The sequence below is a fragment of the Trichosurus vulpecula genome, chromosome 6, assembly GCF_011100635.1.
Source record: "Trichosurus vulpecula isolate mTriVul1 chromosome 6, mTriVul1.pri, whole genome shotgun sequence".
In the NCBI taxonomy this organism is placed as follows: Eukaryota; Metazoa; Chordata; class Mammalia; order Diprotodontia; family Phalangeridae; genus Trichosurus; species Trichosurus vulpecula.
The window spans coordinates 2,065,652-2,178,993 of record NC_050578.1 but is presented as its reverse complement, the minus strand read 5'-3'; the positions used below and the strand labels follow the sequence as shown (position 1 = coordinate 2,178,993).

The window sequence follows — 113,342 nt, the reverse complement described above, 5'->3', positions numbered from 1 at the left end:
TACCTTCATGCCAGGTACTTCACCTCCCTGACTCCTCCATATCGAGAGAAAAAAAAACAAAAACCACAGCTTTGACACTCACTGATGTTGCTGGACTATGAATTAAGTGTAGTGCACATGACTGGAACTTTAACGAGAGCCTGTTCTTTTGTTCCAAGAATTCTTGGTATAAACAAGCAGGTGGGAAGAAATTTGGGGGCAAGGTAGCCATAAAGTCATGCTGTGGTGGGTCTCAAGACTATTTAGCTAAGCCTGAGTCTTGTAAGGGATGGGATCTGGGCTCTCACTGAGTCTCTGGGTCAGAGAAGGTGCTTACACATAGCAGGGAAGCTTACCTTTGGGAATGGAGGCCAGTGGGGAGAAGGGGAGGGGCCCTTCCCCATTCTGCCTCAGGGTTTCTGGATGCATGCTGTGCAGTTCAGCACATCAGACCCCACTTTAGTTTTGTTTTTTGTGACATCTGGGATGACATTCCCATATTCTTTCTACCTCGTGTAACACAGTTTGGCACTGGAATGCTTTCTTTGGGCTAACAGAGACATTACTGTACTTCATGGCCTAAACCACTCCCTCCTTCAGGCTAAGCAATGCTGATTCCTCCAGCTTTTCCTTACGGAATGTTTTCAGTCTTTTTAGTTGCTCTCTGGTCTGTTTGCACAAAGCTGAAGTGTCACTGATGATGCCCAGGTCTAGCTGGTTACGTGCTCCTCTGTGCTCCATCCCAGAATCAGGTTAGCCTTTCTGAGACTGACTGCCAATTTCAGACACTGGCTTTGGAAGCCTGGATTGACCAACGCCAACCTGACAGTCATACTGAACATAAATGGCCTATTTTTAAGATGTAGTTTTTCCTGTTTTCTTATGTTGTTACCATATTTTATAGATCATTTGAAAGTTGTCTACAGAGAAAAATGTGAATTGTAGACTTTTAAATGACTGGTAGAGTATAAATTGGACAGCTAGTGAGTGACCTACTGTTTGGTTTCATTTGGGTGTACCTGTTTAAAATTGAATCTTAAAAATATATTTCACTATTTCTGACTTCTGTATAAAATGAATCTTCAAAAAGAGAAGTAAACAGACAGTGAGGGCTGCCTTTGTAAAGTCAACACGGAAAGCTGGAGAGGGATAAAGACGATATATAGGGCATTAACAATGCTTGTGCTGAGAGCTGGATCAGGAATCACAAGACTATTTACAGACAGATGTATTCTGTTCACAGTAAGCCACATTAACATAAGCCTCTGAGTGGTTCCCGAAGGTTAAAGTGGATGGAATTCTGGTTAACTTAAATGTTTGTCTTGTCATGTATGTAGTATGTACACTGTGCTGATAAAAAAGGACTCCCTACAATAAATCCTTAAGATCCAAGTTGTCTTTTAAATGGAAGCGTTCAAAGCTTTGGCCAACATAAAGCTTCCTTCTTCACCCCTGGGGGATGCTTTATCATTCTTGGCAGGTCACAGACCACCTTTTCTGAGGGAGGTGGCTGTTCTTCCCACCTCCAGCAGTCTGGATTCTCTCTCATCGTCAGGAATCAGACCAGCCAGGTCCACTCTTAGTGCATTCGCTCTGAACCCGGTAACAGAGATTTCGCTCACTCCCAAAACTGGCTCTTTGAGAGCTTCTCAGCAAGGTTGCACCATCTGCCTCCGTCATAGACTTCAGACTGATTTTCCACGATAAAAGCCAAAAAGCCAGGTAGGGACCAGAAACTGCAGTGTCAACAGCTCAAGGCTCCAGAGAAGCAGCCTCAGTGACGCCAACGATTTTCATGAGGCCCCATAAGGACGGGACTGGTGAGTGCAGCCATTCAGTTGAAGGGACTGAAAAGGTGTCTCGGCCTCACTTTCAGTCAGGAAGCCCGATTCTTCATGCCAGAAAAGCCATGATGAGTCAGTCTTGTGTGACGGAAGGAAGGGGACAAGGAATGGACTGGGGCCTAGAAAAGTATTCCTCAAAAGAGCGTCCTCCTTGAATGTAGAATTTCCCCCTAATTCTCAGAACTTCACTGGTGAGAAGGAAACATGCACAAAGCCCAAGCTGGCCAACGGAGACAGAGACATGATTGCTTGTATTTGGATCGTCTCATTTGACTTTCCAAACAGCCCTGATGGATGGGCAGAAGAGACTGCCATCACAGCCCTCTGCTCCAAGTACATGCCCTAAAGCAGGGCTGGGCATGGGATTCATGTAGGGTGGACACTCAAGGAGTCCCCTTTATGCTTAGGAAATCTTCCTATTCCCCAAACCCTCCTATAGAAGTCATCCTGTTCCCCCTGAGACCCAAGCCTGAAGGAAGCATCCCGGGACTCATTAACCTTGGACCAGCCTGGCACTTCTCCTCTGGAAGACTAAGGGGTCCCCTCTGGAGAGCTCCAAGGGCACCAGACAAAGCAGGATGGCCAGCTTCTCTGGCTCCTTACCCAGAAATGCTTCCCTAACCCTTCTAGTTTTAATCCGAAAAAGGTAACAGAATTGCACACAACGTACTTTTAATCCCAGTACAGATCTGCTCTAGTGGGGTGAGAGGGGTACAGGGACTATTTACTGACATCCCTAACCTGAGCCACCTTGTTCAACCGGTACCTTCCACGATTTATTTATAAGCATGCAGAACAGTGGCCAGAAACCTCTGGCCTACTTCCACCCACAGGATATCAAGAAGTCTAACTTAACATTGAATTTTGGTGGCGAGAACCAAGATACAGAAACTAGGACACTGAATAACAACGCACAGAAAAGGAATTCACCCCTCCCAGGGAAGCTGGGGCAGCTGGAGCATTCAGACTTCATTGGGTGTTTGGTCCCTTCACACGGCCCCTGCTATTGCTAAAGGGTGTACAATTACAAAACCACGGTCAATCAGCACCTCCAGAGGCTTAGGGGAGACCTGCCCACTGTAACCCAACCTCAAAGTCCTGATCCAACACAGCAGGCTCGTTCGTGACCACTGGGGACAATGCCAGTGACCTCCACCCAGGTTTTCTCTGCCTACCTTTGGAAGCTCAGCTAAAGGAGGAATCTCAGAATTGAGACTTCAGAGGCCAAAGGTCCACCCTGCCCCTGTACAGGATTTCCTCTAGCCCATTCCCTTTGGGATGGCATGCCAAGCCTCAACTGGCTTCTTGGCATCGCTCACCACTGGTGCTAGTCCTGCCCTCCGGGGGCAAGCACAAGGATAACCCCTCTTGCTGTCGAGAGCTGACCGCAGGCCTGTGGCCCTGATTCTTGGGGCATGATGCTGAGCTCCTTCGAGGCCTGGATGACAAGGGCTTGGGCCTGACCGTCTCTTTGCCAGCCCTGAGCCTCACTGCACGTCACACTTATGAAGATGCCCGACTTCTACCACAAGAAGGAACAGTTCGGTATGCTAGGGTTTGTAATGACAGAATGTAACAGATGCATTCAGTTCACCTTTACAAGAACAGTGTAATGATTTTTATTTGTTCATGAGATCACAGAGCCTGCCCTCTCATCTTACACACGTCGATAAATCCTCCCAGAGATGTCATGACGCCTCCTTTACAGACCAAGGCCCACAGAGGTTACGGGCCCGACCCAAGGTCACCCAGTGAGGCTGTGGCAGAGCCTAGCTCCTCTGGCTTCAAATCCAGGAGTGTTTCACCACTCCACACTGCTTTCACTTGGTGTCCAATCAGAGGTAAAAATCATCGACAACAGCAGTTAGGGGAAAAAATGGTTGGCCTGTGTCCAGACATCCCCCTGCAGAGCCAGGACACACACCCAGGTTTTCTTCTATTACCTCTCTTGTAACGAGCTGTTTAGAGGATCCATTTCCAAATGACCCAGCCTGGCCAGTCCTACAGGATGGCTCGTGTGTGGGGGCCTTGCCCTTCTGGACATGGCCTTCCTTTAAAACATCAAACCAATACATTTGCAGAGCACATGCTGGCTTCAGAATCATTCATTATATCTTTTGTGATTTCAGGCACAGGTCCCACCTGGCCAGATGCATCTTCCTCTTCAGTGCAGCTGTGGCCAGAAGCACCCAACACAAAGACAAAGGCAGGGCCTGGAGGGCAGCCAGCCTTCTGGGGATGAACCACCTCCTGGAGCTCCATGAGGGTTGGTGCTCCCACCAGGGCCGGGCTGAGAAGGCTCCTGTGGGTGCCACTGGAGTGCAGACCCCAAGTCAATCAGCACCACGCAATGGGCTGCTGACTAAAGCTCCACATATTGGCATAATCACTTAGGAACAAACATTTCCCTGAAAGTAAAGGGAATGTGATATTTTAATGACCACTACCCCAAAATAGTAACTTAAAAAACCCCAAAACAAGACTTTCTTTAAAAATAAACCAGTCCATTTCAGTTAAAGTATGAATTTAAAAGAATATGAATTTATAAAATACTTGAATTTATCCAAAATTACATGCATAGGCATTTAATTTCTAATAATCAGGGAATAGCAGCAGAAACTTAAATATGGTAAAAGACTTTATCAACAATAAATACAAAGGATATTTTTAGTGCAAAGAGTGCAGAAAGATTTCTCAAACATAGATAATAAAAGGCATCCTAATTTGTAGAAAATCAGGCCCAGCTCTACGCAATGGATACAGTTAATCTCTACTACACAATACAACCATTAGGATGAAACGCCTTTTGCAAATCACATCTATTTAAAGTGTGCTTAATTGGGACTGTTCATTCTTCTCTTGGCAGTTCATGTTTCAGGAAAATCTGCAAAGAAAAAAACCCTCAAATTTACTCGAAAGGACACTTCAGACAACGAGACAGATGCATGGCACCTGGCTCGCACCCTTACTGATTGCCCCTCAGCAACATCCTCGGCCCAAGCCCAGACAGTGAATAATAAACATCTGCCCACAGGGAGCCTAAGTCCAGTCGGAGGGGGCAAAGCCCTGCCAGCTTCAGAAAGGGGAAACGAAAGAAGCAACTCAGGACAGGGACAGGGGCGGGGCTGGGGTGCATAGGTATGTGAGTCAAGATGGATCAGATCTCATCAGAAGCAGAACCGCTAAAGTGCCGGAGCCTGGCCAGGGACCTTCATCCAAGTATGAGGAGAAGGAGGGGGCACCTCACAGCAAGAACTAAGCAAAGGAAAAGAGCCCCCAAGGCCAGCTGGGAGGTCGGCCCAAGAGGAAACGCTTACCTAGAGGGGAGCATGGAACTGGGTGTGGGTGGCTATCGCCTGCTGAAGCTTCTCCTCTTTGGCTCTGCGACAATGGCAAATCTAGAGGGGAACAGAGAGAAAGCGGCCATCATCCCCACCATGCCCAAGTCATGATGGCTCAAAGCCCCCTGAGGACACTGGAGAAGCCCTGCCTCCAAGCCCTTTGCCTTCAACTTCCAGAAGAGACAACCCTCCCCGCTCCAAATCTTGTCTGTCTGGTCACAATAACACACAAAACAAACCCTTTGCAGCCAGGAAGGTTAAGGAAAACTCTTATTTTCCTCTGCAGGGTCAATCAAGTGGACAAGTGGAGGGTGGGGGTGCCACATGCACTCAGGAGCATCCTCGAGGACACCCCCAGCCGTCAGGAGGGCCGGTGAGGGTGGATGTGGATGGATGCCACCCACCCCAGCCTCTGCTGACTGGAGACACGCAAGGCAGGGCTCTCCCGAAGAGAGCTCAGAGGCTGCCAGGCTTGCCGAGCACATGCACGTCCTCTAGGTGGCCAGCCAAGTATCTGCCCAGTGACCAGGCTGGGGTGGCACACTAGTACATACGGTTCTCTTTTCCATGAAGCTGCTGAGAAAATCATCTATTTCCATCTTCCCCTCGAGGAAGTCCTCCGCAAGTGTGTCTGACTCCTCCTCGGCCTCGTGGGCTGCCACCTTCAGCCTCGCCTGGAGGGCGCTGGCGCTGCAGCTCTGAAAGAAAGGATGGAATAGGGTCTCAGGCCCACACGGGGACTGCCGAGTAGAAGAGGAGCCCTCTCCCAGCCTCGGCCCGGCTCCCTCTCCAGATTCCCCGTGCAGACGAAAGCTGAGCCCTGGCAGATGGACAACGCATCCAGGGTACCCTTGGAGGCCATGCTGGGGACCCTCCAGACCCCAACCTCCTTTTCTCCTTTCAGGGCTTTCTAAAAGGCAACAGGATGAAAACCACACATCCCACTCTGCACGGTCTGGGTCACTGGGAAGTCTCAAATAACTGGACTGTGGTGGCCGCTACGAGCCCTTCCTTATCCAACAGCCTAGAGGGGCTTGTGCGCTTCCATGTCAGACAGCGGGCCCTCCGGGGAAGCAGCATAGCCTGTCGAGAATGAGTTCCCACAAAGGAAGACAGAAACAGAATCGACTCACTTTGTGGATGCCAAGGATTCAAATAAATAGAAAAAAACCTTAAAAACAGAAAACACCTCCCAAAGTGAGTTGTGTGCACCAAGAAATCCATCCTGGATTTGCCAGCCGCAAAAAGGTCCTGGGATGGTGCTGGCCCTCTCCGCCTAATGGCGTGCTGGGTGCAGCAAGGTGACTCCCCCTTCCCCCCCTTTCTCCACTCCCTTCCCCCCCGCCCCTCTCCACAACAAGCTTTGCCCTTCTTTGTCCGGCCCAATGGCTACGGGTCTCACTCGCTTGGAATGACAGTCATGGTTTCCCAGGTGGGTCCCCTGACTTGGGGGCGTTTTCTTGCTCTCACCCTGCTCACTACCAGAGTAACATCTTCCTAATGGTCTCTGATCAGGTCACTCTTCCCATCCCAGGCCCCCCCAGATTTCTTCCCCTCCACCCCTGCTGCCCCAGCTCCATTCCCAGCAGACCAGACTATGGGGACTCCCCTCCTGCCTCCACGCCTTTGCTGCACTCAGTCTCCCCTCTCTGCTCTGCCTGCCAGATTCCCACCAAGGTTCCTGCCCCAGCTCCCTCATGGTTACTAAGCACTTACTATGCCAGGGTAGTACAATAAGGAGGGCTGGGGAGCGTTCACAGTCAGGACATTAAAAGGACCAAGGAGAAGATGAACAACCCTCTAAACCTGCTCCCACACCTTGGTGCTGTGACCTGGGGTCTGAGGGAAGCCGGGCAGGACCTTGACCCAGGAGCACTGACAACTCGCTCAGACCAGCCATGGCCAGGAGGTGGACAACTGTGAGGCACTGCCCTGCACACTGCCGAGCCCTGGTTTGGGCCCACCACCCAGACAGATGGGAGCAGAGCCTGGCACCTCAGAGGGTGAGACACAAGGCTGATGCCCCTCACCCCAGACACAGCACTGCCACACAAGCCCATCAGCAGCCCTTTGGTTAGGTGGCCACCCCGACAACACGGCTCTGTCTTCTCCTGTGTGGCCGTGAGTCGTTTGTCATGCAGTCTCCTCAACTCTGAGCATCAAAGAGCAATCATAGAGCCCCTGAGGGCTCACCTCTGGACCCAGGCTTATCCTCACTCCCTCCAACATCAGTGGGAACAAAGGACAGCCTGCTGAGGCTGCGAGATCTCGCTGAGCTTTCTGACAGCTGGGGGTATCCAGAAGGGCTTCATGGAGGAGGCAGCCCCTGAGATGGGCTCTGAAGATGGCAGGGAGGATGCAGTCGAGATTTCAGATATGGGTGAGCAAAGGCCCAGAGGCCAGAGATGGCAGGGCCATAGAGGCAAACAGAAAGGAGGCCAGTGAGGATGCGGGAGATGACATGCAGCCAGAGACGTGCTGGGTTGAGCTCAGGCAGACCGGGGGTACACCTGAAAGGGCCAAGTCTGCGGGGAGATGGGATGAGGACTGCCCTGGGCACCTACAGATATCCGGTGGGGGCTATGACCAGAATGTGCACGTGTGCGCTCAGACAGGACACACGTCACAGTGTGCGCACTGTCCTTGGCAGCCCCAGGGGCACCCATCACACCATCAAGGAAGGCAGACGCCAACGCCCAGGACGCAACCTTGGGGGATGCTCCCACGGAGAGGCAGGCCCTGGACAGTGGCTAAGAAGGTGCCACGAGGCAGGCAGGAGGAGAACGAAGAAAGGACAGTGCCCCCAAATCCAAGGAGGGAAAGTGTCCAAGGAGGCTGTCAGTCAGTCAGTAAGGGTCCGACAGGACAGAAAACGCACACGTGTACAGCCAAATCCAAATACCCAATGTGGGCACCAGCTAATGCGGGGGAAAGGCACCAAAGGCTGTGGCTGGGAGATGTGGAACAGGTCGAGGGATCCCTGAGGCCGGTTGGGATGGAACCCCCCGGAGACTAGAACGTGGCTTTATTCACAAGAAGCAGGACGCCTTGGATCTCTCACGTACCTCCTCAATCTAAACCCCACGACCCCAAGGTGGCCTTCTGCCTCCATCCTTCAGGGCCCCCCACTCCAGAGTCTCAATCAGGCATCAGGCCATCCCCCAGCAAGGAGCCTCCTGAGACACAGGGTGGAGCTCTCGTGATGGGAAGGAAGGTGGGAGCCGGACCAGAGGGCCCGAAGCCAGAGAGCAGACGGTCCTACCTCACTGAGCTCGTGCTGCCTCTGCATCTTCTTCTCAAAGCCCGACTTCATCTGGGTGAGCAGCTCGTACTAAGGAAGAGCAGAAAGAGTGTGTTGGCTTTTTCCCGTTCCTGTCCTCCTTTCCTCCTCCATGAGAATCAGCGCACTGACCTTGTCAAGGACCGTCTGCCTTTTGGCTTCCAGGCTGGGCTCTAGAAGGAGGTTCTTCCCTGCAAGAGGAAGGCCACGGTGAAGGCACTAACAGAGGCGCTTCTCAGAAGGCAGGCACAGGAAGGGGTGAGACTTACGGGCAAGCTCCTCGATGCTCTTCACCAGGCCATCCTTGTCTGTGATGACCTGCTGCAGCTGGGGCAGACTTGAGAACTGCTCCAGGAGCGCGTCTTCTTGCTCATTCATCTCTGTTAGCTGCGACAGGCTGGGAGCACACAGGGAAAATGACAGTGGGTGAGCGCCTTGCCCGCCCCAGGCTCCCCACCCCCTCCTCTCTCTGAGGTCCCCCCTCCCCCTGGGCTGTCTCAGGCCCTCTTCTCTCTCTCATGCTCTTTCCTTAGTCCTCCTCTGCCCTGGGTGCCATGGATTCCACCAAGATCTCTGTGGCCCCACATCACCAAATGCCTATTGGAGTCCTACAGCCACCTCAGACTCAACACGCCCCAAACAGACCCCATCGTCCTGTTCTTAGCAGTAACGAGGAGCCCCTGTGACCAACTGTCCCACATCTACTGAGAGCATGGCCTTCCTTCTAGCCAGGCAGGGTCGGGACCTTTGAGTGATTCTTGCCCAGCCTGTAGAACAGCCTTCTGATTGGGCCCCCTTCCTCAAAATTCTCCCCTACGAAGTCATCTTCCTGAAGAACAGGTCTGATGAAGGCATCTCACAGCTCAACAAACCTGTGTGGCTTTCTGTCATGTGGAGGATCATACATAAACCCATTCATTTGGTATTTCAAGCACTTCTCAACCCAGCTTCTCCCCTACATCTCCAGATTTCTTTTTAGACTGTATTCTCCTCCAGGCACCCTTAAGATCTGGTCAAACCGGCCTTCTTGTCCTTCCTAACACTGGCTCTTGGGCTGGTACAGTAGAAGGGTTCGGGAATCAAAGGATTCACCTTCCAAACCTCCCTCTGATGGCCACGGCCGTGTCACCCCCATGTCACCCCAGGAGGACCAGCAGAAGCAGCCCCATCCAGCCCAGCCCTCTACGGAGAAAGACCAAGGGATGAGAGAATCCAAAAAGAAACAAGAATGAGTCATCTTTCTAGCCCGGGTCAGCAGGGGGAAGCAGTCAGGAGGAAATGCCACCATTGGAGTTCAAGAGAAACATGAAAAGGTATTCATTTGAGTACTTGGAAGGGACATCCCTAAGGATTGTGGAAAAAGACCTCTAAGACAGAGGGGCTGGGAGTGGTCTGGTTACATTCTGATGAGCTTAAGAGAAAGAAGGAGGAAAAAACTGACCACCTCATTGTGAAAATGACTGACCCCAAAGCCCTCTCATTCTGCTATGGACAGAAGACAGAGCAAGGTGTGGAAATCCATTCAGCTCAAAATGGAAACATGAAGGAGTGGGGGAGGTGGAGGGATGAGGCCTCAGTCAACCTTGGGCTAGGCCCAGGCGACTGAAGTCTGGACAAGGGGGACAGAGGAGGCCGGAGGAACAGATGCCCACGCCCCAGCCTCTTCTTTTTTAAAAAGGGTGGGAAGTGGAGGGGAAGCCAGGGTAAGAGCACTATGAATGTGGGTGGGACAAAACAAAGAAGCAGGAACAAGCAAGGAAAGGCAAGACTAAAAACAAGCAACCAATCAATGTGCATTAAGCACCTATGCATGCCAGAACTGTGCTGAGCACTAGAGACAGAGAAAGAGGCAAAGGACAGGCCCTGCTTGCAAGGAGCTTACAGGAGGAGACAACATAAAAAACAAGCCCAGACAGGAGAGATGGGAAATACAACTAAGAGGGGTTGGGGAAGGCTTCCTGTAGGAGGGGATTTGGACGAAACTTCCAGAAAACCAGGGAGGTCGGCAGTCAGATCGAAGGAGGGAGAGTGGCCCGGGCTCGGGGACGCCTGGAGCCAGGAGGTGGAGGGTCTGGTGGGAGGCCGGGCACTGGACAGAAGAGGACGTGTTGGGGAGGGGCGAGGTTAGGAAGGGTTTACATGTCAAACAGAGCATTTCGTATTTGTTCCAGGAGTCAATAGGGAGCCACTGGAATTTACTGAGTGGGGGGGGGGGGGTGACATTAGGTCACTTTAGTGGTCGAATGGAGGACGGACTGGGATGGGGAGAAACTCTGCGCTAAGGGCTTCCCATCCTGTAAGACAGGACTGAGGGAAGAGATGGAGACATGAGGCACTTGAGTGATACCAGAGGAGGAAAGGTTCTCAGCTGGGAGGGCAGCCTGGGAGATCTGAGGAGGGGTGCTGCTGTTGTTCACTTGCGTCTGACTCTTCATGACCCCGTCTGGGGCTTTCTTGGTAAAAACACTGGAGGGGTTTGCCATTGCCTTCTCTAGCTCATGTTACAAATGAGGAAACTGAGGCAAACAGGGTCACACAGTTAGTGAGCCTCTGTGGCTGAATCTGAACTCATGAGGAGGCATCTTCCGGATGCCAGGCCCAGCAGTCTATCCACTGTACCACCTTTTCAGACCTGCGGTCTGAAAGAACCAGGATGGAGTGTGAAACAGTGAGTGAGCTGAAAAGGGAGGTGCGCTAAGATTGCTTGGCAGCAGTGAAGGCAGGCGAGGTTGTGTAACATAAATCTCTAGCGGCCCCAATCAGAACAGCCGCATGATTTTCTCCACCTTCATTCAGCTAACACGTGCGTACCACTGAAGGTGTCCAGTGGTAGCAGCGTCTAGCAGCTGAAATTTGGCTGGCTAATAAAGGAGCTGAGGATTCAAGAGAAGACCACTGTGGAGCTGAACTGGTTCATCCCCCTGGTTACCTGCAGGTTCTCCCTCTACCTCCATCACTCAGTAGCCTCTCCTCTTGGAGGCTTACACTGTACATCTCTGTCATGCTATCAATATCGAGGAGTCAATATCAGGAAAAGATGACAAAGATGGCCAGGGTCAAGGGACTGGAAGTCATGTTGTGGATGAAGAGTATGGAGAGGCAGAGGCAAAAAGCCAAGAGTTTATGGTCACACGAGGGGGTTTCAGAATCTTTGAACGTGGATGCGGTGCATTGGTGGGCGACAGCCAGATCAAGAGGATGGCCATCTTTGTGTGCAGCGGATGGAGGTGAGAAGGCCGGAGAGCTCAGTGATCAGGAGGGTCACCACATATGCCAAAGTCCTTCAGGAAGAGGGCCGGAGCTAGGGAGGAGATGAAGACTGTGAGCCACGTACCCGACTCACTGAGGAAGGAAGGGGCTCCTAGGACATCGATAGCATGACAGAGATGTACAGCACAAGCCTCCAAGAGGAGAGGCTCCCGAGTGATGGAGGTAGAGGGAGAACCTGCAGGTAACCAGGGGGAGCAAGGAGCACTTCAGCCCCCACCTCCCCCAATGAGCAGAAGAGAGGGAGTGAAGGTGCGGCCAGTCCTGGGGAGGAGGGGGAAGGGGGGAACGAGCCAGCTTTCAGCAACAGCTGGCAGATGGAAGGAAGGGTAGAGGAAGGTTGAGGTTAAAGGTAAGGTTGTTGCCTACGGAACAAGAACTCCAAAGCGCACAGTAGAAGGGCTAGGCCTTGTCTGGTTGGAACACTGACTGAGGTGGGAGGTTTGAGAGGCATGGGAATAAGGAATCAGGCGGCGGGAGGTGGGCAATGGATGCTGATCTACAGGGGTTCAGAATCACTGGGTAAGACTGGATACGAGAGTATTTATCACTGAGTGGAAGGCACCATACGGATCACAGATCAATATCGATACACGTACTAAATTCATTCAGTGATTAAGGCTTAATGTGAAATGAGTCAGAGAATGGCCTCTTTACCTGATCCGGGAGGGGAAGACCCTCAGGGTTTCTGGCCAAAACAGAAACATTTATTCTGAGCCATTCAGGGCTCAGCAATGACCAAGCAGGGTTTGGCCTGAGACCTGCAGGTTGGAATCATGGGATAGCCAGAATGATTTGGGATTAAAAAAAAGTTTCAGAGATTAAAGGGCGGGGGGGCGGGGGGAGTTTGGGCAGACAATAAGAACAGAAAAGCTACTTATTTCTCACCTGTGCACAGCCCTTTTACAAAAACAGGTCATTTCTTAGGGTATAAGAACCAGAACAGAAAAGCAAAATTAAATGCAGCCTTTACTGACCACAATGCAAGAAAGTGGTTAAAGAAAGAAAAAACAGCCAGAAAACCAAAATAGAAATTCTGAAAATCAAAGACTAGATTAACAAAACTGGACGCTTAAAAAATAGAGGGATAAGCCTGGAAGATTTCTTTGAGGAAAAAAAACAGACAAAAGAAAAACCACTTTCATCAGGAAAACTAAAGCATCAGTATCAAAAGAAGAAATACGCCAAACCACAAGCGAAGAAATGAAAGGAATTATAAACCTGTACGTTTGCTGAATTACACGCATGCCAATAAAACTGGTACCACATTTATACTGTTTACCAAGATCAAAATAGATACATGCCCTAGATATCTTAAGAAAACTGAAAGAACTTGAACACCTTACATATGGATGTCAAATGGATAATTCTGATTGCATTAAATTTAAAATCAATGTAGCCAGGTTCAGAAGGAAAGCAGAAAATTGGGGGAAAAAATTTAGAGACAGTTTCTCAGATAAAGTTCTCATATCTCAAATACATAGAGAACTTTGTCAGATTTGTAAGAATACAGTCATTCCTCAATTGATAAATGGCCAAAGGACATGAACAGGTAGTTTTTCAGCGAAGAAATAAAAAAAAAACATAGATGAAAACATGGTCTAAATCATTATTGATTAGAGAAATGCAAATTAAAACAACTTTGAGATATTTTCACACCTATTAGGTTGGCTAAAATAATAGAGGGGGAAAATGATAAATGTTAGAAGGGATGTCGAAAGATTGGGACATTGGCGGAACTGTGAACTAATCCAACCATTTTGGAGAGCCATCTGGAATTATGCCCAAAGAGTCCTTGCTGTGTTTGTCCTTCATTCTCAAAGAGGACGGTGACATCAGGGAGATGATGGTGTGACTTGCAGTTGACTTTGATTTGAGTGATGGAAGGCTGTGCAAGGTCACCAGCCTCATTTTCTCCATCAGAATGACTAGAGATGGCCCAGGATGCAATGGGAGACCCTGGCCCTTTCAGGCTAAGGCTTGCTCAGGTTCTCACTTTGAACGTACACCCTTTGGCCCAGCAACACCACTATCAGGTCTGCTTCCCAAGGTGATCAGGGAAAAAGACTCACATGTAAAAAAGATTTAATAGCAGCTCCCTTTGTGGTGGCAAAAAACTGGAAAAGGAGGGGGCGCCCATCGATGGCTGAGCAAGCTGCGGTCTACGATCATGACAGGAGACCACTGAGCTGTAAGAAATGACGAACTGGCTGCTTTTAGAAAAACATGGAAAGACTCGCATGACGTGAGGAAAAGTGAAGTGAGCAGAACCAAGGGGATGTCGTATACGGAGACAGCAATACTGCCTGAAGGATAACTGCGAATATCTAAGTTATGCTAAGGCAGGCTGGGTGCTCTAAGTACTCGAATCGACTCCAGAGGACCTGTACAGGAAGATGCCAACCTCCTCCAGAGAAAGAACTGATGAACGGAAGCATGTGTACTGTGGTTTTACATATACTTATAAATCTGCAGCAAATGGTGGCCTTCTCTAGTGTGGGGTGGGGAGGGAGGAAAGGACAGAGGGAAACAGCTCGGAATTTAAAATATAACAAAAAAAATCTGACTTAAAAAACAAAAACAAAATCCAATACCATAAATGAAAAGAATATTTACAAAAGTATAAAACGGCCAAATTAACAGAACAAAAAATAAAACAACATAACCCAATCAGAAGAAAAGAAATTCAAGAAGCCATAAAAGAAGTAGCGAAGAAAATCCCCAGGACCAGACGGGCTTACAGGCAAATTCTAACAAGTGAACAGAGACAAATAATTCTGCTATTACAGAAACTGTCTACAAAATTCAGAAAATAAAACTAATAAATTCCTTTTTGATAAAAAACACGGCCTTGCTTCCTAAATGAGAGAGACCAAAAAAAGAAACTGCCAGGATGGATTTGTACCAGGAATGTGGGGTTGGCTCAATATTAGGAAAATTATAAACAACCAAAAATTTATCAAGATACAGAAAAGTCTTCTGATGAAAGGCCCACCTACTTCTGTAAACACAGACACCCCACTCCCCAACAACAACGTTAAAAGGAGAGCATGAAAGTGACTTCCTTAATATGGTAAACAGTATCTAGCTTTCCAGGAGGATCAGTGACAAAGGAGAAAGCCAGGCTAGAAAGCCCCAAGTTCCAGTCTGGCCTCAGACAACGACTAGCTGTGTGGCCCTGGACTAGTCACACAAGCACCATGTAAAACAAGGATTTACTATACAAGTCCCCTTGTAGGTACTCGTGAGACAAGGGAGACAATCACTGTAAAGTGCTTCCTTTGCTCAGTGCCTGGCACACCGGAAGTGCCACATACATGTTAACTACACAATCATTACTAAGAAAGCCGCACAGAAAAGGAGAACAGTGCTTAGTTTTTTGTTGCAGAACAACTTCTGCAAAGTTGAAGTATATAAAATAAATAAGTTATCACCTTTTTGCACATCACCAACAAAACTAAGCAAAAACAGAAAAGATGTTCTAACAACACGAGACACAAAAGGTGGGAATCTGCCAACACGACAGGAATCCATACAGAAGTACGAGACGGACTTTATGGCAATAAAGACAAATGTAAACAACAAAACGTAAACTGGCCTGACAATGCCAATGCCACATTAACTCCCTGACTCAGCGCCAAGCCGATCAAACTACCAAACGAGTAACTTAAAGAGGAGGGATGACAGTAACAAAATTCAGCTGAAGGAGCCATCAGGGATCTAGAGGTAAATCAGACAAGTGGGAAGGAAGGGGGTAGCAGGGCTCACTCTCAAACCACAGTACGAAGGTGCCAGTCACATCCAGGTCACTCTGTAGAACAGATCAGGTAGAGACCCAGCAGCAAACAAAGGAATGGCACAGTGTTTGAGAAACACCAGGGCAAAACCAGAAAGGCGTGTGCCATGCTTGCTCAGCCCTGGAGGCCATCGGCTTGGCTTCCCTGGCTCAGAATTCACCCCGCTCCAGATGCTGCTTTCCAGCTGCCACGTATCACCCCCGGGAAAAACTCCAGCCACTCTGGTTACCTCTAGGGCCCCTGTTTGGCTTTGAAAGCCCTGCCTTCCCGATTTTCAGCAATCTCCACTAGGACCTGGTGACAATGGATGTGCAGCTCCTCACACGAGAGGATCCATCCCCTGGCTTGGACGGCCCCTCTCCACAAGCCTCATCAGCTTATGCAAGCGCCCTTCTGGGCCCCTTAATGCCAGAGGGCCTTCCCTCCTGGCTAATACCCAGCTTATCTGGCAGAGATCTTCCCCAACACATCAGGAGCTCCTAAAGACAGGGATGAATTCTGCCCTTCTCTGGACCCAGCACAGCAGACTGTTCAGTATGAGCCGGCAGAAATCAGGGACAGACATGCTGTCTTACACCACAGACCATATAAAAGGTCACATCTTAAACAAGTTAGAGGTGCAAGGAGACAAATCCCTTAACCTTCCTGGCCTCAGTTTCTTCATCTGTAGTGTGGGGCTTTTGACTAGATGGCCTCTGAGGTCCCCATCTGCTGCCTCTGAACAGGCTATGTCCCAGGCCAGAATGCCCCCCACCTCTTAGACCTGATCTTCACACCTGACCCACACATCTCCCCCAAATTAAAAGTGACTGTGTGTTCATTTTGTATGTGGTGTCCATGTGGCACCCCCTCCGAGAACAGAGGCCTCTCCTTCCCACACTCTATGGTCCAGCCACACTGGGGGTCTTGCTCTTATCACCCACACAGGCCATGCCACGGCTCATTTCTGTCTTTTGTCCTCCCTGCTCTTTGAAGGCTTTACTTCCTTAGCCATCCCCCACCTGATGTTTCATCAGTTGTTACAGAGTGTGCCTGGCTACTCCCAGATCACCAGCCCCAAATGCTGTCCCAGGTGGGCTCTGGTTCTGCCTGGGCCGCGCCTCACACGGTAAACCTCTCATTCCTATAAAGTCCCCACTCAGCATCCCTCACCACGACACTCTGGGGCAATCACTCCTGTTTCTGTTGACTTCTCCATCAGGACATAAACCGCCCAAGGGCAGGGACTGTTGGGCCTTAACCCCTGCCCCTGGCACCGTGTCTGTCCAACAGCAAGAACTGAATCTGCTCATCATAAACACACCAAAGTTATCACCCGTGACGTGTTTCTTCCAAAGCCAGGTCCTACAGGACACCTTCCTGATTTCCCCAGCAGCTAGAGACCCCCTCTGAACAGCCTATTCTTATTCGGCATAGACTTTGCAGGCAGGGATCTCCCATACCCTAGGTGCTTAACAACTGCACGTTGTAAAGCTGTATACAGAGCAGGCCACAGTCTGCAAGGTACAGTAGTAATGCTGCAGAAAGAATCCCTAGCCGACTCAAGAGAAACACGGATTTTGTGGAAGGACCATCACGTGGGGCTGAGGCTTCTGTCAGATTCAGCTTCAGCAGGAGGCCTCCCATTTCCTGTCTAATCCTGCGTGTACGAGGCTGTTGGCACATCCTCCCTGGCGACCTTGGAACTCCAGGAGAGCAGGTGTCGAAGTTGCTTTTCTCCATAGGCCCAGCCTGGCCCCCAGCAAGCCCTAACAAACACTGCTGACTCCCTGGTTCTCTCAGGGGAGCCACAAGCTAGGCTGAGGACCATTTCCCCTGCCTCACCCAGGACAGACACACACTACAACGACCGACCGAAGAAAGGTCCAGGGCTTACCTGAGCTCTGAGAGTTCTGGAAACGCATCAGGGATATCAGGCATCTTGTAACCACACCCATTTTGGCCTGTCTAAAGAAGGTTATGATGTGGTTAGAAAGGTTGAAGCTCTGTGAATCCTCTCTACCCGCCTGCCATGCGCCCACAGATGGAACACTGCAGGGCCCGTGAGTTCCAAGTCCAGCTGCCAAAGGGCCCGAGCACTCTCCCACACAGGTTTTTGGTGGGCTAGGCGGGCCCTCACCCAGACTCTGAAGCAGCAGAACCCAGAATGTGGCAGCCTCACTCAAAGACAGAGCGCCAGGGCCTAGCATGCAAACCCAACCCTCCTCCTGATGCACTGGGCATGCTGGGAGTGGCTTTTAGTTCCTGTTTTTCTTCAGCCCTATTCTTGGCATTCTGAGTATCCCCAGTGGACAAGTCGGCCCAAGCCACCTACCAGCATCGGAGCATCCGTGGTGGGAACGGGCAAAGGCAGGCTGGAGAGGAAGCCACAGGAGGGAGCAGCAGGTTTGGGTGTGGAGTAACTGGATGCTGGAGACACGGTATCTGCCACGGGGACAGAAGCCATGGGTCTGTTTGCTTCTTGAGGAGGATACGAGGGGAGAAATGGAAAACCCTGAGCAGCATAAGGAGGCATCCCTGCCGGGCCACCGTACAGGCTGAAGGGAAAGCAGGACACAAGAAGATCAGAACCTGGGAGGAAAGCAGCCACATCTCATCGGACAATGCTTTGTTCTGGACTCCTGCAAGACAGAACCAAAGAGCAGGGCAGGTCCTTGCGAGACCTTCTAGGGAAAGTCAACAAAGCGTGTGAGCAGGTGCCTGGAGACTGCAACACACAGCTTTTGTGACAGAAACATGGAAGAGCCAGATCTCCAGACAGCACGATGGCCTGAACACAGCACACTACAAAGTGCTCCTCACACCGTCACCAGAGCCGGGAGCCGCCTCTCACGTTCTGCCTTATTCAGAATAGGATTTACAAATCAGATGACAAGCCCCAGACACATGGACCACCTCCTCCTCATTTTACTCAAAAGTGCCAGAGAAACCTTGGAGAACAAGGAAGCCTGAGAACCAGAGAAGAGTGGAATGAGGCTGAGGATCCTGGTCTTCCATCACTGACATGCAGAAGCTGGCCAGGCGATCCAGTGGCTACAACTGCTGGGCTTGGAGGCAGGGAGACCCGAAAAAAAATGAGTCTCCACCTGTTGTGTAAAGGGTGAGGCTTCCCTAACAGAAGAGAGTTTTTCCCCTCAAATACTTGAGACTTTTAAATTCCCGTACAATAGCTTGCACTTGTAAAGCAATCAAGAACCAATCAAACGCTTTCTTATAACAACCTAGTGCAGGATGAAGCTGGAAAGACAAGCCTGCTGCCTGAGAAAACAGCCTTCTCATGAAACTCAGACGGAAGGTCTCAAGGGAGGACCAAGAAAACCCTGCACCCACCGGCAGCCGGCTTCAGGAGAGATCCGCTTTACTGGACAGACTGGTTAAGGGAGAGCCAAGCTTCTCCTTTCGCAGGAGACTCAGGTCCCAGGAGACTCAGGTCCCAGGAAAATGATCTGGGAGCTGATGAGCCATTAAGATAAGCTGGGATACAGAGGCAAGTCTACCAAACCCCCCAACTTGTGAGAGAGAATAGGCTCTACATATCTATTAAGTTTATATTAAGTACCACCTATACTTACTATGGAAAGGTTGAGCTGGGAGCCAAAACTGGAGGATTCTTCCAAAACTCATCCAGAAGACTTTGAATAATTTTTCCAAGGTCTGAGTGCATGGTAAACTGAAAAATGAATGGAACAGTATTTTAGGATATTTAAGAGATCTCTTGGAAAGACCCTGCAGGGCTGACCGGAGTTCAGCCCTCAGTTAAAAGAGCTCTTGCAGAATCCCTACTTCCTTAGGGTGGGGGCTTCTCCCACAACAAAGGACAAAGTAGCTTCCCAGACTGCACTGGCCCCCGCCCCCACCCCCACCATGCTGCCTACAGTGCCAGCCTTGCCAGGCAGATCCCTGCATGACAGACGTCTACAGCCAGCGTGCTTTCAGGCTGGTAGGCCCTGCTCACTCTTATTCTCTCATGGCCTGGCCTTCAAGAACCCATGGTCACCTCCATGGCCCAATAAGGAACCAACAGGCACACTCCCATTTGTAGTTTGGCCTATGTGGCCAGGCATACAAGATGCAGGGTCCAAAGTGGCCAGTGCTGCTGACCAAGGGCAGGCAGACCACTATTCACAGATTACGTTTTAAAGTGGGTTTCTCAGCCAATTGCTTGGGATTCAGTCATGTTGCCTCAGTAACTGAGTAAGCTGAGTGGGTCCAAGACCATCCCTTAAAAATGAATCACAGAGCTCCAAGAGAACCAGGCAACTCTTTTCAGAGACTCCAGGATTCAGGGGTTAACTTTAAAGGTCAGTGCCCCCAAGGCACAGTTCCTTAGGTTAGCCATGCAGCAAGGGACACTCAAAATTACAATAGGGGACCACCTGATTCCAATCCTTCCAAGAAGCAAAAACCAGGGTCTCTCAGACCTAGAGCTGCAGAGGGGAGAATCACCTGCCACCATGGTACTGGTGAAAGCAAGTGCCTGCAAAGGAAGCCTACATGAACATGTGGCATCGACAGCACGGAGCCTTCCAAAGCCCCAATGTCACAAATGCAGCGTTATTCAGGTCAGTTACTACTGAATGGGGCTTCCCTCTTTACTTGGATCAACCAATACTGTATACCTACATTGTTTACTAATGGACAGGTAACGTACACTCCATGTTTGTCCATTAAATGATGCCGTACTGGAGGGTAAACACTGATCACTGGTTTTTCCTGAGGAAACTGAGGAGGAAGGAAGCTAGGGGGGTGAACAGAAGAAAAAGACACGGTAAGTCCTACATTCAACACACACAGTCCTCCTAGAGCTAGGCAGTGGAAATTCAGAGTCCAGCCTGCCATATGGGGCACCCGAGGGGCCACTTAATGGGGAAACTGAGGCTCCCACAAAGCCAGCGGTTGTGCTGGCTACCACGGAATTTCAGCCAACCTGACCCTGGGGTCAAACCTACTGACTTGGCCTGTGGAAATGAAGGGAAGGGAAAGCCGGACATGGAGGAGAGGGCGGGACATATCTGAGGTCCTTCCCATGGCCGGTTCACTTTTCCCTCGTGAAAAGGCCATGGGTTTGGAATAAGATTCTGCTCCTTGTTTTGTACATCTGTTTATTCGATGGCTATTAAACCTATCACTAAATCACTGAAGTACGTGGTTTTACTGTCTTCCAAGATGTGCCTGACAGTCAACCCCATCTGACTTAGCAGCCAATGTGGACCTGGTCCATCATAGGACAAAGAGCTGGGGGAGGGCCAGAGTCCGGGATTTTTTTTTCCTTTTAATTTTGATATGTGCATTTCCACTTAATTGATGTTTTCTTGGAAATCCTCTGAGTTTCTTGTATGCATTTAGGACCATGATTCTGAGAGGGGGTCCCTGATCTTCCTTGCCAGGCAAAGGCTAAGGGCCCTTGCTTTGAGCTGCCTTCTTCGTGGTCAGCTAGGGCTCGCCTCTTGGGCACACAGAAAATATTGGCGAGGTACAGGCCCAGCCACCTAATACGATCCAGAGGCCCAAATGTGACAGTTCCCAATGGTCTCGGAACTTGTCTGAAGGATTTCCTCCGTCCCACGTGTGTCTCTTAAGAGGACTGGCTCTGAAGGGTACTTGACCCCCACCACCATTCCCACACACCACGGAGTAACTCATCTAATAAATTCCTCCCTTTAGAGGCGAGGGCACAAAAATCAGACAGCTGTGCCAGCTGCTGAATGAGAGGCCGGATCAGCGACCTGTGGCTTTCCCAAGACACACATCCAGACACCCGAGAGATGAGAATCCCACTGACTATGGCCCTCATTTCTACCACACTCCCTGACAAAGCCCAGCCTTTGAACACAACCAGCAGCCAGGATTCCAGAAGTCTGTCTCAGGACAAAAAAGGACGCCCACCTCCTGATGGAGACAGGTCGAGACACATCTTATCTTTGAACATGACCAATGAGGACACCTGTCACATATGTCTGTAACAGCAGTTTTGCTTTTCTTGCTTTCTTGATGTGGGGGTAGGAGGCAAAAAAATTAGATTTTTGTTACTGCAAAAAAAAAAAATTGTTTTTAAAAAAGAAAAAGGCCATCTGCAAGGACTGTCGGCTGCATCTTCTGTCCTTATAGGATCAGATGGACCATTTTACTCATTGGCCATCAGGCCTTTCTCAGGCTACCTTTGGTCAAAAAGTAATTTCAAGGAACTAAAACTGCTGGGTTCCATCCATTGGAGGCCATTGATTCTGGCCATCTATGACAGGCCCAAAACACAGACAGGAAGAGCTGAGCCCCAGGCCTCTCCCTTCCAGTACCTCCAGGTTGTATGGTTAGTGGTCACCGTTCCTGCCTCCTTGTCCCTGCCCCAATTTTGAAGCCGACTACATTCCTGGCTACTCCCCCCCACCCGGCTATTCTCAGGTGCTGCCCCTCTGAGAGGGGCACCTGTCCCTTAACTTCATGACAAGGCCTTCTCATCCCTCTCACCCTGGACCATGCCCTCGCCAGTGTCAAGTTCCCTCCATCCCTTCCCAGCTGGGTTTTGGCCTCTCAGGCCTTTGTACCCATGCACCCCGGCCCCCCATTCAGCTGCCTTGGCAGCATGGCCTTCCCTTATTAGACCATAAGCTCTTTGAGGGCAGGGATTGTCTTTCATTTTCCCCCATGTGCATTTCTAGGCTTAGGGCAGCGCCTGGCACATGAGCACTTAAATGATTGCTGCCTGCTCCTTTTGGCTATCTTGTTTCTCCTTGGCCCTCCTCAGTAAAGCATGGGATTATCCCCCAAGGCTCAGGCCTCTTCTCTCGACTTTGTGACCAACAGTCAACTCCAGTCCTGTGGCCATCCGGAGCCTTTCTGACAGCCATTCCTATCTGGATAACTCAAACTCAGCACATTCAAACCTGACCTTTCCCTCTTCTCCCCCACTAGCCCTACTAATGACATGACCATCCTTACGGTTACTGCGTCTCCACGCTACTCCACCTGACACTGCTGACACACTCTCCTCCAGCCAGATGGCTCCTTCTCAGTCTCTCCCACCGGCTCATCTTCCACATCTACCTTCTCACTGGGGGTTTTCCCTAAGGCTCTATCCAGGCCCTCATCATCAACATGGCTCTAACCATCCCTTCTGCAGACACCTCCCAGATCTACACTCCCACCTGGGCCTCAGTCCGGCATCCCCAACTACTCACTGGACACTCCTTCCCCAACTGCCTCCTCCCCCTTGTCGTTTCTGCTGAGGATACCACCATTCTTCCCATCTCCTAAGTTTCTAACCTTGGCATCATGCTGGACTTCTCCCCATGTTTAATCAGCTATGTCTTGCTGACTCCACCTTTTCAACAGCTCCTACACCTGCCCCTTCTCCCCCCCCCCCCCCACATGCTCGCACCACTGTAGTCGAAGCCCTCAGCAGTTCTTGCCTGAATGGTGGTGACAGCCTCCTCCTTGGCCTCCCTGCCCTCTTCTGTCTTCCATCATGCTTTCCTGAATCCCAGGTCTGACCAGGCAACTCCTCTGTACAACCAAGCTCCTGCTTGGTGTGTTCCCACAACCCACATTGGCTTTCAAAGACCTTGCTACCTTGGCTCCAGCCTGCTGGGCCCTGTACCCTTCTCTTTGTCCCTCACACACAAGGCCCCAGGTCCTGCCTCTGTACCGGCTCTCCCCCATGACTGGAAGGCCTTCCCTTCCGATCTGTCTCTTCCTAAGAGTGCAGCTCAAGGACCAGCTCTGACACAAGGCCCTCCCTCCCATACAACCTTGTGTTTAAACCACAGTGTACATCCTCAGAGGTGCTCCGTTTCCATCTCCCCCATGAGACTCTAACCCTTCTGGCTTAGTTGTTGGGTCAGCTCCAGGCCCTCCAGGTCAGTTCATCCCAGCCTGTCTGCTCACAAGGCTACCACCTGCTTGCCTCCCATCTCTTCCTTTTCCAATCCATCCAAGCCATCTTCCAGACACGCACCTCCGATCACAATCTTACCCCGGCTCTAAGAGCTTCAGTGGCTCCCCGACCTCCTCCGGGATAAAAAACCAAACTCTCAAAGGACGTACGTCCGAGCTCAGTCAGTTCTTTCCTGCACCCACGGATTACACGCTGACTCTGAGGTCACTTATTGGTGGATGTCCGAGTTCTCTACAAAATGCCCCGGTTCTTGAGGACCAGGTGGGCTTGGGGACAGCTTCCAGAGGGAGGCAGGATTTTAGCAGGGGCTCAGGAAGCCAGGGAGGTTGCAGTCAGAGTAGAGGAGGAAAAGCATTGCAGCTAGCAGGGAACAGCCAGAGAGAAGGCCCAGGGCTGAGAGATGAAGGGGCTTGTGGGCACCGGGGGTGGGGGGGGATGACAGCCAAGACCCCGGGGCACTGGAAGAGGACATGGTGGGGAGGGGAAGGAGACTGGAAAGGGAAGAGAGGACCATGTGCAGAAGGTATCTGAACACCAGACAGGGCACTTCCTGTTTGATCCCGGTGGGGGGGGGGCGTGGATAGGGAGCCACTGGAGTTTACTGGGTGAGGGGCTGACATGGTCGGACCTGGGCTTTAGGAAAGTCATTTTGGGGGCTGATAGAGGATGGACTGGAGTGGGGAGAGACCGGAGGCAGACAGCCCCCTAGCAGCCATTGTAACTGTCCAGGTGTGAGATGGGGTCAGGACCAGAGGAGAGATATGCTGCCAAGGGGAACTCATGGGCCTCGTTAACAGACTGGGTCTGGGAGGGTGGAAGAAGTGAGGAAGCAGGATGCCTGCCGGGTTGAGAGGCCAAGGGACCGGGAAGATGAAGCTCCTTGAGCAATAACTGGAAAGGTAAGAGGGAGGGTTTGGGGGAAAGATGACAAGTTCAGTTCTGAATGCTGGATTCCAGATGTCTGCTGAGGTCTGAAAGGCAGCAGGAGATGCTAAGATTAGTCAGCTGAGAGGTTGGGACAGGATGGGCAGAACTGGCAGGGAGCACAGAAACAGGCATTAAATCCAAGGGAGATGAGGGCCCTGGATAGAAACCTGGGGTTGCCTGGGTAGCAGGCATGTCCTGCATGAACGTCAAGCCACAGAGGAGGAGCAGTAGGCCAGGCAGGAGAAGCCAGGGGGCATCCTGAAAACCCAGAGGACAGCCTCCAGGAGGAGCGCCCCAGCGTCCGAGGGTGCAGAAGGCAAGGAAGAGGAGGACTGAGAAAAGAGCACTGCACGTGGCCGCTGAGACATCATGGTTGCTTTAGACAGATCATCAGTGACTGAGAAGAGAGAACAAGGGGCTCCTAGTGTAGACAGTCTCCTCAACCAGCTAAGACCCCACTTACCAGCTATGTGGCCACGGAACGGGAACAATCTCCAGAGCCTGTGTTCCCTCATCTGTATGATGGGGATAACAGCCGCAGCACCTACCTCACAAGGCTGTTCTTTTCAAATAAGCTCAGAGCGTACGAAACTGCTTTGTGACCTATAAATGCCAGCAAAACTCCCACAAAACATTGAATATTGGCAGAAATCATCAGAGGAGGAGAAAACTGCACTGCAAGCAAAAAGAAATAGAAAATATAACAGGCTACTTACATATTAATGTTAATTGTAAGGTTGTTTACTGTGAATGGTAATCTGTACTCCACATCTTTCTGTATTTCAGCTAAGCTGTTAAAGAAAATAAAAAGTTAGAAAAACATCATTAGTGTTGGGAAGGAACAAAATTTCGAGGGCTTGGCCATCAACCAGTTCTGAAAGGGCCTAATTCTAGGATCACCCAGCTCGCCAGCAGAGTCACAAGCAAGGACGGGGAAGCCACATATGGCCCCAAGGTCGCAGGTTCCCCAACCCTGGTCACTGTCCAACACTTGGCTGATGTCTAGGAAAAAAACAGCGGAACCCTCTTCTTTAACCATCAGCAAAGGCAATCGAGGCCATGGGGCCGGCTCTCTGGGGTCACTTAGATGACCGGTTTCACTTTTAACATGCTCCAAATTTCCTCAGGAATTAAAATCCAGCTCGATGGCCGAGAGTTTGCAGACTCCATCCTCTCCCTCTTTTCTGAACACAGGACCTATGCACATCCTTCTCCAAGCAGGCAGGCCCACTCCCATTCCTGAGGTCTTTGAAAGGTGACCAAGAACGTGCAGCAGTCAGATCTGCCAGCACGAGCATGCCATTTTCCTAGGGGCCAAACGTGCCTGCCTTCTCTTCCCTCTCGTCAACTCGCATCTTCCCGTTCCTTTTGTCTCTCGTCGGCCTCTTCTGGGCATGTCCCCCCGTTCATTCGGTCGGTCTACAACACGCAGCTCTGCACGGACAGCACCATGCCACACATCTACTGCTGCCAGTTCGGGGCTCTACCTTCTTTCCGTCTCTTAAGGATCTCATCTGCTTGGAATGTCTGCTGGGTGTCTTCAGACCAAGTGTCCTCTTCCTTCTGCAGAGGAAGGCTTTCTCCTGGTCTTCAGTCTTGGCCACATCCCATCCCTCCAGGGCTGACTTCCCTTACAGCATTTTAGTTCAGGGAATAGTAACTGTTCTCCCTCTGAACACTTTCAGACCAGCTCTCCCAAGCCGTGGGTGGGCAAGGAGGAGACTGAAGATGAGAGAATGGGGCAGACAACTGTCTAGACAGCCAGCCAGGGAGGAGTGGAAAGGTGTGGCAGGAGAACTGGAAGGTGAGGCCAGAGATGGGCCTGCTCCGCTGCAGGGTGGACAGGCCAGGCGGAGGAACGTCCAGCCACATGCAGCGGACCCGGGGAGCTGGCACTGTCCGCTTACTTAGCTTCTGCTAAGTTTGGGTACAAGTCCTGCGGCAGGGCTCATGTTTTCTTGGATTTTGTAATTCCTAGACAACTGTTAACTCAGCCTCTAAAACTTCCTGGATTTCTTCCGGGACGTGATACAATATAGCACTTAAACCAACCACAAGAAAAGTTTCCCACAGGAGCCTGTCACCTACTGAAGCCCTGCCCATTCACCAAGGCCCTTTTCTCCCCTCCCACAGCTCGCTCCAAAGCCACCCCCAGACTCTCCGATGGCCCCTGGCCAGCCCCCTTCTGGACAGGGCAGGCACCCCAAAGTGCCTTATGCTCCCCTGCTTTGACCTCTCCATCCTGTCCAGGGCATGCTAGGAGTCCTGGGCATTCAGACTGGCAAGACTCTACCCCTGACTCGCCCACAGCCCAGATCTGCTGCCACATCCGGGGTCCACTTGGACACCATTCTCAGGAAAAGCCCCTTCTCCCCAAAGTTCAGTCACAACCCTAGTTCCACACGACTCCAAGGTCCCCTGGTTGTTTTCTTGGACCTGCACTCCTGGCACCTGGCACACAGTCAGCACTTAATTAATGCAGCTGCCCCCACCCCCCTCCACACCAATCTCTCAGCTGCCAAAATGACCTTTGTCAAAAACAGGGTGCCATCCCCTGGCCTGTAAGATGAAATACAGAGCTGGGGCGGGGGGAAGCCTCCAGTCTCCCCTCCTCCTCCCAGCCCAAGGTGTAGACGCGCCACGGTTCCGTCTCCCGGAGCTTCCTATGGCCCAACTGCGAAGGGAACCAGGGATTTCTCAACGTGGAGACAAGGAGAGGGGGCTTCGGCACAGGGCCCACCTAAGGCCGGACTGGAGACCGAGGTTAGAAGGTTCGGGGGAGGCCAGGCCCCGAGTAGCCGCGAGGAAGACCGGGCTTTCAGGGCAGGATGGACCGGGGGGGGGGGGGGGGGGGGGGGCCGCGAGACTTGAAGGAGAGGCCTGGGAACAGCCTGGAGTGCCTGCGGAGGGCCGGCGCTGGACGAGCCACAAGACCGAGGCGATCCACGGAGGTGATCGATGGAGGCGATCCACGGAGGTGATCGATGGAGGCGATCCACGGAGGTGATCGTGGGCTCCCAAGCGCTCCGGGAGGCCGGGCTGGGGGAGAGGGCGGCGAAGGCAAGGCCCCTCCAGAGCAGCGGCGGGCGGGGCCGGGTGTAGGCCCCCCCCCGGCTGCGGGGGCGATCCCCCTGTCCCTCACCTCTGTCTATCCATCCTGTCTGTGGCCCCCCCACCCCGTGGAGCCCCTAAGCCTGTTAGGGTGCTGTGGCCGGAATCCTCCGGGGAACCGCGGGGCTGACCCAAAACAAGCCGGGGGAAGCCCCAGCCTGTGCACCAGAATGAGCCGGTCCTCCACACCCACGGACACGTGGAACCCAAGCGGGGGCGGAGAGTCTCTCTCCCCCCCCCCACCTACTCTCCTCCCCGGCTCCGCCACCAACCTCCGCGCCTTTGCCCCCGCCGGGCCTCACCTGGCGTGCGCCGCGCGCAGGGACTCGATGAGCCGCTGTTTCTGCTGCTGAAGGCTGGTGAGCCCCCCCGGGCCGCCCCCGCCGCCCCCCGCGCCTCCGGCCGCGGGAGACGCGCCGCTCTTGCTCAGCGGGAAGAGCCAGCTCATGCCTGGGCCGAGGGCCCGCGAGCTCGGGCGGGCGGCTGCCGGGGCCGCCGGGGCATGTCAGGCCGCGGGACTCACTCTCTTGCTCGGGGAAGGGGTCGCCGCCGCTCCGCCGCCCGCTTCCGCGCCTGCGCCGACCGCCTCGGCCGAGGCTCCGCCTCCTGCGTCCGCGTCGGCCCCGTGCGTGCGGGAACGTCGAATTGCGCGGCGTACGTACACACGTTCGTGCTCAGCGCCTCGGGCTCGCGCTGTACGCTGCGAGCTGACGTCATCGTGCAGCGCCTCGCCGGACTTGTGAGGAGAGGTGGCGCCGCGCGGCTCCCGCGCCCCCTTCTCCCGGGCCGGCGAGAGGCGTCTATGGGGCCGCCGCTGAGGCTTGACTCTATGGCGAGGACTAGGCGGAGGAGCACGACGACCGCATCGGCACCAGCGGAGGTGCTCGCGCCTGGGGCCGCGACGCGCGAGCGCGCGGGGAGGGGCGGGGTGGGGGAGGGGCGCGGCGGCGGCGGAGGGGGGGGGTGGGGTGGGAGGGCGCGGGCACGCGGGCTGGGAGGGCGCGGGCACGCGGGCTGGGGGAGGGGCGCGGCGGCGGCGCGCGCCGAACCCGGGAGCGAGCCGGGAGGGGAGGGGGCGCGCGCCGATGACGTCAGGGCTTTGTACTGCGGGCCCGGGCCCGGCGCGGAGGGGCGGCCTGGCCGGGAGGTGAGCTCCCTCGTCTCTGGAGGTATGCGAGCGGAGGCTGGATGGCCAGCAGCCGGGGCCGCGCTCCAGGGCACCCTCGCTCAGGTACAGCTCGGATTGGAGAGGGCGGGCGGGGGACCGGCAGGCCGCCGCCGCCTCCTCCTCCTCCGGGAAGCCCTCCTCGGGGCCCACGTGGGCAGGGCGGGCCCGGCCGGCGCCGCCTCCCCTCCCCCACGGCGCGGGGGCGGGCGCACCGGGTAGGGTGGGGGAGGGGAGGTCTGGGGCGGATCGGAGCTCACCCCCATTCCTGGCCGGTAAAAGTGGCCATGGGCAGAGCCGGGGTGGGGTAGGGGGAGAGGTGGGCGAGCGTGTACGAGGGAGGGGCGGCTCCTCCGGACCCCGTCCTTGGCCTCGTCCTTGGTCTGGGAGAGGGGGCGGGGGCTATTTATGACTGTTGGCCCCGGGGCCGCCGCCGCCGCCTCCTCGCCCCTCCCCCTCCCGCCCCGCCCGCGCCCGCCTTCCTTCCCGAACCTTCTGCGAGCTTCCCCCCTCCCGCCGGGGCGGGGCCGGGACACGTCGGCGCTGCGGGGCCGGGGGGGGGAGGTGGGAGGGAGGATCCGCCCCTCCCCCTCTCTGCGGGGGTGGGGGAGGGCTATTTTTACTTTTCCCGGCCCGGGCCCAACGGAAAGGCTGGAAGGGGGGAGGGGCGAGAGGCCCTGCGGTCATGGCGGGCGGGCGGGGCTGGCCCGGCCCTCCCCTACCCCGCCGCGCCCGGTCTGGGCCCAGGACCCCGGGGCCACGCAGACCCTCCTGGGAGTCCCGGCTCTTAGTGAAGCCTCGGGTGAGACGCGGAGATGGAGTGAAAAGCACAGTCTCCTAGATTCCGGATCAAAAGCCCGGGGCCGGGTGGTGGCCGCGGGGGGTCCCGTCCCCTCCCCCGGATTCCGCCGTCGGTCCAGTGACTCGGGGGTCACCTCGGGGAGTTCAGGGTCTTCCCCTTTCAAAGGGTCGCCCTTTAGGGCGCCAGCTCCACTGGGAGCGCAGTGTGGGCCCTGAGGCACAACCTCCGCACCTTCTTTACCGGCTCCTGAGACTGAAGGTTTGCAGAGAGACAGCGCGTCTCTGGAGGGCGTGTTCTAGAGGCGCAGCTCTGAATGATTCCCTCCTCGATCTGCCCCCCCCCCCCATGTAGCCGATCTTGGCCCCTCTGCACACCTCCTGCTGGGGAGTGCGTCGCTCCACGCCCCTCCCCCCCATTGCAGTTTGGGTGATGCGATCTTGAGAGTGTGGCAATGTAAGGATCCAGAAGTGGCCTTGGTTTTGGGGAGAAGCCAGCAGTCATTCCCAGCACACGCTCCCCCCCACCCCCACCATGCTCTCCAGGCGAGGAGACCTAGTTTCTGAATGTGTCTGGGGCACGAGAAGCCCTGTGATCTCTGGACTCGGTTTCTCATGATGGAAATAACTGAGCGGTTGAGCTGAATAATCCCCGAGGTTCTTTCTAGATGTGAGAGTCTGTTAATTTGATAACGTAGAACCGGGAAAGAGACGCATCAGCCGGATGTGAACTCTTCACGAGCCCATCTTAGGTTTCTTGCCATTTCCGTTTAGGAATCAGGAAACTGAGGCAGACGGGTTAAGTGACTTGCCCAAGGTCACGCAGCGAGGCCAGATTTGAATTCAGAAGGCCAGTCTTCCACCACATCACCTAACTGCCACAGGAATTACTTGTACTCTTATTACAGTTTGCGTCTATTAGATGGAAGAGATTTGTTGCTTATTTCCTTAAGAAGTGAAAGAATGGGGCAGCAGTTGATAACAAGGGCTAGCATTTGTGGCCAGGCACTGTGCTTAAGCTTTACAATATCATCTCATTCGATCCCCCCCCCAGCCTATTTTAGATAGGGAAACTGAGGCAAAGCGGTTAAGTGACTTACCAAGGTTACAAAGCTAGTCAGTATCTGAGGCTGGCTTTGGTGATTTCAGGCCCCAGTATTCTCTCCAGTAGTGCCTTGGTGCCCTATCACCTTTCATTTGGGGTCTTCCTGTTTAGTGCCTTAATGTTTTGGATACCCTAGTATCTTTCTCCTTTTATCTGTGGCCGTTATTTTGAACCAGACCCTTCAAGTTAGCATATAGTCCAGATTTTATGATTTTTCTCAACTTGTTAGCTATAGTCTCCCTGGTTGTGATTCTCAGAGTGTTAACACCAGAAAAGGTCTTCAGAATCCTCAAGTTAAACCACTTGGTTTTATAAAGTTGAAAATGAAAGAAATAAAAAATGAGCTTGTTAGACTTTTTTTTTTTAGTGGAGAAAGAAGGAAGTGAATCCATTATCTTTCCTTCCCAATCCCTCCATTACTGCCAGGGCCCGTTACAACTGCCCTTCGGTCCTCCTCACTCAGAAACCAAAACCCATCCAGACAAGGTACAGACAGTGTAAATGGCAGGAAGGCGGGTGGGGAGGGGCAAGGAGTTTGGTGCTCTCCTCAATGCCTCCCTCACACTGATCCCACATGGCCAATCTTTAACCAAGTCCTATCGTTTTCTCCTTACATAACGTGTCTCATATGTGCACCTTCTGACAGCACCACTGTCCTACAGCAGGTCTTCACCCGTTGCTGTAACTTTCTGGTGGGTCTCCCTGCCCAGGTCATGCTCTCGGCTGCCAGAAAGATCTTCCTAGACCACAGGCCTGGCTGTGCCATCTACTCCCTACTCGGGAAACTCCCTATTGGTTCTCCAATCACAAAATCCTCTGGCCTAGCCCCTTCGTATGGCTCCAGTTGTCTTGCTCTTTACTCCCCTCCATGAACTTTATGATCCAGTGACATTGGCCTACCAGCTGTTGCCCATCCCTATCATGCCCTGCCCTAGCTCTTTGCCTCTTCACTGGCTAACCTCCGTGCTGAGAAGGCCTCCTGGCTTCCTTTAAGACACTGCTCAAATCCTACAGGAAGCCGTTTCCTACCTATCATCCCCTACTTGGTGCCTGCCTTCCAGCTGAGATGACTTTCCTTTTACTCGGTCTTTTGCTTATCTGGATGGGTTTTTGTTTGGTTTTGGTCTCCCCCATTAGAATATGAACTCCTTGAGAGCAGGGAGTGTGTCTCTTTGTATCCCCAAAGCTTAGCTCAGCGCTTCTTATTGGAAGCACTAAATAATAAATGACTGTGGGCTGACAGGTGGAAAGAACCCTGGACAGGCAGATAAGAAACTTTGGTCGAGGTCGGAATAGATTTCAGGGGCGTTTGTGGACTGGGGGGAGGGCGAGGGGGGAAGGGGATCATTTTGTTTTGACTGACCTTTAGCTGTAATTGAGCATTTCCTTCACCAATTTAAAAACATCTCACAGCGGGGTTGGTCCATTGGCTTCATCAGACTACCGAAAGGGGTCTGTGACACCAAAAATTAAGAATTTCTGCATTTGAAGGTTTCTCGAGTTCTCTTCCAGAGGGAACATTCTGTAATTCTAATTCTCTTGTACTCTTTCTGGCCCATCCCTCTCATTTTTCATTTGAAGTAGTTAAATGCCTTGCCCAAGGTCACATAGCTGGTTAGTGTAATTTTATCAGAAGAATATGAACATTCTGTACAGTTGGGAGATGTATACTTTGCAAGTCAGGGGAAATCTAGGTTACTTGTGATGAGGAGGTAGACTTTACAAGTAGATATTAAGGAGGTTTACTGGGTGAGACTGCTTTGGGGACAGAATTTATTAATGCTTACTGAAATCGTGTTCTAAATTTGTTTTTCTTTTTGAATGTTCTAGGTACAAAAATAAAGGATAAGAAAACTTATTTTGTAAAACGACTCTTCAATCAAGTGTAATATTTTGATGCTTGTTGGCATCTAAACCCTTCGTGTTCCCACTATGCCAGCAGCGACCGTAGATCATAGCCAAAGAATTTGTGAAGTTTGGGCTTGCAACCTGGATGACGAGATGAAGAAAATTCGTCAAGTTATACGGAAGTATAATTATGTTGCCATGGTATGCATCTAACCTAATTTTTTACCTTGTGTGTTTTTGGTTGTTTCTGGCTTTTTGTAAAATTGCTGCTTGTTCAGTCATGTGGCTTTTCTTCGATGTGCATGATGTGAATGGTGGAAAAGAGGAAAATATGTAAATGTTAGGATTTGTTTTTGGAACATGGGTTAGGGCTGTGTTTTGTTTTTGTTAAGTGAAAATTAACCAAATGGCTTTTTTTCCATAGAGAAAGGATTGTAAAAAAAACAAAACTTTAATTCATGACAACTTGAAGCTTCCTTTCCTTATATTTGCTTAAACAGTTCTTTGGTCTCATTGCTATTCCATAGATCAAAGACCCTGAACCATGCTTTCTGACCTTGTTTGATGCTTATCTTTCTTTGAATCTTCCATAGAGGAGCCAGCCTGCTAGAGACCTTTTCTCTGGTTCCTTGACTATCTATGGTTAATCCTTAGCATGAAGGAAAACACTAAATTGAACTAGTAGTCTGCCTGTCAGTGAAGCTCTTTCATTTTTAAGTGGATGTGTAGTGTATCTCCATTTCCTCCTTGAGACATTGAGAACTGAACCACATCACAGTGATTTATTTTTGGATGGTGGAGAAGAGGAGGAGTTTGAGGAGCATTAAACTAAATTAATTTTGTTCCATTTAACAAATGCAGACTTCCAGGTAACCAGAAATCAGTTATTTTCTAATCCTGCAAAAGTCTTAACCCACTCTTTGGCAGGTGAAACAGCTATTGCTCCCTCACCAGTCAGGAGTGGAAACATGGGAGAAGAGATACTTCCCACAGAGTTGAGTGGGTGGGATTGGAATGTTTTTTACACTGTACTTTTCAGGAAGCAAAAAATGTTTTAGCCAAAGAAAATTTAAGATGAGTAAGCAATGCTAACACGGACATCGTTTCAAAAGGGGATCGGGAACTGTCCCTTTGGACTTTAGCCCTAATTCTTGGAAGAACTGGGTTCTTGGTATCGTGGTATACAATGACCACAATTTCATATAACCCTTCTGGGGACTTGAACTGTGATTTTTTTTTTTCCCTCAAGTATAAACGTGTTTGACTGTCTTTGATATGGTCTGTTTTATGTGCCTTCTGCATAAGAGAATTTTGCTAAATAGGAAAATCCCAAGAAATTCAAACTTTAAAATCACTATTTTGTGTTTTTAAAGAAGCAATTCTTTATTATTTAAAAACTTTTAAGAAGTTTTAACATTCAACAAAAGCAAGGTTATATGTAGGTTGTTTGGTGAGACGTTGACTGTGAATTGTAAAGTAGCACCTAAAAAGCAGAATTCTTTGTTTTTTGCTTAAAGAAAAATTAAGTAATTTAGGAGTGATCGGATTATATTTGAGGTACTTTGACAGATGATGAATTTCTAATTTCTTACAGGACACCGAGTTTCCAGGTGTGGTTGCAAGACCCATCGGAGAATTCAGAAGTAACGCTGACTATCAGTACCAGCTGTTGAGATGTAACGTAGACTTGCTAAAGATAATTCAGCTTGGATTAACATTTATGAATGAGCAAGGAGAATACCCTCCGGGAACTTCAACATGGCAGTTCAACTTCAAGTTTAATTTAACGTAAGTTTAGAGACCTTAGGTTTTTTAATTGGAGGGTTGGGGATTTTTTTTGTCCTTTAAGAGGCTGTAATTGAAAATTCTGTGAAAAGTGTTACTTCAAAAGTGAAGCTTCATTTTTTGTTAAGGTTTAGACGAGTACTAAGCGCTTTAAAGACAACGTGAAGACTTACCTGATGGCCCTCGTAAAGGTTATAGGGTCTGCCAGGCTCCCTTGTGCGTCCCCCTTTAGCCTGTCGCTTGGTTTGTTTTCTTGTTTAATTTTGTTATTTTGAACCCTGGCAATCCCGCGGCGCGCTTCAGCGTTGTCACACTCATTTATTGTCTGTTAGCTAAGATCCCTGTTTCCTTGCATCGAGTAGTCATTTAACTGGGGAAACTTGACAAGTTTCATTCACAAAATTAATCATAAAGACATAGATGACGATAGTATTTTTGCTAAGAGAAAGTTGAAAGCCACTCACTTCAGACTCCTGGTAAAACAGTAAAGGCTTTGGTCCGCTGCAGATACTTGAATCTTCTGTATGTTTTCAAGGCAAGAGTTAAATTCATTATTGGGAACAGGCTTGTCTTTCTAGATCCCTTCTGAACCAAAGACCAAACATATGCCCCGTCTCTGACTCCGTAAGCAGAAACACTTCATGACATTTTTACCTGATGTTTCACACCTGCCCACAAAAGCTACTTTTCTCAACATCCCATTTGGCTCTTAAAGCGACAGTAATAGTATCTATATTCTTTGTGAGAGCCATTTGAAATAGGTTTAAAAGCTTTTAAGAAAGTGTTTTAGTAATTTTTAATAAATTACTACAACTTCTTAATGATTTCACCATCTTTCCCTAAATAGAAACTTTGCTAGTAACAGGTAAGCAAAACACATCAAAATGTTGGCTTCGTCTGATAATGCATTTCTTATTCTTCCCCTTTAGTCCTCCACTTCTCTCTAGAGAGGCAGAAAGCGCGCTTCCTTGTTCTTGTTTGAATTCCTCAGAGTAGGTCTTGGAGTGTTGCGTGGTGATCCTGTAGAATAATGTCTTGGTTCTGCTTATTTGGGTCCTCATTTGTCCGTTAAAGCCGTCTTAGGTTTCCCTGGATCGTTCACGGTCCTCATCCTTAACAATAAACAACATTCCGTTACCTTTATAAACTGCTGTTTGTTCCGCCACTGGTCAGCCTCACCCACTTACTTTGCAACTCTTTTCTAGGACAAAAGGTGAAGTTCTAGTTCTCCCTCTAACCCTCAGTGAACCCTCCAGCCCCTCTCCCCTAGGCCAGGGTCCCGCCTTGACCCTCCGTCCTGTCCTGACTGCTGCCCTTCTAGACCCTGCCTTCCTCCCACCGTCCACCTTCTGCCTTTGTCAGTGTGCTCCGGAGTCCCGCTCCCTGGGACAGCTACAGGTTTGTGCTAGCCACACTCACCTACCACAGGTCAGGGTTGACTCTCCTGGAACCACGGGCACCTCCCTGCTTGCTCTCCATAGAGAGCCTGGACTCTGAGTTCACCAAAAGCAATGTGACTGTCCTTTTGTGAGTTCCCATGTGACCTCAGCTCCACACCGGAAATCACCTTAATGTCACAGTAAGAGTGCGCACTTAGGCTGCATGTACTGTCTCCTCTGCAACCACAGCTCAGGAGGGAAGTGCTATGATTAGCCTCATTTTATAGGAGAGGTTCTGCGGTGCGCTCGCACAGCCTTAAGGGTGAGGCCGCATCTGAGCTCAGATCTTCCTGACTCCCAGGTCCTACCCTCTGTTCTTTGTGGTGGCGCCCCCCCCCCCCCCATGCCTCTAGTATTATCCCTCATCCTCCCCTCTAATGCTGCAGTGTCTGAGAAGGTCATTCTTGGCCGTGGCTCCATTTCTCTTCTTGAGTCTTGTCTCCTCTGCTTGGCTCCCTTGGAGGGAAGCTTGTCTCTTCCATTATCCACACCCTCCTCGATGTCCATCTTTCTTTATGCTCTTGCCCCTTTTTCCGCTGCCTTCAAATATGCACAGATCTCCCTCACACTTTAAAAAAAACACCACCTTGTACTCACTCTCTTGCCCCTGAAGCAGCCATCCTCCCTCTCACAGTTGACACAGAGAAAAGCCGGCTACACTTGGAGCTTCTGCTTTCTTAGCTCCCCTTCCAGTCTGGCTTCCAGTGTCATGCTTCTGTCCTAGGACCGAAAACCCATATCCTCACACATATTCCACACCCAGGAATAGGTGGCTCCTGTCCCCTCCTGTTCCTTTCACACTTTGTGGCTTGATCTCATGAGCTCTGAATGAAGTTCATCTCTATTCAGATATCTGCTTGTCATCTAGCCCCAGCCTCACACGTAGGTGTCTCATGGCCACTTCCCCAAACCCACCCCTCCTCCCAAATTACCTGTTTCTGTTGAAGGTGCCCTGCTTTGAACAGCATTCAAGTTGGAAGCTTGAGAGTTACCTGTGACACAACTTCCGGTAGTTTGCCCCAAGTATCATAATGTGTATTGCCTCCATTTGTCTCCAGGCTCTGACCCCAGAATCAGTGCTTTTTTCACCATACCACACATTATGGTTTATCACCACGTTAGAAGGCAGACTCTTTGAGGGCAGGGATTTTCTCCTTATATTTGTATTCCCCAGCATCTAGCATGATGCCTGGCACATAGACGATGCTTGATAAATGCATGTTGGCTGATGGCTCATGTATGTGTATATATGCACATGCATGTAGGAGGGGGTTGGACATGTTGGGTTTAAGATGTCTATTGGACATCAAGTTCAAAATGTCCAGTACAGAGATAGGTGGCGAAGAGAAAATGCCTAGAGGTCAGCCAAAAGATTAGGCCTGGATACGTAGATTTGAGAATCCTTAGCATAGAGACTATCCTCGAATCCAGTGCCATTAGACAGCCACAGTATTTTAATGGGCGTGAACTGGAGGAGGAGTGACCGAGCATGGGAGACAGAAGGAGTAGTCAGAGCGGGAGGAGGAGAAGGAGCTGGGCAGGGGTCCCAACAACCTAGGGAGGAGAGGGTTCTCAGAACATATAAGGCTGCCCGTAAGTCAAAGAGAATGAGAAGTGAGCAAAAGCTGTTGGGTTTGGCTAGCAAGTGTTTATTCATAACTTTGGAGAGAACAGTTGGGATAGTCAGATCAAAAGCAGATTGTGAGGGGAGGAGAGACAGCAGAGGCTCCAACCGCAGGTGCGTTTACAAGGAGTTTAGCCACCAAGGGCAGAAGAGACAGGATGATGGTCATCTGGGATGGTGGGGTTTTCTCTCCAGGATGGAGACATGGGCACATTTGGAGGCAGCAGGAGAGCAGCCAGTAGAGATGGAAAGATTGAAAATGGGGAGAGAGCGGCCTTTAGGAGGAGATGGGCTAGAATAGCATTTTCCCCTGAGCAGGGAAGGGGGTTTGTTCCTGTGGTGATCTTCAGGTCACTGCTGAAGGCCCAAACATCCTATGGCTTTGGGGGAGTTCACCGATAGAGGGAATTCCCATGGAAGAAGCCCTTTTTTCAATCCAGATGGACACCTCAGCCATTGGAGTCTTGGAGAGTTATGGGAGAGCTTAGCTGGTTTTTCAGAGGGCATGCCACCAGAACGGGTTAGAGGCAGCTGCTAGGCAGTGTCCGTAGAGCCTGGGCCTGGAGTCAGGAAGGCCAGAGTTCATTCCCACCTCAAGACACTTCCTAGTTGTGTGATGTGGGACTGGTTGCTTCATCTCTGCCTTACTCAGTTTTCTCAATTGTACCCACCTAGCAGGGTTAACAGAGCCTGGCACACAGCGAAGTGCTATCTGAATTTTTCTTCCCCATGTCTTATCTCAGACAGCTTGTACGAGATGCCTGTGGTGGCACAGCCGGGTTCGGGCATGGACCTTGACTATGCATTGCTCCCTTCGGAGTAGTGTGAACAGCTCAGACATCTGAGCGGGAGGTGCGAGCAGGTGATGGAAGAATCTGAGGACTGGGCAGATTGTGCCACAGCATCATCAGATGAGCCTAGGCCTAGGGGTCTGCCATGTGGGCTGCCAGGGTGGAGTGGCTCAGACGATGGCCAGGGCAGGCAGGGAGACTGGAGCTGGGATTTGAAACCACTTCGGGGTGTGCTGAGTGTGTGGTGCAGGAGCAAATTGGGGAGGTCCCTGATGCACGGTGAGGTCCTGGGGAGCAGTAGCCTGGGTGATGATTGCGGGTCACTCTTTACGTGTCCTATTGGGGCCACTGCTATCTCACTTTTACAGGTAAAGAAACTGAGGCTGAGAGCACTTTATCTTGAAAGCAAGGGCTCTTTTTCCCTTTCTATCCCCAGTGCTCAGCCTAGGGTCTGGTATACACTAAGTGCTTAATCAGTGCTTGTTGACTGACGAGTCACTTCGGTGACATGCTGGCAGCCAAAGGCCTCCTGTAGGGGGTGACACTTGGGCTGATCCAAAGGCCCAAAGGCCAGAGGTGGTGGCGGGTCCGGCCTGCACAAAGAATGTGGGAGGGGCCTGCCAGAAGTCAGTCCAGAAGGAGAAATTGGAGTGGCCTTCTGGTGAGTTGTCCCCTGGATGTCTTTGCATGTGGGAGAGGGTTGGGTAGATGATGTGGACCTGTGGGGGGATAGGTGAGAGAAGAGAGTATGGGACAGAGACTGTTTAGGAGGCCATTACAGCAGACCGTAAATGGAGAGAGACTTGGGGACTCGAGGTGTGTGGATGGAGAATCGCCAACATCAGGCAGGTGTTTCTGAGCTATGCTGCATTCGTGCCTCAGACTCCCTGAGCCACCAGCAGCCACTGCACGGGCTCCCAGTCTTTGCTGCCACCCTAGGTGCTCCTCTCAGCGTTTGTTGTCTTGGAGCAGACGCCTCACAGTAGAGTCTCTGAGCCAGTGAGTGTTTCACCTCCTTTCTTGAGAGAGGGCAGGCCTCTTTCTCCTTGGGGCATCTAGCTCGTCTTCCTGTGGTCCCGCCTCCAATTGTTTATCGTTTCTCCTGGCCAGTGTCTTGATGAGGAGGGTCAAGTTGGCCTCTGCCTCCTAGTCCTTTTTTCCCCTAATGGAGCATCACTTCGGTTTCCCTTAGGGTCACTTCCTTCTTCCTAAGTATCCCGGGAGACCCTTCTCCTTCTCCTTTGCCCATGCTTTCCAGGGGGAGGAAGAGGAAGCAGCTTAACTGATTAGCTTGAATTTTTTTTTTCCATTTTCTGCAGGGGTGGGAGGGTTGGAGAGGGGCAAGAAAAGGGCATTGGGGCATCTTTTCTAAAAATACAGAGGACAGAAGGAAGGTCAGAAAGAAGCACAGACCAGCAGGACAGCATCAAAAGCTGCAGGTGACATTGGATCCTTAAAAAGGAAGCTGTTCGTAACTAAGAGATCTGTCATTTCATGTTCGACTAACCTGGAAATGTTTCTGTGCAAAGTCAGAATAAAAAAAAGTGATTTGCCTAAACTCATACCGGTAGCAAGGATTGATCGTAGGCAAGATTTGAACCCAGATCCTCCAACTTCAGGGACACCGGATGGCATTGTATGGGATCTTTTTACATGGCATGATTTTTTTTGAACATGCATTTTGGAATAATTGACATTAAATTCTCACAGCCTGTTTTGCTCTTCACTACGTCGTATTTATTGATGCATGTTGTGGTATCTAACATCCCATTTGGGGCATCTTTTTTGAGTCCTGTTTTTCTCTTCCCCTCCAGGGAGGACATGTATGCTCAGGACTCCATAGAGCTCCTAACGACCTCGGGAATCCAGTTTAAAAAGCATGAGGAAGAAGGGATCGAGACACAGTATTTTGCAGAACTCCTCATGACGTCGGGCGTTGTTCTGTGTGAGGGGGTCAAGTGGCTTTCATTTCACAGGTAAAGTTAGCTTGGAAAATTTTAGTTCCTTCTCTCTCTCCTCTGTTTCTCTCATTTTTCTCCCCTCCCCCTCTCTCTTCCTGCCCCTGACTCCCTCCAGGGAGATATCCTTAAATCCATTTAGCAAACACTTTACTCATTGAGGCACCGTCTTGTAAAGCATCTCCTGAGATTGTTGCAAAGGGTGTCTAGGAAGAAAGTTTTATTTTTGAATTGATTCCATTTTTCCGCTATGGGAAACCAGACTTGTACAAAGTCCTTGTACTAAGTGCTGGGCACACAAAACCAAACATCCTACTATAGGAAACAAAATGTTTGCTTGGTGTTTGAAGAAGTGATAAGATGGTGTCCAGACTTTGAGCATGTATCGGAAAGGAGATGGGAATATGAGCGCTGCAAAAGCAGGCCCGCTTGGCCCTCTTCAAGGCTACCCCCCCTTGGGTACATGCTGCCCATTCCTAAGGCCTAGAGGACACACCAGAATGTCCTCCTCAGAACAATGTTGGTTAGGTTCGGGAACGCTGTGCTTGAGCCACATAGTAGATGCCGCAGGCTAGCCACCATTTATAACATTGTTCCTATGTCTCAATGATTGGGTTTTTCTCCAGCTGGAGACATTCTGTGATTGCCTTGGCATTCCAGAAAAGAAGGGCTTTTTGGGATGAATTTTGCATGACTCAGGTCTCCTTTCTCAAAAAGCTATTCATCGAAATTTGGGCGGATGCCTTGTCTTGCTCAGTATCAACTCTCCTTGAGCAAGCACAGTCATTTGGGACCCTTCCACGGTCCTCAGTTGTTGCTGAACGTTCCCATCCCCTAATCGACAGTTTTGCTGACAGCTTTCCCAACATTCTGTGTTTCATTGGAAAGTCAGAAGCAGCACTGAATTAACCTGTTCTTTAGTACAGAGGTTAAAAAAAAGATTCAGTCTCCTCGATTTCCCTGACATGGCCTCAGGATGTATCCTGACTGGGGGGGGGGGGGGCGGGGTGTGTGGCCGTGGCCATGGAGCCAGGCGTTGTTGGTCACCAGGGTGGCACAGCTTGTCTCCTAAACCAGTAATATGAATCATCTGGGACCAGTCAGTTAGGGGCGGGGAGGGGCTGGGAGACTGTCTTACGGTCATTTTAGTCCCTCAAAGTTTTTTTTCTTCTCTACTGTATTCTTCATTTGTTGCCTGCTGATCTTTGTACTTGTGTGACTAGATAACTTTTTAAGACTAAAGGTGCTTTTACAACCCCCACCCCACCCCCTCTTTGTTTCCCCCAGAACACTCTTGCTGTCATGTCTTGGTCCAAATATAGGTCATGCTTCTAAAATAAAAAGGAAAATATATAGAGGTGTACATACAGATCTCAGTTTACAGACCCTCCAGGTAAAGTGATTTTTATGTAATGCAAATTTGCCCTTGGACCTGGAGAAGGTGGGCAGAAACAGAGGGGCCTGTCTCTGTGGAGGGAAAGGACTGTAAAATGGTTGAAGGACTTGTTGGGGTTGGGGACAGAGAGAAGAGAGAGCAGGAGGGAGAATACATGGGGGCTAGAGCCAGCCATGTAGGGGCCTGGCTGGAACGAAGAGGAAGAACACACTGGGGGCTGGGTGGGGGGAGCGTGGCAAAGTTCTCTTCTGCTGCCAAACCCCCATCTCCCTGTGGTGGTGGTCCCTGCATGCCTGTTGTTCTGCCTTCACTTGGAGGGAGGTGGGAGGCCATGGGGCAGGAAGAAGGGGCGGAAGGTGCGGCGGTGGCACGAATTCTACCACACGGTATTGTACAGTAAAGTTAACAGAGGTGGTTTGGGGAAATGCAGGTTTCTTTGAGAATTCTTTATGTAAATTCACATTCGCATAATGTGAGAACTATCTGAACAATGAAATATTGCCTGAGATTTCCCTATTTTAAATCATCTATCTATATTTCTTTTGAAGGTCTAATTTTTGTTTTTTATTCAGATGCTTTGTTAGTGTATCTTCGCCACAGTCTTTGGCTTGGTCAGGTTTTGTTACTCAGTGTCCATCTGCAGTGAGCTGGCAGAAAGGCGGTGGTCCTGGGGTCCAGGTCACCCTTAGAATGCGTGTATGACTCCAGATAAGCCACTTAGATAACTGTGGAAAGTGCCCTAGAGATAATAGGTGGATTAGTTTGTTTCATCTTCACTATAATTCCTGGCATTTGAGGAGCTGGTTTTAAAGCCAAGAGAGGGAACATAGTACAGAGCAGGCCCCCACCCCACACGGATGGGAGAGGGAGGCATGTTGGCCCATCAGACAAAAACCAGGCACTAAAAGCCTGCTGCAAGGGACTCTGGGCATCTGTGTGGAGGGCCCTTCTGCAAGCCAGATTTGGGGGACTGGGGTAGGAGTGCTACGTATTTGGATGGCCTGTACCGTTGGGTGACAGAGTAAGGGGTAGCTGATGAGGGAAGAGAACACTAAGCCTAGTGCTACCTTCAAGACCCGTACAGTGTAGTCAGCCAAGTAGACAGACACATCAAGGTGCTTTCTGGCTGTAATGAGAGGCAGGACTGTGATGGCTGGAAAGGAGACAGTGTAGGAGCAAAGGGGAGAGTGTTAATGTTTTTAACCAGGATAATGGAGCGTAGAAGGCTTATCTTTGAAATATACCTGGTGAAGGAGTTTGGCTTTCATTCTGTAGGTCATGGGAAGGGTCATCTGGCAGAAATGCGTTGGCTGGAGGATGGGTATCTGCAGCATTTATTAGTAATGGCCATTGACAGTGATAGGTAAGTCTGGGTGGGGCAAGGTGACCACATTGATGTCTGACAGGCCTAGCTTGTGAGTGGTGTTGGAAGGTGGAGCTAGGTGAGCTTATGGGCGGGTCCCCAGCCAGAGGTGAGAGCTGTGGGCTTCAGGAGAGGAAGGTGACCATGAAAGACATGAAAGCAGGCGAGGTCTAGGGGAGGGAAAACAGCAGAGCTTCAGGGCCTGTGCAGCCATCTTGATAAACTATGGAGTCCAGTGAGGGAGTGGAGAGGCCTGGCGTGGGGCAGTTCAAGGACAGAGGCTTGGGCTGTCATGATACTGGCTCGGAGTCGGTCACTTCTGGCCATCCTCGTACTTCTCATTGTAACTGAAATAGACCCCCAAGGCCAGGAAGGGGAGTTGGACATGCGTTTTTCCTTCTATAATCCCCATGCTTTTTCTTATAGTATTTTCTGCCCATTTTCTCACCCCATGCAGCCCTTTTGTTTGGTTTTTCTGTTTCAAACACACGTCGGATCTGTTTCCTAGGAAACCTGCCTAAGGGATGGTTGGTGTTGCCCCAGCTTTGTGAAGATAGGAGGATTTCATAGTCTGGTCCCTCGAGACATGGGTCTTTTACCCCAGAGGGGAGAGGCCAGTGAATGGAGCTGACCTCGGCTGCCTCTCCCCCCACCCTTTCCCCAGGTTAAGGCGATTTGGGGCTTGCTGTGGCTTAATAGGAGATTCACTGAGAGCATAGTGGCCCTTTCTTTGGGAACAGTGACTCTTGTCCCAGTGCTCAGGGTGGGTCAGAAATGCAGCAAAGGAACTTGAGCTAAAAGTGGCATTTGCAGAGTGAGTTGCCAGCAGTCTGGCAGCACAAGCCTCATCACTGTTGGAATCTTCCTACAAGGGGGCTCAATTCTAGAGCTTTCACATACAACCATCCAAAGCATTTCCTTGCTGCGCTCTTGGACAGCACCTCCCCGTGGCATGGCATATGTTCAGAAGCCCGGCCACACTGGCCTTTCCTTCCGTCTGGGTCACACACTACAGACCTGACCACCTGCCTAGCAGGGGTCAGAGATGCTGCCCCATCCAGAGGGAAGGGCTGGAGGGAGGAGGGTCCCAGAAACCACATCACAGAGCTGGAGGTGTACTGCGCATTCTTTGGGATTCATCTCGCCCCTTTCTTGTATTTGGCCCTTTTAATAGTGGTTATGACTTTGGCTATTTAATCAAAATCCTGACCAACTCGAACTTGCCTGAAGAAGAGCTGGACTTCTTTGAGATCCTCCGACTGTTCTTTCCGGTTATCTATGATGTCAAGTACCTCATGAAGAGCTGCAAGAACCTCAAGGTAAGGTTCAGTGTTGGCTCCTTGGCTAAATAGGCGGCACCACAGGGATTCCAGCACAGCCCTTTGAAGGAAGCCCAAACCAAGAGAGGTGCTTGTGATTGCCCTAAGAGGGGGGTGGTGTCCTTCCTTCTTAGGTGTGAGGACACATCCGAAACCAGAGCGTGGGGGGTCCAGACGGGACGTGGGAAGAGGGAACGGAGAGGGTGGATGCCGAGGTCTAAAAGATTTTAGTTGTGAAGGGCGTCAAACTGAGGCGCTTTTTAAGAGGTTTTAGTAAAAGCTTGTTTGTCGATGGCAGGGAAGGGAAAATTGAATCAGAGAGAAAACGTGGAGCTGGGATTGAGGATCTGTGCGGGGGTGGGATGGTTGGCCTTGGCAGAGAGGAAGGAAGGAAGGAAGGAAGGAAGGAAGGAAGGATTTACTGAGGCCTTACTGTGCTCCAGGCACTATATCAATGCTTTGCCAACGGAATCTTCTGTGCAGGACCCTTTCTTCCCCAGAAATGAGTGAAAGAGCAGAGAATGGGGGGAGGAGGAGGTGTCAAAGAGTCAATGGCAGGTGAATGAAAGAAACAACATTTATAATGTGATTACTCCACGTAACACCTTCCGGGCCTCAGCAGTCTCTCTAAATCAGTGTCAAGGCAAGAGAAAAGCTGGAACAGCCACCATGTGAGGGCCCCAGAGCTGGCCTCAGCAGGACTGGACTGGGCAGAGATCAGACTTTGGAGAGGCATGGCTGGTTTCTGACCCAAAGGAGTCATCTTGGCTGTGAGGGGAGAGTGAGTGTCCCAGGGAGTTTGTGGGGCATAGATTGCAGCCCACCCACTTGCACTCACGTATTCCATCAGAACCTGCTGCTTGTAGGGATCACTCACAATTTCTCAAAAACATTTTGTGGCATCTCGTAGTAGCCTTGAATGCACATCAGCTTTGTCCAGCAGTGGACTGTACTGGAGCTCAGGGAAGAAATAAACAGATTCATTACTTTTCCTCTAAAGACCTTCCCTGGTGCTTCCTTGTGTCATGGATTCCAGTGGGTCTTGTCCCAGATCATCTCTGATTCAGCCGAGCTTTAGAGGCATAGACTGGTAAGAGTTAGATGTGACCCTAGGAAGATTGTTCGGTACCAGCCTCTCATTTTACAGGTGAGGAAGCAGAGGCCTAGAGAGGTAGATGGAGGCTTACTCAATGCTACACAGCTAGTGGATGGGAGTGTCCGTGTTGGAATGTTAGTGATCCTGCTCCTGGTCTAGTGTTCTTTTCGTTAATCCATTCTGCCATTGGGCCATATTGTGGGTGGGTCACGGGAACTCTTTTTTTCTTCTTTAGAGATTTTATTAAAATTGAATTGTGTTTTCATATCTGAATTCTCCATCTTTCTCCCCATTGAGAAAGTAAGAAAAAAAATCCATTATAAACATATATACTCCCAACAAAACAGATTTCCACATTGGCCACATCCAAAGGCAGAATAGAAGTCAGGGTTGCACTGGGTCATCAGGAGGTGGGCAGCACGTTTCATCATGCATCCTCTGGAATCATTTGGGTCCTTGGGTTGATCAGAGTTCTAAGTCTTTCAGGCCGCACAGCCTTTAGTGCTGTGGGAGAGTCAGCCATGATGCAAGTGTCACGTAATCAGTTGGTTGCCCCTTGTCTTTATCGTAATGGGAAAACTCACTCCCAAATATCTTGTAAACGCATGCAGGTGAGTCAGTAAACAGCAGCCCACTTTTCTCACGTTTGTCACCTTGCACTTCTATGTCGTGGAACTTGAGCTGGCCGTGGACGTGCCTTTCCTCTGTGACAGTGGCCCTTCTCCTTCTTGTAGGGCGGCCTGCAGGAAGTGGCTGAGCAGCTGGAGTTGGAGCGGATAGGACCACAGCACCAGGCAGGATCCGATTCGCTACTGACGGGAATGGCCTTTTTCAAAATGAGAGAAGTATGAAGAACTCACTGCTTTTTACTCACTTGTGATGTGTAGGGCATTTACAATTAATTCTTTTTTCTCTGTGGCAGACACTTCCAGTGGGCAGGAAGAGCTTAGGAGGCAGGGATTTTTTTCTGATTACTCCAGAAAGCTCTCTTTCTGGCCTTGGGGTTCATTTCTTTGTGAGACAGAGCAGAATCACCTAGTCTAATCCCTTCCCCTGCCACCCCGATTTCCGTTCTCTTTGGCTGGTGTGACACAGGCCCCCTGAGCTGGGCTTATGGTTCCTAGTAGATGGATTCTTGTTCTGAATGAATGGTTATGGGATGTTGGAGCAGGAGGAGGCCTTGCCTGTCACCCAGTCTGACCCCTCCGTTCTCCCCTGGAGGACTCCAGTCCAGGAAGGCCAGAAGTGGCCTGTTTGAGGTGGGGTGGTTGGAGGAGTGACCTCTGTGTTACCCTCCCCCCCCAATCTGGCTGGCACAGGGAGATCGTGTTTGCCTTAGCTATTGGGGGGGGGGGGGGGTTGGTGAGCTACCAGTGAATAGATCTCAGCTCCTCAGTTACTGTTCATGAGAGTGATATGGTTGGTGGGTGGAGAGCTGGCCTGGATTCAAGTCCTGACTGTGTGATCCTGGGAAAATAACTGAACCTCTCAGAGCCTCCAGGCAACTCCCTCATACTACCAGTTGTAGAACAGTGGCCAGTCTGTAGTCCTGTGTGCTTGGCACTCTGCCTTTCAGGAGCTCCCACTCCAATGGAGGAGACGGTGTGTATAAATAGGTACACCTCCAGGAATGTATCTGTGGAAGGAAGCCTTAAAGGAGAATGCCTGGGTAGCAGGCATCTTTAAGCTGAATTCTGAAGGCAGGGATGAGGCAGGGGAGCATTCTTCGTGTTGAGGATAGCCTTTACAAAGGCTTTGAGATGGGAGGTGGTACACCCTATTGTGGCTGGGCTGAAGTGTGAATGGAGGGGAATTATGTGGAGGATTGAAAGGGGGAGGGGGGCAGGGCTGGTCTGCTCATGAAGAACCTTCACTTTCCAAACAAAGAGCTTTCTCTTTGGTCCTGGAGGTAATAGGAACAGATCATTCAGTAGTGGGTGACATCAACATTATTCTCTAGGATTGAGAAAAGGTGGTTGGATTTGACAAGAGACCATTGGTAACTTTGGAGAGAGCAGTGGAGTGTTAGGAGCGTGTTTAGAAGATAGTGGGCGGCCAGGGAGGGAAGGAAGAGTGTGCCGAAGGTTTTCCCAAGGAGTTCAGCTGAGAAGAGAAAGAGAGCCGAAGGGCTGGTAGGGTCCAGCAGGAGTTGTTGAGGTGGGTGGTGATCGTTGTAGTCAGCAGGGAAGGAACATATCAAAGAAAAAGGGTTTGTGTGCATCGTGACTGTTTAGATTCAAATTGGAGGTTAGAGAGATCAGGAGGAAATATTCTGCTGGTGCGTCTGTGTGGACAGGTTGGCCTTGGGGAGGAGAAGGGTGGCCTCTTTGGAGACTGGAGAGAAAGAGGTTGTCAGAGGATGGGAGAAGGGCTTTTTACAAACAGTCTATTTGGTGGGGAGGGGTGCAGAATACCAGGGGAGATCCTCAGTGGAAAGAATGGGGGCTGGGAGGCTTGAGGGAAGAGAGTGCTAGGTTGAGTGAGGGGAGAATTCTTAGGAGGAGTGGAGGCTCAGCTGAGGGTGACTGTCGCCCATCTGGAGGGGATCCAGTGCCTTCTTGATTGCTTCTAGCTGCGTTCAGCAGAGCCGGAGGAGGCAGACGGTGGGAGTAAAACTTACAAGTCATAGCTACCAGTCAGCAGAACCAGAGCTCAGACTTGGACGTTCTGACTTCGATCCACGTCCTAGCTGTAGCCACTTTAAAAGTGGAGGCCTTTCTCTGGGCTAAAAATAAGAAATCCACGTGTTAGATTTTTTTAACATTGGGAAGGTAGGTAAGACGAATCTGGCAGGAGGTGGGCTAAGATCTGTGTGAATGTGAATATAAATCCAAGCCAAAAGAGACAAAATTTGGTCTTTGTGAAAACATGGTCTTGAACTATTTATCTCCAAAGGCTTGGAAGGAACATCTGCCCTGGTCAATGGAGCATTCACATCAGGGAAATGAGGAGAGCAGGGATCTGTCACAAGCCCTCCTGGAGTCAGCGATGATACTCTGTGCTTCACAAAGATTAGCCAAAGGGGTCTTCTCAGAAGCAGCCTGCTCTAGAGTATTCTGATCTGACTTTAACTGTTTAATTTTTCAGGAATACATCTAAATCTGGGAATTTGTATCTCTATTTTGGAATTAAGTGAAGAATGTTAAATCATGATGATTTTTTGGTTTGTGTAGGGCTGGGCCGTCCAGAATGCCTGCGGCCCACGCAGTGCGATTTGTCCATTTAGTGCATTTAAGCCTAGAAATTTACATAGATGCTTTAGTAAACGAAGCCAAGCTAGCTCCACAGACCTCTCACTAAAATGGCAAATCAAAATATATTATCTATTGTTTCAATAAAAACCTAAGGTTGGACAGCCCTGGTGTGGGGTCAGAATAGGGTTCAAATTCTGCCTCAGGCATGTATGGCCATAGACAAGCCTCTTAACCTTTTTGAATTCCTTGATTTGAAAAGCTGGGGTGTGAATGCCTGTGCCTCACAGGATAGTCTAGAAAGCCCCTTGTGAACTGGAAGGTGTTATGGAGTTGCCAGCTGACACCGTTATCTCATTTGACCCTGGGAGGCAGGTAGTGGCAGTAGTACCCTCCTTGTTTCGCAGAAGGGGAGACTGAGGCCCAATGCATGGCCCCAGACTTGTAATGGCATTGAGTCTCATGCTCTCAGCATTGCCCTGTGCTGCTTCTGACTTCAAATGCCCCGCTAGGTTTGCATAGTTACCATGCTCGCCAACGTTGCTTTGTGTTTCATTTTCCTGATTTTTTAAAAGGTGATTCTCTGATGATAACAGGGCTTCTTTAAATTTCTTAGCTCTTTGAAGAATGGGAAACATCCTATAAATGTGATGGATTTTCTTGCCAAGAAGCTGTGGGTGATTACAAACAAGGGACTGAATTGGGTAGAATGTAGACCAAACTCCTTTAACATCAAAGATCTCTGTGAAGGGGCCAGGGGAAAGGGAGTATCTCCTTGTGTACTTACCATGTTCTAGGTCCTTTTCAAGATTTCTACAGGCCCAGTTGGGGGAAAATGTCTTGGGACTAATGCAGGTATAACTCAGCGTTGTAAATTGCTTTGCAGAGTCACCTACAACCTTGAAATTAGATTTCCCAGCCATCTCCAGTTATTTCCTGGTGGTGTTTGCAGCATTACCTGACCCTCTATGAGGAATCTGTCTTCCTCGCACCACCAGCTCTTCTGCAGCCCAGGCTTGCTGCTGGGCAGGAGTCATCCTGGTTCTCTTGCTCTCGCTCCTTGATGCCTCCGAGCTCTGCTTGCAGGGACCTAACCTGTTTTTCACTCACAGACTTGGGCCGGTTTACACCCCACAGGTGGCAGCATCCCGAATGGCCGGCCGGGACTGAGAGTAGTGAGTAAGCCTGCCGAAAGGGGGGTTGTTGGGAGGAGGTTTGGGTTAAGCTGTCCTTTTCTTCACCATTCCCCTTCAGATGTTCTTTGAAGATCACATCGATGATGCCAAGTATTGTGGGCACTTGTACGGCCTTGGTTCGGGCTCCTCCTATGTGCAGAATGGTACGGGGAATGCGTATGAAGAGGAGGCCAGCAAGCAGTCATGACATGAGATGGATGGACAGCAGGCCTCGGTGTTGGGAGCTCCACATGTGCTTGTATATAGGTTTTATCTCCAGTTAAATCCCTTGGACAGTAGACGATAAGGCTTTTTCTTTTTTTACCCTGCCTTCTCAGACCGTTTTCTCTTTTGTCTTTCAGTACTAATTATGACCATTCCTTCCACAGATCCTGATAAGTAGAAGAGTCTTCAGGTTAAATTTGGCTGTAGAATTAATCCATCTGTTAGCAAGCATGTGTGGCCAAGGGGAACATCCGTATCATACTCGATCTTTTGGTAAACATATCTAGTTGGTCTTAGTTTGTACCCCACACCTCTTCCCCCCATTCCCAGATTAACAAGCACTGACTGTAACTTATTGCCCTGTTTCATGTCTGTCCCTTCCAGTATGCAAGAGTTTTAGCTATTTGAGATTGTGGACCATCAATTTTGCACTTTAGAGAGTGACTCAGATCCACCATTTTAGTAGAAGTTTGGGTTTTCCTTGCTGTTAGCCTGAAAGTTGATCATTTGCCAGTTTTACACAGCACTCTCTTGTTTTGGACCCATGGAACAGAGTCTATTTACTGTGCTGCAAAGTGTTGACTTGGCAAAGCTCTCCCGAAAGGGAAAGAGGGGCTCCTGAAGAGTCGAGCCCCCGCTCGCTGTCCCTGGGGCTTTGCCGCCCCACTCACCAGGCCCGGTGGGTTTTGGATCAGTCTCTGAATGGGCTTTGGGACTGAAGAAGTGCTTCGCGGCAGCTTTCCGCCTGTGCGCCAGAGCTGCCGGCACCCGTGTGGCGCGGCCGCGCCTTTGCCTTGGTCCGCTTCCTCGCTCGCTTTTACCCTCCCTCGGCTATCCCTCACCCCTCCCCGTGATAGAGTCATATTTACCGAGCCCTTGTTTTGGCGACTCCACAAGTCAGTAAGTCCAAAGAGAGCAAGTCACCTTAGGTATGTCTTATACCAAATTAAATTAGAAGAGACGAGATTATGCTTTTGTAGTTGCTACAAAGACAAAAATGATTAAGAGATTTGTTGTAAAACAACAAAAGGACAAGACAAGTTAGAGTGAATAAAGTCACCTGAGGAGTGTAATGCTTGTTTATTTTGTGTGTATATCTTTGCAATATATTTTCTATATATTGACAGAATAACTGTGAAATACTTTCTTAGCCATGTAGACAGGAGCATGTGAGCAGGCCAGAGCATGTGAAGGAAGACTTTGGTAATGGGTAACTTAAACGCTACTCAGAAATGATGATGGACGGCAAGTCATGGTGTGTGTGTGTTACCTGCACTTAACTCAAGTCGTATTAGCTGTTTGCCAGATTGGCTTGTTCCCTTGTACTTTAACATTCTTTTCTCGTTGAGTTACAATGCTGTAACTGGGTGGTCCTTCTTCAGAAAAGTTACTTGCAGAACAGAAGGTATTATTTGTTTTTAAAGCTTTTGTAAATAAAGGCTTCAAAAAATGTTTTCTTACATCTATCCCTTGACTGGTGGTCTTCTTTAAAAATGCCTTTGTTTGGGGGTGGATTTTCCTTCGGTATTCAGGAACTATTCCAAACCTCAGCAACCCACTTCCTCTTCCCCTGTGAAAAAAGTGACCCAAAGTCTGCTTTCTGTATGTTAACAGTCAAACCGCCTGAGCCAGTCTGACCCCACTTTAGATGAGAGGACCGAGACCCAAAGATAGGAAGCACTTGACCCAGGGTCACAAGTGATCTGTCGGGAGATTCATGGTCTTTTGATGCCTGGTGTCCAGTGTTGGTTGGACTGTGCCATACTCTCTGCATTTCATCACCAGATGGTTCTAGACCGGGGGTGGAGAACCTGTGGCCTCAAGGCCTGTTCTAAACACTTGGCTGTGGTGTTGCTAGAAGGCTTTTTACACGTCTGGCTGTTTCTTAAGGCTTTTCCCATAGTTACACAATTGACTCAAAGTTAGAAAACAAGTCCCCACCGTTGATATTTTTTTAAGGTGAATTCAGTAGTGCAAAATGCTGGCCTAATGGCTCTTGCACAAGATTCCTCAGTAAGTGCTTTGCTCACCAAAGGGGTGTATCGCTGTCATGTAGTGTGTCCAGCGTTTGGTCCTGATGACCAAGGCATTCCTTATAAGTGATGAGGTCGTCTTCTTTGTACTGACTGCCCCACAAATACTAAATACACAGAGCCTCTTTAGAAAGGGCCACAACCACTCAGGAGTATGGCATCTTTCTGCAAAGGAAAATACAAGGGGGTGAAGAATCGCCTTTCACCTGGACAATATGATGTGCCGCCGAGTGGGTCCATCTATGTTTATATCTCAGTTACTTTAAATACCACCACAACGAACAAGACAAAAAGAATGGGCTAGGTTTTATTTGGGAAGCCACAGCCCTTTTGATCCCAGGCTGTTTGCTCAAGCAAAAGCTTTAACACCAAAATTCTTTGATGATGCAACACAACTGCCTCGGAAAAACCAGAATTGCAGGCAGTCAGATGGGTAATGGAGGCGTGGTTGACATCACTTTCAGCACAAAAAAGACTTGTCAGACAGACCTAGGCAGAGGTTCCCAAAATGGGCAATACACCCTGGGGGTGTGGAAGTGATTGCAGGGGGCAGGGTGGTAGCCTCGGGTGCAGTTGGGGGTTGTTGAGCAAAACTCTAGAAGCATGAGGAAAGAAGGAAATTTTGAAAAAATGTTCACACGTGGTTCATCTGTTGTATAACAGAGTTAAAGTCATAGTGATTACATGTTTTCCAAATGAACACACAAAATGCAAGTTATAACCAATCTGTGGTCAAGTCTTAAACAAGTGGTTGGCAGGCGAGTGTGTGTGTTGTGCATTGTTGGGAAGTCCAGCACACAGCTGAAGGAATAGGTGTGTGATGACTTATTTACGATAATACGGTTGCGTGCTATTTGACATCAAAATGTCAATACAGGAAAACCACAAATTTACAATAAATTACTAAATTTAAAATGTGTCTTTTTTTAAAAAAAAATTGTATTTTTGACATGCACATTTCAAGAAAACCATTAAAGATTTCGGGGGAGGGGTGGCGCTTAGTAATTTAAAGGGGCCAATTATGCCAAATAAGTTAGAACCTCTATTCTAGATGATGTGTGATTGGAAAGGACCTGGGCCAGTGACATAGTGAAAGCTAGAGAGGTAATTGCTCAGTTCTTGCCAAGTAAGATCTAAAGACTTGGAAGACAACTTCCAGCATTGGGAGGGTACCATCTTTGTCATCCTCTGTCCATAGAAGATGGATATGTGACTACATAGGCAGTGATCCATGCCGTTGGGGAGAGTAATGACATAGATCCATTGAAATGTTCTAAGGTGGTGGTTTTTGGCTGAGAAATGGTTTTCCTTACGCTCACTCTGGAACAATTTTCAGCTGTGATTTGTGGCACAGCAGTTAATAGAAAATACTCAGATGAGATAGCTCCTTGTGTTTCATAGTTAGCAAACCTCTTACCAAAGGCAAATCTTGTAAGTGAGTGAAGCCAGCCAACTTTGTTTCTCTGGGATTTGTTTCTGGAGAATCCTTTCTTGGCCAGGCTTTGAATATAGAGGATTTTATATTTGATCCTGGAGGGATGGGGCCATGGGTTTACTGAGCAATAAGTGCCATAGCCAGATCAGACCTTGATTTAGGAAGATCCCTTTGGCCGAGCCTGCAGTGAGCGAGACTTGAGGCAGGCAGATCTGCCATCAGGCCATTGTAATAGTCTGTCCAGGCATGAGATGCTCAGGGCCTGCACCAGGTTGGAGGTAGTGTCAGAGGAGAAAAGGGAGCATATTTGAGAGATGTTGCAAAAGTGAAATCAGCAGGCCTTGGCAGCAGATTGGTTGTGGGGGTCAGAGGTGGAAGGGCAGAGTCCGGGATGACTCCTGGCTTGTGAGCCTGAAGGTAGGAGGATGTTGCTGCCTGTCATGGGAATGGCAGGAGGAGAGGAGGGTTTAGGGGAAAAGATAATGGGCTCTGTTTTAGAGTGTTTAGTCCAAGAGGTCTATGGAACATCGGGCTTGAGAGGTCCAAAATGCAGCTGGAGGTGTGAGATTGGAGGTCAGCAGGGATTAAGGCTGGATACAAATTTCGGAGCTGCATTGAGATTGTAGAATCCACGGGAGCTGATGAGATCACCAAGCGAAGGTAGTGTAGAAGAAAAAGAAGAGGGCCCAGGACAGAGCCCCGAGGGACACTCAGGGTGGGCAGTGTGTCCTTGAGGAAGGTCCGGGAAAGGAGGCTGAAAGAGGACAGTCAGGGAGGTAGGAGACCTAGGAGGGTGTCATGTCATGAAAAGTATCGGGGTGAATGGGAGGATCAACGTTAAACACCTATGTTCCAGGCACTGTGCTCAGCTGGAGATGCCAAAAGGCCAACGACCACCCCTGAAGGAGGTCACAGTCTAATGGGGAGACAACAGGCAAACAAATGTATGCAAACAAGGTCCACACAGAATGAATAGGAAATAATACTTGGAAGGCCCCTGCTTAGGAGGGGTGGGGACAGCTTTCTGTAGAAGGTGCCACATAGCTAGGACTTGAAGGAAGCCAGGAAAATCAGTGGTCAGTGACCACTTTTCCTCTGAAGAAGGGAGAATCCCAGGCACGGAAAGACAGCTGGAGAGAAGGCCCAGAACCAAGAGATGCTTAGTGGAACAGCCAAGAGGCCGATGTCACTGCAGCATTGAGTTAGGGCAAGGAGACTGGACAGGTGGCAGAACACTAGGCCTGGAAGGGCTTCCAGTGCCAACCGGTATCTTGTAGCGTTTTGTTCAGCAGCATCCAAGGTCCGCAGAGAGGTCAAGGAGATCGAGAAAAGGCAATTAGCAGCCCCCTTACAGGAGTAAAGACCACAAATTGTGGGAGTGTCCAAGACTGGGCGGGGCTGGCTATGATAAGGGAGCAGAACTCAAGACGGGAGGAAGCAGCCCAATGCCGTCCAAGTCTGGGGTGGGGGGAGGGGGCAGAATCAATTTGGCGTTTCCCATTTAAAATACTGTTCCTGTAGAAAAGCTGGCCCCTGCAACGCTTCTCGGTGACCCATTCCTACGCAGCAAACTAATGATACAGGATGAATCCATCCTGACGATGGTCCTGGCTCTGCAGCTGGATGACCACTGGCCCAGGTCCTTCTGAGCAATCTGTGTTGGATGGAGTGGGCCTCTATCATTTCACAGCTTCGGTGCTGGAAGGCATTTTCAATGTCTTCTAGCCCAACTACGAAGAAACCAGTGAAGCAACTTGCTTGTGGTCCCCAGGGAGTAAGTAGCAGACCCAAGATTTGAACCCAGCACCTCCGGCTCCAGAGCCAGAGTTCGTTCCCCAGATCCTCCGGAAGATCTGATGAGAATGTGTCTAAAGTGCTCAGCCCAGCTTATAATTCCTGTTCTGAAAGGTTGTACAATGCTAAATAAGGTAACTTCCTCCAAGAAGCATCTAAGACACAGGGAGAATTTGCTTTCCATTTACTTGTCCAAAACCAAAGAAACTAGCATAAAAATGCACAATAAAAGATGAATTTGTGAAGTGAACATGCCATCCCTCTTAAAGCAGAGGTTAACTGGTTGCTTTCCATTTTCCTCTCTGGTGTTTCGGGATCCTGGCATGAAGAGGCCCAGGAGACAACGTAGGCGCGCCCTCTAATTCAACGGGGGGGGGGGGGGGGGGGGGGAGGGGGGGGCTCCTTTGTGAAGCGTCTTGCTCAGCCCTGTCATCCTGATCCAGACCTGGAAAGGGGCCTTAGAAGGGACCTAGACAACTTGGCTTGGCAGAGGAGAAAACAGGCCCGGAGAAGGGATGATTTGCCTACCATTGAGATCTGAGGTGTTAACTTTGGATCCAACGTTCCTTGCGGCACATTGACTTCACTGTCACCAGCAAATAAGCAGGATGCGGGACCCCACTTAGGCTTTTCTTGGCAGAGATGCTGGGGCGGTCTGCCATTGCCTTCTCCAGCTCATTTGACAGATGAGGAGACCGAGGCAAGCAGGTTAAAGTGACCCAGACAGGATCCAACCACAAGCCTGGGTGCCTGCCTGGTGACGCTGAGGAAGGCTTTGCAATTCCCCATACCTTTCACCTACTCGTGGGCAAAACCCAAGGCAGCTTCTATCAGACGTGATTGCCGGCAGACCGCTGTGACGCTGGCTGCACTCCCCTTAAAAATGCCCCTGAGAGAGATGCGAGGGGCTGTGCACTCAGTGGCCTGGCCCCCTGACCCAGCGCCCTTCCTTGGCATCTTACTGGGCTCTTGACATTTGGGGGGGAATTTGGTTTAAAAAGCGGCTCCGCGCCTTAGTCTTCAGATGCCCTGAGCCCAGCTGTTCCAGTTCTGTATCCCAGGAGACTCCTTGGAAACCAGCTGCCAAGAATGGATTTTCTCTACCCCAGTCCATCAGCTATGCCCCAGTCTGCACCACACACCTTGTAAGGGGGAGGGGAGACGTAGGGGAAGTTGCCCCATCCACCATCCAGGGAAGGTCTACATCGCCCGTGAATTTCAGTCTCCCATATCCTGTGATCAGCCAGCAGGGAAGGGGTGGTTCTGGTTTCCCACGAGCATAGAACGCTTACGCAGACAAGTCACACAATCAACCTCCTAATGTTAAAACTCAGTGCAAACCAATGGTGCTGCATTGGAGAGAGGCAAGACCCAAGTTCTGGTCTTTGAAGGTCTGAACCTATGGCTGCCGCTCGTTCCAGAGTCCTGTCTCCCAAATTAAGGGGAGATGGGGCAGCTTTAAAAACGGGCCATTTGTATGAAGACCAGAGCTGGGGCTGCTTCGAAGCTTGGGAAGGGGCCTGGGACTTTGTCACACAGCCATCTCAACGCTGAGTTTCTTATTACTTGCCAACTCCTTTATAGTTTGCTCGAAGTCTGATGGGGCAGCTGGGTAGCGCTACAGTGGATAGGGCGCTAGACCTAGAGTCGAGAAGACCCGAGTTCAAATCTGGCCTCCGACACTTCCTAGCTGTGAGACCCTGGGCAAGTCCCTTGACCCTGTTTGCCTCAGTTTCTTCATCTGCCAAGTGAGCTGAAGAAGGACCTGGCAAACCGTTCCAGTATCTCTGCCAAGAAAACCCCAAGTGGGGTCATGGAGAATCAGACATGACTGAAAGGTGCCTCTTAACGACAGCAAAATTCAGTCTGACGACCACAGCATGTTTGAGCCAAGTTTTGATACCAGGACAAGCTCCCTGATGAGGAGCTCTTCACAAGTGAAGCGGGCTGTCTCTGAGGGTAGTGGGTCTCTTCCTGCCTTCCCCCTCGGGATAGCCCCTAAGGAATGTAGACTGAACAACCCGTTGTGTGTCCTAAGAAGGAATTAATTTCCGAGTATGGGTGTGGCTGGATGACTACTGACTGGGCACCATTACCCCATATTCCAGAGGAGCTGACCGAGGTCCAGTGTGGGTGACAGCCATGAGCCCCCACTTACCAGGCCAGGCACCACTTCGGAAGGTCCCTCCTGGGCTGCCCCGCCGCTCAGATGGGTTCCTAGCATCAACGATTTAGAGCCGGGAGGGGCCCCTCCCCATCCAGAGGAGAAAGGGCAGGCCAGCACAGCAGGGCTACAGGCTTGCCCAGTGTTGCAGGGAATTAAGTGAAGAAGCTGAAATTCCAACCACATTCCTCTTACTCCAAGCCTCTGGCTCCTCCCCCAGGTCACCCTCCCGGGGATGTCATTTGGGAAAAGCCTGGATAATTCTGTGACCCTGGTGGGGTGGGGGAGGGGATCGAGGAAGGGAGAACTGGAGCGCCTTGGCAGGACAGCCTCCCGGCGGGTCCACACTGTGAGTCGATGCATCGTTTGAGGTTTCTGTAGGCTATTCCCAACACCCGAGCTATTTCTATTTTTTTATCACTAGAATTGCTGGATTAATTCTGACTTCTTCCCCAAAATGATGTGATTGCCAGTGGGTGTAAGCCCCTACCTGCTCCCACCACCCCCTTCCACTCTCAGTCACTATTCTCACTCGCATTATGGCCAAGAATCTTTTTTTTTTTTAAATATCAGGAGAATTATACTCTCAGAGCCCTTTTAAAGTGCAGTGCAAGGGTCATTTCAGTGACACAATGAGCAGACCTGCCTGGTTAGACTTTACTGATGGCACAACAAGCCAGTGTTCCCAGGGAACGCTCCTGTCATGAACCAAGGTCGAAGCGTTTCTGAAGGAGTGGATGCTGCCGGGGAAGGCGGCAAACACAAGCAGCCGATACCCACAAAGGAGGCAGGCTGGCATGAAGAATATTTCTGAAGAAAAAAGCCTGGCTGGTCTCTTGGTTAAGCGCCTACAGTAAGAGACCCCTTAAAGTCCACACCACCAAAAGCAGCAATGGAGGGGGATGGGCAGCACTTATTTCCAGAGCTGAAGCATCTTCCGATGCCTCAAGTCAGGATCTGTTTCATACCATGTGTCAGGGGTGGGGTGAGGGAGAGATCAGGCCAGTTACCAACTACAGGCGACCTCCTCACCTGGCCCGGCCAATGACTGACCCAAGGCCACAGAAATGACCTGACCAGACACAGCTCTAGAACACTTCCCTTTAAAAGGAAGAGAAAGAAGGAGAGAGTGCCAAGGCCCATGCCCCTTGGAATGAAGGTTTCACACAGGCCTCTACTTGATAATCTCCTTTTATTAACGTATCTAGTGATGATAAACTGCATTGAGTAATTGCCAAATACTGGAGTGAGAAACCCAACCACCACAAGCACGAAAGGGTCACATGGGGAGAGAAGAACCTTATTTTTCCCAAAACTGCCACTGAGCGGCCACCTGACTGAATCCTGTCAGAGCAAACAGGCCCCATTGTGGCCTTGGCAGTGGAGCATTCCCAACCCATCACACCCACCCCGTGGGACCCTTACAGAACTCTGCTCCCCTGACAGACAGCGAGTGCTAAGTGAGTGAAATCTCAATTAGAACCATAAATCTTTGTAGAAAAAACAAAAGCCCTTACACCAAAATAAAAATGAAGATGTAACATCTGCTGAGAAAAGATTTTGCAGAGGAAATCAGGGTACATCGGATGAAGATCACTGTTGTTTCTCGAAAGGAACATGAAAAAGAAAATGTTGCCATCCCTCCCTCCAGAGTTCCCCCTCCAAACCTCGAGGTGAGGCTGCCAAATGGGCTCTGGGAAGAGAGAGGGCTTCGGGCTTCTTCTCTAAACTCACCCTATTTGAATAAAGAATCGGGCTCCCGATCGGCAGGAATAAAGCCAGAAGGGGCCCTGTGGTGAGCTCACTTTCCCCGGGCCTTGCCTGGTTTTCTATGGATGGCTTTGTGTCTTTGCCCAAGCAAACGCGGTGAACTCCAGGTCATCATCATTTCCCTGCTAATTGGACTCCAGGCCTATTAACAGGCTGCCTACACTAAATTTCCAGGGTCAGTGCAATAAAAACTATCATTGTAAAATCCTAACACTTATATAAAATTCATGGGTTCACCTCTCAAAAGGGAATGCGCTAATTAACATTCTGGCAATAGTTAGTGCACCCAAAGGCACGAGGGTTTCTCGGTGGGGCAGAACATTTCCACATTACTTCATACAAATACGATTTCAGTTTATTTCGAACCCAACCTCAGACCAGAAATAGGGTTTTCTGTGGGCCTCTGCACATGGCCTCACCACCGCTATTTTGCTAAGCTGAAGAGGACGTCGATACCCAGTGGGTTATTCCTTTCTGGGCCCGTGGGAGAGTCTGGTGGAAGGGCGACCTCTTTCCTGGGTTCAGTACTACCTGGAGAGACAGGTTAGGGATGGATTCAGAAACAGGTTCAATTGGTGGCTCTCGTTTGGCCTCTTGAAGGTTATGACATTGTGGTGCTGCTTTTTTCGTTGATTCTGGGAAGACTGAAAATGGGGAAATTAATTCTCGTGCCGACGTGATGAAAACCACATCACAGCAGCTCCAGTCCTTAGTTGATTTGTCGCCAGTATAGTCTCAGGTCTCCCCATTCAGACATGCCCTTTGGAGCACGGGATGGAGATGACCGTTGGGGGAGATTCTATCTTACTGGGCTCTCGGGGTCGGAACCATGTCTCCCCCGGCTGAGGATGCTGCCGGTGGGTCGGATCTGTTCCCTCTATCTGCTCACCCAGCACAGCTGTGAGACTGGAAAGGACTTGGAGGGCCAGCGAGCCCGATTCCCTCGGTTTGCGGCTGAAGAAGCCCCAGAAACCTGTTCGGGGTCACACTGGTAGCAAGAGGCCAAGCTGGGATAGGAGGTGCCCAGGCCCTCAGACTTCACGGTAACATCCTGCTTCCCCAAGGCAGATACTAAAAGACAGGTTTGAGAGATTCTGACTTCAAGTGATGGCCTGGCATGAAAGTGTTTTGATTTTGAAAATCAGCTGACCAAATTAGCTAGTTAGATGATAAATTGTGCTATCTGAACCCCTGGTGGTGAAGTCCATTCCATTGTGAACTCTGTCCTCCAAGATTCACAAGGAAGGGAGGGGAGCTTTCTTCCCCCTCAGCTCATAACCTACCACTGCCCTCTTAGCATTCAGCAAGGATTTGTTAGTTGAAACATTCTTTACATTTTAGAAAAATTTCTGCAGTTCTGTTATGTTTCAAGCAATGGCACAGAGAAGGAATCGTCTCTGCTTTTCTATCTGAGTAGGTCTACCCAAGGAGTAAATGGAATTACGGGCCAATCGTGGGATGTCCTTCCTTGTTGAAGAGTCTCCTTTGGTGATCACAGCACCATGACCTCAAACTGAAAGAGAAAACAGAGAACCATCTTGGTGAGTCACCTAGAACAAGCTTACCCAGGCAGACTGCTGCATTCAGTGGGACAATCAAGACTTCTACAAGACCCTCATGGGTGCTGGCGGGGGCACAATTCTGCCATCTAGAATTAGAAGGAGCATTAGAAATCAGAATTGGTGCAGCAGTGGATAGAGTGCTGGGCAGGAAGGCAGGAAGACTCCTCTTCCTGAGCTCAAATCTGGCCTCAGACACTTACTAGCTGTGTGACCCTGGGCAAGTCAAATGATCTGGAGAAGGAAATGGCAAGCCACTCTGGGATCTTTGCCAAGACAACCCCAAATGGGGTCACAAAGCCAGACACAAATGCAAAATGACTGAATAACAAAGTCCAATTCTCCCATTTTGCAGGTAAGGAAATAGAGAGTTTATGGACTGGCCATTGCACGTGGCCTTACAGAACCAATGACCTTAAGGGAATCAGTCCACTTGGGACGTATGATTGTTTTCCAGCAGGCTTAGGGTAAAGAAAGCACTTGCTTCTGTATCCAAAGACAAAAGAGCAGAACCTAACACCATATGTATCAACACAGGCCTTTTCTTATCTAGTTCTTGGAGAGTTTTTTGTTTTTTACCAAACTTACCTCTGTGTGAAGAGTCTCTAGGTCTCATTTTCAATGGTCAGCCCAGGATTGCTCATACCTTGAAGGACAAAGGATACAATAGTACTTTGAAAAACTCATCTTCCTTGGGAGCAAGCTGCTGCCCCATCCACCTATTGTCCCCCCACCCCTCTCCTGATGTCCTCCACAGAGGCTTCCTTGGTGGCTGCTGTGGCCCTGGGCCTTTGGAGGCTGTGCCGCTGATTCCCAAGCTGGTGAGCCCTTCCCTGTTCCGAGGTGCCCGCTGCCTGTGGACAAGCCTTCTTATGTTCCCAGGAGCTGGCTCATCACCAGGTTGGCTACACGGGGATGGGCTACAAGGCTCCATGGCCGTCTATTAAAATCACAGACTTCTTTTATTAAGTTTATTTTTTAATTTATTTTTTATTTTTATTTATTTATTTTTATTAAATTTATTTATTAAGTATTAAGCATCTCCCCAAAGCAGCTTGCACGGTGCTTCCAATGCCCATGCTCAGTGGGTGAACACCAATGCTCATGATACATATTTAGGATTATAATACAGACAACACATAAAAATCCCATTGAGAGACCCCTCTTCCCTGTTGCCTCTCCCTCTGATTGGAGGACTCCCCCAGAACCTGCATTTAGGGCCAGATCTCCTTCCTCTCCAGGCTGCTCTCCTGGACTTCCTTTACTGTGTCCTTTCCTCTGACCTTCGAATCCCGCAACTTCTTTTATGTGTTGTCTTCTCCCCCTTAGACTGTAAGCTCCACTAGGGTTCTTTCCTACTTGTATTCCCAGCTCCTCATCTATCAACTAAGCGACTGAATTTCATTTCCTATTCTTTTGCATGAAAGACAACGAACCCCAACCTGCTGCCTCCCTTTCCCCATGTCCAGAACAAACCCGTACTCATTACGCAGGGGGCCTCTGAAAGAGAAGAGGAGGCCAAGGACAAGCTGCCTACTCCCAGGAGCGTGGCTTCCTTCCCATTTACTCCGGACCTTGTTCAGTTCTGGCGAACGTCACCTAACTAACCTCCTCTTTCACAGCCATCCTTCTGGCTGCCTTGTTGCTGCTCAGCTATCCCTTATATCTGGTTGGTTTTTAAATTAAAGGAAAACTTTTTCAATGGATAAAAATCTCATTTCTTTCTCTCCCATCTGAATGAAAGAAAGAAAAATAAAAGTAAAACTCTAGTAAGAAACTGGATGGTTGAGTTAAACAAATGCTGACATCAGCCATGTCCAATCACACACACAAAGACATACATGCATATGAACAAATGCATATGCGTACATATAAATGCATCTTGTGTGTGTGTGTGTGTGTGTGTGTGTGTGTGTGTGTGTGTGTGTGTCTGTATGGCTAATTCTGCATATCTTGTTCATCACCTCTCCATCATCAGTCCTCTGGAGACATAATGGTCACCACATTGATCAAAGTTCTTCAGTCTTTTGAAGCTCTTGATCCTTACAAGGCTACTATCATCCATCCCGTTTGACATAGTCACCTAGCTGTAAGCACCGAGTTTACAGAATACGGGGTTTAACTGCAATGGGAGGACTAGCCCAATCCTTGACGCATACGCCAACATGCTCTTCCTGGTGGTTTTACAGAGTATATGCTCTTGCTCCCTGCCCCTTCCAAGCCAACCTACCATGAGGAAATAAAGGCGTGGGGGTGAAACAGGGTTTTCTGGCTGGCAAAGGAGCCAAAAGGACTGATGACTCAGGAGATGCTGAGTCAGAACTGAGTTCACATACAGCAAGCATTGATAAGGCCCTCCCTTGGCCCTCATTACGCTCTTCCCTCCCGGCAACAAGCAAGGCAAAAAGGGCCATGAGCTCCCAGGTGGCGGAAGGTCATCTGATGCCCTATCTCCTCCCAGTCCCCTTCATCTGATTGCTTACCATGATGGGAAAAAAGGATGGCAAAGACACCTGAGACAGGAGAGAACTCTAAAGGAGAGATTCTCTCAGTACTGAATTAGGGAATTTAAAAACCCTTGCTTATTGGGAACATCGTACTCAATAAATGTTGAGCTAGAATGATAATTTTATTGGCACAGGCAACTTCTCTCATTGGTGGAACGTGACGTTTTCCCCTTCGGGTCCTAGAGGCCTGGACCGCCGAGAGCTAGTGACTGCCCTGCGGTCCCATGGTCAGTAGCCATCAAAAGCAACTCTTAAACACAGACCTTCTTGCTCTGAGGCTGGCTCTCTATCCCCAATACCATGCTGCCTCTCCATACATTAAACACTAAAGACTTGAGGACAAGCGCTGTCTTATTGTCGATATCCCTAGATCACAGCCCTGTTCTTTGCACCAGGGAGGTTGCAATTCACAAGCAGAAGACAGACGACTGAGGAAAACACACCTCTGAATTAGAAAGCAGGGTTAGACAGAGCTCGTGGAGTAAATGGATTTATGGTTTTTGAAATGATTTGTGAAAAGCAAGTTTCTTCATAGCTGGAGTTGCTAAGTCTCTAAATCTAGGTTCACAGGGGTTTAAAAATTAAGTTTCAAACATGGAGTGTTGAATTCTAATGAATAATAACGATTAACTAAAACAAAGAGGCTTTCTATACAAGGCAGCCCTGGCCATCTGCCCTACCTTTTTCTTCATGTTTCTATACTATCCCAACAAGCTAACCTTGTGATCTAATCTGCATGCACATGAGGGGTGGTTCTACATCAGCCATGTTTCTCTCCTTATCCTTAAGTGCCAAATGCTTTCAAATGAGAACTAAGAAACATTAGGAGCTCCTAAATATTTTAAGGAGCTTGGTGGGGGAGCTGAGGTGGGGTAGTGAAATGGAGAGAGTCTGCTTGCTACCCAGAGTCAGCCAGCCAAAGCTCAGCGAGCATGGAGCACAGCACGGAAGGACAGGTGAGGGAAAGAAATGGCTCTGTTTAGTGATTTGAAAGAGGAAGTGCAGCTGGTAGGATTCCGGTGAGAAAGAAATGCTAGCTCATCTCCCCAAGGACTGATTGCTACATGGTGGTTTTTTGGAATTAGAAGTAATTCTAAATTATGTTTAGCAAGCATTAGGTTTGGATCCTCTTTTAAAAACAGAAATTCTACAAGGCGCTGGCCATCCGTAGAGCCCCAGAAGCCGTCTCAAGGTGCTCCATCGACATATACATCCAAAAGACCAGTTCCTTCCAAGTTTCTCTCTCTCACACATAAGCTGTGGCTTTCAGTAGATGCTGGCAGGTACATGGGGAGAAATCCAATTACCCCAGAGAGAGCCTCAGACCACTCCCAAAGCAAATCATATTGGACATGCACCATCAAGTTCAAATTTCCAGCTTTCAAAACGAATGAACAAAGGTTACCTTTCTTACCTTCTTTGCCCTTGTCAGGATTTGGGCTGCTGTCTGTCCAAGACTGAGAGTCAGTAAGAAGGTGGCTCTGGGACTCCCTTAATGGTTTGGAAGGAAACTGGTGTCCTTCGAGGCTGTGTGATCGTGAGAAGGAGAGAAGGGTGATGAATGATTTGAGGCATCACAGCCTACAGGCTGGAGCTCAGTCAAATGACTCGGATGCTCTACAGGTGTGCTAAGTGTCAGCCTCCAATGTGGGTAAGATGAGAGCAGGCACATGTGATCCCTAGCCGAGAAAGCAGAGGGTGAAGCGCCCCAAAGGGAAGTAAAACAGGGTCTCAGAGAAGGGGACTCCTCTGTATTTTCCTCCATCAAATCTGGAGAACCTGGAGAAAGCATGGTCACAGCTTCCCTGGGGCACACAGACCTCAGGAAATACAATGACATCTTGTCTTTGATGGACAAGAAAAGGAGTTTGGCTTATGGCTGCAGGTCACTTTCAACAGGTCCCCCAGCGACCGGTCAAGTGACCTCATTAAACAGAAAGTCACAGACCTCGTAGACTCTCAAGGTGGGGATCTTGAGCTCCATCACATCAGGGTGAAGCCAGGGCGCTTCCCTTCCCCATTTAAGAAAGGTCCTCGAAACCAACACGAGGCTACAGAGAGTATTCCTCTTACCTCCTCTCATCAGTCAAGTTACACAAATTGAGAGCTGGAGTTAAAAAACAAAATATAATGCTCCCCACCCAAAAAAAAAGTATGGCTGTCTCCTTTTCCAAACTGTGCTGCTTCGTAAGAAAAACACCTTGGTCCTAGCTTAGAGCTTTACCAGTAACCATCGGCATCCCGTCTTGGCTTCTAAAACCTCAGATTTCTTTCCATAAGCTCTGTATGCAAATGGTTTCTACAGCTATTTGAGTGCTGTCTTCCTTTCTAGAGGGTGCGCTTCTTGAGGACAGGGACTCTGTTTTTCCCTTTCTTTGTACGCCCAGTCCTTAACACGGCATCTCCATCAACACTTGCTGGTGCATAGTTTGGGAAATATACTTGGCCGTGAGAGTGAAGCTAGTACTAGTTTGGGAAGAGCTTGAAAACTGTGACAAATGAAAACTTACTGAAGTAACTTTAACACCAGAAAAACCAGGCACGTGAATTGCTCCAAGTGATGTGAGAACTGTGAGATAACTTTTTAGAGTTTTATTATCCTATGCTAGTATTCTCCCTGTCTGGGCAAGTACGCTTTAAATACAAATAATTACGTGCAGACATTATGATTCTACTTTGAAATGAAAATGGTCATCCCACAATTTCTAGCATGTACACAAGCACACGTCAATTGACACTGTTGGGTCCTGTAAAGAATTCTTAATTTTTAATCTTACATTCTTAATTTGTATTCCCTTTCCCACTACTAAAGTTTTTTTCCTAGTTAAAGTACTCATCCTGAGTTCTGAATAAGTCTGATGTAGACCAGGATGAGTGATAGTGCCAGGGATTCCAATGACTATGGATGTCTCTGGTGCCCATCAGAATGGCACGCTTCAGAGACCCGGGGCATGCTGACGCTGTGTCTAGTACAAACATACTTCACCCTAGGAAAATTTCCTCTGGTTGAATATAAAATGAACTTTTCTAAATTGAATTATATTTTCTCCCCTGTGATTTCTAGCATAAAATTGGAGATGTGTTCATGTTAATTAAATATGTGGCCTTAAGACAGGAAAAATCACAGCGCAGAATGTAACCAATACTTCAGAAGCAAAGGAAGCATTCTCATTAAAGCATGCACATCTGTAATATATACATAGATAAACCCCAATAGTAATAATGATGATGATAGAACGTAGTCCCCGGCATGATTCCTTGTTGATAACAGAAGGCAAAGGCGCCCACAGGAAATCTGCCATTTACTGGACAGTGGGCTCCCTGGGACTAGAGCCCACGGGTTCCCACTCCCAAGCCCAGGCTTTCTGCTTTGCGGAGAGAAAGAAGCTGCTTTCAATATTAAGGCAGCAGGGAGGGAGCTCCCAACCTCTTCCACCCGCTGTCAAGGCAGCGCCATCAAGCTGGCCTAGCTGATTGCCACAAGCACAGGGAGGGAGGAAACCCCGTTCTAGGAATAGGGTAGGAATAGGGTTCCAAAATGCTCTCTGGCTCCAGCTGATAACAGCTTGACAACAGGTGGATTTGGTTGATTCTGCCCAACACCCTCTCCCCGATGACTTCTGGTGCTCTGCCAAATATCTGGTGGAATGGCATGGTCAATACTGGTGCTTCAAACCCCACAGAGCTTAAGAGAGCGGCCAGGGAAAGGAAAACATCGCTCCCTCCCCGCCCCGCCCCCCCCCCCAGCAGCTTGTTTGAGCACAGCTACATACAGATGTACCCAATTCTTTTTTTTTTTTTTACAGAGCCCATGTGGGAAAATAAAACTTATAGAGCATCGGGACTTTTTTTTTTGGGGGGGGGAGGGTGGGTTAGGAAATGTGATACTTTTTATTTTCAGAAGTCCACACCTTTTCCATGAAATGCGGCCAGAATTATCATGGTAGTAAATTATAAAACACTATCGCCGTATCTCGGACCCAGAGCCAGAAGGGAGATCAGAAATATCCTGTCCACCCCTCTCATTTAATAATTAATAATGCTGATGATGACGGCTAGCATTTCTATAGTATCTGCTACGTGCCGCGTGTTAAGTGGGGTTTTTTGGACAAATATTATCACAACCACCCTGGGGGAGTCGTTGGTTCTGTCATTCCCTTATTACAGTTGAAGAAACTGAAAAAGAGGTTGAGTGACTCACCCGGGGTCACCTAGTAAGTGCCTAAGGCTGGACTTGAACTCAGGCCTTCCTGACTCCAGGCCCGGTATGGTCTAGCTACCCAGGTTATCTAGCTACTAAGTGTTAGAGGCGGCATGGAAGCCCAAGCCTTCCTGACCCCCAGGCCCGCCCTCTGCCTCCTTTACCTGGCTGCACAGAGTCCTTCCTTATTCCTGATCATTGTGGTTATGGCTCCTCCATTTTTCTCTTGATGGGGACAGAGGAGGAAATGAAGAAGCCTGCCGGAGGTCACACACAGGCTACAACTCTAGAGCCGGCAGGGACCTGAAGACTGTCATTCCATCCTTCTGGCTTTACAGAAGGGCAAACACTTTGTGGAAGTTAAATGATTCACCCAAGGTCACACAGACTGTTAATGACAAAGGCAGGATTAGAGCCCAGGGCTTCTGACTCCAGAGTCAGCCTTGTCCTTTGCACTTTGACATCGTGCTCAGCATGAAACATTTTAGAAATGTGTCTACGTGAGTGAAACACCCTCTAATGTATGGAAGCTTAGCTATGGAGCCAGCTGTGTGACCATGGGCAAGTCACTTAACCCTGTTTGCCTTGGTTTCCTCATCTGTAACATGAGCTGGAGAAGGAAACGGCAAACCACTCCAGTACCTCTGCCAAGAAAACCCCAAATGGGGTCATGGAGTCAGACACAAAGGAACAACCACCACGATACTGACTGGCTTAGATGATCCTGGGCAAGGCCCTCTGTATCTCTAAGCCTCTGTTTCCTATCTATCAAGTGTGGAGGTTGGACTTGATGGCTTCTGGGGTCCGTTCCAGCCCTACGATCCTTTGTGTGACCTTAGACAAGTCTCTTCCCTCACAGGGCCAACTTAGTGCCCTTGTCTGTAGAGTGAACGGGGTTGGGCCTGACAGCCTCTTTTAGCTCCAGAACGAGGGTCTTATGCATTAAAGCCATAAACGTGACCCAGATGACCAACCCTTGGCCTGTACAAAGGGCTTTGCATCTTCTAGACTAAAGGAAACGCTCAGCACCATTAACACCGTTGGAAAGAAGAAGTCACTTTCCACCAACCCACAGGGCCTCTCTGAGGCCATTCAGCAGCCTTCTGGGGAGAGGCCCAAAGAAACACACCAACGAGATGGGGCCAGTAGTTACTTTTTGATGGCTGGGGTCAGTCCGGCTGGAGTGGACTGCTGCTCGAGATCCTGGTTCACGAGGCAGGTGGGGAAGGAGCAGCCATCTCCAAGGCTGCAAACAAGCAGAGAGCATCATCAATGCGACGACCAAAATCAGCAGAACCCTCCATGCCCAAGATGCTTGGTGGAAACCAAGCACGTAACTGTTGCCCATTGGGATGGGGACAAAACATGTGCCAACCTCACCCCAGATCCCGAGGACCAGCACCCGACGAGACCCAGCCCGGCCAGTCCTTGATGGGAAAGGGCTTCGCTGGAGCCTCATGGGGTTACAGGTACAATGATTCTCATTTTCCAGATAAGGGAGCTGAGACTGTGACAAGGGAAACGCCCAGTCCAAGGTCCCCGCCTCATAGATGTCCACTCAGAAGAGCTCCGCACCTGGAGAACACAGGCAACGGCCAATACTTCTTCTCATCCCCAAACACCTGGCGCAGGTTTTTGCTGAACCCCAGGCTGAAGCCATTCTTGTCTGTTCCATGGCGAAAAACAGGACTTCTGAAAGCCTCTAGGCGAGAAGAGAAAGTCAGAGCGTCAATAGTGAAAGGGCCCGCCTCACACCTGTCCAGGGAAACAACTTTGAACACCTTGCCTGGCCCACAAGAGGTGTGGTTAGCTCTGTGTTAGCTGCACTGATGGGAAGCAGGGACTAGAAAGGGGAGGCTGATTCATATAGAAAGACAGATTCTCCCACAATGTCATATTCAATAAAGCAGAGAGCAGCCCTCCACTCAATTTGCCCTTGGGGTCTCCTTATGAGAAATGTTCCTCCAGGATTCTCTGAGGCTATACCACAAGGGCACAAGCTGGAAAGTATGACATTGGGAGCACACCATCAGCTCAAGGTGGGAGGCCCAGAGCCAGGCCACCAGGTGACCAATATCTATAATTTGGTCACAGGACCCATGAAACCATCGAATGAGGCAGAGAAGGGCTGCAGTCTGCATCGGTGAAGGAGCTGGGTTTGATCACCACAGTGAGCCTTAGGGATACTTAAGGACAGGGTAGAAACACATCGGTGGGGATAGAAAGCTGATACCAAAAATGAAGTCACTTACCTAACGTAGACTTGTTTTTGCTAACCAGCCAACAGTGGTAGCCAAAAAGAGAAGACAAACTGACGGAGAACATGGCGGCCGCGAAGAATAAGAACATAATGTGAAACTTGGCTTGGGTGTCAGGAAGGCCATTCTGGAAAGAAAGAAAGAAAGAAAGAAAAAAAGAAAGAAACAAAGAAACAAAGAAAGAAAGAAGGAAAGAAAGAAAGGAAGGAAGAAAGAAAGGAAGGAAGGAAAGAAGGAAGGAAGGAAGGAAGGAAGAAAGAAAGTAAGGAAGGAAGGAAAGAAGGAAGAAAGAAAGAAAGAAAGAAAGAAAGAAGGAAAGAAGGAAAGAAGGAAAGAAAGAAGGAAAGAAGGAAAGAAGGAAAGAAAGGAAGAAAAAAAGGAAGAAAGGAAGGAAGATGAATGAATGAACAATAAAGAAAGAATAAGGGGGAAAAGGAAAGAAAGGAAAAAGAAGGAAAGAAGGGGAAAGAAGGAAAAAGAAAGACAGAAAGCAAGAAAAAGAAAGAATAATGAATGAATGAAAAAACAAGAAAGAAAGAATAAGAGGGAAAAAGGAAAGAAAGAAAAAAGGAAAGAAGAGGAAAGAAGGAAAAAGAAAGACAGTAGGAAAAAGAAAAAGGAAGGGAAAAGGAAGAGTGGAAAGGACACATTCACTTTGGCCACACTGAGAAACTGGACCCAACACGTAGCCGGCTGATACATGACTTTTAAAATTCGCATTTAGTTTCTATTTTCCACATTCCCTGGGCACGTTAATTGGAATCAACGCCTGGACCCAAGGAAAGGCTACGGTAATGATTCAAGGAACATAGTCTTGGGCAAAATCCCGTCCATCCCAGAGAGAAGGGAGTGTGGGATGCACCTATGAGCATGGCAGGGCACAGAGACAACGTGGACCCTTTCTCATACGATATTATATTATTATAACTCGGTTTGTTTCAGTTCTGGCTCAGATGAGTCAGAAACGTCCGAGCGATCTCACGGCCGAGGCTCAGCTCTGCCAGTCGGAGATCTCTCCCTGCGCATTCCCACCCCTGGTTTCGGGAAACACTTACCGTCCAGAACTTGATAAAATACTGTAAATCAGTTGCAGCGATAAACAGGCAGTAGAGAAGGGAATAGGCCAAGAAAAGGAGGAAAAACTTGTAGTTTGAGAATCCGACACAATTGTTCACCCTGGCAACGAAACAAGGGAGAGACGTGTGAAAATCTGGTCTTGGGCCCCATGCCGAGGTTTGGCTCAGCGGAAGCGCCAAAGGCGCTGGTCTGCGTGGCCCCAGGCCCCCTTCTCCACTTTCTCTGTGCTGAGCCAGCAGGACACATTTACACAGAAGAGATCTAGATGATCTGCGGCTCAGGCCACACACTGTAAGGGTAGGGCTAGGGACTGGACCCGCCCGTGATTTCCAGGAGGTAGGGAACTCCCAGGTGTGGACACTTCCTCTCTGCTACGTAGTCTTAGAGGATTGCCTAGAGAGAACACTAAGAGATAAAAGGACTGGCCCAGAATCCCCCGGAGGCAGGATTTGAACCCAGGCCTTCTTGGCCGGCTCTTTAGGCACATCAGCCTGTCACGGCCAGCCTCACATACACGAAGGTGTGTTACCATTTCTTCAGTCATTTTTAGTTGTGTCCAACTCTTCGTGATCCCATCTGGGCTTTATGTGTTTGTTTCTTGGCAGAGATCCTCGAGGGGTCTGCCCTTTCCTTCTCCAGCTCATTTTACCGATGAGGAAACTGAGGCAAACAGGGTGAAGTGACTTGCCCAAGGTCACACAACTAGGAAGTGTCTGAAGCTGGATTTGAACTCAGGTCTTCCTGACTCCTGGCCCAGTGCTGAGGTCCCTTCCAGCTCTGATGCTGTGACCCCAGGGTGCTGGAGCAGGAGCTGCCTTTTGGCTTTGCTCTTCCAAGTCTTCTTTGGGATGGACAGAAACTACTTCTATGCCATCCCCTCCCCAGGCCTTTGTCTCAGGAGCACAGCTCTCCCCTGCAAGGGAGGGGGACACCAGGGACACCCCCCCAGCCCTCCTGACCCCCACACAGAAGGCTGCTTGCCAGGCTGAGCACTAAGAACAGCAGCAAAGAGGGAGGGATGGGCAGTGCCAACCTCCTGTGATGCACCAGCTCTGTGTCCTTGGCCAGGTCCCTTCCCACTTATCAGCTTCAGTGTTCTCACCTGTGAAATGGAGCCACATTAGAAAGTCTGGCCGGCCCCTCCCAGCCAGAAACCCTGTGATCCTTTCAATCTCAAGCTCTGTGATTTACCTGGCGGGGGAGTTATTTTGTCCCTCCCCCAATATTCTACTCTAGTGCTCTGTGTGGTAGGGAGGGAGTGCAGGCCCCACCAAACTGGAGGAAGCCCATTTCAGTCTGAGGACCAGTCCTGGGGGGTCATGGAGTGACGAAGTTTTAGATTGTCTCATCAGCCTGGGAGAGGCCGCAATCTGCTTCTGTGGAGGCCCAGGTCACGAAGAGGAAGACCTTTGCTTGGTTTTTTGTTTCTCTCAGTCCCTGGCCTCATTGGCACAAACAGCCTTTATAAAATCTTTACAACAGACAATGAGAATGGAGACAGCTGGAAACCCCTGTCTCATCGTGCCCCAGCCTGGGAGGGGAGCCCAGGATGGGCACCGGGGGCCACACTCTGGAGTCCCAGAAGAGAAGGGCCTGGGGAATGTCTTGGGCCTCTGACTTGGGCAGGAAGCCCACAGCCTCACATGAGGAAATGAGGAAAGCACCAGATTCGGCCTAAATGCCAGCGTGCTTCTGAGGGAGGCAGTGAGGGGCCTATGGAATGAATCCCAGAACTCGGGGGTTTCTATGTAGACACAGAGCTAAGTCAGAAACAGCCACAGAAGGCACCTGGCCATCACTTAACAGAAGAGCTCCAGGCAGCTTCTGGGAGGCAGCCAGGTGGCTCAGTGGATAGAGCGCTAGGCCCGGATTCAGGAAGGCCTGAATGCAAATCTAAACTCAGACACACTAGCTGTGTAGTCACTTAACCTCTCTTGGCCTTAATCCACTGTAGAAGAAAGTGGCCAATCACTCCAGTATCCTTGCTGAGAAAACCCCATGAACAGGATTGACGTGACCACTGGGTCACGAAGAGTTGGATACAACTGAAGCTGGGAAACTGAGGGAGGGAGAGAGAGTCTTCTTCCCTCGAAGCAGCGCTCTAGGGATGGTGCATCCAGGGTGGTCTGCTCAGCTGCCAAGGGGAGGTGGGAGGAAGCACAGGGAAGTGAGGGGCCCAAGGTCATGACAGAGTCTGCAAGAGCTGGGAAGGACTCTGGACAATGTGGAGGGCTGTCAGGTAGAGGCCAGACTGGCCCCCGAGAGCAGAACCAGGAGCAGTGGGGGGTGGGGGACTGCAGAGAGGCTCCTTTCAGCCGGAGGTCAGGGAGACCCCTCATCTAACAGGAGACCCAGCCCCAGTGACGAAGAGCCCTGGGCAGGCTGCTGTCCACAGACTGCCCGACATCTCCTGGGCTAACCTCTGTTCTCCGGCATCCTGTGTCCTCAACTCTGCCCCAGGGGCCCAGACCTGTGTGGACCTCTCCCACGCCTGGCCCTGCCACATAGAAGCTCCCTTTCCCTTATGAGGAGGGCACACGTGGACCTTCCTCTGCCCAGGCACTGGCCTTTGGGCATGCTACTCTAGACATAAGCCACCTGGGTGGCAGAGGGCAGAGAATGCTGGGTCAGCCTGAGCTTAAATCCTGCCTCAGACATCAACTAGCTGTAGGACCCTGGCCTCAGTTTCCTCGTCTGTAAAATGCGGGCTAACATAAGCACCCAGGGATCAGATGACATAATGTGTGAAGTGCTTGGCAGATCTCAAAGCCGTTTAGAAATGCTAGCACAATAACAACATTAATCCCTGTCATTATCCTCATGATTATTTTAGCAGTCGCTGCTCCTTCCTGGAGTACTTGCTATGGGCCAAGTGCTGGAGGGACAAAGGCAAAAGGGAGATAAGCCCCCTACGCTATGGGGGAGACAACACCTGCACATAGAGATGTACATGTATGCACATGCCAGACTCCAGGGGAGATCCCCCACCTTCTGCCAGCTTCCCCAACCCTGCTCTGTGCTTGAGTCAGAAAGCCCGGAAATGCCTGGCTCGAAAAGCCTTCTGGGTCTATTTCCCATCTCCCCTCCAGCCACCTTCCCCACTACCTGGCTGCCCCCTCCATGGACCTGGCCAATGCTGTTACTGTGGAGCCAGAGCCCAAGTGGAAGGGCGTCTTCTCCCTAGTCTGCGATCAGGCCTGAATCTGCCCAGGAGGACCCCGAGGCACCACCCCTGCTGGGGGCTCTCCTGACTGCCAAGGTTGGGAGGCTTGGGAATGTGTCCACAGGAATAAATGCACCGCATGCTCAGAGAGATCTCTAGGATAAGAACTCATCATCTTGTTCTTGTGTTATTGGGTGAACCAAGGATACAGCCAGTGCCTTTGAAAAAAATGTACGAGCTTGCTTTGAGTGCAGATTTACATTCCTTTTGAAAACTTAGTGTTACATTCCGTTTCAGTAACAACAAAAAAATAAACAAATAAGCCTCCCTCGCATCCTGCTCCAAGGCCTCATCTTGGCCCAGAGGTGACCTTGACACTGCAAAGCTCTGCCCGAAGAAAGCATGAATTCAGGAAGGGCCCACCACACTGGGAGAGCCTCGAGGACACACCCGCATCAGACTAGGTTTGTTTTCTGATGGCCTGCCTCGATGAGAAAAAACAGAAGCAGATCACTGGGGCCCGCTGGCAGTGAATCATTAGGGCAGCAAGCCACGAGACAAAGAAGAGCACAAAATGGACCCTGTTCTGCATGGCCCCATCTACTTTTGCCAAGACGGCGGCCGACTAGCAGAGGCTACTAAGATCCACTGAGCCGTGATGGAGGAAGCCAACCTGTCACATGTTTGCTGAACACGAAGCCAGAAGACAAAAGGAAGACAAAGCAGAATGACAGGATGGCGGATTTGCTACTGGAGGAGCCAATAAAGGAGGAAGAAATTGACTTTGTCATCAATCAATCAACATTTATGAAGCTGTACTAAGTGCTAGGCACTGTGCTAAGCACCAGGATACAAAAAGACGCAAAAGACAGTCCCTGCCCTGAAGGAACTCACAGTCTGACCCAGGGTACAGCGAGCAAACCAATATATACAAAAAGGGTAAATAGGTAATAATAGAGGGAAGGCCCAGGAATGACAAGAGGCTGGAAAAAGGCTTCCTGTAGAAGATGGGGCTTAAAGGAAGCCTGGAGGCCAGTAGTTGGAGCAGAAGAGAGGGAGCATTCCAGGCCTGGGGGAGTGGCTAGAGAGAACACCCAGAACCCCAAGGTGAAGAGGTGGAGAGAAGCCTAGTTCCACCGGGCACTTGGTCATATTGTGATGCTCATGATAAATTTTTTTTTAAATGACAGCCATGAAAACGGTGTTGCTTATACAGAGGGGTTGTTGCAGAGGAGCAGATGGAAATTTTGATAAGAGCCTGCCAATGAAATCTCCAGCTACTTGGACGGTCTCTGAAGTCAAAGGACCTGACTTCAAGATCTACCTCTGCTACCATCTGTGGGACCATAGAAAAGTCATATAACTCTCAGTTTCATCTGTAAAAATCGGGAGATGAATTTGATGGCCCCAGTGGTCTCTCACCTAGAATCCTACTAGGATTATTCAGTGAGTTCAGTGTTAAAGTGATAGATAATAGGGAAAAACAGTAAAGAACAGGTTGAAAAATGTGGCTCAGGGTTCAGGAGTGACAAGCTCATAGACCAGGTAGAAAACGTATATCTATATATCACTAATATTTTCTTTGACAATCATGAGGTGCTGCATATTGTGGGTACCAAACAGCATGTCGGGAGAGGACATGGATATTTTAACAGAGAGGAAATGATCAGTCATTGAGGTGGAAGTGATTTCCAAATTGACTGTATATAGTCAGATCACCTACAAAAGGTAACAGTGCTAAATCAGGATAAAAATGGGAAGATACGGCGCAATACTGAGGCACTGCCCTACTTAAAGAAGTCGCTGATGGAAAAACTGAATAAGAAAAGTGACTGGATACATCTTCGTCCTTTCCTGATGAGATTGCCCAACCCAAGTCAATGGCCGCCACAATGGAATCAAAGGACCTTAGAAACTGCTCCAACCTCCTTGTCCAATGGAGAGAGTGAGCAGCGGCCCAGGACAGTGCTGACTGAGAATACAGAACTGTTTGGAAAGTCTCCCAGAGGCTGGTAACAATCTTGAGCAGTTTCCTCTGAAAACAACAAGAAGCAGCAAACACAACAATGAAGTAAGGAAAGATTGATTAAAACCCCAACTGAGCCAAGCCAAGCCATGCCTTCCTGAGGGGGTCTAAGGATGCAACTGGAAGGTGGATGACAAATAGATGAAAGATGGGAAAGATTTGTAAAGGTCTCTATAGCAAATGCCCTTTGTTCATCGATGGCAGGACAGTCACCTTGCTTGGTCCCTAATGTCCCAGCTCTTGATGTGCCCCATGAGGTAGCAAAGAAAATAAAAATGGGAGGAATAGCTGGTGTAGATTCCACCTATACAAAGGAGTTCCATGCTGAAGTACACACATTTAACGGTTTGATTCTTGAGCTATCTGGAAGATGAGAGAGTATATATACCAAATGCTTGAGGATAAGAAATGCAAGCCCCAGACTTCATAGTGTAATGGAGAGAGGGTTGGCATTGGAGTCAGGAAGACCTGACCTGGGACAGTGGAAAAAGCACTAACTCCGGTGTGGGAGGACCTGGGTTCAAATCCTCTCTGATGCTTCCTACCTCCCTGGGCCTGAGGAGGCTGGACTAGATGTCCTCTGAGGTCCTTCCACCTCCAGATCTGTGAGCTTCTCATAACACTTGTTGTTGGCAGATTGATAGAGTTGGGAAAGTGCTTCGACTTTGGGTTTGCTGGCTGCACCCAGTCTGCACACATTGCTGAGTCTTGTAAACAGGATCTAGAAACCCTTGGAAGTTGGTCTGCTGATCCATGAGGATGTCTGCTGTCTCTGCTTTGAGACTAACAGAATGGGTGGTGAGTCCATCAGAGCCTGTACAGGACAAGACTGTGCAAAGAGCCCATGAGCGGGGCCAAAAGCAGAGCGGGCAGAGTGGGCAGAGCAGAGAGGGCTGGCTGGCTTTTGGGAAATGGCCCAGGGCTCGGAATAACCCCAACCATCACCCCGAATTGCTGCCAGGAACGAAGAATTTAAGTCAAAGATCACTCAAAGGGAAAGGAAAGCCGTGTGGTAGATAGCAGCAGATGGTAACAACATGGCAGAAAAGGAGGTGGGCTGGCCATCCAGAAAGAACAGGGGATGGCTGGCAGATAGCCTGAGCGATCTGCTGGCCTCCACACAATGGGGAGAGAGGGCAGGGAAGGCTACAACAACATGGAGGGTGGTTCCTCTGGAGTTCTACTGAGGACATGCAGGCAGGGGCTGCAGCCGGTGAGAAGGTGTGGCTGCACCACTGGGGTAAGTGTCTACATCAATGAGGTGACAGATTCATGGCAGGAACCATATATCTCGTATGTATATATACAACAGATATCTCCCAAAGGAAAGCCAAACCCTTTTACAGAGTGCAGTCCATTATCAATTGTCAACAGAAGGCAGGGCTGTATCCTCATGATGGTGCTATCATGAAGGGTCCTGGTTAACCTGAGTGTTCTTGGTTGGTTGTGTGTGTGTGTGTGTGTGTGTGTGTGTGTGTGTGTGTGTGTGTACACATCACTCTCTGGGCTCTGCTTTCTCCACCCTGCATCCTATGCCTCTCTGAATTCTGCAGATTTATCATTTGTCATAAATGTCATGAGCCACTTAAAGAGGTCAGACAGGGTCACCTCTCTGTAGATCCCTTGGTCATATATGTCCATCTACCACTGCACTACCTTACTGCTTCTTAGTGCCAGCCACCAACATCCTGACATGGGCTGAAGCCAGAAGTGCTTTGAGGCAGATCCAGGGGCCTGGGAGAAAATGGGGGGAGAGGAACCTAGCCCACTTCCTTGCTGCTCCCTCTTCACCAGCCCCAAGACCAGCCCGATTTTTGGGCTCTAAGACTTCACTCTCTTGAAATACATGGGAACAAAACCCACTCCTGGGAATAATGCCCTATGACTGAGCCCAGAGGAGCCTGCTCTGGAGGCTTGAGCCTGAACAAGGCAATACTTCCTACTTTACTTTTTTTTTACTTTACAAATTCAAATCCACACATGGAAGGGAAAAAGAGTCACAGATACACAGAGTTTTACTCACCAAGGGCAGTGGTGGTCCATTTTCAAAATACATCTAATAAAGCAAAAAAAAAAAAAAGCAAAAAAATAAAAACAAAACAAAACCCAAAACCCCCCCAACAGATGCACGGTGAAATCACAAAATCGTTAAAAGGCAACACACACACACACACACACACACACACACACACACACACACTAAACACACAGCACTGGTATCTTGCATTGTCTAAGCACTGGATTTCAATGAACTGAAAAGCTGCTTAATGGTAAAAGTCCTATCAAGCAAACACATAGAAGCATGACCTTAAATATGAAATTGGTCCATAAACCAGTATTACACTTCCTGAGGACACTGACATTAAAAAAACCAAAAACACCCACACCCACCCTTGCATGACCCCGCCACACCAAACAAAAACAGCATGACATCCACAGGGTGGCTTTCGGTCCGGGTTCAGTTTTTCTGTGGCCACCCAAGCTAAGCAAAGTCAAGGCGAGGGCACCTTGGCCAGCGGCTTAGTGTAGTTTTAAACCGAGAAAAGCTACTCAGGCTTCAAACTTCAAGAAGGCGTAGGGGACATATTGTGTATCTTCCATCACACTAAAGACATGATATTTTTTAAGATTTGTGATTTGTCATGGCTTGACCATGGATGGAATTACCATGGGCCATCTTTACAAGGATGGCAAGAGTTTGCTAAATTGATACTTGCTCAATTAAATTGTCTTTACTGGGACTATTTAAATAAATCATTTCCTTTGTGTTTCAAAGAAAGCCCGTGAAAGGCACTCTAGCCTGGGGGCTTACCAGCAGAACAAGGCTCTGGAGGATCAGGGATTGCTTCATTTCACGTTTGTATGCCCAGATCCTAATGAACTGCTTGGCACAGAGTAGGTGCTTAATCATGGATTACAGAGCATAGATTTGAGCTAGAAGGGCCTTCCAAGGTCTCCGTCCAACCTCCTGCTTTACAGATGAGGAAGCCGAGGACGGAACTGAATTGATTTGTGTCACTACAAACAACAAAGCCAATGCAGCCCAGACAGTAAGCGACATATTGACTGTGACCAGGTATTTTCTGGTCCAAAGTCACGAATAGGATGAAAAAAAGACAAGAAGCAGAGAAAGAAAAACGCAAGGACAGGGGGCCAAAGGCGACATTTAAGTGCGCTGATCAGTTTCTCCCATTTCCTTTAAAACCCACGGCCCTTCTGGGGGATTTGAAAAGGGAAATGCAAAAGTTGTCTTACTTATCACAGACGGAGCAGTGATGACATCGGTCGGGCTTTATGAGCTGGCATCTGTCACAATATCGGATAGCTAAGAACAGAAACATCTATTTAACCTTGGACTTGGCATTCAGTCGACTACACAAATAGTTAGCAAACCATTTTATGAAAATTTGTTTTGAAAAAACAGCTTGAATTAGCATTCTCCTGAAATCACAACTGGCTTATTTTTTCTTTTAGGAGGGGAGAAGAGGGAGGGAGAGAGAGGGGAGAGGGGGAAGGCAGGGGAGGAGAAAGAGGAGGGAAGGAAGGAGAGAGAGACAGAGACAGAGGCAGATAGAGAGACAGAGACACAGAGAGGCAGAGAGAGAGAGAATTACTTACCCACAGATCCTACACCAGAAGCCCTGAACCTAGAGATGGAAAGGATCTCAGAGGTCATCTAGTCCAATGCCCTCATTTTACAGATGAGGAAGTGGAGCCAATAGCCTAAGGTCACACTGGGGTGTCAGAGTTAGGGTTTGACCCCAGGTCCTCTGACTCCAGATGGTCCTCAGTGCTGCAGTCTCCAGTGAGGAGGGCTCTCCCCAAGGATGGGGTGCTAGCTTTACATGGAGCTTTCTAGTAACTGGAAGTCTCTAACTGGTGGTGAGCGGAATTATCAGTCCACAGAAGGGATGCCAGCATGTTGCTTAGAAGTCAAATACAGAATACAGCAACTCCTTCCAGGTAACTGAGTCATGCCTTCTTGGCCGCAGAGAGGATGTGGTCATTATATAGCAATAAGACCAACAATCATTACTGGCTACCTTGAACTCTGGAGTGATTGTGGGTGGCAGGGGCCCTGGAGACTGCACAGACCTTCATCTTCTTTCCCACCAAAGTGGAAAATACACCTGGCTCCCAACTATTGCTGGAAGGATGCCTGCCTCCGATTCCCAGATAAAGGAGCGACCTTGGAAGGTCACTGGCATTCTGCATTGGCAGGCTGGTGGCCAGCAGCATGGTGCAGTGGGGCTGATGCTGGAACTGCATCAGAGGACCTGGGTTTGAATCCTGCCTCTTCCACTCACTTACTGCCTGTGGTACTTTGGCCAAGACTTTTCACCTTCCTGGGCCTCCATTCCCTCACCTGTAAAGGGCTGGACTGCATGACCTTGAGCTTCCCTACCCAGTTTCATAGAATGTATGATTCTATGACCCACCTGTGAGCCAGAAGGAGTCCTAGCTCAGCAAAGGGCACACGGATGCTTGTTTCTGTGGGTCATTAATCACCAGAGAATCAAGTAGCACCATTTTCACTGGGGGGGGGGGGGCGGGGGGAGGGGGTGAAGGCAGTTGAGTCACAACAGCAAAATCATAGTTCTAGTTTTTAGTCCATTTCCTCTTCTCCTCCGATTGTTAAAACCCCATCGTCCCTCACAGATCAGATACAGGGCCATTTCCTTCCCTGAGGCAGACAGAAGCAAAATGAGGCTGGATCTGAACCCAAGTTTATAGCACTCCAGGGCTAGCACTCTGTGCACTGTGGCACCCCCTAGCTGAACTTATCTAGGGCTAAGAAAGATGGCGGCTCTATGAGCCTGCATCCAACAAGGCCTCGTGTGACAATGGCTTGGCTTTTGGAGAAGCATACAGGTCTGAAGAGTGGCCTGGGCAGTGCTGCCCACCCCACCATCGTCGTGGCCTTGGAGCCTCTAACCACCGGGACTACGTCCAAGCTGAACGGAGCTGTGACTGTCTTTGGCTTGGTTAACAAAGAGACTTGTTTTCCTCCCCAAACTGAGCAGAAACATCCTTTTGTTTGTTCTGCCCGAAGTGGTGGTGGTGTGTTCAAGCTAAGTGTGGCTGGTCTGCTGATTGCTTTTGGGGATAAAACACAGGATCGGGGGGGGGGGGGGGGTGATTTGCCATATGTGTAAATGTAGGATGTATTAATACATACATACATATATGTACATATATTTGTAAATGTATATATATATACATATATATACATATACATATATATATATACACAATTACATATGTATATGTGTGTGCTAGCCTAAGACCTACAATTTGACCTCTCTCAGCCCAAATAGATTACAGCCTATAGCCAAGATACAGGAACCACTGGAGGGTCTGCATTATTAGGAGTAGAGGCAGAGGCCCTGAGGTCAACTGGGAGAGGCTGGACCTCCTCTGGGCCTGACTTCATCCTTTCCCAGTCACCACCAGGTGATACCTTGGGCTCACCAGGGTTGTGGGAGGGGGTGGAGGAAGGATGAGCACAATCCTGAATTCAGGCACTCAGCCTCTAAGCTTTGGGGAAGGTGCTTAACCCTAGTGAAGGCAGCTACTAGGGCCCCTCCCTCAAGGTGTTCCCAGTCTAATGGGGGAGATAGCCATCTGTGTACAAACAAGATAAGTAGGCTTTGAGCTGAGCCCTAAAAGAAGCTTGGGAATGGGGCAGTGGCGGTGAGGAGAGGGGAGCAGTGACCAGAGAAAATGCCCAGAACCAGCAGATGAAATGTTGTAAGTGAGGAAGAACAATGAGGCCAGTCTTCCTGGAGCAGAGAGGGCTGTGAGGAAGGTGGGGAGTAGGGCTAGGTAGGAGGCGCAGGTGATGAAGGGCCCTGAAGGCCAAGCAGAGCATGTTGTATTGGATCCGAGAGGTGATAGGCCACTGGAGTTTACTGAGTAGGAGGGAGACAGGGTCGGACCTGGGCTTTGGGAAAACCACTTTAGTGGCTGATGGAGGAAGGACTGGAGTGGGGAGAGCCTTGGAGCAGGCAGACCCCCAGCAGCCATCACAGTACACTCTGGAGGAGAGAGTGAGGCTGAGGACTTTCATGTCTCTGCCTCACTTAAATCCAATTCACAGGCAACCATCATGTCATGAAGTCATTCATCATCTTGCAGAAGGAAGGACAGACGGCCAGTCCAGGTGTGGAGGTGAGGGTCTGCACCAGAGAGGTGGCAGGGTCAGAGGATGGAAGGAGGCGTGTTTGAGAGAGGTTGTAAGGGAAAAGCACCAGCTTTGGCCACAGATTGGATACGGTGGAGGGTGTTAGTGAGGAGTGTGGGATGACTCCGAGGTTTCAAGCCTGAGGGAATGAGAGGAGGTCAGTTTCCCTCTACTTACAGAAAGACAATGGGCTCCTTTTGGATGCTGAGTTTGAGGTATTTAATGGACTTCCAGGTTGATGTGCTTGAAAAGCAATTAGTGACCTAAGGCTGGGGTGTCAGCAGAGAGGTTAGAGCTGGATAAATCTGAGACTTTTCCTCATAGAGATGACCACCGAGCCTGTGGGAACTGATGAGATCATCAAGTGAGCAGAGAAGAGGGCCCAGGACAGAGGCCGGGTGACAGCTGTGGTCAGCCGGCAGAACCCGATGAAGATCTGGCAAAGGAGACAGGACCGAGGGAGCCCCTGGCTCTGACAATTGACTCTGGAGAGCGTGGCCTGGGGGAACGATGAGGTCAGGAGCCAGAATCCGGAAAACCCCAAGACGGAGAAGAAAGGGGGGGCCCTATGGGAGGTGAGCTTCTCAAGGAGGAGGGGGAATGGCTGCTGGCTAGCAGGGACACTTAGACAAGTGAGGACGTTGTTGTTGTTGGCAGAGGAGGGGGACGTGATCGAAGCTAAGTGTGAGGGGTGGGGCAAGGAAGGACAGAGGGGCAGTCTGTTAGAGAAGACACGGTGAAACAGTGAAACTCGTGTATCTAGAATGACTGCCTTGGCAAGGAGGATGACCTCGTCCTGAGTGATAGGGATGATGGAGATGGTAGGGGAAGGCATCTCAGTGATCTGGATTGAGGAGGAGGAGGAGGGGGAAGAGGAAGAGGGGGAAAGGAGGAGGAGGAAGAGGAGGGGGAGGAGGAAGAGAAAGAGGGGAAAAGGAGGAGGAAGAAATGGAGGGGGAGGGGAAGAGAAAGAGGGGAAGAGGAGGAGGAGGGGGGGAGGAAGAGAAAGGGGAAGAAGAAGAGGAGGAGGAAGAAGAGGAGGAGGAGGGGAAAGAGGAGAGGAGAAGAGGGGGTCCTCAGCAAACGGCCTCCATTTTTTCAGTGAAATATGAAGCAGCATTCTTAGGGGAAAAGGTTGTGTTTGGGGAAGCCACGGGAGGTTTGCTGGGAAGGTTGGGAAGAGAGGCTGTGGAGAGTGGGAGGGCAAGATGATAGAGAACTCTGGCCACATTTCCAGCCTTCTCTTCTCCTCCGCTGTTTCCAAAATTTCATTTTCTTTCACTGGCCCCTCCCGGTTGGGATCAAGCCAGTGGGAGTGAACAGGGAGATGGGCTGGTGAAGGTGCCAGCCCACCCGCCTCTGCCTCCCTCAGGCTTCCTGTGCCTGATGGTTAGGGAACCCCAGCTTCCTGGTGGCCAACCCTAGCAATCCAGCGTTGGCCAAGTGTTGGGTACTGTTACTCTGAATCATCAGCTGTCCTCCTCTGGCCTTTTGGCCTCGTCCTTCCCCGGGGCATAGCCCGAGATGGAGCCTGGATCTGTTATGGGGAGGGGCTGGGATTCCAATCCTCCTTCGGATGCTTGCCAGCTGTGTGGCTATGGGCAAGTCACTCTCCCGTCTGAGCCTGGTTTTCCCTATCTGTACGATGGTAAAAAGGTTTTTTTTAAATACTTCCTTCGGAGGAATGTTTGCTTTGGGTCAAGTGAGGTTATTCAGGACATGTAAAAGCCTTTCTTTGCAGACACTTAGAAATACTTCTAAAGGTTAGTGCTTATTATGATCATCTTTCCCTTCCTCTAACTGTCCCTCCCACTGCGGGCTCTGGGAGCCCCGATATATTAGTAATGCCTCACCCCACCCACCCAACACATCTTGACAACTAAATGAAGCCCCGCTCTTTCTGGAAATTCCCAGTTTGGTGGGGGGTGGGGGAGTGCTGGCAGTTCCTTACCTCCCCAGGCCTCTACCCACAGTAGGTGCTTCATAGTTATGCTGAGTTGAACAATAAACAGAAACGTTGTTTCAGATTCCAACATGTGGGATACCTAGCCCTTTTCTTCCTATAAGATAATACCCCCAAAGTCAGCTGTGGACACTAGTGGTGGCTGGTGGCTGCCAATGGGGTGTGGAGACCAAGTACCTGCAGCAACTCCGACCCACCTAACAGATTTATGAAATAATCTGCCATTGGCAAAAAATAAATTAACATGAATTAACAAGCTGGGTAGATGACTGCTCGCTCCCCGCCCCCGCCCATCTGCATATGAACACAAAATTCCTTATGCGTAACTGCTGCTTTAATAAAGTAAGATTGCATAACTTTCCCGCATCAAACTAAATTTACTCTCTTGCACTGCCAAATGCAGGCTGGCTAGCCCCCCTTCGAAAGAGCAGTCTCGTCCCCCACAAACAGCGGAGGAGGATTTGACGTAGTCTCAATGAATCAAACCCAAGCAGGCGGAATGAAAGGCAACCAGCGGGCGTACTGGCAACAGCGCATGACATCGCTTCGCACGTCATGCCGGCATTAGAGCTCTAAAGGCTTAATGAAATTCTCACGTTTGCACAATATTTAATGCCTTGTGTTCCATTAGTTCGAAAATAATGTTCAGTGCCTAAAGTTCCCTTTCTCGAAGAACCTCGGACGGACAGTGCACAAGCCCCCTGGTCCCAGAGCCGGGCGAGGGACGGTTACCTCCAGACATGGTCCTCGTGTAGACGGGAAGATCTTTGGCCGCTCGCTTCAGGATTTCCTGATGGGTCTCCCCCCGAGGTTCTCGTTCTAGCAGCTCCTTCTCAGCGTAGGACAGATGGAACTGGAGAATAATTATAAAGGGTAATTGTCAAAGAAATGGCGACTCATCGGTCCCCTCTGGTTCAGCTAAAAGGGAAAAAAAATCCCTAACCATGTTAACAATGAAATAACAGAAGGTGTAGTCTGTGTACCGCGGGAGGACCTTTCTAGCCTTCATCTGGCTGTGTTTCATTTTTATTCTTGGTGTGGAAATGAAGATGATATTAAAAAGCAGACATAATCTCGTCTGGATACATAAAGATTTCTCCATTTCCCTCCTCTGGCGTGGGTGCTACATTACATCATATTCACTCCTTCGGAGAGGACTTTGCTGCCAAATGTAGAAAAGGAATAAGGAAAAATGATCAAGTCTCCACTGGCAAATGTCTGGAATCCCAACAGCTCTAATTCCTGTAAGAAACAGTCCTAACTGACTGGGCCCAAGAGCTGGGGAATTCATGTTCCTTCAGGGGGACTCCTTTATGGACCAATGCAGGCTCCAGGGACTCAGTTTCCTCATCTGTAAAAATGACCCGGAGAGGGGTACGGCCAACACTCCAGTATCTTTGCCAAGGAAACCCCAAATGGCTGAAACGACTGAATGCCAACATGCTCCAAAGGGAGGGCCAAGTCTAGGGTGAATGCTCCAGAGCCAGACTGCTCTCCTCAGTGTAAGGCAGAAGGAAAGGTCCCCGCAGCACCACCATGGACACGGGTCTCAAACCAAAGGCCATCATTCCTACAAATTCCACTCTTCCCATCGGAAAGAGGGGTAAAGGAATGCTTTTCCAATGTGTATAAACACAAAATGCATTTTGCCTCCAACTATCAGTTTAAGATTATGGATAAAACAGAATGACGGAGTTTTCCAACATCTACTATATTTACTCTCTTGCCTTGCCTTCTAAATGACTTTAATTAGAAATTACAAGTCTACTGAATTCATTCTCTGGGTATAATCCTCTTGAAAAATGGTCGAGGACAAGAACAGAGAACCCCAAACCTGGAGCTAAAATGGGTCTCTGGGTCTACTGAGTCCAACCCTCCCTCATTGAACCAAGAGGTCAAACTGAGGCCCAGGGAAACTTGGCCAGGGGAGTAATACTGTCAGGGGAAGGATTTAAAGCCAGATGTCCCCTGTGTCCAGAGCTAGGTTTCTTTGGATGGTGCCTCGATGCCACTGGTCAACAAAACTCTCGGTAAAAAGAATTGAGAGGGAGGGTCCACTTGAGCTGTTGTGTTTCTTGTTTATCATTCTCCACAAAGCCTAATCGTGCTGAGAATACAGCAGGCATTCAGAATGTCTTTGGAACATGGTCTCTTAATGAGATTTTCTTGGGGGCTATGTATTCCTTATTTCTCCCACACTGCAGAACCATCTTATGCCCAAGGGTGATGTCCACTGCCACATTAAAAAAAAAAAAAGAAAGAAATTACTTGAAAATACAATGAAAAACTAACAATATGGAGAAACTGCTCCACCTCATTCCTCCACCTCTGTACCCTGTGCTGAGCAAGCTCTCTGGCCTCAGCCCTTTTGAATCCAATCTGTCCAGAGCCACGACCCCCTCTTGAAAGGACGTCATTTTAACGCCATCATTATGAGATGACTCTAGGGACAAAGAATTCTTCCTATTCTCCCAGGGCCATTCATAGCTTCTCCCCTTCAGGTTAACAACTCATTTCCCACCACCCCTCAGATCATCTATCCCCAGGCAAAGAGTTATCTGGAAAGTGAAAGCAATGGACCCTCCCCTTTCAGACCTAAGGCCTGAAAGAATGAAGAGGCTTTCCCTCCGTAAATGCTAAATCCCCTTCTCCCTACATCAAAGGATGTGCTGGAAGCATCTTCCATCCATTCTGATCCCTGTCTCTAGCATAGCCTACATTTCCATTTGATATGTCGTCTGTTAGGCTTCAGGCCCCTCACAAGGGGGGATTGTCTCTAACGGACTCTCTTGTCCTACCTTAGGGCCCAACACAGCGCTACGTACTCAGAGCCAGCTCAGAAACTTGCCGATCTGTTCTTTAGAAATGGAACTCAGAGAACCATTCAAGCAACAATGAGAAAGTGTCACAGAACCCAAGAGTTGGAAGGGCCCTCGGAAGCCTTCAATCCAACTAAGAATGCTCTCCGTGAGATCCCCCAGAAGTGAGAGAAACTGAGGGGGTGCAAAAATCAAGACATTCAAAAATCCTATTTAAAAACAACAAACCCCTATGGGTGTCATCCAGCTGCCGTTTTAAACTCTCTGCTGAGTGGAGAACACACTGTGACCCCAAGCATCCAGCACCAGTCCCTCAGACTCAGAACCTAGGTTTTATCCTGGACTCCTCATCTTTCGTCCCCCATATCCAAGCTGCTGCCAAGGCCTGTGGATTCCACCACGGCACCGTCTCTTGGAACTGCCCCCTTCTCTCTTCTGACACTGCTACCTCCTGGTGCAGACCCTCACCACCTCATGCCTGGCCCTGCCTGGCTCATCTCTCCCCCCTCCATTTCATCCTCCATTCAGCCACTAAAGCGATTTTCCCAAACACACATCTGGCCATGTTAGCCCCACTCAGTAAACTCCAGTGGCTCCAGGAGCAAATGCAAAATACTGTTTGACCTTCAAAGCCCTTCGTAACCTGCCCCCTCCGACCTTCCCGGTCTTCTTGTGCCTTACTCCTCACCAGGCATTCTTCAATCCCGTGACCCTGGCCTCCCGGCTGACCCAACAACCAGACATTCTCCAGCTCTTGGCTCCGGGCATTTTCTCTGGCTGCCCCATACCTGAGACACCGTCCTTCCTCTGCTCTGACCGCCGGCCTCTCCGGCTTCCTCTAAGTCCCAACTACAATCCCACCCTCTACAGGAAGTCTTCCCTAACCCTCTTTTAATTCTTTCCTATTTGTCCTGCACAGAATTTGCTTCGTATACATTTGTTTGTGTATTGTCTCTCCCATCGGACTGTAAGCTCCTTGAGGGAAGGCACCGTCTTTGGCCTCTTTGTTTCTCCAACACTTATCACAGTGTCATTAATAAGTATTTACTGAATTGAATTGAATCCCACTTTTGGATGATTCAAATTCTTAGGCGATATTTCCTGATATTGAACTAAATTGGCGATACCCCTCCCCTCCTACCCCCACGCTGCCGGCTCTGCCTCCTGGGGCCAAACACACCACAGCTACTCTCTCTTCCCCACGACAGACCTTTAAACGTCTTCAACCAATTCTCACATGGAATCTTCTCCAGTCACCAAACCCTCCTGGGGCCCCTTTGATGGCTGTGCTGCAGACTTATGTTCTTTCTTAAATGGGGTGCCTAGGAGTGAACTCTTGATGTGGTTTTCACCCAAGCAAACACCTGTCAGACCATCCCCTCCCTCGTTTGGAATCCATACAGCCCTTTCTAATGTAGAAGGGCATTTGAGGGTGCCACCATGTCCCTCTGTTGACTCATTTTGAGCTTAAAATACCCAAATCTTTTTTCATAGAAATTGATGCCTGGCCATGCACCTCCCCCCCCCCCCACCAAGGCATCATGGTCTATTTAAAGAAGGAAGGGAGAGAGGAAAGAAGGCAACATCCACTTGTTAAGCACCCACTAGGCATCAGGCGCCCTGCTAAGTGCTTTACGAATACCTCATTCGATGCGCACAGCAACCCCGGGAGGAGCGTACTCTTGTCCTCCTCATTTTTTGCGGAGGAGGAAACTGAGACCAACAAGTTCAGTGACTTGCTCAGAGTCGCTCTGCTAGTAAGTGCCTGGGGTAGAATTTGAACTCAGATTTTCCTCACTCCCAGCTCAGAGCTCATCTACTGTGCTCCCTTAGCTGCACATGAAGGTAAACTTTTCCGATACTGTTATTCAAACTTTAACTTACTTCTTTGGAAGGATTCATCGGCAGCGTGAAGATGGTTTTCCAGTAAGACCAGACAAACATCGCAAAGAGCAAGTGATATACTATGAGACACACGACTGAAAGGAGAGAATCACAATTATTGTTGTAAGCCATAAATCAAAGGGTGTATCACAGATGTCTTGTTGTGTGTCTGTTTAAAACTCTGTAAATAACTCCTTAGCAGAAATGATCAACCTCTGTCAATATAAGAGTGTAAGAGTTGCCTGATACACTGAACAAATGGCTGCGTTTCAAGCCCCGAGGCACAATGTGTCCTGGTTATGCCAATTAAGCCTGTTCCAAAGTACGCCCATATTTTGAAATGCTCCCATTTGTGCATATGTACACCTCCCCAAAACAAATGGTCTGCTGGGCACTGTCTAACATGAACACAATTTTTTTCATTGTGGAAATAATTCCTTTATCTGTATGGCTGAAAAGGTGAAATGATTTTTGAAAAGGACCCAGAGCCAAGCCGTGTGGCTTCAATCAGCCAGCCGGTCATCTAGCTTTCATTATGTACCTATCATGTGCCAGGAACTGCGTTAAACACTGAGGACACACATAAAAGACAGTACACAAAATAACATAATAAGCACACTCAGAAGAAATGCAGCTACTGAGAACTCTAACACTGGGCATAAGCAGCGCTGGAACCAGTCCCCAGGCGGGCACTCCCTTGTTTCTTTGGTGGCCCTCAGTCCTTCTTCAGATTTAAAGATGGAGCTTCTACCACAGCCTAGGTACAAGGTACACATTTTTCTCATACTGGTACTGAGGAAATCCGACATTTTCCAAATCATTTGGGACATTGCTGAATTCATAGTCATTCCAATATGGTGCCTATCTTGATCAACCCAACCAAATCAAGTCATGTAAAATGAACTTGTTCAAAATGTAGGCTACAGAGTGGTTTTTCAAATTCAGCTTAAGGGAGAATTCATGCTAAAATGTGGCCAAGGGACAACATTAGTCCAACGAGCCACAGCAGGGGGAGGGAAGCCCCAGCCGGCAATAGCCACAGTGAGGTCTAGCTCAGGCTGATTCAGAGCTATCAGGACAGGGGCTGGCCCTGTTATGTCATTGCTGTGGGAACCTCCCGGAGGAGGACACTTTCTCCCTGGATGTAGATTGGGCACCTTCTTTGCAACTCTCTTCAAGGGATTTGCCCAGCGTCAGGCGGCCAGTAGATATCAGAGGCAAGACTTGAACCCAGGTTATTCTGAGGCTGATTCTCCATGCCAGGCTGCCACTCGCTGCTAAGGGCGCAGTATATCCCTGGGCTAATAATATCTCCAATGAGAGGCTAGTCTGACAGCTGTCCGCAGCTTGAAGCCCCAGGGCCCTTCCTCAACACAGCCAGGACACTTGGGCAATTGTAGGACAATGCATTATCCTGGAATTTGCGAGTGGAGTAAGGCCCCTCATGCTGGCTGGGGAGACCAGAAGGGCTGGTCCGATTCATGCCTAAGCAGTTTTGTTTTTGGTTTAGCACTGATGGCGAGATTTTGAAGTATGACCTACATTCAAAGTCACTTAAGAAAACATTTACCTTGTTCTCCAATATTTTCCATTGACACTGTAGAAAAGAAAAAAAAAACAGAACAATGTTGGCTGTAAGTAATATGCAGGATTTATTGAATATGCATTTATTTAATTTTTAGGAACCAGAAAGGATTCCAGACAGAAGACAGTTAGATGGGACTGTAACAAACCATCTCAGCCAGCAGAAGCTATCTGGTTTAAACATGGCCAGAGGAGGCCATCCATCTCTGCATTAAGCAATTCCAGAGCGAGAAAACGACCACTGAAAAGCAGATCATGGTCATTCTGGAGGAGAGGGAGGCCTGGCCTTTGTGCCACTCAACACTGTTATCAATTCATTCAGTGAAGGGCCCTTGGAAACTGTCTAATTCAGTCCACAACCATCCCAGAATTCCTTCTACAACAGCCCCAGCGAGAGGTCATCCAGCCTTTGCTCGAATATCTCTAGTGATGGAGAATTCACTGCCACCCAAAGTCGCTCATTCCACCTTTGGATAATTCTAATTGTTAGCAAGTTTCTCCTCACATCAAGCCCAAATCTGTCCTGTGGCAACTTCCTTTTCTTTTCTTGCCCCTGGTTCTGCCAAGTCTAATCCTTCTTCATCATAATAACTAGCATTTCCATTGTGCCTACTGTGTGCTACCACTACAACGCTTCACAAATAGGATCTCATCTTCTACCAGAAGGTCCCGGTGATACCTGTCCTCAATCTTCTCCCCTACTCCCTCCCACACCCAGTTGGTGGTCTTCTCCATGAGATTCTGCAGATGACAAGGTGGGGGACCTTTCACATTTATGGCTGTCAGGGGAATTATAATTAACCAAACAAGGGACAGAAGCAATCACGAAACACAAAATAGAAAATTTCACTGACATGAAATTGAAAAACTTTTGTGCAAACAAAATCAATGCCATTATTTTAAGAAGGGAATCACCTGATTTGGGAGAAAAAAAATCTTTGTATCTAATTTCTCTGACAGTGGTCTGAGATCTAATACATAAAAGATAATGAGTCCTTTTCCCCGTGCAGGAAATTAACAGTTCTCAAAAGAAGGATTACAAACTATTAACAATCACTTCGATGACTGCTTCCAATCACTAGTTTAACTGAAATGCAAATCAAAATTGTTCTGAGGTGTGGCTATTATCACGTAGGACGCTGTACAGGGAAGTAAGCAGAAACAGAAGAATAACATAAAAATAGATCAACAGCAGGTATTTACTAAGCACCTACTATGTGCAGGCACCACATTAGGTGAAGGAACTACAAACACAAAGAGTGAAAGTTTCTACCTGGCCCTCAAAAGATGAGAAAGAACATTGCCCTTCGCTCCTGGCAGGGGTGGGGACTATGGTTTTGGAACACAATGTATTCATCAGTTGGCCATGATGGCTGGTTTTGCTGAACTTTTTTCCTCTCTTTGTTACAAGGGATGGCTCACTACATAGGGGAGGGCAAAGGGATGCAAAAGCAGTCATTTAAAAAGAAAAAAAAAGTACTATAGAAACAAAATTGGAGGCAGTTAGGTGGCATAGTGGATAGAGCTCTGGACCTGGAGCCAGGAAGACTTGGAATATACCTCAGGCATTTACTAGCTGTGTGACCCTAGGCAAGTCACATAGTTTCTCTCTACCTCAGTTTCCCCTCTGGAAAAACGGAGATAACAGTAGAAGCTACCTCACAGGGTTGTTGTAACTATAAAATGAGATGTTTGTAAAATGCGTCGCAAACCTTGGAGTAACTATATAAACGTTCACACCATTATTATTAATTAAAATAAAATTATCCATTATTAAAAGCTTTGCAAATGAGTCTGTTTCTAAAGTGTAGATGCCTTTGTCTGCCTCATCTCTCCACTTGGCAAGAAGATCAAGCACTGTTGGCTGCAAAGCTCAGCATTCGTAGGATGGCCAGTAAGAGACCAGATTTCTCTGGCTGTGGCCATAACCAGAGAAAACTTTACAATGGTCCCTGGCCCTATGTGGTGACACAAGGGACAATGCTCAGGGCCTTTGTGAACATTAGTTGGATCTCTCATAAACTACCAGTTACTCTTGCCCTCTGTCCAGTGAGGGGCATGCTCCTGGAGGAAAAGACCTTTCCCCACACTGGCATTCTCCCTGTAAGTGAAACCAGATGAGAAAAGGAAGCAGAGCCCAGTGGGAGGGAGGAAGGCAGGCAGGCTCCCAGATGCTCTTTGGAGAGAACCAGCAGAACCACAGAACGGGAAGAGGGGGTTTCTGCATGTGTTCAGAGGTCACAGACACTGTGCTCCCCTGCTTGGCAGGGCTGGAGCTGGATCTAAGCCTGGAGCCACCAGCAATATGGTGGCTGAGACTGCTACTGGGCAGACATCTCCTGCCTTTGGTGAAGTCAGAGAGACCTTGGGAAAGCCCCCCAAGGAGAGCCAGCCTAGACTAGGGGGTCACTCAGTTCCTTACAAGGACCCTGATCCTGGTGAGGGCCTGCTCTTCAGCAGAGCGGCTGGCGATGCTCCAGGGAGGGGAAGGTGGCCTCTTCTCCTGCACGAAGGCTCTCTCTGGGACTTCAGACATCTGGGCCTGTGCTCCTTCAGGCCTTCTTCTGCAGATCCTATTCTGCAGTTACTAACCTGTTTCCATTCATTAGATTAAGTAAGTGGGGTCACAGCCCTAAACAGATCTTCTCCCATTCTGGGCCCACGTGCCACTGTGAACAGTCTGCAGTCTCCATGATGAAGGGCAAGGACGTGAGCAGGAGGAACGAAGGAGCCACCTTGGAGCCACGTAGGAAACGTAACACGGCAGAAGAACTCCCAAGGAACCGTCAGCCCAAATCCTCGCACCCAAACACACGCCCTAGACTATTCAGGGGCACCTGTGCCAACAGGAGCATGTGTGGCTGGGGGCTGGGTCCCGTCGAGAGAATGTGGGCAAGCAATTTAAATCCCCTCCCCCTCAGCTAGTGGAGCTATAAAATGAACCTGCCGATGGCTGAGGGCAGGGGCTGGACCAAGTGACCTCACAGGCTTTCACATCAGAAAATGTGGGTTCAAATCTTGGCCCTGGTGCTAGTCAGAGCCAAGTCACTCAGTCTCTCAGGTCTCACAGGGAGTTGGGCTAGGTGACCTCTGGGGGCCAATTCAGCTCTAGGTGAAAGGTCCTCTGAATTCTGAGCTGTCACAGCCAGGATCTCCTGGCAGCTGGGCTAGGATCACTCTTTCCAGGTCCCTCGATCTCCAGTGGCTCGAGTGCCACCTCATCACTTTCCTTCCTCAACTCCAGCCCTGAGATATGCCAGGTCTGATGGGACCCTGGGGTGGTCTGCCCAGGGAAGAGCCTCTTTCTGGATGCCAGGGGTCTCACAAGGACCACTAAGACCTCACGAGGTGTTCTGGCAGCCAGGCTGTGTGCTGATTCTTAACAGCCTAAAGTGTCTGGTGTGTGCCTTCCTCCTCTGGAATGGGGAAGCACCAGATAGGATGACTTTGTCGGCCCTCTGTGCATCTGGGTCTGCCAAGCAGGACCTAGTTTAAACAGATTAGGCACTTGGCGATAAGAACTTGGAAGGAAGATTCTCCCCGTTTCCTCACACTGCTTGGGCTGAGACATGGCTCAAGGTTTGGCACCATTCTCTCTCTGACTCCCGTGACAAGACTGTAAAGTGTTGGCATTCTAAAGAAAAAGCTGCTCCCAAAGCGAACTCACAGTTAAAAAATCCAGCAAATCTTTTATAAAGCCCAAGCTGAGATGGGGGAACAAACAGACCAAAAATAAAATATTGATTATGACTCTCCACAATGCCTCCTAAATATTAACAGCCCAAAGGCCAAAGAAAGGATCAGGGGCGCCTGAGGAGAAATGTGCAGGTTAAGGTTGTCTCTGCCTGACTTCTGCTGTTTCCGAAGATGGAGATACAACGGCCTTTTGGGGGCAAGGAACCTGGGCACTCCCTGCCCACTGCAGGGAACAAGCATTTACACAGCACCTACTGTGTGCCAGGCACTGAGATAAGTGCTTTACAAAGATTATCTCATTGGAGCCTCACAATAAAGGTAGGTGCTATTAATTCCCTTTTACAGATGAAAAAACTGAGGCACATTGTCATATGCGTCTGAGGACACATCTGAACTCAAGTCCTGCTGACTCCAGACCCAGCACTCTCATAACTGGGCCACGGAGCTGCCCACCTTTGTATGTTACAAATTTGAAATCTGAGTTCTGGGGGGCACTTACTGTTTCCTCTCTCTCTTTACTTAAAGCTATCGTAGATTTGGAATTGGACAAGAATTTAGAAGTCAATGGATGAGCATCTGGGTGGTACGGTAGATAGCACCCTGGAGTCAGGAGGACCTGAGTTCAAATTTGGCTTCAGACACTTACTAGCTATGGGACCCTGGGCAAATCACTTAATCTCGATTGCTTAAAAAAAAAAAAGTCATTTGCATATAACCTCTGAATTTTCCATATGAGAAAACTTGCCCAGCGTCAGAGTGAGCTGGTATTTGAAGCAGGATTTGAATCCAAGTGGCTCTGACTCCCCAGTCCCTTACCCACAATAGCACTCTTTTTGATCTCCGGCACCTCCTTCGAGCCTCGGCAAAATGATTCGGTGTCGTAGCAAAATGTAACTTATGCTGGCAGCAAGAAAGATACTTTCAGCACAATGTAGCCCAGAAAAGCTGGACTCCGTTTTCGGATTCTGCTGGCATGCCTGTCATTTTGCATTCTGTGCCACACTAACATTTATCGGGAGACTTCATCTTCTGTGTCTCCCGGTGCTCCACTGCGGCTCTCTCCTCTCTATCAGCTGGGACTATGAAGAAGGGTTTTCTGCAGAAAACAGGATGCGCCTGCTCCTTTCCCATATTTTCATCAAGGTTGTGGAGAAGGACTTTACAGAGGCAAGAAAGCCGGCACCAGGCCAGCAGTGGCTAATGCCGACTCAGTCCCGTTTGGGGGTAATAGCACTGGTCATGATTCTTTTGTCATCTATTATCTTCCCTGCTCTCAGAAATGGTGAAAATTCATCCTTTAAATAAATGCTTTCAAAACTGTGTCACTTCCAGCATGGATTTCTGCTCTCTGGGTTCTCTAGACCCATTTATACTTTCTCATACGGCACACCGGGGAACAGAGACGGGGTGATTTATTGTCACCTCTGAAAAGTTTGTTTAGAAATGCTGGCAGGTCTAGTCCCATTGCTCTTTGCTGTCCCTCCAGTTCTACCTAGAAATGCCCTTGGGGTGATTCGGCCTCCATGGGCCTCATGCCAAGCTCCCTGCAGGCTGGTTCTCTCTTCGGCTGGTCTTCACTGCTTTGCGAGGCAATGCAGGTTATGTAGGATCTTCCCTCTCTATCCTCTTGAAAGCATTTCATGGCTGGACTAGTGTTGCTCCCAGCTGCAAGGTCTCTCTGCACAGCAAGACCATGAGCTGGTTTTTGCACTTTCTCATCTTCTTGGTTGTGGTGACTGCTCTATATAAACTCAATGTTTACAGAATATGGTGACTGTCTATGTCAATATCCTTGTTGTTATCCATTTCCCATTTGGGGGCAACCAGAAGTTCTTTGAATAGGTAAAGCTGGAATGGTATTAACTGGATATAATGTCTTCTTTTTTTTTTTTCTTCAGTCAACAAGCATTTATTGAGTGCCTGCTATCTGCCAGGCATTGTGCTAAGTCTTCTTCTTAACATTTACTCTTTCTTCTAATTTGTTTTGACCTTGCCCTAAAGAGCTGATGGTCTGACTATACAGATAATTGATTAGAAAATGGCATCCACATTTAAAAGTTAATATATAATAATTTTTTATCATATGTGATATACTTCAATGTTCACTGTGTCCAGCAACTTCTAGCTCTTTTCTTAAAGAGAGTATTCATGATCTGTAAGTATGAGGCTTCTTAACAGAAGAAAATCCTTTGAGATCTAATTTCTGAATCCTAAACTATATTTTCCAAAGTATTTTAAAAAATATCTTCTCCTAGATCCACCCTTGCCCTGAAGTACCAAGTATTAGGGCAGCTAGGTGGCATGGTGGATACAGTGCCAGGTCTAGAATCAAGAAGACCTGAGTTCAAATCTGGCCTCAGACTCTTACTAGCTGTGGGACCCTGGGCAAGTCACTTGATCCTGTTTGCCTCAGTTTCCTTGTCTGTAAAATGAGCTAGAGAAATAAATGGCAAACCACTCCAGTATCTTTGCCAAAAAAAACCCAAATGGAGTCATAAAGAGTGTGAAATGACAGAACAACAACACCAAGTATTAATTTATATGCTGAGCTACTTTGAAGAGTCTTATCAAAGTCTCTCTAGAATTCTTCTACCTCCTCATTTTCTGTGTCAGATCATGGTATAAAGCTGCAGTGATCTTCATGGTCATCTTGGAGCACTAGAAGGCTAGTTGGTCAAGAGTCCCAGGTCATGATGTCAAACCAACATGTCAACAAGCCTTTATTAAGCACTTACTATGTGCTGGGCACTTTGATAAGTATGGAAAATATATAAATTCAAGAAAAAAGAAAGACAGTCCCTGTGCTCAAGAAGCTTACGTTCTAACAGAAGAAGAAAACATATAAAAGGAGATGGAAAAGCAGGTGAGGTAGGGATACAGAAGATAGGAATCCAGAGAGTCAGGAGCAGAGCCAGGGAGGAATGAAGGAGATGTTCCTGGTTGGCTTCCATCACCCACTAAAGCCAACTCTGCCCTTCTTTGATTGGCCTCTCCAAGGAGTGCCGCTGAGCTGTTCCTCGTTGAGTGGCTCCTTCACTAAGTCTTCTGACTTCACAATAGTGAGAATGCCAATGACAATAGGGTTCAGTGCCTCTGGTGTATGCCACTTTGCTGATTATTTGACCAAGATCTCCCATGTAGAGTACCAAGAGTTAATGTTTATGAACAGATGATGGCCCTTTTCCTACCATTCAGCCACCAACATTGCAGAAGGGAATTATAAGATCATAGATGGAGAGTTGGAAGGGACCATAAAGGCCACCGAGTCCAACCTCCTCATTTGACAAATGAGGAAACTGAGGCACAGAGCATTAAAGTGATTTTCCCAGGGTCACATAGGTTGTGGCAGAACTGGCAGTGCCTTCAGGAGCCCAGGGCCACCCCCACACCACAAGGATGCCAAGATGGGGCTTCTGCACCAGAAGAACGCCATCTTCTCCTTGCTAGAAACCATTGAATTCAAGCCAGTCCTTGGGCCGTGCTAGCAGTGACCAGTACACTGCTGCATGCTGAGTTATCTATTGTGTCCTTGGTCTTCTTCATTGAGCTCATATTCTGTCTCTAATGAAAATTTAAATCCTCTGAGGGGACCCGTTAGGCTGTCCAGTTGTTGTCAACTAACTAAAGCAATGCGGTAATCATTGCTGAAGGACGCATAAGTTATTACTGCAAAGAGCACAGTGCTCTACAGTTAGCACCCACGTGATTTCTCCCTGCTTTGAAGGAGCCCCAAACCACCTAAAGTCCTTTCGGAAGCTGAAGAGGCCATGCCCAGCCTCCACACTTTCACTGCAGGTGCCAGTCCCGAGGCTCCCTCAATAAATTCAGCAACGATTATTACTAATGAGCTGAGTATCGAGGGTCTCAAAGAGATGAGAAAGAAGGAAGGCTTTTCTGGAGGAAGGCATGACGATGGCTTCAGAGGCAGCAACAGACAGCTCATTCATTGCCTGCCCCCGGAGCCCTGGCAACTTCCCAGCACACCACGGCTTGGTTTCTTCCGCTGTGATGTGATTCAGATGGCATTCCCCTAGACCGCCACCCTGGTCCCCTTGAACTCTGCAATCTGCTCTGTGATTTCAGAGGAGGAAACGACTGAAGGCCATTATCACAAAGGACTCAAAGAAAATCCAAGGACAGTAGCTTCAATGGGCAAAGGGTTAAACTAATTACAGGCTCCTCTGGCTAAGAAAAAAAGGGCAGGAGGACCTGAGTTCAAATCTGGTCTCAGATACTTACTATCTCTGTGACTCTGGGAAAGTCACTTCACCCTGTTTGCCTCAGTTTCCTCATCTGTCAAGTGAGCTGGAGGAAGAAATGGCAAACCACTCCAGTATCTCTGCCAAGGAAACCCCAAATAGGGTCACAAAGAGTCAGGTGTGACTGAAACAACTGAACCACAACAACAAGTGGAGAAAATGGGAAATAAGAAATAAATTGCCCAAGTACTTCTATAAAAAATGGTTAAAAGTGTCAGCCCTGGAAGGACTAAGGCTTGGAAAGGTGGACTTGTTTAGAAGGAGCCCTTATTCTTGGGGGATAAATCAGGCACTTAATGACTCTGTTGCACCAATTATGACCTTGAAAAAATTTTAGTAAAAGGCAAATTATGTAGACCCTGTAGCTGGAAGCATTTTGGGGGGTGTAGGGCTTAGAGCGCTGGACCTGGTATCCAGAGGACCTGGGTTCAAATCCTGATTTGGACACTTACTAGCTATGTAAACATGGACAAGTCCATTTGCCTCTCTCAGGGTCAGTGCTCTCATCTATAGACTGTGGATCATAATTGCACCTCTCCCCGAGGGTTGTTGTGAGGACCCAGTGAGATATAATGTATGTAAAGTGCTTTGCAAAGCACTCTATAAATGTTTGCTGTCATCATCACTGACAAGCATTTATTTAGAGGCAGTCGGTGAGGCCATAGGCTGGAGGCCCACTGAGCCAGCTTGCTTCCGGCCATCACTTGGGACAAAACCAGCTGGTTTAATATTCACCCACTCTTTCTTAGCTGCCTGTCACCTAGCAGGAATGAGTAGAAATGCCCATCACTTAGTGATTCATGATAATTGGCTCAGGAAGAGAGTCAGGAGGGATAGAGAATGGGCCCTGAATGATCAATAATTCATCCTTTGGCATCCCAGGGAGAAGCCAGCCAATGGGAGGCCATTTATGAGATCTCTTGGGATCCTGCCTTATCTTTGGCCCTCCCCCATCCTTCTTCCTAGCTTCTCCATGCCTCCCCTGGGCACCACGCTCCTTCCAGTGGCAGCAGGGTTCATCCTCTGTGAGTTACCTCCTCTCCTGACTCTTTCTCTCACTGCACATAGCCCACCCTTGCCAGATCTTGTCAGTCCCACCTTCTCTCAACGTCTCATATCCAGCCTCTTCTCTTGGCTCCCAGAGTCCCTACTCCAGCCCAGGTCCCCATGCCCAGGTCTCTGCCTCCAGTTTCTCTCCTCACTAGCCCATCCCCCATACAGCTGCCAAGGTGGTCTTCTGAAAGTCCTGCTCTGATCATGTGACTTGACAAACTCCAGGGGCTCCCACGGACTGGAGGATAAAATATAGACTCTTGTCTCCAGCATCTGAAGCCCAACCTCTCATCCCAGAGTTATCCTGCCCCAGGGCTTTGGGTAGACTGCTTGCTGCCCCTCTCCTGTCCCCATGCCTTTGCCACAGGGTGTCCTCAATGCCTAAAGTACCCTCCTTCTTCAACTCTGCCTCTTGGAAGCTCTAACTCCCTTAAGGGCCAAGTTCAAGGTTCCCCAAGGGGCCAGTTGCCAGCTACCAGCTGTAGCCTGCATTCAGTCCTTTGGCCTCCCCCAAAGACAAACGGCTGCTGGTGGAATCCGCACACTTCCCGCCCAACTCGAGTCTCTGTTCCTCGATTTTTCCTACATACTCACATGTTCCAAAGTGAGCCACATCATCATGGTCAGACAATTAACCCCCCAAAAGGGTACAGTAAAGCAGCCTTGCCTGCCTGGAGAAATGCCCGTGAAAGCAGACCATCCAAGCCGTTAAAGATAGAAACTCACAGAAGGGAGAAATGCCTCAGCAGTTTCCAAGGATACCAGTGAACCCCTGCTGCGGAGCCCAGGCACAGTCCTCAGTGGCACAGAGCACCCCCTGTGCAGGGCACTTTGCAGGTGTTGGGCAGCAGGCAGGGCCCTGCTGGGCACCTTCGGGGCCATGTAACCAGCCTCCTCTCCATCTCCATGGTACTCCATACGGTACCGTGCTGATACCCACACAAGACATGCTATCCCCCAGCTCTGGCCATCCTCCAGGCCTGGAGTGCTTTCCCTCTTCCCTCTGCCTCCTGGCTTCCTTCCAGACTCAGCTAATGTCCCATCCTCTGCAGGTGGCCCTTCCTCCCCTCCCATTTACCCTGCCCTGCCTCACTTAAATCCAATTCACTTTCAAGTCATGACATCACCTTCCTGATGTCATAGTTCTCTTTGAGAACGAAGGACAAATAACAACCCTGTCCAGATCATGTCTGTACTTACTGGTTTGCCTGCTGTCTCCCCCATTGATCTATCTGGGAGCTCTTTGAGGGAAAGGGCTGTTTCTGCCTTTTTCCCTGTTCCCACTGCTTAGTATAGTGCCTGGCACATAGTGGATGCTTAATCCATGCTCATTGATCCATTGCCTGGTTGGAACAGACATCTGAGGCCAACCAGTCCAACCCCTTCATTTTATAAAGGCCAAACCTGAGGGCCAGAGAAGTTAAGGCCTTCTAAGGTCCCCCAGGTAAGGTCGGACCCAGGGCCCTCTTGTCTCCCTAGTCAGCCCTCCTTCCGGGCCCAACTCTCCCCTGGGATCAATTTAGGAAGTCAGTTGATCAACAAGCATTGATGCATTAAGCACCAGAGATTCCAAAGAGAGGCAGAAAACAGTCCCTGCCCACAACAGGCTTACAGTCTAATGAGGGAGACATTGCTTGTACTTGATTTAGAGACAATAAGAACCCGGGAGTTTGTAAAGCAGGGGAGTAACACCAGCCAACTCGTGCTTTAGGAATGACCCTTTGGTAGCTGTGATGACCTCCAGTGGTAGGGAACCCATTTCTTGAAGCTGTCCATTCCACTTTGGCATAGCTCTAACTACCAGGAAGTTTCTCTGCTACTCCAGAAACACCTTCCCTTTTGCCATCTCTACCCATGGCTCCTACTTCTCTTCTCCAGGCCAAGCAGAGCAAATCCTCCTCTTTCACTCCAGGACCCCTCCCCATCTTGGAACAAGTAGCCATTTTACTGTTTAAAGTACAATCAAGACCAGGCCCTCTTAACCCTTTGTGGGTAATGAACCCCTTTGGCAGCAGTCTGGTGAATCCTGTGGACCCCTTCTCAGAAGCACATTTTGTTGCCTACATTCAAAATTGAAGGAAATGCTAAATTCCAGTTAGAGGTTAGTGAAAAGAAAGACAATTTTTCATCCAAGTTCAAAGACTCCCTGAAATCTATCACCCCAGGTTAAGCACTCACAATCCATATCTCCACCCATTGGACTGTTAGCCCCTGAAAGCAGGGATTGCATCTTTTTAGCTCCGTATCCCCAGTGTTCAGCATGGGGACTTGGTACACTGCCGAGGCATAGTCCTCTGGGGCCCATGTTCACAGAAGTTCCCCAAACTGTCTGGCCTCCTGGCATCCAATGAAAAGCTCACAACACAGCATTCATATTAAAAATGGGACAACTCACATTATTCCCCCATCAACCTAACTTGAACACAAATAGAAGCAAACCAAAATGCTTGTCAAAAGGAACCCTGCCTGAAAGTCATGTGGCATTATGTCCAGACCAGAAAGTTAAGAAACCACGCATACCCTCTGACTTAGTTATGGCACTATAAGACCAATCCGGTAAAAAGATCAAAGATAGAGGAAGAGGACCTTGAGATTAAAAAAAAATGTCTAGAGCAGCTCATTCTGTGGTAGCCAAGAACTGGAAATGAAGATATTGTCCTCTTACTGGAGAATGCTAAACAAATGGTGCTGTTTGAATGAAATGATATATTCTTGTGCCACAAGAAATGGTGAGATGGGTAATTTTAGAGAAAACTGGGAAGATTTCTCTGAACTGATGCAGTGAAGCAAGCAGAACCAGGAGAACAATGTATCCAATGACAGCAACATTGCAGAGAAAAAACACTTTGAAAGACTTGAGAGCTCTGATCAATGCCACCAAAAACCACAAGGCCAAAGAATGAAAACAAACATGCCACTCACCTCCTTTCTTCTCAAAATGCAGAAGGCAACATACATTTCAGATAGGCTAATGAGAAGATTTGTTTTGCCAGACTATATAGAAATGTATTGAAGGATTGAAGAATTAGTTTAATTTTAGGGGGAGGGGCTGTATGTGATAGGGACAGATTAATAAAATATACCTGTACTTAGATTTTTAAAAAGGAATCTAATTTTTTTTAAAGAGTAACCCTAAAAGTCTTGGTAAGGCCAGGACCTTAGGCCAGCTCTAGCCATAGACATAGGATGAAGTGATGGAGGATCTGTATCTATTAAGGTTTTGGTTTGGAAGAAAAATGAACCCAGACCCTATCCTGAGCCATGTCCAAAGGCTAGGCACAACTCTGTCCTTCTGCTCGCATCATCAAACCCCTGTCTTCATCTTCCCCAGGCTGACATCATTTATCTCAGTACCACACTGAATTCCACAGCCTACAGACTGCAGCATGGGGAGGGAGCTCAAAAGCATCGCACAACAAATGGTTGAATAATTTGTTGTGGGAGGGAAGGTTCGGGGGAGATAGGCTCACAGAGGTAGGAGAAGAGAGATTCCAAGTCTGGTCAGTTCCATGCACACTGAATATACTTTTCTTAAGGGGTCCCAGAGGGAAGGACTACACCAGGGGGAGGAAGGAACAGAGAAGCAATTCTTAGCTTGAGGACTGACTGCCTAGTGATGAGGGCCATCTGAGAAGGAAATGGGCAAGGGAACCTGCTGTCCCTTCTTGGAAAAGTCCAGTGATGAGGAACCTCATCTGGAAAGCCACAAGTAAAGAAGTAGTGGGAGAGAGCACCACTCAAAACTAGCATTTCCTAGTCAAATCTTTCCCCCTTCTCATCTTAGAACCTTTCGAGTCCAGCAGGAGAAGACCAGGGTGGTTCAGAGGCTGGGGCTATTTTAGCTCAAAGGCAGCTCAGTGTATCTCAGTGTGAAGAAAACCATCCAGTCCTGGAGGTGAGAAGGGGAGTTTGGGGTCTGAATGGGAGCAGGTATTTATTGTGGAGGAAGGGTCTACATAGAGTCTAAGTTCTCTTCCAAGCTGAAGATTCTAGAGTTGTCCATCTGGAGCCCACAAGGGGATAGTGCACATCAGTGTATGTTTTCTAGGGTTTTCAGATGATTGTATACACCCACGCACAAGATCACAGGATGTTAGGGCTGGAGGAGACCTTAGAAATCACCTGCAGCAGGAGGTTTTCACCGCTGTGTCCTGAGCCCCTTGGGCAGGCTGGTAAACCTCAGAGTCAGCTTTTTAAATGCATAAAAAAATGCAGAGCATTATAAAGGGAACCAAATCTAAAGAAATAAGGATGTCATTTTTTTTCTTCATCTACGTTCACAGGCCCCGGAAATCTAGCTATTGACCCCCAAGGAACATGGATCTCAAGTTAAAAACCTCTCATTTAGAACAGGGTCATCATTTTTCTGGTGAGGAAACTGAGACCCAGAGTGGCCACGTGATTAGCCCAAGGTCCCAGAGCCAGACGGTGGGATAGCCAGGCCTGAAGCCAAGTTCTTCTGACTCCTAAGTCCAATGGTCTTTTCCATTTCACTAAGGTGGCTCCTAATGGAGAATCTGGGAAATGTCACAGCAGCATTAGCCTCCTAGCCGGCCTCCCAGCCTCCAGTCTCTCCTCCCACCCTGCCCTCAGTTCTTCACTTGGCTGCCAAAGTGATTTTCTGAAGCCCAAGTCTGACATCCCCTTACTCCATCCCGACTTTCTTTTCAGCGCCGGGGAAATGCCTTTAGAAACTTTGCCTCGTGGTGAAGGGGCCCTGCCCCTTCCAACATACGAATCCTCCACGTGGTCACCTAGAATACCGGAAAAAAGACCTCTCTCAGGGGCTTTCTACCGGTGCTCCCAAAGTATGCAAATCTAAGGAAAGGCGACTGAGGCCCAAGCACAATTCGGCGTCTAGTCCTTCCTTTCCCTTGTCCCCCCCCTCGTTACCCCCCCCCCCCGCCCCAATGCGCAGCCGGACAGAGGACCAGCGACCTTGGCGCCAGAATAAACCCTCCCTCCCTTTTTGGCTGCCCGCTTTGACAGGAAAGGCTTTCCAGATGCCCAGGAGACGCCTGCTGACCCACGCTAAGCTGCTTAGCCTAATACCATAATACAGGAGAAAAGCCAACAGAAGGTTTTCTAATCACAGCCTCCCTCCCGGCTATGGAAAAACCTGGGCTGTGGAGAGGCCAGCGGGCCAGTCCTGGCCGACCCTGAAGGCTGCCCTGGCCGCAACAGGCACTAAGAGCTCAGGAAACTTTCGAACCCAATGCGGATACTCTAGCCCGAAGCTTTCTTAGCTTAAGGCGGTGGCGGGAGCTGGAGGGGCAGCCGGACATTCACGTTTGTCTGGTCCCAACTTGCTGGACAGACCCACGGCTCGCCTCAGCACAGAGCCTGAGGCTACCCCACCGGGAGCCTCGAAGGCGTGCGTCCCACCCCTTCACCATTCTGCAGTGTATGGGCAACTATCCTCAGTGCTGAGAATTAAACAGGCTATGCATGTGGTTCCGGGTCCACTTGTCCCACCGACTCTCTCTTGTCGGGGTGACTGTTAAGCTCCGAGCCCCGCTTCTGCAGGCCGTTCTGACCTAGAATTCTCAGAACCCCTGCCTTGCCCTCAGAACAGACCTTCTTATCCCACGGAGGACCCACCCCCCACCCTCGCTCCCCGCATAAAACCAGTTTTGCACGTTGGCTCACAGCCTTGCCCTGGTAACCAACACTGCTTTCTCAGCTGCGTGCCCAAGGGCTAGCCTGTGTAGGTCTGTGCGTCCCCCTGCGCCCCCTGTCACTGTGAGTGCACAACTTCGTTGCCCACAGAACGCACCCCGCCCCGGCGACCCAGTTCCTAATCAGTACTCCCCTCACCCCTAGTTTCTGTGGCTCACGCCCACCATAGGCCCCCACTCCTGCTCCTAAGCTTGACTTATCTCTGCACCCCTAATCAGTCCCAGTCACCGGAGAGGAGGGTGCGGCCGGGGGAGGAGCAGCAGACCCGGGACCAGTGAGAGGGAAAATGCCTGGGGGCCTCCTAGGCTGTGACGCGGGAAGGTCCAAGCCGGGCCAGCTAGTCATTGACCCATAAAAGGGGAGGGGTCAGGGAGGGCGGGGACAGAAGGGGCGGGGGGTGAGGGCTGGTGGTGGTACTAGCCGGGATAGGCGCGCTAACTGAGCGGTCAGGGACTAGTTGAGGGAAGGGTCTGGGGGAGATCCGGGGCGAGGATGGGGGGCCCAGGCCACACCCCTTGGGACACGCGGGCGCGCGGTGATTTGGTGCTGGCTGGGGGTCCAAGCGCTCCTGGACACAGGCGGGGCAAAGGGGCTGGAGTTGGGGGAGGGGTGAGGAAAGGGTTGGGGGAATCCCCGCGCAGACTGGCCCACAATCACGTAAAGTGAGGCAGGGTTAGGGCTGGGGGGAGATAATGAGGCTTAGGCAAAGGGTGGAGGCCCCCAGGAGCCGCGCGCCGACTGACCCACGCGGGGCATAGAAGGGCTTGGTCAAGATGGAAGGGGTGGGATGAAGCCCGGGCCAGGGGTGGGGCCCGCATGGGTCTGACCCTAGCGGGGCTGGGACTGGGGCCAGGGGTGGAGGGGCCCCCCCGGGCGCGGACTGACCCACGCAGAGCTGTCCAGCGTAGGCGTAGTAGGACCAGCCGAGCAGGAGGCCGATGAAGAGCACGGGGATCCAGTAGACTATCCTCCGCCAGCGCCGGGCTCGGGCCCTGGGCCGCCCTCGGGCACGACCGGACCCCCGTTCGGACCCCGACACCCGTTCGGGGCCCTGGCCCTGGCCGGCGGACGCCATCACTGCACCCCCGGGCCCGGCCCGGCAGCCGCCGCCTCCTCCCTCCTTCCCAGCGCGCACGCCCACGGCCACGGCCACGGCCACAGCCGCCCCGCCTCCGCCCGAGAGGGAGGGGGGAAGGGGGAGAGGGAGGAGGGGGCGGGGCCTGAGGAACCTGGGCTACTCCCCCTGCGCCCGCCAGCTCTCGGGGGCCACCGGGCAGCGCCTGTTACAGAAGAGACAACTGAGGCTTAGCTAGAGGAAGTTACCGCCCCTTGGAGCCCTGGCCCTCCCCTGCCTGCCTCTCCAGGCTGATGAACTCCACCCTTGCCCCCTTGTTCCCCCTTTCTGGGTCCCAGCCAAGCTGGTAGGCGGCGAGCAGGCTTAGCTACAGACTAATCCATCGCCTGCCGCCAGGCCTTTGCTCCAGTCTGGCCCAGGGATGCGCGCAGTCTTCCTCTCTCGCTCCGGCCCCTTTGGCACCTCCCTGGTGCCTTAGGGGTTAAAGCTCGATCTATGCCCCTCCCCCAGCACATGCCTATCCACTTACTTGGTATATAGACGGGGGGTGGCGCGGTGGTAGGCAGTGCTGGGGACCTCCCCTCCCTCTGCTCTGGGCCTCCTGAATGACCCGGGGCAAGTCTAAGTCCTGAGGGCTGAAAAGGGAGAGTTGGATTGTTGCAGCAGAGTAGGGAAAGTGGGCGAAGAGGCTCTGACCCCGGAGGGCCTGCCGTAATACTCTGCAGTCCCTTCTCTCAGCTCAGCTCAGATGGCCTGCGCCCGACTTCAGGCCTCCATCACCTCTCTCTCCTCTGCACAATCGCAGTAACTTCCTACTTGGTGAGGCTGCCCCTGGCCTCTCCCCAGTCAGCAGCCTCCTCTGCCAGCTGCCAGAGGGCTCATCCCAGAACGCACACAACGAACGCCAGCGGCTCCCGGCAACCTTCGTGGCCAAGTGCGCGCGCCCCTGCTTAGGTTTTATGACCTGGCCCTGCTTTACTCGTGCAGTCTCCTCGCTCTTTCCTCCACACAATTGGCCTCCATTGGTCTTCCTTCTGCTCTGTCTCCCTATGTCTCTCCACGCATCTCCCAACTTCTCAAAGTCGCTGTGTTTCCTCCGGCTGTTCCCGGGATCAAATGGTTCCTCCTCCCTTCTGCCTCTTAGTTTCCCGGACTAGGATTCTTCAAATCCCTGCTCAAATTACAGCCTCTGCACAAGGGTCTTTCCCCCACTCCCTTTGTGTTTTCCTCACTGAGGTTACTTCCTAGCCACAGACATCCTAAGAAGTTTTCTGCATATGGTCCCTGCCATTGAACTGTGAGTGCCTTGGCGGCAGGGACTATCTCTCCTCCTGCTTTGTATCATCGCTGTGTTTTAGCGCCGTTCCTGGCACACAGTAGGCTCTTAACAAGAGTTTTTTTTTTTGACCGATTTAAATCTGATTCTTGATGTTCATTGATTTATTTTCTTTTTTCTTCCCTTTGATTTTCCAACTGAGGCAGTTAGATGGCTCAGTGGATAAAGCGCTGGGCCTGGAGTCAGGAAGACCTGAGTTCAAATTCAGCCTTAGACATTTACTAGCTGTGAGACCTTGAGCAAGTCATTTAATCTGTTTGCCTTAAGACACTGGAGAAGGAAATGACAAACTAATCTAGTATCTCTGTCAAGAAAACCCTGTAGACAGTATTGACAGTCCATGGGGTCAGGAAGAGTTGGACACACTGAACAATAATAATCTTCCATCATGTCCCTCCCCCTCCCCAATCAAGACAGTCACTCTAACAAAGATTAAAAAAGAAAGCGACCAAAAATTCCAAAACCCAGTTCAGCAAAACCAACCAATCTATCCACTGAGGCAGCCGGTGCATGCAGTGCTCCACACTCGTAGTGAGGAGCAAAGAAGAAGAGGCGAGTTTGGTGTCTCTTCATCAGGGTCAAGTTGGTGCTATCATTCTCGTGTTCTGTTTCCTTTTTTCTAACCATTCTTTCTCTTTCCGCTGGTGTAGGCAGTGGGTCCGTTGTTCTGCTTACAGCACACTGTATCTGTTCAGATGAGTCCTCCCAAGCTTTTCTGTGTTCCTCACCTTCATCTTTTCTTACATTCATCTACCATCTTCCCCAATTGATGCTCACTGTCTCGGGTTTCATTTTCTCAATCGAGATTGATCCCATCTCCAATGTTTCTTATTATTTTTTGGTCTGGACTTATGATTTCATCAATGGGAGAGAAGTCCTAGTGTAGAAACTCCCTCCACAGATGTAGATGAACCACTCCAGGCACTCACAGTCTTAGAGACTTGCCCAAAGGTGCTGAGGTTAAGCGATCTACAGTATGTGTCAGGGTCACAGTACGTGTCAGGGGACACACTTCAGCTCAGGTCTTGATTCTGAGGCTGGCTAGCTATCTATTATGCAATATTATTTCTCCAAATGACACAGAGTCCCAAATTGCTTGTTGCCCAGGTGGTGGAACCCAGATACCCCAAACAAATGTGTCCTGTAGTGTAGGCTCAAAGTTGATATCTCTAGCTTCCTTTCTCAAGGTCTCACCAGTACACCACCATCTGTGAATGAGGCTTCCCACAGAGGAACTGCCTTTTCAGAAACAATTTCTCTCTGTAAACAATTTCTTCAGGGTGAAGCTTTCCCAGATCTCTTTCTATAAGCCTTCCAATCTGTCCCAGATTCTCTCTACTGTCCTTTGGCTCTCATGCTCTAGATGAACTCTTCATGAGTTCGGGCTTGTACCTCATCAACCTTGAGGGTGGGGAATGCTTTATTTTGTCTCGGAATCTCCAGTCCCAAGGACAGTGCCTGGCACAGAGAAGCGTCTCTTAATAGAGGCTTGTTGGAATGTACAAAGGGCATCGCTTGGGAATAAGCTTTCACCCTTACTTCACCCCAACTCCCATTTATAATAGACCTTACAGGAGATAAAGCATATGGTCCCTTGATGAGGTGCGTTAGTCCCAGTCTGTCTAGCCCCTGACCCCAACAATCTCTAAAAGATTTCTTAGATGTGTATCTTTCACCAACTGCTTCTTTGCCACTTCTCAATACCTGCCAAGGCCTCTTTCCTCTGCTGGGTTATGTGGAAGCAGCCAGTCCCTAGTTATTTTTCCTGCTTCTGAAGTGTCTGAAGTTGGGGCTACGGGCTGGGCTCTGGACCACGGAAGGTCTGGTATCTTTCTGCATATGCTCAGCAGCTCATTTACATTTTTTATTTTTACCTCCCATAGATTAGGGCTCTCTTCCACTGTCTAGCATGTCTTCTGGGTTTCACGATGTAGAAATCTTTTATAAGGGTGTGGGGGTGTGATATGTGAGATAGTGGTGCTTCAGGGGTTCTTGCAGATGAGCACACCAAATGCCCCACCCCCTTAGTCTGCTGCTGGCTTGTTCCCTCTGGGGTTCATCCCTCTGGGTTCAAGAGACAGTCTAGAAATTTTATATATATATATATATATATGCATATATATACATATATATGTATACATACATTCTGGAATTTCTCCAACTCTCCTCCCTCCCTTTCTACTCCACCTTCTTCCTCCCTCCCTCTCTCTCTCTCTCTCTCTCTGTCTCTCTCTCTGTCTCTCTCTGTCTCTCTCTCTGTGTGTCTGTCTGTCTCTTTCTCTGTCTCTCTCCCTCCCCCTTCTCTGCTTCTCTGTCTCTGTCTCTCTTTCTTGAACCTTATTTGCTCATGCCCTTCTGCCTTCCCACTTGGCTTGTCCCCAAACCTTGGAGGTGAGGTAAGTCTTCATCAGTCCCTGAAAGCTCTGTCAACTTCCAATGCAGCCCTTCTCGGAATATTCTTGTCAGTATTGGAGACTTGCCAACTTTTCCCTCCTAGACTCTTCCTCCAATGGCAATTAGCTGTCAGTTCTCCTTAGGAAGGATGTCTTGTCGATATTCTCCTGGCCACTACAGACTCAGTCTCAAGAGCCCTTGCTTTACTTTGTGTTCCCTAAAAGTACAGCACCAGAATTCAAACTCTCAGCAATCCTGGGTCTTGACAACCCATGGGATACATACTTAGAGTTTTAAACTGGGCTTCTGGGTTCCGCTGCGCCGATTCTGCCTCCCTTTTAACCCAGAATCAGACTCTTCGGGTTAGCCAGGTCCTTCTGAACCATGTAGTGCAACTCGAGTTCAGGAGGCAATCACTTTCACAACTTCCCTGATGACTGATCATGCAGACTCTGCTTGGAGAGCTCCAAGAGTGGAAACCCACCTCACCCAGAGGTGGCCCATTGCACTTGGAGACAGCTCTCCTTGTTAGGAAGTGTGTGTGTGTGTGTGTGTGTGTGTGTGTGTGTGTGTGTTGGCTCTCGAGCCATCGAGCCATCAAGCAGAAATCTGGGTCTTTGCCACTTTGCTTGCTTTGCTCGTGCCTCTGTCCTCTGTCCTCTCGGTCCAAATACAATGTCTAGTCCCTCTTTCACATTATCTTGCCCTCCATACCCTTAAACACAGCTGTCATGTCTCCCCACTGCCCTCCGTCTTCTCTTTCTCATATGACATGGAATCAAAGTCATTCCACATCTGGATGGTCTTCCAGCTTACCAGGTCCTGCCTAAACTGGGCTGCCCAGAGCTGCACACAGCACTCTGGATAAGGGCTGCCTATTGAGAACAAAGGACCAGCCCCTTCTTATTTCGAGAAGCTGAGCCACCCTTAATGCTTCCCAAGATGGCACTCCTTTTTGTGGCTGCTCCATCATGCTGCCCAATCATGCTCAGCTTGCAGTCCACTGAAATCCCCAGATCTTTTCCAGACAATCTATTATCTAACCATGCCTCCTCCAGCCTCTAATTGTGAAGGCAATTTTTGGAACTCAAGTATAAGGTATAACATTGATCCCTACTGAATTGTGTCTTAGTAGATTCAGCCTAGGGGTCTCCAATGTTTTTGACTGTGTACTCTTATCAATAAAGAAAACAAACAAATCCCTGAAACGTGGGTATTTTAAAAAATAAATTATATATGTTATTTATAAATTATACTTTTTGTTGTTGTTCAGTTGTTTCTGACCTTTTGTGACTCTTTTGTGCCTTTTGGGAGCCATACAAGCTTGTTGACTAGATTAGTTTTGATTGCAAAAGCTACGCCAGCTTCCTGGCACTGCCCATCACTGTGGCCATCACTGCGGCCACTCCAGAAAAGTGTGTATCCAGCTCTGACTTCAGTAAGCTGGCTTTCATTTGCCAGCCTTGTTTCACTCAGGGCTACTATTTGGATGCAACACCCATGAGGTTCTCTCGCAACAAGAGCTGTTCATCTTTTAGGTCTTCTGGATTTCATGTTGTCCATAAATGTGCACACATTTCACATACTGATAGTGAGTAGAATTACTTTCTTTTTGGTGTTTTGACCACAGGGTGGGATCTCTGGCTGCCATGATAAGCCAGGGTTGGGTGAAGCAGACAATTTTTAGGGCACCTTTTCTAGCCTCTTCCTCACACCTGGAGGTGAGCTGTGCAGTCCTTAAAAGGCTGCTCAGACACCCAGGGGGCCGCCAAATCCCACTGATGCTTCAGTACAGTGAGAAGATGACCCTGTGGCCTGGGGGGTCTGTGTGCAGGGTTGGGACTCCATCTCCCAGTGCATCTGCACCTGCTGCTTCATCACTAGCCTGTCCCCAAAGGACTTTGAGCTAGGTAAAATATTAACATAGGAAAATAATAAAAAATTTTGGATAGTAAATAATGAAATAGCAAAATAGCAAAGTGGTGTGGATGATGTTGCTTGACTCATGCCTAAATAGGATTTAGGCAAGGCAGAGTTGTGCAAAGCTGTCAGCCTCATTCTGTCTTCCAGAGTCATCAGAATCCAGTGGCAATGGTGCGGTTTAAGGAATTCAGGGACCCCTCAAAGACTGAAGTACAGCAGAGTATCATCTGGAATGAATTCACCGACTCAAGCATTCTTTAAGTCAGGGTGGCAAAGGTTTATTGCAATGCCAATATGGCGGGCAGAGCTCCCTAAGGAACTTGCCACTTAACAGGAAGGATGCTAAAGATTATATAGGAAAAGTAATGGATTATCTGGCAGATATGCTAATTAGGTGATAACTTACAACCTTGGTCACAGGCATCATTCACTACTGGAAACCGGGGAAGGGGTTTCTCAGGGGTGTACTTTTGATCTGTTATGTCTGCAGCAAGATAGCTTTGAGAGTTGCTATCTATGGCTTGATCTCTGGATTGAATACGATAACTTTGGGAATCAATACACAATAATTCTGTGGTTACAAGATAGTCCTGTTTTCACAAGAGAATTTCTTCAGAGGTCAGCTCATGATGCGGGATGGGGAAAGACTGTTTTACTGGGGCCCACTTATGAGTAATTGTGAGGAAAGGTAGTTTGTCTTCCTGGGGACCCCTTATGAGTTATTGCTAGGCATAGTATCCTTGGGCTGGGGAGAAAACTGTCAGGAATAGTGTTTTGAGGCTAGGGAGAAATGTGATCTTGGAATTGGGGTCCAAGCACCCCATCAGCAAGACAAAAGTCAGGATGATTGCCTGGCTTGGGATGCAGTGGATGACCTTAGTGTCTTCCATGTCTGACCAAGCTTTAAGCACTCCACTGAACCTGCTTCTGCTGCCTTCATATCTAGTTTGAACAAATTGTTCATGTCTCCCTATTCCACTGGGGAAGACTTCATATGCTTGGGGTTAACACCCCCCAAATCACCAACGGGTTTGAGACTGTTGGCTCTCCTCAACCTGGTTTAGACCATCTGTCATGATGGCTTTACCACGGTGTGGCCACTGAGCATGCCACAGCTTCTTGGAGCCACAGATGAAAGTTGGGAGGCAGGCGGACACCAAAGGTGGGGGAGAAGTCCCAAAAGGGGCTTGGTAGCTCTTGCACCAGAGGTGCAAGTTCTGTCTGAACACCCCATACACCTCAGAGGGATGCACCAATCACAGTGAGAAAGCCACAAGAAAAGTGAATTGTCCCTGATTTAAACTCAGCAGAAGGTTGGCAAGGTAAATGCATTGCTCTCTTTATGTGGTTTTGCTTAACAGATGATATCAGACCTTGATTTCTTATTCACACTTGGAGAGGTTTTAATTGTATTTTTGTATCAGTGTGATGAATAGGAAGAAGGCCAGTCTGACTGGACCAAATGGAACGATGCGTGCCATGCCTGAAAAGGCAGTTTGGAGGCAGCTTGTGAAGGGATTTCAATTTCAAACAGAGGAGGCAAGAGGGAGCCGTTGAAGTTCATTCAGGGGAGTGACTCAGTCAGACCTACACCTGACAACAATCACTTTGGCGGGCTGGTGGTTGTTGGAAAGAGACTTGAGGCAGAGTGCCAGCGGGGAAGCTATTTCAATAGTCTACCCTGGAGGTCATGAGAGCTGCCGTTAGGGTGGCAGCTCTGAGGGGGAGAAAGGGGACCAGACTTGAGGGTGTTTGGAGGAGGAAATGACAAGGCCTGGAGAATGACTGGAA

The 113,342-nt window shown here is 49.4% G+C and overlaps 3 protein-coding genes across 7 annotated transcripts; 1 reads left to right on the top strand and 2 right to left on the bottom strand.

Moving 5' to 3' along the window:
- Window positions 1–3,415: 3,415 nt before the first annotated feature.
- Window positions 3,416–28,018, bottom strand: VPS37A (VPS37A subunit of ESCRT-I). The gene is made up of 12 exons (XM_036764312.1): window positions 27,740–28,018; window positions 25,043–25,117; window positions 20,132–20,246; window positions 19,081–19,178; window positions 17,823–18,045; window positions 17,385–17,455; window positions 8,714–8,841; window positions 8,577–8,635; window positions 8,427–8,495; window positions 5,719–5,862; window positions 5,141–5,221; window positions 3,416–4,707 (listed from the first exon to the last, which is right to left on the bottom strand). Exons 1-11 carry the CDS (start codon window positions 27,883–27,885, stop codon window positions 5,141–5,143), a joined length of 1,209 nt encoding a protein of 402 aa, XP_036620207.1. The 5' UTR covers window positions 27,886–28,018; the 3' UTR covers window positions 3,416–4,707.
- Window positions 28,019–28,139: 121 nt separating this feature from the next.
- CNOT7 (CCR4-NOT transcription complex subunit 7) lies at window positions 28,140–51,181 on the top strand. 2 transcript variants are annotated; one of them, XM_036763080.1, is made up of 7 exons: window positions 28,140–28,317; window positions 32,336–32,554; window positions 33,948–34,141; window positions 39,807–39,968; window positions 43,884–44,028; window positions 45,859–45,969; window positions 49,570–51,181. In XM_036763080.1, exons 2-7 carry the CDS (start codon window positions 32,438–32,440, stop codon window positions 49,696–49,698), a joined length of 858 nt encoding a protein of 285 aa, XP_036618975.1. In that variant the 5' UTR covers window positions 28,140–28,317; window positions 32,336–32,437; the 3' UTR covers window positions 49,699–51,181. The 2 variants fall into 2 exon arrangements, with proteins under 2 accessions (XP_036618975.1, XP_036618976.1); XM_036763081.1 differs by lacking the exon at window positions 28,140–28,317 and adding an exon at window positions 28,500–28,668.
- Window positions 51,182–58,314: 7,133 nt separating this feature from the next.
- Window positions 58,315–105,962, bottom strand: ZDHHC2 (zinc finger DHHC-type palmitoyltransferase 2). 4 transcript variants are annotated; one of them, XM_036764647.1, is made up of 13 exons: window positions 105,709–105,962; window positions 90,123–90,149; window positions 88,553–88,647; window positions 84,582–84,702; window positions 78,958–79,027; window positions 77,726–77,758; window positions 70,492–70,612; window positions 69,431–69,563; window positions 68,754–68,880; window positions 68,332–68,424; window positions 64,392–64,504; window positions 61,059–61,116; window positions 58,315–60,424 (listed from the first exon to the last, which is right to left on the bottom strand). In XM_036764647.1, exons 1-12 carry the CDS (start codon window positions 105,896–105,898, stop codon window positions 61,076–61,078), a joined length of 1,164 nt encoding a protein of 387 aa, XP_036620542.1. In that variant the 5' UTR covers window positions 105,899–105,962; the 3' UTR covers window positions 58,315–60,424; window positions 61,059–61,075. The 4 variants fall into 4 exon arrangements, with proteins under 4 accessions (XP_036620542.1, XP_036620541.1, XP_036620543.1 ...); XM_036764646.1 differs by having other exon boundaries at window positions 64,383–64,504; window positions 105,709–105,947; XM_036764648.1 differs by lacking the exon at window positions 77,726–77,758 and having other exon boundaries at window positions 64,383–64,504; window positions 105,709–105,947.
- Between the last annotated feature and the right edge of the window lie 7,380 nt (window positions 105,963–113,342).

Excerpts from the sequence above, each read along its gene's own strand:
- VPS37A (XM_036764312.1), bottom strand. The coding sequence starts at position 27,885 with ATGAGCTGGCTCTTCCCGCTGAGCAAGAGCGGCGCGTCTCCCGCGGCC. Across the intron at positions 20,247-25,042 it reads CTTACAATTAACATTAATAT|CTTCCTTCCTCCTCAGTTTC; the intron begins GTAAGTAGCCTG and ends TCACCCCCCTAG. Across the intron at positions 8,636-8,713 it reads GAGCATCGAGGAGCTTGCCC|GGAAGAACCTCCTTCTAGAG; the intron begins GTAAGTCTCACC and ends TTCCTCTTGCAG.
- ZDHHC2 (XM_036764646.1), bottom strand. The coding sequence starts at position 105,898 with ATGGCGTCCGCCGGCCAGGGCCAGGGCCCCGAACGGGTGTCGGGGTCC. Across the intron at positions 68,881-69,430 it reads CAAAAACAAGTCTACGTTAG|AGGCTTTCAGAAGTCCTGTT; the intron begins GTAAGTGACTTC and ends CTTCTCGCCTAG. Across the intron at positions 61,117-64,382 it reads GGGCAAAGAAGGTAAGAAAG|GTATGAGCAATCCTGGGCTG; the intron begins GTAACCTTTGTT and ends TTGTCCTTCAAG.
- CNOT7 (XM_036763080.1), top strand. The coding sequence starts at position 32,438 with ATGCCAGCAGCGACCGTAGATCATAGCCAAAGAATTTGTGAAGTTTGG. Across the intron at positions 34,142-39,806 it reads AACTTCAAGTTTAATTTAAC|GGAGGACATGTATGCTCAGG; the intron begins GTAAGTTTAGAG and ends CTTCCCCTCCAG. Across the intron at positions 39,969-43,883 it reads AAGTGGCTTTCATTTCACAG|TGGTTATGACTTTGGCTATT; the intron begins GTAAAGTTAGCT and ends CCCTTTTAATAG.